Source organism: Salvia hispanica, chromosome 5 (genome assembly GCF_029641045.1).
Source record: "Salvia hispanica isolate PSC_SH4W2 chromosome 5, Shi_PSC_v1, whole genome shotgun sequence".
Classification (NCBI taxonomy): domain Eukaryota; kingdom Viridiplantae; phylum Streptophyta; class Magnoliopsida; order Lamiales; family Lamiaceae; genus Salvia; species Salvia hispanica.
The window spans coordinates 19,433,180-19,557,087 of NC_142696.1; the positions used below are offsets into that span (position 1 = coordinate 19,433,180).

Sequence of the window (123,908 nt, forward strand, 5' to 3'; positions counted from 1 at the left end):
ATTAAATAAAAAATTAAATTTTTTTAAATACAATAAAAATACTATAAAAAATATTACACCATATCGTTTTAATGTTTTTCTATTGTAGAATTTCCGTATTATGTATCGTTTTAATTATTGATGTCTAACAATTTATCAACGTGACTTTTTCCAGTAAAACACGGTGTAAATTGCTGCATAGCGTGTTGGATATTGTTGGCCGAAAAAAAATTGTTGTATAGTGTTGTATATTGCTGGCCGAGATATTTACACTTGAGCATTTTTTTTATTGCCACATGACAGCTTATTATTCGTCCACGTGTACAAATTATTGGCTAGGAATGGTGGTATGATGTTATTTTAAGAGGTGTTGTCATTTTAACGCACCCCTATAGGGACGTGATCAGATCAATAAGTGAAATTCTGTAAAAAATTAAAACAAATCTCAATCATTGGATCTTGTGATGTAGCCATCAGATGAATGCCACGTGTCATCTAATAATGTAGATTATTAGTCTAATAATGTAACTTAGCTAATAATGTACTATTTTAGTAAAATAATGTAGCATTTTAGTCTAATAATGTAGCTCGACTAATAATGTAGCATCTTGGGTTAATAATGTAACTTATCACAACCATCCAATCTAAGGATCTAAGGGCTGAGATTTGCTTTGATTTTTGACAAAGTTTCACTTATTGAGCATAATACGCCCCTATATATATATATATATGGTTTGTGTTAAAATGACAACCCCTCTTAAAATGACAACGTGACAACGCTTATACAGCAATATTATAAACGCTACACAGCAATATTCAATACGGTAGACAGCAATCTATAGATTGCTGTATAGTGTGTCGGATATTGTTGTTCAAGAAAAATTGTTGTTTAAAGAACAGCAGATTGCTGCCCGTCTTTTTCCAGAATTTTTTTTTGCCACGTGGCAGCTTATTATTCGTCCACGTGTACAAATGATTGGCTAGAAATGGTGGTATGGTGTTATTTTAAGGGGTGGTGGCACCCTAACATGCCCCTATATAGCACTATGGTCCATAAGGAAAATTCTGTCAAAAATGAAAGCAAATCTTAGCCCTTGGATCCTTAGATTGGATGGTTGTGATCATAATATACGAGCTACATTATTACACTAAAAGCGTTACATTATTAACTGGGTTACATTATTGGACTGCACAATCTACATTATTAGACTAAAGCGCGTTACATTATTAGCCGAGCTACATTATTAGACTACACAATCTACATTATTAGATGACACGTGGCATTAATCTAACGGTTACATCACAGGATCCAATGGCTGAGATTTGCTTTGATTTTTGACAAAATTTCACTTATGGACCTGATCACATCCCTATATATATATATATAGGGGTGCGTTAGGCTCCTTTGGACCCTAAGTGTCCTATTTCCTTCTTAATCTCAGCCCTTGGATCCTTGAATTGGATGGTTGTGATCAATGCATTATTAGTCTATAATGTTGCATTATTAGCCGATGTGCATTATTAGAATGAAAATGTGCATTATTAGTCTATAATGTTGCATTATTAGTCGCTGTGCATTATTAGAATGAAAATGTGCATTATTAAATGACACGTGGCATTAATCTAACCGTCAGATGACAAAATCGTGGGGCTAGGATTAAGAAGGAAAAAGGACAAAAGATATTAAAAGTATTTGAATACATCCATATATATATATATATATAGGTGTGTGATCAAATACTAACTAAGTTACAGTAATAACTAATAACTTATATCAATTTTGTACGTTAAAAATATCAATACAAAGAAATAAATTTATCAATTGATAAACTTATGTCTTTGTGTTGATATTTAAATTTACATGTTGTATTGATATAATTATGTCTTTGTGTTGATAATTTTAATACACAGAATTGAAATGTATTACTATTAGTTATTACTGTAAATTAGTTAGCACGCTAGCGCATGCATTATGGTCCATAAGTAAAATTCTGTCAAAAATCAAAGCAAATCTCAGCCCTTGGATCCTTAGATTGGATGATTGTGATAATAAAGCTACATTATTACACTAAAAGCATTACATTATTAGCCGAGCTACATTATTAGACTACACAATCTACATTATTACACTAAATGCATTACATTATTAGTCGAGCTACATTATTAGACTACACAATCTACATTATTGGATGGCACATGACATTCATCTAACGGCTACATCACAAGATCCAATGACTGAGATTTGCTTTGATTATTTTACAGAATTTCACTTATTGACATGATCACATCCCAATATATATCAGTCATTGGATCTTGTGATGTAACCGTTAGATTAATGTCACGTATCATCTAATAATGTAGATTGTGTAGTCTTAATAATGTAGATGTCTAATAGGCATCAAGTACATTGATCTCGTTAACAAATGTATTATATGCCCTGACCCTTCCCCTGGACCAATATATGGAACACTAATGAGGGAATTAATCCTTCTTTTGGATAGCAAAACCTACCCAATTATATGCGTGACTTTTTCCAGTTATGTATATACGTATTATATGCTTTGATAGGCAGCAAGCACATTGATCTCGTCAACAAATGTATTATATGCTTTGAACCTGGACCAATATATGGAACACTAATGAGGGAATCAATCCTTCTTTTGGATGCTCCCACTGGAATTTCCCCATCTACTTTATTGAAAAACCTTCAATCTGCAAATTTTTCAATAGATACTCCAAGGAGCCTGTCAAAGGAGCAGATGAACAATGCCCTGGATACTCATGGTAGAAGAACTTGAGAATGGCAACAAGCACGTTCCTACTGAAGCTATCATTTCCTCTTCCACTGCCCAGCTCATAAGGTAAATCAGCATTCTCATAGGATGCACCTTTCTGTATACAACTGTCGTCATTGTAACAACCCTTTCTATCTTGACCGCCATGTCCACCACCACTAACAATACCATTGCAAAGTAATTTTCCTTGACCAACACCACCATTTTAGACTGCACAAATTGGAAATCCTAATCACGGTAGGTTTTCCCTCCTTATCTACAACATTTTACATCTCTTCAGCCCCTCATATCCTTTCAACCCGTCCTTTATTTATTTATTTATTTATTTATTTTTATTTATTTCCTATCCATTGTCTCAAGATTGGTTTTGATTTCGATTTCGATTTCGGTATCGATTTCTGTTTCGGTTTACGACAATAGAAATCAGATACCCAATGACAGCGAAGGACACAACTGTAACCACCAATACAATAGCAATCAATATGGGTGGACGATGTTGGTGAAGTACTGGAACAATAATACTATATAGGAACACATAACTCATCGCAATCATTATGCATGCAGCCATAAGGCTAGTATTTAGTGCAATGTCCACAATTTTGGGGTTGACAACCCGAGGAATGAATAAGTGTATGGCACAGAGGATAATAGCACCCAGACTAAAAGTAAATGCATAAAGATTGGCTAGGGTTAACATTTTGAAGTAGAAAAGGTTGTGTATGAAGAAGGATAGGTTCACCGGGGGTATGGCCTGAGGTGGCGTCTTGCCACACGCCACCAGGCGGAGAGGCAGTGGTATGATATGCCAAAGTGGCTAGAAGTATAAAGAAAACTATCTTCATTTCAATTCCTACAAACACATACTGTACCAACACGATATTTGATAACACCAATTTCAACTCATTGCTGTCACCTCCAAGATCAAGCTCGGACTTCCCTATCTTGTGGTTGCTCAAGCACGTGACTTTGTTTTCAGAAACCAGGTATTGGACACTTTCATGTTGCATATTTGCAACAACGATATGCAACATTGTATTTCTATCATCATCCTTGGCTCCTCTCAGTCCGGACCACAGAAAAGGCTTTTCTGCTAAAACCCTTAAAAAATCTAATTGGCTAGAGGCAATGCACGCGTGAAGGATGGTTTGCCCTTGTGGGAGCCTTTGCTTCACATCCTTATTAGTGAAACTATTGTTCAAAAGTGGGCGGAGTACATCTAGATTCTCCTTCAAAACGACAATACGAAGCGCATACATGCCTAGACTATTCAACACTATGCACACCATTGGGCACTTATCAAGCAACTCCTCGCATACAAGATGATGGTCTTTTTGGGCAGCCAGATGGAGTGGATTAGTTCCATTTGCATTGGTATTTGGTCAATGTCGAGGCTTTCACGCGCTTAAGTGTGGGAAAACGATGAAGCAAGGCCCTGAACAAGTCTTCATATTCGTTTAATGCTACAAAATGAATTAAGCACGTTCTGTGATAAGACTGCTTCATATGCCCCTTCATTAGAGAGAAAAGAGTCAAGGGCCGATGTATCGACTGTCAGTGTAACTTTGCGGAACATGTGGTTCAGATTTGCTTGTTCCATTTAGACTGGTGGCAATACATCAAAGGCGAATACAGAGAGAGTCTGTAGGGAAGAGAGTAAGGTGACTAAGTTAAAATGTGACAATAAATTTAAGAAACAACATCAAATAAATTAACTTTGAACCTCATTATTTTAAACCCTTTAATTAATACACAAATTGAAATTAAATTTAGCTCGGCCAACAACAATTAAACCAACTAAATAATACTGAAAACAAACTTATCTAACCATATTTAACTCATTAAGCCTAGGGGGGACTGGGTAAATATACCGAAAGGCCACACTACTGAAGGGGAATGTTGTACTCTGGTTTTTTTTCTGAGCCATAGTTCGTCTTATGCGGCTGTGAAACAAGGGCTCGAAAACAGGCAAACGATTCTGCACGCGTGCGTCCACTGTTCAAAAAAGCACAAATTGTCGATTTGCAGAGGTAATTGTTTAGATTTTAGTTAAAATCCATGTCAAATACCCTAAACACTTGATTTGAAATACTTTGGGGTAAAAAACGCACAAATTATGATTTTCAGGGGATATCGTCTAGGATTTAGTTAAAATTCATGTCAAATACCCTAAAAACCTAAATTGAACCACTTTAGGTTATCCACTGTTTGAAAAACGCACAAATTTTCGGTTTGAGAGGTAATTTTCTAAGGTTTAGTTAAAATTCATGTAAAATACCCTAAATTTAAGGGCATAAAAGATTTTGACAGCATTTCATATTTTTAGTTTACAAGGTTTTAAATTACCTAAATATTTAGCTCAAAATCCCCTCTATCTTGGTCGGCGCTGCCTTGTTGTTTGTATGAAGAATTGAATTGAAATTCCAATTTTTTATTTTTGAATAGGTAGAAGATTAATACTTTTGACTAGATGATAATATGATTTTAGTTACCCAAAATGTTTAACAGTGTATGACTTCAATTTGTGCAAACATAGTAATACGACTTCATTTAATGTTACATAACAATTCACCTCACAATTTTTTATTTTGACAAACTATAAATCAAAGCTCTAAACTAATTAATAGTGCTACTATATTTCAAACTGCTCCTTTAGAATAACTAGTGTTAACACCCGAGCCTCTAAAAAATATTACACCATATCGTTTTAATATTTTTCTATTGTAGAATTTCAATATTATGTATCGTTTTCATTATTGATGTCTAACAATTCATCAACGTGACTTTTTCCTGTAAAACCTACCCAATTCTTAATATATACTCCCTCCGTCCATAAAAAATAGAGCACAATTACCCTTTTTGGCCGTCCACAAAAAATAGAGCACATTCATTCATGGAAAGTTTTCAATAAATAATAACCATACACACCATTCCACTAACATTACTTCTCTCTTACCTTTTCTCCTTCCCTCTAACTTTTTTTCCATTCTCTCTTACTTTACCAATTCTACATTAAAACCCGTGCCATACACAAATTGCTCTATTTTTTGTGGATGGGGGGAGTATGTATTATATGCTCTGATAGGCATCACGCACATTGATCTCGTCAACAAATGTATTATATGCTCTGACCTTTACCTTGGACCAATATATGGAACACTAATGAGGGAATTTATCTTTCTTTTGGAAAGCAAAACCTACCCAATTATGTACGTGACTTTTTCCAGTTATATGGAGTATTTACGTATTATATGTTTTGATAGTCATCGAGCACATATGGAATATGACCTCCGGTTTCGTCTACCCACAAGCCACCAGGCGGGTTGAAGCTGCATTAGTAAACCAATGTGACTTCAAGTATAGAACAAACAATCCACATATCGATTCCTACAAAGTTGTGCGACAATGACACGAGAGTTGATAACAACAATTTCATTTCTTCATTGTTTCTTGTCAAATCAAGCTCAGACTCTCCACGGTTGTTCTTGTGCAAGCTCCTTATTTTGTTTTCAAAAAAAAAAAAGAAATGCACAAATTCTTGTTTCATCATTTTGACAGCGAGATGCAACATTGTGTTTCCGTCATCATCAACTATTGATCTCAGCTCAGACCACGAGGGATGTTGTCCTAAAATCCTAATGGAATCTAATCAGCCCAAGTGGACGCACGCGTGCAGAATCGTTTTCATGTTACCGAGCCTTTGTTTCACAGCAATAAGACGAACTATGGCTAATAAAAAAACCAGAGTACATCATCAACATTCCCCTTCAGGGTGGTAACATGAATCGGATTCAAGCCATTAACATCTAGCTCCATGCACGCCAGTGAGCAACTATCAAGCAAGAGTCGGCATACTTCAAGATGGCCTCCCTGGGCGGCCAAGTGAAGTGGATTCATTCCATTAGTGTTGCGCTCAATGCATGCTTCTGGGTACGCCATTATGAGCAGTTTACATATAGCATGATGACCTTTCTCTGCGGCTAAGTGAAGAGGCAGAGACCCGGTCAGTGTTGAGGCTTTCGCACGCACAATATGAAGCACATGCTGTATGAGACTGCTTCGTGTGCCCCTTCGCTAGAGAGAAGAAAGTCGAGGCCTGATATATCCCCTCTTTGTGCAACTCTCTCTGGAAGATGTTGTTGAAATCTCTTTGTTCCATTGGACTGGTGCAGAAAGGCTGTAGGAAAGAGAGTCATCAATCAGGTGGTTTAAATTAAAATGTAATATTAAAGTAGAAGATTCATAATTCAGTAAAGAATGTTGAAAATCCATGAAGATATTATTAATAAATTCATTTGTGTATTGTTACTTCTCTATCATCAATAATTTTATACTATACAGTTATAATTTGTAGAAATAGAGAATTAACCTCAATATTTAGAATCCATTACACAACTTGGAATTAAATTTAGCTTGGACCATATATAGAAAACAAACTAATCTAAACCCATTAAGCCAGCTAATTAAATAATGTAAACAGACTCATTATAACAATAAAACTAATCTAGCCCATTAATCTCATAAACTTGATTGTTTGATTGTTTAATTCATTTAACCCTACTATATAATATTACCATTTTCTTCTTCTACTATATGTTCCATCTTCTACTCCTCCGTTCCATAGCAATGGAGGCATTTTTTTTCGACACGGAGATTAAGAAAAACAAAATGACTCCTATTGAACGGAGGCAGTACTATCTTTCTCAGTGAGTCATTTTTTTTTTCTTACAGTGAATGCAATATTCGAAACTCCAAAAGATTGAGGAAAGGTGGTTTCGATTTTTGAATAGAGAACCCCACGAGTGGTTTCTTTTGTGAAAAGAGATCCACTTTGGGGTCTCCACTGCTCAAAAATGCACAAATTATTAATCCACAGAGGTAATTGTTTAGATTTTAGTTAAAATCCATGTCAAATACCCTAAAATCCTGATTTGAACTACTTTGGGTTCAAACACACAAATTGTCGATTTGCAGAGTTATCGTTTAGGGTTTAGTTAAAATTCATGTCAAATACCCTAAAATCCTGAATTGAACCACTTTAGGTTATCCACTGTTTGAAAAACGCACAAATTTTCGGTTTGAGAGGTAATTTTCTAGGGTTTAGTTAAAATTCATGTAAAATACCCTAAATTTAAGGGGGTAAAAGATTTTGACAACATTTCATATTTTCAGTTTACAAGGTTTTAAATTATCTAAATATGTAGCTCAAAATCCTCTCTATCTTGGTCGGCGCTGCCCTGTTGTTTGTATGAAGACTTGAATTGAAATTCCAATTTTTTTTTTTGAATGGGTAGAAGATTCACGGTAATACTTCTATGATTTTAGTTACCCAAAATGTTTGACAGTGTATAACTTCAATTTGTGCAAACATAGTAATACGGTTTCATTTAATGTTACATAATAATTCACCTCTTGACAAACTAAAAATCGAAGCTCTAACTATTGAAGATTAATGTATTTCCTAGATTCATGAACTAATGGTCCAACTTCTAGTATTAATTCTATGTATTACTTTAATTATGATACATGTATTTGTGTAGGTTCATCCAACTAGTGCATTCCTACACTAGTATAAATAGGATGATCCTTGTACTCATTTTTCATTCAAGTATTCAACAAGAGTTCTCTATACAAAGTATTCACCTTGTTGGTCTTGTTTCATTTATCTCCACATAAATTTCCAACAAGTGGTATCGAGAGCCAAGTCGTTCTTATATCAAGGCGTGGAAGAAAATGGCAAATTCTGGAGCAAGTCAACAACTGTCCGTCTTTGCTGGTGAAAACTATGATTTCTGGAGTATCAAAATGAAGACATTTTTTCTATCAAAAGATCTATGGGATGTGATAGAAAAAGGCGTACAGATTCCTCCAGAAGGCAACACTGCTGCGGTAGAAAAGAAGGAACAACAAAAAGATGCTACGGCATTATTCAACCTTCAAATGGCCGTAAGCGATGCCATCTTTCCCAGATTGATGGGAGCCACATCCTCAAAAGAAGCATGAGAGATCTTGCAACAAGAATTCCAAGGGAGTTCAAAGGTCAAAACCATTAAGCTTCAAAGCTTGAGAAGAGAAATGGAAAATCTCAAAATGAAAGATTCTGAGAATGCTATACAATATAGCACCAGAGTAATTGATCTTACCAATCAAATGAGATCTTATAGAGAAACAATCGAAGAGTCAAGAGTTGTTCAAAAATTCTTGATCAGTCTCACCGAAAAGTATGACCATGTAGTTGCAGCCATCGAAGAATCGAAGGACTTATCTACATTATCACTTGTAGAACTCATGGGGTCTTTGCAAGCACATGAGCAAAGATTGACCAGAAGAAGTGAAGAAACTTTGGAAAATGCTTTTCAATCCAAAGTCTATCTCAAGAGATCAAGTGATAGCAAATGGAAGGAAATAAATGGTGAATATCCTCCTTGTGGTATTTGCAACAAAACAAATCATTTAGAAAGTGATTGCTACCACAAAGGAAAACCTCAATGTTCGCACTGCTCAAAGTTTGGGCACAAGGAAGCAGGCTGCAGGAACAAAGAAAAACACCATGCCAATTGTTCTGAAGAAGACCACGAGTATTTGTTCTATGCTTGTCAAATTTCGAAAGAAGAAATCAATGACACATGGTTCATTGATAGTGGATGCAACAACCATATGACGCCAAATGAGAGCATCTTCACCGACATCGACTGTTCCGTCAAACCAAAAGTCAAGATGGGAAATGGTGAATTGGTGGATTCCAAAGGCAAAGGCACGTTGGCTGTCCAACAAAGAAAGGTACTAGATTCATTAAAGATGTCCTTCTAGTTCCTTCTTTGAATCACAATCTGTTAAGTGTTGGTCAAATGATGCAACATGGGTATTCCTTACACTTTGAGGGAAACTCTTGTAGCATCTTTGATAAGAAAAACAACATGGAGATTTCGGATATAAAAATGGGAAGTAGCAGGAACTTTCCTGTGATCTGGCCCTATCCAAAGGCCATTCATGTCGATAAAATTGATCAGGATGTTGCAGAAGATGAAGACCATCCATCACCAGATTCACTGCAGAGGAAAACAAGGTTACAAACTGAAATTTATGAAAGTTGTAACGTTTCTTTCCTCAATCCTCACAACCTTCCAGAAGCATATAAAGAATCCGTCTGGATTGAAGCCATGAAGGAGGAGCTTCAAAAGATCAAGGAGAAGGATACATGTGAATTGGTAAATCGCCCTTCTAACAAAGATGTTATTGGAGTAAAGTGGATTTCCAAACTCAAGATGGATCCAGACAAAACCATTCAGAAATTCAAAGCAAGGCTTGTAGCCAAGGGCTATGCTCAACAATTTAGAGTCGACAAAAGTCCTTCCGAAAGCAAAATTTCACCTTTTGAGAGAGAAACTTGAAGTCACCGGAAAAACATTAAGGAGGAGTATTGAAGATTAATGTATTTCCTAGATTCATGAATTAATGGTCCAACTTCTAGTATTAATTCTATGTATTACTTTAATTATGATACATGTATTTGTGTAGGTTCATCCAACTAGTGCATTCCTACACTAGTATAAATAGGATGATCCTTGTACTCATTTTTCATTCAAGTATTCAACAAGAGTTCTCTATACAAAGTATTCACCTTGTTGGTCTTGTTTCATTTATCTCCACATAAATTTCCAACAATGACTAATTAGTAGTGCTACTATATTTCAAACTGCACCTTTAGTATAACTATTGTTGAACGCAATTTCTGGGGCAATTTCACAACTGCACCATTAGATATGTATAGATTATTGTTGAATGCCCCCTAAATGTTTTAATTCCAATAATGGATACTCCTTAGTTGGAGTTTATCAAGAAAAATTGTTTAATGTGAGTTGTGGTGGAAGAATCAATTGTAAATCGTGTCATATTCTTATCTAATTTAAGAATTTTAGTTGTGTTAACTTATTTTGTTGAAAAATTGTAATTTTTTCTCAATTTATTAGAAAACTATATAAAGTAGAAAGAACTAGAAAAACAGTGGTACTCCAAAGTATTGTAAAAAAAGATGTTGACATCAACTTGGCCAACACAAGTCCTTGAAAATCTATCAATTACTTGACACGATCAAACTGGTGATGTACTCCATTTAATAAAAACTAAACTTCATTAAATAGTAGTACTCAGTTGGTTCTTCTCCAGCAAACTCAGTTTATTGTAGCGCTGTCAATAGCCATATGCAAGATAGAATATGATTTGTTTCCAATACATTTTTCAACTAATCTTATCTGTCATCTTTGCCTCATCATCCAAGTAAATATAACAGTTAAAGCATATTAGGGCGCCCCATGAGAAGCTAATGTTTATCCAGTACGAAATGAATTGACAACGTGCATGGCCCGAATTGAGGTCCTGGTTCTTCTGAATCACTCCTTGCAGAGTCTTTACTAGTGCACCACCGCTGCTCAAAGTAACCTACTTCTCCAACTATTTGAAACCCCTGCCCACGAAACCATTTGAAATGAATCATCAGATGTCGGATAGAGCATAGGCGAGCATGATACAGCAAGCATACAGTGCTTTCACCACTGTATTCTTGGCATACATGTCACCTGCTAGACCAAGAATCCTTCCTGGTGTTCCTACCATAATGTGAGGGCATTCATTCTTCAGAAGATCTTTGTGGATCTTAATGTTGACAGACTGCAATATTCAAAACAGAGAATATACAAATAAGACAAAAAAAACAGTACCAAATCATTTATCAAAGCAACAAACATATCTAGTCACACATATACGCAAGTCTAAACTTTAAACTCGTTCAGAAATAGGAAACATGCCTGATAAGCCAACTCCCTTGTGTGGCATAGCACAAGAGCTGCAACTCAACCTGTAACAGCTTCTATCTGCAGCAATGTCGAAATAACAAAAAACAGCAGTTTTCCCCATACCAGACTTGGCTTGGCAGATAACATCCATTCCCAAAATGGCTTGAGGTATGCACTCATGTTGAACTAATAAAGAACCAAAGAAATTTGATCCAAGGAAGCCTCAGTTTCAATTAAAAAAAAAAGGTTTACCATTCAATTTCTCCAAGGTAGAGCGATTTTCATGATTTACCTACCCTAAATATTTGCAGAAAATCATGGAAGTCATTTTTCATTTTATAAGTGGATACCATCACAAATGCCACAGTAGCAACATTGTTCACACGTGATTAAATCCCAAAACATAAATGTTCCAACGAAAGATACATCTCTCCATCTCAATTTAAAGTTTTTAAAATGTCAACATTATAGAAAACGAGATCATTGCTTGGGTTCGGTATTTCAACATGACTACTCAAGACTCTTTAGTTGATTTCAAAAAGTGTTATGTATGAACAAATTTTTGTAGCTTAACTTACTGCACACTCTTATATCGCACTATACAGAGTACAGTATACATCGATACACGCTAGATCGAACTAACTTGAGCCTTAAAAGTGGCAAAACTGAAGCCGTATACAATAATTTGTGGCAAAAATGCAACATACTGGAAGCCCGGAAATATTTATACACTATCATGAAGCAGTCATTGATGAACTTAGTATGTGAATCTGCAAACAGTACAATACAGATAACAGATGAACATGTGAGATGAATGAAATTATGATGGATAATCAACATTTCACCTTATTCACTAGCAAATTTACTTGCTCTCTGTACATCTCCTATAGATCAACAATATCAGCACGGATTTCTTCCAACAACACAAATTGTCCATTTCAATATCAGATTAGATGTCCACTTTGAATTTTTCAAATGAAAGCTAACATAAAAGGTGTTTTGTTTTGAAACAGTAATGATAAAATGCATGTGTTCAAAAGAAAACATGCTTGATATTTATAAACTTGGGGTTCTGATCAACATCCAGATAAGTTTTCTTTCTTCCTATACAAATGCATCACGGTGGAATAAAATAGTTAACGTTGGCAAGCTGTAGAGCAAAAAAAGTAGAGATAACTCTTCATCACGTTCACCCATCAGCTCCAGTGCAGCTGAGTGTCTCCTTCTGAGAGCTTCTAATTCTGCTCGAATTCCTGGTAGTGCAGCAGCTTCTGTCCGTAACTTTTCACACTGCAAGTACAATCCATAGCCATAAGGGGGGCTGAGGTTAAAAGAATTTTTTTTTCAGTAACTAGGAGGGTTTTGATCTGATCTTATTTATTCTGAAGTTATAATCCTGCTCTACAGCAATAACAACCTAAACTAGCTGGATAGATCAAAAGGAACTCATGTGCTTGCAAATCAGACACAAAGAAGATGAAAAACAACAACAAAACCTCACCTCTGCTGTTAGTTTGACTAATTCTTCTGCAAGCAAGTCACGAATGGATTCCAAAGAAGCCTGATTGATAGAAAAACTCCAGTTACTGGAAAGATTCTAAACAGAACACCTTCATACGAGGATAAATAATTAAGAGATAATTTTGCATAATTATCACTAGGTGTAGTAAACTGAACCAGATATCGCTCCATACCAATCTTGAAGCATATGATGCAAGCTCTCCCTCCTTTTGACGAAGAGCAGCTTCAAAAGTGTTGGATGTCATACTCTTCATATAATATGGACTCATGACCATCCCCGACACTTCTATTCATGAGCCCAAAGTGGTCTGCAAGAAAAAACTTTCTTCCATACTGTTCAAGCTGCTCGCACTCGAGTCTTACGAGTCAAATTGACTGTTAAAGTAGAGCATCAAAATCATCAGTAGACGAAACATACAAGTTTCTTGTGTATAGCAGATGGAAAATACCACTATCAAATCCAGCTGACTTCTGCCTAGCTATGGGAACTTGATCGGGGACGGTAGAAGATGAACGCGGGCAGCCCTTTCCTGATCCAGACGAGCAACCTTTTCCCGCTCTAGTTCCTGTTTACGTATAACAACCTTATCAATAAGCTAGTGTGTGGAACTAAAACTTCAACTAATTTTCAATCATTAATTTAGCCATATAAGGCGTTCGAGATTCATGCAAACATAAGGAGAAGTCCAGCCCAAAAAGTAAAACTATAAACAGGAACAAAATTTGCAGCATCAAGCATTACAGAACAAAGAGAGGCTAATAACGTAATTTCTGGCTAGAACTAAAAGTGCTACATGTTGAAGAAGCTCTTGATGCATCAGTGCATCATGCAACTCCTCCTTATGTTTTCTCCTTAGTACCTTCAATTCTTCTTCGAGCTGATTCACATGACTCTCATTGGTATCAGCTTCCTCCTTCAAAGCAAGATATTCCCGCCTATGGTCAGCTGCTTTATGTCTCTCCTTTTCAAGAGATCTTGTCAGCTGTGTCTGCTCAGCTCTAAGGCATGATATCTGCAAAACTCCTCTACCATAAGCTGATCTTCAATTTAATTAGCAAAGTTACTTTGATCAAGTATTAGAGTAAGAATACCTGAGCTTCAAGAACGTTTATCCAAGATGAAGTTTGAGTTAAACGTTCACTGATAGAGCGCAGCAGCGGAATTTGCCTCTGCTTCCTGTATTTATATCAAGAATTAATTTAGGTGCATCAAAACCATAATCACATGTAAGAGGCAAATCATTCAGAAACCTGAAGTCGTGAGTTTAGTGATCTCTCTACAGCAGCCCAAGCTTCAGCCCTTCTGGCTGCTGTTTCCTGAGATTAATCATTATGCATGAATGAGTACCGCAAGGTAAACAAATCTAATCATCTAAAAAGATACTGAGTGCACAGCAAAACCTGCATTGCTTCAATCTGCCTTAAAAGGGGTCTGGTGGAGTCGGGAACTTGTGTTATTAACTCCTCGCACCTACGCTCACTCGCCTAGAAATAATTCCACATTAAATGATATACATTGAGATGCTTTTCCAGCAAGAAGATCTATCATCGCAAAGGCCAAACTTACTTGATCTCGTTTTTGAAGATCTTCAATATCCTTACGAAGCTTATCTTCTCTGAAAACTGCCTGCAAGTTATTGGCAATCAATATACTGAGAAAGTAAACATATACTCCAGTCCATACCTTGATGGATGAATCAGGCTCAGAAGAAACATATACTCATAGATGGCATACTTGATGCTAGAAAACAACGACAAAACTAAGTGCTGAGCTTCAATACAATCTCAAGGACCAGATAAATTTATTGAACCTTGACCTTGAACTCCAAGGCTTGCATTTGAATGTATAAGAGAGGATTCCTGCCAAAAGAAAGTTGGCAAGGAAGTCAATTATTGAATCCATGTGAAGATACAATAGGTAATCTAGCTTACTTACCCTTTAAACTAAGAGATTGCTAGCCCCAAGTAATGATCCCAACAATTTCATCCCTGCCTCCATATATTATCATCTTTGAGTTCCACATCAAAAACATTTTAACTGGCATGCGGAGAGCACCAAAAACCTAGAATATGATGTACAACATAGTGTCATATTTCTCAACTATCTTAACTCACAAAAACATTAGAATGTGGAAAATAAGCACAAGCTTTTTCTCTAATCGATATGCAACATCACACCATTAATAATATTGGTAAGTATGCCAAAGCATGTCCAGCAATGCAGCAGAACCATGCTTATAAGGGTCAATTTTTCAGGCACTCCAAATATTTTTTTGTGAATCAAACAAATTATCCCTTAACTCTTACAATAGAATCACTCATTAGGAGTTCTTCTGCGAAGAGCTCAAACTCTCCGCTTGAAAGCTTGATCTGTCCTTCAACTTGAACAAGGCTAGATTGATTTCAAAATGCAAAAGAAGAAAAATAAATATATACTCCCGAGTGGATGTCTCTATAACAAGTTGGTTGGCAGTTCATTCCATTTAGAATGATCAAGTAAACAATATGGATTATATACCAAAAAGAGCTATACTGTTAAATATTCACTTCCACTGACCATAACATGGCTCCATAACAAGGGAGCAGCAGCCTTTGCCTGCTTGGAGATATAGACGTTTGTCAAAAATGGTTGAGGAAAGTCCAAGAGAAGTGTGTCCGTATAAGTAGATTTGTCATTAGTGCTGATGGTAAGGCTGCAAGGTACCTAATTATAAAAAGTACCAGCAGCACCAGCATTCTCAGGGAAACTGCGACGACTCCTTCCTGCACCATTGAATAATATATGGTGTTAGAACTAACTGGCTTATATACTCAAGCTCATAGGAAGCTTGCCAGATCGGAGGAATTTTACTAGCAATACTTATGTACCATATCATAACAAATATTTCAATTCTACAATGACAAGTGTTTCGATGTTAAAACATAAAAGTAGCTATATATGCAAACCGCCAACCTGTCTGATAGTTCTCTAGAGAATCAAACAAGTACCGTTACATAAAGCAGAGTATAAGTCTAGAATCACAACGAAGAAAGACATAAAGGTAGCGTAGGTCATACCGTGTACATATACAGGTTTACTATCAGTCTATCATCAAGAGACACAAACTGATGAGCTAGAGTCACTATCATCTGAATCAGACTTACTTCTAGGTTATGAAGTAAAGTATCCATATCACATTTTGTTGAAATATCAGATTCAGGTAACAGGGCAGCCTTCCTACCATCATGTAGTTGTCCAGAATTGACAAACTTCACTCTTGGCCTTCCCTGTGCCCTTTTGTGGTTTCAAATTCTTAGAATTACTAGACTCCTTAACTCCAAGCGCCTGCCTACACATGCCAAAAGAGAGAGAGAGAAAATCGAATTGGAGTTCAAAACGTACAAGTAGTAATTAGTGAAGCTATGCAGCTGGATAACAAGTCCGAAATCTCAGACCTCAGACGTGTGGCATTCGCTCTTGAGAGATTTCTTTGTCACAATTAACTCTGAATTCTTCAAACCACACGCTTCAATTGGCTACTCGAAGAAGAAATATGGCTACTAGGCTAGCCCGTGCAACTGCAGCTTCACTTATGGATTCTGCTGCTTCTTTGGAAGCCGAAATCTTCTTCTCTTCACTGGATAAGGTGGATTTCATAGTGGCCAATGGGAGGTGGCGTTTTTGCAACAATTCCTTTCGAAAATTCCTCATCCAAGATCAGCCAACAGTAGATGAAGTCTTATTTCTCCGTCTATCTTATACATTAAAAATTGAGTCATTGGGTCTATTTAAAAGACGAAGAGTAATCTAATAACATGCAACTTTTAGAGAAATTTATAAGATTGTCATTTAATTTTAAAAGTTATATTAAATTAAAAATGTATATGTAAGGGGCTAAAAACGTGTGATTCAAGATTGCTATTTCATTTTTAAAAATTAAATTAAATTAAAAATATATAATTAAAGGGCTAAAAGTGTGTGGTTAAGTGGAAGCAAATATGTTAAAACCACGATCATGCATGGAGGGAGTGGTAAGTGGGAGGTTTTACAAGGGTGGGGAAATCGAACATGCAAAAATGTTTCGTATTTATATATATGTAGTTAAGAGTGATTTAAATACTATGCTACGATAATTAGGAAAATGGAAAGATTTTAGTTATTTTGGTGATAATTAGGGGGAGTGGAATTGCAATGGTTTTTGTTGATAAATTGAATGGCTTGGAGGTGGAAAGGTTTTTAATTGAACATGCAAAAACGTTTACTATAGATGTGTAGTTAAGAGTGATTTGAATACAATGTTGTTGAAGATGAAAATCGTGCCATTGAGCTTAAAAATAGTTCAACTCTTGGGGGTTGGAAAAATTGTGTCTAAACAAGCTACGCATGCTCCACTTGAGCAACGCTGAGCTGAAGGGAATCAAGGTCTTGTGTGAGTATGTTATTGGATAACATAATTCTCATTGCAAAATTTTCTTTTGTGACTTATATGAAGATGTGAGTTTTGTTTTGGACCAAGGTTAGTTGTCTCATATAATCCATTATTCTTACTTATCTTTTACATGCCATTAGGAGCCTGGGGCGGACGATGAAGGGGAAAATGAGCCCGATGAAGAGGCTTGGGGGTTTAGATTAGTCTTGGATATAAATCACGTGTTTGGCTTGATTTATGTGGAATTAGTGGTGGTTGTTTGAGCTACAAGTGTTTGGCTTTATTTAATTAGTGGTGGTTGTTTGAGCTTCAAAATTTAGTTGAATTTAGTGGCTCGGATAGATGTAAATTTATTGTTATTTTTGATTTTTCCTTCGAATAATCTCGAGTGTTATTTCCCAAACACAATAATAAATTCAACAACAATTTCTCTCATAAATAATTAAATATTAATAAATTCACTTTTTATATCTATGTGAAGTTGATTTACAATAATTTATTTTTATTTAAATCGATATGCATATTTTATTTTAAGTTTAGATTTATCTTAACAAAACAATATCATGTGTTGGATTAGTTGCTAATTTTTAATCAAATTTGTTACTCCTTATTTTGTTGTATGTTAAATTATTTTACATGCATATTTTAATGAGGATTTTACTTAATTATTATAAATTTGAATTAATAAGGTGAATCGATGGACCAGTGGAAATCGATGGTGCGTGGACCATTCGAATATTTATTTAGATTGTTCGGACAAAAAATAGATTATTAGAGTGACATATTATATGGGATAGGAAAGTGATACTATTTGTGAAGTTGAAAAATTATTACATTTTCATTGTGAAGGTCTATATATATATAGACTGTCACTTTAAATTAGATATACTATTATAGTTTACATAAAACTGATTTTTGTTAAGAATAATTATTTTATAAAGTTGATACATAAAATTTTTTTTAGACCTTTTAGTATATTGGAGGAAGTGAATAGACTCCAAATAAAAAAAGTGAAAAGGTTTTGGAGTTATACCTGTTGATTAGTAGGAATATTTCTTTAATTGTTTTAATATTAAATTAATGTTGTAGTGACTAATTGTATTTGTGTTTTATTAAAGACGTGAGTAGATATTTTATTGATAAAGAACTTTAATAGTGTTCGTTAAAATCAACAGGTAATGTAGAGTATAAATAAGTTTTTCAAAATTTATGGTGATTCCTCTTTTGTTCAATTCTTTTATGATAGTATTTTCTCCTATGATTTAACATTGTAATATTATAATTTGTGATTAATTGTTTCATACTCCTATTATTGATCTATATTTATTATATACATATTTCATATAATGATATTGTTTCTAATTTTATTTAATAAATTTATAACCTAAATTATATTTTTAAAAAATATTTTACTCCGTGCTATGCACGGGTGTAATACTAGTTATGCATTAAAATTTGAGTCATCCTTAATTGGTCTATTTAAAAGACGGAGAGAATATTCCTGAAAATTTATTACTTATTTTTATTTCATCATTTTTAACATTTTTGACCATACATTCCCCTTAATTCATTCACACTCATATTTTATTACTCCATAAAACTAATTCTTCATCCGTCCCAATTAAGTTGAGACATAACTTTTGAGCATATAGATTAAGAATTGTATTGAAAAGTATGAGAGAGAAATAAAATAAGAAAGATAAATAGAGATTAAAGTAGATAGTGGAATAATATAAGAGTGATTGGATGTTTTATTTTTTTGTTAAAAAATAAAATAAGTCAACTTAGTTCAGACATCTCAAAAACGAATACAACTCTAACTTAGTTGGGACGGAAGAAGTATATAAAAGTAGGACATGTCCACTAACTTTTTCAATGAACTTGTTATTCATTTTTTAAAACCTGTATACCATTAAATGATGAAAATTATTAAGGAATGAGGGAGTACATTCAAAACGATTAAATTTAGGCCTTTGGAACGTGTAAATTCCATGTATATGACACGGTCTGCGTAATCATTTTTTTTTTGGGCACAACAACTATTGATTTTTGTCTCATGCCATGATATAATTTAATTTATATTAGTGAGACCAATGTGCTCGGTTATGCCATATAGAGAATGCGTAAAAAGTACTTATAAATAAGTATACATTTACAAGATAGAGTTTATTTTTGCGATGAAATGACAAACATTTTCAATTAATATTATCCATCACACATTTTTTCATTCAAATAAATTGACTTCCTAGACGTGATAAAATCCTAAAAGCAGTAAAAGCATGCTGAGTGGAACTGTGACATATATATACTAGTATGTAAATGGCACGAGTATTCGACAATCTTTTTATATCTCAAACTTCATCCTTTGTTCATTTTAACTTAACTAACACTTAACAGAATATAATTTGGTTATGTCACATAGCTAATGCGTAAGAAGTATCAATAGTCATATGCAAGATAGAATTTGATTATTTTTTCAATAAAAAGAACAAACATTTTTCAACTAATCTTATCTGTAATCTATTTTTCCAATAAAAAGAACAAACATTTTTCAACTAATCTTATCTGTAATCTATTTTTTCAATCAAACAAATCGATTTCAATTTAGACATGTGATACACTTTAAAAAGCATAAAAAACGTGCTAAGTTGAAACTATTGCATATACTAGCATGTCCTTATTCCCAATCATCATCAGTCTATTGAGATAAGACACTGAGAGAATATAAACCATGTAAACTTCTTCATAAACATATGATCACCATAAACACCCAAATAAATGGCCCAAGGGATCGATTCATCAGCTGTTTATCAACAATACGATCGCATCGAAATGCTCAAAGCTTTCGACGACACAAAAGCCGGCGTCAAAGGCCTCTGCGATTCGGGTTTGTTCCAGCTCCCACAAATCTTCGTGAGGCCACCGGAGGAGCTGGCTGCGGAGCTGAAACACAAAAAGGGTCAAGTCCAAGTTCCGGTGATCAATCTGCGCGGCATCGACGGTTGCGGTAGGCGAAGGGAGATTGTTGAACAAGTGAGAAGCGCTGCTGAAACATGGGGGTTTTTCCAAGTGGTGAGCCACGGGATTCCTCAATCTGTTTGCGATGGAATGATCGATGGGGTGCGCCGTTTCCACGAGCAGGATGTGGATGAGAAGAAGAGGTATTATACTCGGGATACAACCAAAAGTGTGAGATATCAAAGCAGCTATGATCTCTTCATGTCCAAAACTGCAACCTGGAAAGATACCTTGACCATTTCGTGTGATTCAAGCTTTGATCGTGATGAACTGCCCTCTGTTTGCAGGTTTAATTTTTTTGAAGCATATGCTTTATAGTACTACTAATTTAATTTTATTTGCAAAATACTCTGTTTCGATAGCTAAATATATGGGGACAGAGGACAGTGCTATAATGTTACAGACCAAACAGGAGAACTTATTCAAATGTTTACTAATGACAGAGATTCGTCAGTGGAGTACTCAAAACATGTGGAAAGTTTGGGGAATATTCTGCTGGGGCTATTATCTGAGGCACTGGGACTAAACACTGATTTTCTGGGGAAGATGGAATGTTCGAAGGGGCATCGTCTCCATTGCCACTACTATCCGGCATGCCCTGAGCCTCAACTTGCAATCGGAACTTGCAAGCATTCGGATGCTGGATTCCTCACAATTCTTCTACAAAACCAACTTGTTTGCGGCCTCCAGGTTCTGTGTGAAGGCCAATGGATCGACATTCAACCGGTTGAAGGAGCTTTAGTCGTCAACATCGGTGATCTTCTTCAGGTAAGGAAATGCTTCAAAGATTGTGATTCGTGACTTCAAATTCAATATTTTAGTAATTTGATGTTGTTTTTGATGGAGCAGTTGGTGTCGAATGGGAAATTAAGAAGCAATGAGCATAGAGCAATAGCAAATCGGATGGGACCAAGAATTTCTGTGGCATGTTTTTTCTCAGGGCCCATAGATAACACAAGTAAGATTTATGGGCCAATTGAGGAGCTGATAACAAAACAAAATCCTGCAGTTTACAAAGCTGTTGCGATGGGTGATTATTTAATGAATTTCCTGACTACTGGAATGGATGATTATCGTGCTCTTGATTATTACAAGAATAGTTAGTAAAATTATATACTCCCTACACGTAATTCAGTCATCTTTTTTATTACAAGAATAGTTAGTAAACTTATTCACTTTTATTGTATTATCTCTCTCTATTTAGAGCATCCACAATGGATGCCCGATCGCGCGCCCAATCGGCCGAGATCGGGCTCGGGCACGGTCGGGCATCCATTGCAGCCCTCGGTCGCGCCCGATCCCGAGCCCGAGCCCGACCGATCGGGCGTGAGCTCGGGCGCCCATTGCAGAGCCGCGCCCGAGCCCGAGCCCGAGCCCGAGCCCGAGCCATATTTTATTTTATTTTTTTTAATTATTTAACCCTAATTTAAACCACTATAAATACTCCATTTTCTTCACTTTTCACACACCAAACCTTTCACTTTCTCTTCTATATTCTCTCAATATCCACACTTCCAACAATGGATCCGAGTCAATACCCGAGCCCGAATAATGTCGACGACGATATGCCGATGTTTGGAGGAGGAAGCGGCGGCCGCGGCGCTCGGTGGCCCGGCCACGAAGACTACCGGGTTGAGACGCCTGGATCTGTGGGATCCACTTTCGTCTCCGACTCTGAGTTCGATCCGTTCTTCGGCACCGAGGAGTATCGGGTTGAGGATATGGAACCTAGTTGTGGGCAACCTCCTGCCCCTGTGCGGCCGCCGCCGAAGAAAGGGAAGAAGAAGATGGCGCGGAAAGAAAAGGCGTCATCGGTTCCAGTCCCACTCCCAGACGATGAGCCGAACGAGGAGTACGCAACAGGGCGTACTGACTACGAGTTGGATGAGTACCTGAAGGTGGCTCAGTGTTGGGTCGATGTATCGGAGGATTCGATAGCCTCCAACAACCAGACTTCGGCCAGGATGTGGGATCGCATTGAGGAACGCTACAACGAGGTAAAACCGAAGTGGGCGTTCAAGCGGACCAAGGTTCAGCTGCGCAAGTGTTGGGATCGGATCAAGCTCCACGTCAACAACTTTTGCTATATCTACAACAGGAACAGGGACAGAAGAGCTAGCGGTGAGAGCATGGAGGATGTCCTCAACAAGTCGTTGTCCGAGTACCAACAACAGTTCGGGCAGTTCAAGCTGTACAATGTTTGGCTGATCTTGAAGGACAAGGAGAAGTTCAACGGAGTGATACCGGTTGGATCCTCGGCTCCGAAGCAGACGAAGAACACCGTCGCTGGCGATTACACGAGCAGCGGCCCATCTCCTGTGGATCTGAACGCTGAGCCGGAAGGGAGTTCCGGCACGCCTACGTCTACTTTTAGACGTCCCATTGGTACCAAGGTTGCCAAAGCCCAGGCCAAAGGGAAGGCGAAGACGGGCGCGTCTGGATCAGCGGCCCCCCGCAGGCTGCGCCTGCTCCATCTGTTCAGCTCATGGACAGGGCGATCGAAGAGTTCGGAGGTTATCGCGAGGTGGTTGAGTATAGGTTTATACTTGACGCCCAAAACAGCCTTCGTGAAGAAACCGATCCGGAAGCCCGACAGAGGACTAAGAATATGATCAAGAATTTGGCGCAGAGGTTGAATTTGGATGACTAGTTTGGTTTTTTCTTTTTTTTAGTATTTTAGTTTTAAGTAATGTAGTTTTTTTTTTTTTTATTGCATTTGTGGTGTTTGAAATAATATATTTTGATAATTTATAGTAATTAAAAACAAATTAAAAAAGTAATGATTTAAAATTGAAATGAAAAGTGGATAAGAGATAGGGCATGCACTAGAGCTCCACTATTGCAAAAAGATAGGGCATGCTAACGTGGCAACCACTAGGGCTCTCAATAGGGCTTCCACTAGGGCATCCATTGTGGATGCCCTTAACACTATATGTTTGGTACGGTAGATAATCATTTTGGGATGGTTCATCCCTATTCCCTAGATAAGTCATCTACTTTACTAAAAATGCCTATATCGAAAAGAAATGTCTAATACCATGGAATGATGAAAGTACATTATAATTTTACATAAAAAAATTAATTTTTTATATTTAGGAATATTTGAAGTTCAAAGTATGTGAGTATAAAATTATTTCTATTCTAGTGGCTAAATTGGATGAAGTTCAAAGTATTTATCAGAAAATTTGAAAAACACGTGAATATATTAATTTTAGCACTTGCCAAAAACTATGGAAAAAATTGGTCACTTTGTAGAACAGATTGCGACTTTCCAATTATTTTCGACCTTTAATTGAACGGATTGACGAACACATGTGTTGACTACTTTACTTTGATTATTTCAATTGAGATATGACATATTTGGATCAATTCTAAAATAATTTCATTATTTTGATGAAGTTATAGTAGTTTAAATCCATCTAATATTAAATACTAGATTTTACAGTAAAATTGAAGCTATTATGTATTTCGTTTGATTTTTAATATACCATTAGAAATGGTCTAATTGTGATAGACATATTAAAGAATCACCCGTCGATCTTGGATCAATTAATCCTGATATTGATTATTTCAAAATAATTGGATTTAATATATCACCGATGTATAAAATCAGTTTCCATGATTGATAATCGAGAATACAATTAAAGGGAATTTATATGGACTATAAAACCCATGTACCTAAGTAAAGGTTTGTTTACATAATTAATGTAAGCAAAGAATTATAAATTTATCGGATTCGTGTTGATGGATTCAAGATCAAAAGTTGGGTGGGCCGTATGTGATAGGCACCTAAAAGTATTCAAAGAGTTGGACATAGTTAGTAGTTAGTACCTTCAGTAGCTGCGTCGAAGCAGCCTTATCCGACGACAGAAAATAAATTTTATTTATCATGTACTCCTAGTATGTATCAACTTAAAAAATAAAAATTGATTTCAAAGTGATAATATTTCAACAATTTATAAATAATTCAAAATAAATCATGATTAATATGTATTTCAATTTTATTTCACTTCCTTAATTTGAAAAACTGTCGATGGTTGTTGCTATTGTAGTGCAACTACATCTCAGTCATCCGTCTCATAAAAATATGTGCACTTTCTATTTTCGTCCGCCTCACAAAAACATGTGCATTACATTTTTAAAAATTTATATTAATTTAATAATGTAAGTCCCACTATCAACTAACATTACTTTAACTATCATTCACCTCATCTCTCTTACTTTATCATACAACTAGTATTATCACCCGTGCTATGCACGGGACATAAACTTTCAAACAATGAAGAAAAATTCTAAGATAAGTGGAATAAAATAAAAGGAGGATAAAGAGAATATAATGATGATTATAGTTAAAAATATGTGTTAATTAAAATAAATATTCATAATGTTATAAATAATTAAAAATAGAGGGAACATCATTTTTGGTCCATGAACTTTGTCAAAGTACTATCATTTTAGGTTCGTAAACTTTGAAAATATCATTTGAGGTCCATCAACTATGGAGTAATATCATTTGAAGTACTTTTTTACTATTTCCAAGTTTTTTTGGAAAAAAATACCCTCAATATTTTTAAGGGTATATATTTTTAATAAACTTATGATATACTCATATTTTTTATAAATATCTTTACTATATATTTTTGATGAATTTTCTAAATATAATTTGACCTTCAATATTATCACCTAATTTTGTGACATGCAAGAAATAATCCTTATTTAATTTTTTTATTATTAAAGAAGTTCTATATTCAATTTTAAAATTCTTTAATATAAATAATTGAAAAAGCAATTTAACTCGCATGTCACAAAATTAAGTGATAATATTGAAGGTCAAATTATATTTAGAAAAATCATCAAAAATATATTGTAAAGATATTTATAAAAAATATGAGTATATGATAAGTTTATTAAAAATATATACCCTTTAAGGTATTGAGGGTATTTTCGTCCAGAAAAAACTTGGAAATAGTAAAAGAGTACTTCAAATGATATTATCCCATAGTTGATGGACCTCAAATGATATTTTCAAAGTTCACGGACCTAAAATGATACTTTGGCAAAGTTCGTGGACTAAAAAAAAGTTTCCTCTTAAAAATATTATGAACAATAACAAAAGAGGAAATGTACTTCTCTCATCCTACTCTAAAAGAAACATTTCATATTCGGCAAACGATTTTATATAGTTTTAATTTCTGATATGAGTGGAATAAAATTAAATAAAATAAATGAAAAAAAAATGTGACTAAAGAGTATGAGTTAAGTATAATAATATACACATAAAAGATGTGACTAAGGATCAAAGAGATAAAAAAACATATACTTTGAATAAATAAATAGTTTAACAATTTTACATGTCATACGGTGAATATCAAAATCTTGTCACCAAAATAAATAATTTTAAATAATCGTATTTCATTGAACCATGATATACTTAGAAAAATATATATAACACAATTAAATAATATTACATTTCTTCGGTATATATGATATTCCCCCTGGAATCCCGGTTGGGATAAACTAATAAAAAATGCCTACAAAGTAAATAAAAAATGTTAAAAGTGGGTCCCAACATCCATAACAATATTTATTTATTACACTCAATTAAAAATGGATCTCAACATCCACCACAATATATATTTATTATACACTCATACATTTTTTTAAAACATGTGCCCGACTCAACCGAAACTCCTAAAGCGAGACGGAGGGAATATATATTTTTAATTAATGCCCTACATGACACCATATTATCATATGTTCATCTCAATATATTTATTTTTAAAATATAAATTAATAATATTAAACTTATATTGTCATAACTTTCATATGTCAAATATTAGATTAAGCCGACATGAGCAGATGGATGCCCAAGTAAAAGTTTTTTCACAATTAATAAATTTGCTTTTACCCATACTAAATTCAATACATGATACTATTCATAAATATAATATTCTGAGAAGCATCAAAAAAGAAATACTCCCTCTATCCATTAAAATAGAAATATTTTTCTTTTTAGATTGTCCCATTAAAAACAAACATTTCCTAAAATAAAAATAATTTTATCTCTACTTTTCTCCCTCTTACTTTATATTCTTTTACACTCTCTCTCATTTACTTACAAAACAACACTATAGAAAATCTTGTGCCAAAAGCAAATGTTTTATATTTATTGAAACGGAGATCCAAAGTGATAGAGTATATAACACTATCCAAGTAGAATAAATCCAAATCAACTCAATTATAACTATACATACTAATTTTAGGAGATTTCTTTATTAAATTATTGTGTGCCAGATTTAAATTGCACATAATAACTTAATCTTATTAGTGTATAATTAATTATGCATTTTTTCTAGGCTCGACTATTGAAAATGTATAAAATTTAATTTGAAGTAGAAATAATAAAACTTAAATTCGATAAAAAAAAGTTACAGATTTTATGCTGTCATTACTTTTATCTTCCATAGAGAAAAATTTCAAAAAAAGATTCCACTTAAATATATGAAGTACCTGCTATATATTTTTCCTCTTCATTGGAATAACTCTATACTACTACTATAACATAATCCAAACAATTTATAAGCCCAAATATTTGCTCAAGTTCAGAGAATTCCCCACCCGCTTATTCTTCCGCCCAAGCAGCAGACAAAACCACCGCATGCTCTCTACTTGGTCACCAAATATTTATCTGAAATTGAAATTTTTTTAACAATAGACATTCTTCATCGTTTACTTTCCAAGTTGTCCTCATATTACCATTTCATCGGTCGAAAATGCACAAGATTGTAGTGTGGGCTAAAACACTACATCTCGTTGTTTTGATTTTATCAATATTCCCCAAAAAAACCAAATTGGAGACTTTTTTTTATGAACCATTTTTTGTTCTTTTACATCGCCTTTTGAGAGCTTTTATTTTACACCAACACGGCAATACCGACATTTGTCAATTTTGTCAAACAAGATATCATAATTTAATAGTACTACTGTTTTTTTTTTAAATGTTGTATGAGTTTTTTCTATTCCTTGCCACTTTTGCCATTTTTTTTCCTTAGTGTTTTTATTGTTTATGTCTGTTTGATTACATGGAGTACTGCTACACAGCAATGGTTGTGCTGCTGTTGGGTCTTCGGTTATTGCATTCCTTTCTTCTCTCTTCTTCATTGATGTTATTCTTTATCATTCCGGAAGACAATTATAGATAAGGTCTTAGTGCATACTATAAGGTTCTAAAATGCCTTCATTGATATGTTCATGAGTTGAGGCTCACCAACATTTATATCAATAGCTATAAAATGAGTACATCCACTTCTTAATGTGATATGATTTGGTTTAAGCAAATATCTTACATGTATATCTTCTCTTCTTCCTCTGTTTTTATCTCTTTTGGCCCACTTCTATTTTTTTGCAATTTAATAATTAATTTATGACGTACTGCTTGCATTCTGTATTATGCGTTGATGGATTCCTCTCTTCTCAACTTATTCCTTTCACCTTCCTTTCTGCAAAAGGTAAAATGTCATTCTAAGATAGGAGCAGTAGAGTTTATGAGAGTAATTGTTAAACGACTATTCAGATAGAAATTTTGTGACTAAACTGATGAAAATTGAAAGGCGATGAATGTTGTGAATAAGAACATGTTTACTAAACATGTAAAATTGAGAGAGAAACTGAATTAGATTGTGAAATTATGTTATTAGAAATTCCTCAGTTTCATATTTATAGACTCTTAAAACTTCTCTAGTAAACCATTTTACATGATGGATAATAGCTTTTATCTTATTTACTTATTTATATGCAAAATTGTTCATCATATTTCGATATTAAAATCAGTTTTTTATTTGATAAATTTAAAAATTGATACGACCGCCTCTGATATGTAATATGCCAACTCAATCTTGATGTGACCGCATCTTTTATGACATATATCACAACTCAAAAATTTTATCTCATTTCCCCGAGAAGACACAAAGATTTCTCACTGTAAAAGTTTCTAAACTTTTCTATGCAAAATTTATTAGGAAGACGCAAAATAGAGAAAAATAAATAAATTATTGTACCTGCTGACAACAAACAGATACGAGGTAACAAAAAAGAAGAATAAAGATTACAACATTAGCAGAATTGAGAAAAGAAGCATAAAAACTAAAAATCATGGAGTACAAAAGTAAATGAAGTTCATATATTTTGAAAAACTTAACATTAAGAAAAATATTAATTGTCCATAACAAAACAAAAAGTGAGATATTAAAGGCATCTTAAAAAAAAATTAAAAAAAATCATAGCTCCCGCATAAACATATGTCAAGTGTCAAGATAACAAAGAAATCATAATGCCAGTGAGTAAAAAATAAAAGTAAAAGTAAAAGTTAACAACAAATAAGTTTTACTATGTAATTGAAAACCCCAAAAGCTGCACAAACCCCACCGTACAAATCAATGATACTATTGCCCTACTCCTCATACCTCCAATCTGAAATGAAAACCAGATTATTGTGTCTGAAATCAAGAATTATTATCAAATGCACCAGATTTGAGCAATGATGATTGCTAAAAACACCAAATATTGATAAAGTCAAATAGTATAGCTACAAAAGCATATCAAATACAATCACGAAACACAAAACACATTTGCGCACAATCATATATAAAATGCATACCTTGTGGGAAGATTGTCAGCGTAAGTCGTAACTTATGAGAATCTTAGCTTACTGCCGCCTTCCGAAGCTAGACCAGCATGCATCTCCACTGTCATAGCATCGACAACACACGTGAGGGGGCGTGTTAAATTCTCTCAAATTCTCTCAATTCTGTCCCACATCGACTTGGTGATGATCCAATCTAATCTATATAAGTGTGGATAACCCTACCCCTTATGAGGCCTTTTAAGGGGTGAGTGGCCCATTTCTAATACAGGGAGCTCCTTATTTTCTCTCTTGTCCTGTACAGAAAACACAGACTCCACAGCACTGCCACTACGTGCTCCGTCGTTGCCCCTCACACCTTCAGCATCTTCTTCACCATCTCTAGAAGCTTCAAAATAATTGACAAAAGAAAACCTTGTTTATGGGAGTAATAAACATGTCGGAATCTCATGTAAGTGAAAGCTTTTCGTGGAATATTTTTTTAATGAATGATCAAATAACATTGAAGATCAAATATCAAGATTCATTATCTAATATATCCAGAGATGTAATGAGTCAGATACAGAAAATTAAACTGTGAATTAAACTTGTGTTAACTATAGATCTAATGGCACAACCAATGAGCATCCTTGCAATATATCAGGTTGAAAGCTATGAAGTAGCCATAGCAAAGTGGTATTATTCATGATATCAAGCTCTATTCATAAACAAATGAGATATGAATACAACTAAGTTCTTCAACAAAAAGATTCCTGAGTTAGTGATTGGTGAGTATCAACATCTAAAGCCGCCACACGATCTGCCAGCATGCAGCCTCTGGACGGAGAAAGTAAGGAGAGCGGAGGAGGCGAGATCTCGAGGCAGATGAACTGCAGCGGCGGTAACCCGGAGACTGACGGCGGATAATTTTTGAGGGAGAGGAGAGAAGGTTTGATTTTAAGTGTTCATTTTCATGAATAATGGTAGTACAAAACTTTTCTTGTAAGGTTTTTCAATTCAATTTTTGGGAAAATCATACACAGAGCATGAAGAGAGAGAGTTGTTCTGTGACCGCCAGGTTTTTCAATTCATTTTTCAAGATGCTGAATAGTTTTCTTGTAACTAATGGACTCTTGTTTCCCACTCAAACTACATCTAGGGCATTTTTGTTAATTTCTCCACAAGTGACATGTTATATATTGATAGATTCTCTTTTTTCTCTTTTACTTTACTAATTTTATCTTAATTTCCTTGTCATACCCATTGCACCTATTTTTATGGGACGGAGGGAGTATATACTACTCCCTTCATCCACCTAGAGTTGTCAACTGGGTCGGACTGACCGCCCCAGCTCAGCCAAGGCCCAAGCCCATCAGTGAAACGAAGCGGGCCTAAACTAGGCTCATTGGTTGAGGTGGGCTCCAATTCAGGCATTTTGTAAACACAGGCGCGGCCCAGGACCAGGACCAGCCCAAGCCCAAGCCCATTCGAGGCACACCTTATATAATTATTTTTTTTAAAGTAATTAGATAATTAACCACTAATAGTAATATATTTCTCTATTTATTGGATATCCCCGAATGGACTCAAACACTAATAGTCTAATATCCACACAAGTTTTCAACCAAATCATAAATGCAACATTCAATCGAAATTACATCTAATTTTTTATTATATTTTTTATCCAATGTGTAAAAAACATGATTATGAAATTTATCTCTATCTAGTATTATGTATTCAAACCTCAATATTTGATGAATCTATAGAATTTTTTAAATTTATTAACTAGTTCATATACTTCTAGTTTTAAAGAATTTCTAGTTTTAAAGAATATGAAAATTGTATTAATGTAAAGTTGGTAAATGAACTTAAATATTATTTAAGTTTATAATTAGTTAAACTAGAATTTGCATAATATTGAATATTATGTCTATAATCCGATGCTACTAAGATTTATGTAGCTTACTCGTGTCCATTTTCGTTTTATTTTCTCATAGAAAAAAGACCATCAAATTACCTAGAATGCTAGAACTCATATGTAGCAATACAGTTCATAATAACAATATTTGGATATGTTAAATCAATCAGAACCAATAATGTCTAAATGATGATATATGAATCGAATTCGGGTCCTATGAAAGGTAGTGTCCCTCTTAGGACTAATGTACACGAGAAACCTACATGACGGGCAAAGAAGGTGACCGTGGAAGGTGGCCACCTTCCCGGCACGAGAAACCTCTGACATGATGGACAGAGAAGGTGACCGTAGGAGAACACCATCTCTACGACACAAGATGTTCAGATATGGCTAAGTACAGGAAAAATGGGTTGCAGCCCAATGTGAATATTTTTAGTAAGCTCAGATCTTTTCAATAAAACCCCGAGTATTACTGTGATAATGACTTGACAATATTTTCAAATGTATATGTGTATCTTTCGGCACGTGTTCACTGAGTACTTTCATACTCAGCCTTGTATATATTTCTAAATATGCAAGTTAAGCGGTGATGACGAAGGGAGGTGTTGAGCAGAGATGGCGAATGTGTTTCGGTAGTATAATGATCGGATGAATCGTGTCTCCATACACGATGTCATTCTCTCTGTACCCTTCCGCTGCAATGTAAAAGTTGAGCTTATGTTCTTTTGTATCACACACTCTGATATATTTTCCAAGTTATCCCAATTTAACTTCGTTCATTCCAGTTTTGTTGAGATCCCCCTTTTTTCCCTACTTCTTTAATCCTCCCCTAGTCACGATAAATCGAGTTTGCTATCCTTAGCAAAGTGCGGTCGTGACACAACACCATGGCTGATTTTTTCGAAACTTTTCCAAATCTTTCTCCAATTCTTTAACTATAAACTAACTAAGAAAATGTAGGAGAAACTGATTTTAAAAGCTTTAAAGAAGTTTTAACTAAACAAGAACATAACAAACATTAGAACGAAACAACAAGCTAGAAACTGAAAATAAACAAGAGCTAAAATTTAAAACACATTAAATACACAAACACTTAGAGAAAGAACTACTTGAAACAAGCTTTTAAAACAAGACCAACAACAATAACTAAGAAAATGGTGCAAAAAAACTTAAGTTAAGAATAAGCAACTAGAGAAAAAAATACTACTACTTCCGTCCCATAAAAATTGAGACAAAACTTTTGGGCACGGAGGTTAAGAATTTATATTAAATAAATAGGATAGATGAAAAAAGTAGGAAAGATAAGAGAGAGTAAAGTAAATGATGGAATAAAAAAAGAGTGATTAGATGTTTTGTCTTTTGTTAGAAAAGGAAATGACTCAACTTTATTGAGACGGACTAAAAATGAATACGACTCAAATTTTTTGGGACGGAGGGAGTACTACTAAATTACTACTACTTCAACCCATGATGAACAAAAGATCTTGGCAGCCTGAGTTTGAAATATCTCTTCTTAAGGAAGAGAGAAAAGTTTTTCAAGAGAGAGAATTAACTAAACTAAACTAAAGCTAAAGTGATAAGTGGTTCTTGGAAAGTTAAAGTATTTTCAATACATATATCTAATAAAAGATATTTTCCCTTTTATTTACTCCTTAAGGGCAGAAATGGGCATGTGTAGCAAGTGGGAGATATCCTTAATAAGTGCGTGGAAATAAATGGCTTTAATCTTTTTCCCGACAAGTTCGAACTGGGAAGTTCAACGGGTGGTTTTCTTTGCCTTCTTCCTCCAATTTTTTCCATTTCTTCTCATTTTGTCCTCTTTCCTGCATGTTTTCCTTTTCATATCTTCTTTAAGCATCCTTCAATCCTAATGCTTCTTTCCTTACCAAAAGCATCTTTTCATGCAAATATTTAACATATGATTCAAATAGTGATCAACTCCGAATAACGAAAACTAGCCTATCAAAGAGAAAGAAATTTTCTTAAAAAGAAATTTTCTATTTTTAAGAAACAGATAAAAAATAAAGAGTTTCTACGTTTAGAAGTTTGAGGGAGTATATCATGTATCAACTTTAAAATTCGATACATATGATATATTAATACCAACATTCTCCTACAACATTTCATTACTTAATTCTTATATTTTAAAAAATGATTTAAGTTCACAATTCAAATTAATTGCGGTATAATTTTATTTTGTTTTAATTTTGATTCTTTACTTTCTGAAATTTGAAGTCTTTAAAGTTCTTAATTCTTTACATATAATATATATATACATAAAGTATTTGGTTTTTGCTTCTATGCATTAAATACATTCATGGATGAAATAAACAAATATATGAAATAGTAAAATATTATATGCATGGACTTTAATAATATGAAAAGGCTTGTTTGGAAGTAATGCTGAATATCTGATGATGATTCAAAACAGTACACTCTGCCATATACATGAATTATTCGAAGTTTCAAGTGCGTTTGGTGGCTAAAACCTTGACACCATTTTTGAAGTTGAGGACTATCCCAAACTGAAATTCCAAGGGACTCTCCATCTGTGGGGAATGACGGAATACGTAATGTCTATAAAGATGAATAAGGGCGAGTTTGATTTCTTGCAACGCAAATTTCTTGCCTATGCACGCTCGAGGCCCTATTCCGAACGGAACCAACGAGTAAGGATGCCTTTTCTTCTCCTCTTCCCCCTCTGGATCAAACCTTTCCGGTCTAAACTCGTCCGGATCTGGAAAGTTTATCGGATCTTTAGCCACAACTCCGGTCCCCATCCACACCCATGTACCCTGTTCAATGTTCACATATAATAACACAAGTTATCACAAGTTAAGAGATTTGTGTATAAGTATTTTATATAGTAGTACTACTACTACTTATGTTTTGAGATTTTCTTGACAAGTTCAAATTCACAATTATAGTACTGTTTTATTACTAATTAATTATTCAATTAAATAATGTATAATTAGGGGACATATACTTGTTTTATTTTTTAAAATAAGATGTAATGTACCTTTGGAATATGATAGCCTCCAACTCTAACATCTTCAAGTGCTTCTCTTGCAACTAAAGGAGAGACGAAGTACATTCTCATAGCTTCCTTAATCACCTGTACTCAGAATCGTGATGAGGTGAGAATCAAAAATCATAAAATTAGTTAACTGGTTATATATATAGATTGTGAATTGCCTGGTCAAGAAATGGGAATTGATTTTGCAGATGATCGGCATTAGGAAGGCGATCACGAGGGCCGAATGCATCTATTTCATCAACCAGCTTCTTCTCAACGTGTGGATGGGCTGCAACAAGGTGAACCACCGCAGAGATGGTAAACGAGGTAGTTGTGGAGCCAGCCAGCAACTGCTCGTACGTGAGGGCGGTAATATAGTCGGGCGTGAGCACATTCCTCACGGCCTTCTCTGACTCGGCCGCGTTGAGCAAGAGCGAGATGATGTCTCTGGCGCCTCGGTTTTTCTCTTTTTTATACTTGTCGACGATGTGGTCCAGCCGAGTGGTGATGCTCTGGTTTGTCCGCTCCAGCTTCCAGTCCATGGTGCCCGGGATTCTCTTGAGAATCTCGCGGCATGGGTTTTGGAGGAAGGGGAGGAGGAGGCCGAGTATGTTGGAGACGGAGCCGGTTAGGTCCATCTTCAGCTGCGTTGTGGCGTAGATGTGTTCCTTGATGAATTCTTCTGCCTCGTTGTTGTTGTTGTTGTTGTTTCTTTCAGTTGATTTTGGTTTGGAGAGGCCGAAATCCATTCCGAATGAGGTTTTTCCGATTACATCGGTGGTGATGTTGAGGGTTAAATCGGAAAATGTGAATGATTTGGAGTCGAGATTTTGAGTGGCTGTTTGGATGGTATCCTGCATTGTGGGGATCATTGCAGCAAGCCGCGATGGCTGGAAGAATGATAGCACTGTGTTTCGCATCATCGACCATCTTGGTTCCCTGAATAGAATGAGACAGGAAATGTGTCGTTCAGAATGAGACAGACATGAATTAATGTGTCCAATAGTAGAGGTAGTGTACCTAGTCATGAATAAGCCTTTGAGATGAACAGGTGATGCAGCTAAAGGAGAGGGAATGCTTCTATGGGAGAAACTTTTGAATTTGGTTATACCAACTTCCCTGCAAAGCTCTGCAGATGCCACTATTACTAGAGGCTGTCTGCCCATATGAAACCTACACATATAAAGTTGGTCACTAGGATTTTAATACTGGGAATCAAACGTATATAGTACTAGTACATAGCTAAAATAAAAATGAATAATGAGAGATAAATAATTTGAGAATGAGTCAAAATAATTGAAGATTTTTTTAAATATGAAAATATAACTCTAAAATCATATTTATAGAGTTAAAGATTTAATTTTATGATTTAGCATACCATTTGATTAGTTTGGACCAATCAGTACTCCTGTCGTTTGATCACCAATCACAACATACTCTTTTTTGCTTTTGTTTTAATGGTAATAAATAAATACTAGACTATAGGAGTAAATTGTCTTACTATTATGATTAAATGGGAAACTCTCCTCTTCCCCCTAAACAAACATCAACAAATATTTTTTCCTATTCTAATATGAATAATTGATCAAAATATTAATTGAGTAAAGAAAAAAAGGAACCTGAAAATAGGACCATAGCGGTTGGCAAGAACAGAGAAGACATCAGGGCCATGTTTAGCCATCAAAGGAATGTGTCCAACTAAAGGCATCGTTGGAGGCCCTGGAATTTTTCTTACACTCCAATATGGTTCGTAAAAATACCATAAAAAACCTCCCAACACTCCTAATATTGTGAATATTGTTGATGATAATAAAGGTGCCTTAACAAATATATCACTCAAATGCCCTAAAATTGCTCCCAGAACTTCCATCTTCTCAGAGAGAGAGAGATACTCAGAGAGAGAGTTGTTTAATTTTCCACTGGTGCTATTATGCTGCAATCAATAATTTAAAGAGCACAATGCAAGTGTGATTATTTTAATGGCTTGGATAATGACAAACTAAGATGCCAGAAATTACATCAATTTAATAATGTACTTATGTGTTAATTACAACCTGGGGGTTATACAATTTATTATATGCAAATTATAATCAGTTTTGGACTTATTTGATAAGGAATCCGGATGAATATATTCGACTTCACTTAATTCACTATTTTAAAGTATTATTTTGGATTTGCTGTCGAGGTTCTACTAATTATATTTAGACTTGATTGGTTAAGACCGGAGATGAATATGATCTGCCGTTGAATCTCATGAAGTTCCAAACCGGAAAAACAATGCATCGGCCCGAGAAAAGTAATGCTCCAAGATGGCTTAAATTTAGGAGAACCTCGACAGTAAATAGATATAAAAGAGAATCATTCAATACACTCTTTTCCAACTCAGGCTCAAGTCCAACACAGTGTTCACTTTCTTTGTTGTGGAAGTTTTAGATATAAATCTGATTGAGGGTAGGCATGGGTCCCCAAGAAAAGAAAATTACATCCCTTTGTTCAGTTTCCGTGTTTTGAGTATGGCTAGAGTACATTTGACTTTTTCCAGCAATAAATAATGCTCAGTAAATTCATGAATTACCCAAAATGCCTCCATAAATTCTCAAATTGATTTGGAGTGAAACTGAAATTGGGAGGGGCTAAGGTGGTATTTCATTTCCATTTTTTGCTCCAACTTTCGATGCAGAAATTAAAACCTACTCCATCCAAAGAAATGGTTTCTACATATCCCTCAAGGGAATAGTGCGGGCCATGAATGAAGCTCGGGCTCTTCAGAATTTAATCTTGAACAATGAACGTTGGCTCAAACCAAGAAATGAGGCTATTTCTTGGTATATCCAAGAAAGTGAACACTCCTGGGCTCGTTCGGTTACGCCTATTTGGAAATGCAAGATTTATCTCTTAACTTAAATAAATATGGGTGGTCCCACACACCTCTGAGTCATTATTGTTGTTTCTTATTTGGAGAGATGAAATGCAAGATTGCGTGCTGTCAGACGATAATATCCTCATCACTCTTACTTAATTCCACAAACTACCCCACTACCCCTCCAACTACACCTGATTAGAGTTATCTCTGTCCGTATTCACTACTACATTACTATTCATTTTATCCTCCACATCTACAAACGGCTGTGAAATACTAGGCATGACACCATTGCGATTCCTAACACCATGATTTGCACTAATCTCAACCTCAATTTTGCAAATCACAAATCACTGCCGCTGTGTAATTATGAAAGCTCCAATTTTTCCGCTATGTACTGCTCAATTAGTTTATGTATCAGAATCATGGAGCTTCCATATTCTATTTGGCTATGCTCTGTCGTGTTCTCCCTCACCTTGTTCCTCCTCCCCTATGCCAAGTTATGCCACCACCTCGCCTCCGCCTCCATCACCACCACCGCCGTCGCCACCAACACCACCCCCCTCTCCGTATCCGACTCCGGCCTTGACAAATCCCCTAATCTCAACCTCAAATCTAACAAGATGAAGTATAACCACCACCATTGGTGGCAATTCCACTGTATCCCCCGCCCAGCCACGTCACTAAGGGTGAGCAAAAAAACCGAAAACCGAATATCCGAACCGAATCAATCCGAAATTTTGAAATTCGGTTCGATTTTTTCGGTTCAGTTCGGTTTTAAAAATACAAAAATTTCAGTTTTTTGGTTCGGGCGAAAAAAATAACCAAAAAACCGAATTATATTTTAAATATAATATTATATATATTTATTCTATTAATTTAATATATTATATCATATTTTATATAATATGTATTATATATATTCTATTAATTTTATATTATATATATTTATATTCTATTAGTATTTATAAAATAAATTAAATTATACTCCCTCTGTCCCATTAAAAATGCAACGTTTTTCTTTTTTGGTTGTCCCATTAAAAATGAAACGTTTCCTAAAATGGAAACAACTCTATCTCTACTTTTTCATCTCTCTTACTTTACTCTCTCTTCATTTACTCACAAAACAACATTACATAAAATCCCATGCCGATTTTCAAATGTTGCATTTTAAGTGGGACGGAGGGAGTATATATTAATATATACTATTTTTTTCGGTTTTTCAGTTTTGTTTGGTTTTTGAAGTTTCATTTTTGGTTTTTCAGTTTTTTGGTTCGGTTCGGTTTGGATTTTGAACTAAATTCGGTTTTTCGAGTTTGGTTCGATTTTGGCAAAAAACCGAACCGAAACCCGAATGCTCACCCCTACACGTCACGAAGCCCTACTTCTATCCTCCTCGGCGGACTTTAATTGAAAATTAGGGCGACGAATGACGTCGTTAAGGAGGGTTGGAGGGTAGACCAAGAAGCATGTAGGGCAGAAGGCCTGCAGATGGAGGCGGAGGACGCAGGTGGTGCAGAGACGTTTGAAGCTACTGCGGGAGCGGGATCTGGTGGAGCAGGCGCCGCTCGTGAGGTCCACAGTTACCGCAGCCGATCCTCGCCAATTATTGAAGAGCAAACCGTGGAGTGAAAACCTAGAGAGAGAAAGTAAAGAAAATGCACAACTCCAAATGAACACTGAAGGCGGAGATGGGGTGAAACTAAAAAAGTCAGGGTCACTTTGGTAATCTCGTCACCATTGCTTCATCACTGTCGCGGACGAGATTTCCAATATGAAGTTGGAGGCGTGAATTATTTCAGACAAAAGTCAAAGAGCACAGTGCGGGCCGGGGTCATTTTCGAGGGCCATGCTTGTTCAGTTGTTGAACACCGAACCGTTATTAATGCACTGATTTGACCCCATTTCTGGCCAATTAGTCAACACCGAACACGCCCTAGTGTATATTGTAATCTTTATAACTTATAAGTTGTAACTTGTTGCCTCGTTGAAATTTGTATCAATAAAATTATAATTGTCATCCTTATTGTTTGAATTTAATTTATGCAAATTTTGTAGACAATTAAATATTTGAATGACAAAATAAAAATTTTACAAACCACCGAAGCGGTCTGGAACCGCCGCCTGAACCGGCGGTTTCGGGCCATGAACCAGAACCGCCAAATACCAATCCATGCCGGTTCAGGTTCAATAATTTCATGAATCGTGAGCAGCCGATTGCGAACTGGAACTAGCGGTTTCTGAACCATGTGCCTCTCTAAATAGCCATATGCAAGATAGAATTTGATTTTTTTTTTCCAATAAAAAGAACAAGCATTTTTCAACTAATCTTACCTGTAATCCATTTGTCCAATCAAACAATTCGATTTCAACTTAAACATGTGATATACTTCTAAAAGCATAAAAAACGTGCTAAGTTGAACTATTGCATATAACATGTCCCTATTCGTAATCACCTTCAATCTTGTGTGATAAGACTGAGAGAACATAAACCACTACAAAAAAATGCTAGATAGTGACGGAAATTAGTGACGGCGGCTGCTAGCTCAATAATTAGTGACGAAAAAAGCTTCAGTCACTGACTCACTAACTAACAGTGACAGATTATTCCATCACCAAAGAGAAGCAGTCATCTATGTTTTCTATCATTTGGTGAGATTAATGGATTTAGTGACGGAAAATTTGTCACTAATATTTTTTAATGACAAGTTTTTTAATGACGGACCCGCCAAACTTACTATGTCATTAAAACCTTGTCACTAAAAAATACTAGTGACGGATTTGTTCGTCACCTAAGCTATTAATCCACCAAATGACAGAAAACATAGATGACTGCTTCGCTTTAGTGAGGGAATAATCTGTCACTACCGGTGACTGACGCTTTTTTCATCACGTATTGTTGAGCTAGCAGCCGCCGTCACTAATTTCCATCACTATCTAGCGTTTTTTGTAGTGAACAATGTAAACTTCTTCATAAATATGCAGTTCATACTACTACTAAGTACTAACATATGATCACAAAAATTAGCCTTTTTGATCGACTCTAAAATACCCAAACAAATGGCACAAGGGATAGATTCATCATATGTTTATCAACAATACGATCGCATAGTAATGCTCAAAGCTTTTGTCGACACAAAGCGTCAAAGGCCTCTGTGATTCGGGTTTGTTCCAACTCCCACAAATCTTCGTGAGGCCACCGGAGGAGCTGGCTGCGGAGCTGAAACCCAAATAGGTTCACCTCTAAGTTCCGGTGATTGATCTGAGCGGCAGGCGTAGGGAGATTGTTTAGCAAGTGAGAAGCGCTGCTGAAACATGGGGATTCCTCAATCTGTTTGCGATGGAATGATCGATGGCGTGCGCCATTTCCACGAGATGGATGTCGATGAGAAGAAGAGGTATTATAGTCGGGATACAACCAAAAGGGTGAGATATCATAGCAGTTATGATCTCTTCATGTCCAAAAATGCTACCTAGAAAGATACCTTGACCATTTCGTGTGATTCAAACTCAGATCGTGATGAACTGCCCTTCCCCTCTGTTTGCAGGTTTGATTTGTTTTTGTGTTAAGGGTGTTTCCCTTAACAAGCACCAGCGACGAGTTTCGCTCGGCGGTGTAGATAAATTTTCGGCGGCCAATAGACTCGGCGGAAAATGGCGGAGTTTTTCGTGTGCGGGAGTCGCTCCCGTCGGCAGATAACTCGGCGGCTGATAAAATACTCCAGCGTCCAATTAGGATTGGAGGAGGGAATCCAAAATTAGGATTGGAAAACACACGTTTATCTTTGGGGAGAAATAATAATTCATTAATTGATTGAATAAAATGATAACAATCTCTCCTTTTTATTATACTCTAATACTACTACCGTAACTTATTGAACAAGAAATACCTAAACAAATATAGAAAAGATATGGTAAATCAAAATATAACTAAATAATTGGGAGATAGGTTCGTATCAACTCCCCCACGGTTGAAATCCACCATGTCCTCAAGGTGGGAATCATAAAACCACGAAGAGAGTTGAAAGTAGAAGCTTTGGCGTGGTATCCCCTCCTCGATCAAATGCCCACCGAATAGTTGTGCGTCTCCCTTCATCATTTCCACCCAAAATCACCAATAAAGACCCGTGTTGGGTATAAGATATGACGAACACCCCCGCCATATTGTTGTCGTGACAGTTCAACGCTAAAATGAAAAGTTTTGCCACACCTCCATGAGTGCTCAAACACGGCGTGTCATTTCCCGGAGGAATCAACCTTGCATCGGCATCGAGCAACGGTAACGGAGGACTCATACTTGTAACATCAGTGACATTCAAACCCACATAGACACAAAATGTTACGGGCATACCAGTGTAAGAACCATCTCCTTTCTTACCCAATTCTTTAGACTTTAATCTCAACTCATCTTCAAACAAGCTTCTCCTTACATCCATTTCTACTTTAAGGTCCAGTTTTGTTGTCTCAATTGCAGCCTTGTACTGAACTATAATATTCACAATCTCCTGCTCTTCTCTTTCTTGTGGACGCAGATTAGAGGCCGCAAATGGTGCCGTCACGGCCAGCGGGTGCAAGGGCTGGAAAGGTCCCGGAGCAGCGTAAGGTAGCAGCTCCAAAGGCGGTGGAGGACTCGGCTGCTGTGGCTGGCGATCTGATCGGGGCAGCGGCGGCGGTGGTTGGTAGTTTTGGTGGGGCTGCTTTGCGACAATGGATGTTGTTTGGGGCAGATTCGACGAAAGGGCAGCAGCTGCAGCGGGCGGTGGTGCTACTGAATGGTAGTGGATTGTCATGCTTGAGCATTGTGGTGATTGGAAATTCGACCTGCGATTGGTATACTCGATGGTGTGGTGTCGCGGTGGAGCCGATGAGACGTTGGGGGATAAACTCGACGGCAAAAAAGAAACCATGGTATTTCTCGATGGAGGATATTCTATCCTTCGGAGCGACGGAGAAATATCTGGCCGATCAAGATCAGGTTGCGGTGATGATCGAAATTTGCTCACCCGGCGATCTGCAGTATCGACACGAGCGTCCATCCTGTCCAACGCCTCCAGTAAACGATCTAACTTTGCGTGAATTGGGTCCTTCATTGTAGTGGCTGGACTAGGCTGAAATTGGGGTTGCCACGAACGATATCGGGCATAGGATTTTCGCGGCTGCAAGTCTGAATCCAGGCCCATATACAGTGGTGGACGCCAGCGATCAAGTCGCTGTCCAGACGGATCCCAACGACTAGGCGGACACAGTGTTCGCTGATCATAATCCGAATATCCTCGCGATGCACGGCGAGGCGGTGGTTCCCAACAAGAGGGTTGCCGTGACTGTGGTGGATCGTAGGGCCGGAAACTCAATAGTGGTCGGTTATCGGGAGGATCCCAACAGGTGGGGCGGTGGGTTTGGACATATCCCATGTGGTGAGGCGGCGTTGGCTGGTGACTCGTCGGCGTGCGATGGTTATGTTTTGCACGGTAATTGTGTGGCAGCTGATCATAAGTTGGAAAACCTTGTGAATCGTGGCTATCCGAAAGGTTCCAGCTGGTTGTACACCGTGGTTGGACCAACTGGTAGGGACGAAACGATTGCGCAGGCTGAGGGAGGTCGTATTGACGACGACGATAGTTGACGTAGTCGTATGGCATGATGGTGGTCTGACTTCGATGCGGCGCGCGGGAATCCTTCCCGACGGGTGTTGCAAAAGTAGAGTTGTCATTGGCAACCAAAGCAGTTGCTGTGCGCGGAATGTTCTCCGTCGGGCAGCGGTATAGCTTCGGTTCGCGATGGTGGGAGGCTAAGATCACGATGAAAGAACCAGCTGTTATGGGTGTTTCCCTTAACAAGCACCAGCGGCGAGTTTCGCTCGGTGGTGTAGATAAATTTCCAGCGGCCAATAGGCTCGGTGGACGATGGCGGAGTTTCTGTGTGCGGGAGTCGCTCCCGTCTGGCAGATAACTCGGCGGCTGATAGAATACTCTGGCTTCCAATTAGGATCGGCGGATGGAATCCAAAATCAGGATTGAAAAACACGCGTTTATCATTAAGGAGAAATAATAATTCATTGATTGATTGAATAAAATGATAACAATCTCTTTTATTTTTAATTGTAACATCCCGAGTCTTTCTTACCTTTTTAGTTGATCTTGAAAAGACGTTAAATGAGTATCCGAATTGTTATTTTTATTTTTTGTTTAATCTTCATTCTTTTTTGAAAAATTAAAGGAGTATTAGATGTTTGCAATTGATCGAGAGGAGTCGTAATTTATGTTTAGGACTTAGCATGCCACTAAAGTACTAATTGTAAATTTTATGTAATGAATTTAAATTCGGGAAATAAAGCATAATAGAAATAAAAGAATTTATTTCTTGTGGGCCTATATTAAAAAGAAAAATTACATCATTTTGGAGCCCATTGATGGACAACCCAAATAACTAAAAAAATTCTTGGAGCCCAAATCACTTCATATTTGTCGTTGCTTACTGCTCCTCCACCACCTGCTTGATTCTGCTCCTCCACCTCCTGCTCAGATTCTGCCTCATGACATCCACGGTATACTCATTCCCATCACTCACAAACTGTAAACCTTTAGCAAATTGAGAGAGAAAGCCTAGAGGGAAAGAGGTAGAAGAAACTGATGTCTTTTGTTTCAATCTCATACAAGCCAAGGAAATTTCCTTGTCACAAGTTCATAGCTCAAGCTACTCAATTCCATTCTAGTTTCAAACATACGCAACAATTTGTTAATAGAAATGATTCTGCCAAGTCCAAGGAACTACTCCTTTCGGCCTACAATTTGCACCCCAAATTCAAAGTTCGGTTGAAAGGTATACTCCCTCTCAATTTCAAGTCTCAATCAGCAATTCATACATAGCATATCATCATCCACCACTCCCGCACAAGTAATTTAATCAATCAATCAAACTCCAACAATTGAACACCCATCACAGAGTAATTGAAAACTGAAAACGAAAGAACATAGCTTTGTAAAAGAACTTATCTTTCGGGGTTGTTTTGAATGGCTCGGGGGCTGCTGGATACCGACGAGGTTGTTTCGAGCTTAGTCGGGGCTGCTGGATATCGATCCAGGGCTATCCGAACAGCAAGCATACGGCGGAGGGGAGTGTAGAGGCGGCGCATCAGAACAGCAGCGGCGTTGCTCTCCCAGCGGAGAAATTTCGGAATAAGGTGTTAAATTCGCTGACCTTTCATAATTAGGGATTCAATTTGCTGACCTTTCGTAATTAGGGATCGAGGCATGCGTATTCTTCGGAATAAGGGATTTCTGATGCTTTATCTTATTTAAGTTCTTTTTAAATATTATTTCCCTCTAAACATTTACAATTGCCTAAATTACCCCCTTCAAACTTTTACCTAAATTCAATAAAAAAAAAACATCAGTGTCGTGTTCCTCTAAATAGGATTTGCCCAACTGTTTTTTTTCTTCGTTTCCATATAACCTTTCCACAAGCATGCATCCACATATATGCAAACTGAAGCTATGTGTTTATTTGGTCCACCAGGGATAGAAATCTACGCCTGTTGATCACTTTATCAAATAGGTGGGTTTATTCTTCTCCATATATTTTGCCTCAACTACAATTCCTTAATCACTTTAACTAATAATTGTGTTCAATCAATCACTTTTAACTAACAAGCTATGCTATTAAGTGAAAAAGTGGCTAGTTTTTAATCATATGCAATCAAGAAACATTTATTTACTTATGAGTATTTTTTTCTAAGAAATCCAAAAACAAACATGTTCATATAGAAGAGCAACTGCCAAAATTCTTCTTCCACGATTTCTTCCAAAAAATCAATGAATTCAAAAAATCATAGTTTCACAAAATACTTCAAAAAAATCATAGTTTCACAAAGTACTTTCTCAAAATTATAGTTTCACAAAATACTTCCACAAAAGCATAGATCATCCATGAACATGTTCTTCAAAAGCATAATTCTTCAACATACATGATCACTAAATTGGCTTCCTTGGAGTGAGCTTCTTCTTCGCACATATTTTTACTGTATTTTCTTCTAGGTCTGTGCTTTCCACTGTTAGAGTTTGTATACTAGAAATCACCTTTCGAGTGATTGAATACTGTTAAAACTCTCATTTTATTTTCCAAATGAATAAACAGATTATTTTTGTCATAATGTTGTTATATTTTACATTTAATGGATGTTTATTGCATATTTAAATGTATAAGCAATTTAACAAAGTCTAAGTCTTTGTTTTAGTAGACCGGTTGTGGGCGTCGTCCACTTTAAGGTAACACGGTCAGTTCTAAACAAAGAAAAAGAATTATTTCACAACCTAGATAGGCTTAGACTACCTATCGTGAAAGGTTGCAATGTCAGTCCGATTATTTCTAAGCCTTACTGAAATAAGATGACGTTGGTGTGGTATAGCACTGAATGGATCTAACAGCGAGACAGTCTTTATGCTATCTACTGAAAGACGAGGTCTCGTAAATTATTTCTCAATCAATGTACGTTAGCATTGAGCATACGGTATTGATTATGCACTACTTTGACTTACCAAATGGTGCGGGTTTTTCGCAACCCAATAAGCCTGGTATATTGGGTAGTGGTGATTAATATCTAGCGGTGCTAGGATTGCTATTATGTTGAATCGTGCGCGAGGTGAGTCTCGTTTGATAACATCCTCAAGAGAAGCTTGAAATAAGGTTTTATTATTCGGAACCTAACTAGTTGGAGTTTAATTACTCTATGAATAATAAATAAGATTTTCTTGCTGAGTCCTCTCTTGGAATAAACAAGATATTAATTAATTAAGTCCATAGCAGACAATAATTAATTAATGGATGTTTCTATCTTAAGTGCGGGAAATAAATATAAAGTATTGGAAACCCGAAGTACTTGTAATTTCGGATTTGGATGGGGAGTGCAGTATTACTTCTGTAGTGGCTGCTCGTAATATTCCAATCTTAAGCTTATATTAAATTGGGTTTAATTTAATTAGTAAAAAGCTAATTGGGGGAGCCCATATCCAAAGCCTTCCATAGATCCCTGACTGAGCCCAATATGTGACTTATTAAAAATAGGAGAATAAAGGAGACAGAAAATACACTAATTATTTTCTCAAAATTTTCGGCCCCTACTCCTAGTAGTAGTCGAAATTTTCTCTCCTCCGTGGGAAAGGATTTCTGTCTTCTCTATTTAAGTCCTAATGCGATGGTGAGATCAGCCCACCCTGATATCAGTTCACAGTCCGGGAACCAGTCAGAAGATCCGTGCTTTTGTACTGAAGAACTTCACGTGGAGAAGGCGCTAGCCATCTTCGATTCTTTGGAGAATCATCAAGGTATAATGGCTAAACCTTAGAACAACATGTTTTAGGTTTCTATTAATTTAAAGCATGTTATTATTTGAGTTTTCAGCATGATACGTGAGATAATTACGCGAATAGAATTTGTCTAAATAATCCGCTAAATAGATCTGATTATTATGTAATTGATTTATTGCATGCGCTTCCGCTGCCAACCCCTTCAATTGGTATCAGAGCCAGTCTTTGGCTCTGATTATTTGGATTTAAATTTCGCGAAATTCATGTATGCATGCGTTTTTGTTTTCGAAGCATGTTCTTGTTTTTAGTTGTTATTTTTATGCATGATGAACTCAAGAACTATCGAAACAAAGAACTCAAATCTTGGAACCCTAGAGACGTGCGATTCGTCGGCGCTTGCGCCGAGACGAATCGCGCGACAAGCGATCCGATTAGGGTTGTCGAGCGAGTGGGAGATCGGGCAGTGATCGACCGGCGACGCACAGACGAGAGTGGACTCGTGTGCGCCGCCGGCGTGACCACAGGAATCGGCGGTCTCCGAGCACTCACAGCCGATCGAGTGGGAGCTAGGGCGCGATCATGCGGCGACGAGAATACGAGCGTGGGCTCGTCCGCCGCCGGGAAGACCGCGACGGCTGCTCCTCAACTCAGGCGGCGATCGACTATGGCGGTGGTTTACAAGAGCCGCTGCTCGTCCAAGAGCAGGGCTGTTTTCCTCCGACAAGAAAAACCCTAACCCTAACCCTAGTCGAACCCAGCCCTAGCGTCGCCGGACCGGGAAGCAGCGACGCCGTTCGCGGCTGCTGCTGGCCTGAGCGAGAACGTCGGGGCGGAGGGAGATCGCCGGTCCTGCGCGGCGTCAGCCGCGCGCTAGGCGACGTCGACGGAGGGAGTCTCGCGGCGCGTCAGCGCCGCAGTGGGAGAAGTCGGAAGCAGCCGCGCCTTGTGCAGGCTGCCGGTGGTGGCTGGGCGGCGAACTCGCCGTCCCGGCAGATCAACCCCAGTGTGATTTTGTCGTTTATCGTACGTGCGAACCTCGTTCGATGAGATAACGACGAAATATTATTTTATTGATTATTTAATTCCTAAATTAATAGAAATCTTTAAAATATTATTATTTAATTGAAATAAAATATTTTGGGAAGATTTCCCTAGATTTTAGGAATATTTTGATTATTTTCTACATCTATGAATATTTTATATCCTAGATGATATAGATGAGAATAATTAAATAGTTTCCTAAATTATATTATATATCTAGAATCCTAATAAGGATAGATATGTAGGATTTCATTAAATAATAAAATATATTCCTTTCCCAATCTTAATAAGGAATTAATTTAAGTTTATTTATTCATGTCCGTAAAAGATATAAATAATTATTTATTTTAGATAAATCTTATAGAAGACATGAATATGGATTAAACTTTAGTAATTAATAAATTATCCTTTAATAAGATGTTGAAAAGATTATAAAAGATTTAATTATCCAGTAAATTAAATACCAACAGAATTTAATTAAACCTTTAATCTGCACTAAGGATAAGGATAATTAATGAAAAACCATAACTTAAATATCTAAGCGATAATTACGAACTAAGTTTGTATATTGTCTCCATCGATTGGTCCACAACTTATGAAGCTGATTTCTAATATTATCGTCACCCATGCTGTGGGGACAATAATCCTAAGAAATAGCGAGTTCATATAGGTGGACTTCTCATTTGTAAATAGTATAGACTAGAAAGTAGTTTCCAATATTATCGCCACCCATGCTGTGGGGACAATAATCCTAAGAAATTACAAGTTTCAGAAGTTCAAACAGAATTTACGAGATAGCTTGGTCTTGTTATCAGCACATGAGCATTGTTATGGGAGTGTGTTGTAGAAACGAGATTCTGTAATGCTAAATCTGATGGTCGTGCTTAGGCAACATTTGGCGGCCATGCCGTGCTGCGGTCTCTGGACTATTCGTCGGTGTTGTGACCAGTAAAAATGTTAAAATTTTAATGCGTATTGACCTCTGCTTGAGGGTACAAAATTTTAATTTTACAGTTGTGAGAATTTGATAAGTTTTATGGTTTAATCTACTCAATTTCTTCACATAAGTTTATGACAAATAGTAAATATTATGTTTTGTAGTGCAACCTAAATCGTCATCATGTCACTCAATCCTCTTTCTGCAATTCTTAAAGAAAACAAACTCGAGGGCCAAAATTACATAGAATGGAAACAAAATTTGGACATCGTTCTCACGGCTGATGAGTACAAATTTGTGCTCACTACTCCTCGGCCCCCAGTGCCGGCGGCTAATGCCGCGCAGGCTGCGGGAGATGCCCATAGACGGTGGCACAAGGCGAATGAGATGGCTAAGTGTTATATGTTGGCCTCTATGTCAACAGTGCTTAGACATCAGCATGCCGCCATGGCAACTGCCACCGAGATTATGGAAAATCTCACGAATCTTTTTGGTACTCAGAATCGAACTGCTAAGTCTCAAGCCTTTCGGAGTATCATGTGCAAGTCTATGAAGGAAGGCTCGTCTGTGAGGGACCATGTCCTCGAGATGATGAGCCACCTCAATCAAATTGAGATTTTGGGAGGCGTCATTGATGCCGAGTCCCAAGTTACTATTATCCTTCAGAGTTTGCCCCCTAGCTTCCAGCAGTTCAAGCTCAACTTTGAGATGAACAAAAGGAATTACACCTTGGCTGAGTTGTTGACTGAACTTCAGTCGGCGGAAGATCTCATGAACCAAGCTAAGGCTGCGATGGTTAGTTTGTCACATCGTTCCTCTGGGCCTAGGCCTGGCACATGAAAGAAGAAAGTGACAAACCAGGTCGCACCTAAAGATGCTAAGGGAAAGAAAAAGAGGAGGTCGGGAAAGAAGCAAACCGGAAAGTGTTTCAAGTGTGGAGAGAAGGGGCATTGGAAGCCAGATTGCCCTAAAAGGAGCAAGGCTACAGGTATGCACCAAGCTCTAATTGTTGAGTCATGTTTGGCTTCGACTTCTTCTCATACTTGGGTTATTGACACTGGAGCTACTGATCATATTTGTTTTGATCCTGACTTAATGCAGGTGACAAGACGGCTATATGATGGAGAGATCGAAGTCCAGCTGGGCGACGCTACTAAAGTGGCGGCCGTTGCAGTGGGAGACGTTTATTTGCGTTTTAGTAGTGATAGATTTTTGATTATGAAGAATGTTTTGTTGATACCTTCTTTTAGAAGAAATTTAATTTCAGTTTCTAAATTGGTTTTTGATGGATATTCGATTTCTTTTAATGACAGTTGTGTTATTAAGAAAGATGGTTCTTATATTTGTCGTGGTATCATGGAAAACAATTTGTACACAATCGTATCTACACAATATAATGATCGCAAATTAGAACTCAATAATGCATCGAAAATTTCAAAGAAAAGAAAAGAACCTTCAAGTTCAATGAACGAAACGTACTTATGGCACCTTAGACTTGGTCATGCCAACCAAAGGAGGATTCAAACACTCGTGGATCAAAACCTTCTTAAAGGGCTAGATACTCAATCATTTTCCACGTGCGAATCTTGTTTGGAAGGCAAGATGACCAAGAGACCTTTTAGAGTGAAAGGTAATAGGGCCAAGGAAGCACTAGAACTCGTTCATACTGATGTGTGTGGACCAATGTCAACCGAGGCAAGAGGCGGCTTTCGCTATTTCATCACTTTTATTGATGATTACTCGAAGGTTGGATATGTTTATTTGATGCGCTTTAAGTCTGAAGCTTTTGACAAGTTCAAGGAGTTTAAGGCTTATGCTGAGACGCATCATGGAAAACGTATCAAGAGCCTGCGATCTGATCGCGGAGGCGAGTACCTCAGTGCCGAGTTTTTGGACTACTTATCAGTAGAGGGAATTGAATCCCAAACGACTGCGCCGGGCACACCTCAGCAGAATGGCGTAGCTGAAAGAAGGAATAGGACCTTGTTAAACATGGTCCGATCGATGATGAGTTATGCACGACTGCCCATTTCGTTTTGGGGACATGCCTTGCTTTCCGCAAGTCATATTTTAGACAATTTACCGTCAAAATCTGTTCCTGCTACTCCATATGAGTTGTGGACTGGGCGCAAGCCCAATCTAGAGCATCTCAAGATATGGGGGTGTCCAGCTCATGTTTTGGAAAATGATCCAACTAAGCTGGGCTCAAGGATAGAGGTATGTTTGTTTATAGGGTACCCCAAAGGTTCGAAAGCTTATGAATTCTATAGTCTCCGAGACAAGAAAGTCATTGTGAGTACTCACGCGCCATTTTTAGAGGAAGACTTTGTTATGAATCATAAACCCAACAGTGAGGTAGCTCTAGAAGAGCTTACTTCTGTCACAAGTTCCATTAACCAAGAACAAGTACTTATAGTACAACCAATTCCCGAACCTTCAACTTCTACACCTAATATTGTAGTGCCGCGCCGCAGTGGGAGGGTCTCTCATGAGCCCGAAAGGTACATTGGTTTGGGAGAATCTATGGATCACTCCTCGGACAGTAGTGTACCAGATCCCTAGAATTTTGCAGAGGCGCAGGCGGATATCGATCATTGCGAATGGGTGAAAGCAATGGATTCGGAACTACAATCTATGATAGACAAAGACGTCTATGATTTGTCCGTCCTACCCGAAGGCTGTACTGCCATTGGGAGCAAGTGGATATACAAACGTAAACGTGGACCCGATGGACGAGTTAAAGTCTTTAAAGCAAGACTAGTGGCTAAGGGGTATACCCAAAAGGAAGGTGTCGACTACGACGAGACCTTCTCCCCAGTGGCCATGCTCAAATCGATCCGGATACTGTTGTCTATAGCAGCTTACATGGATTGGGATGTGTGGCAGATGGACGTTAAGACTGCGTTCTTGAACGGTAGTCTTGAGGAGACCATCTACATGGAACAACCCGAGGGTTATGCCGTCAAGGGCAAAGAGCACATGGTTTGGAAGCTTAAGAAGGCCATTTATGGTCTCAAGCAAGCATCTAGATCATGGAATCAGTGCTTCGATCAAACTGTTCATAAGTTTGGATTCGAGAAATGCCCTAACGAAAGCTGCGTGTACAAGAAGGTAGAAAAAGGGAATGTGGTGTTCTTAGTTTAATATGTAGATGACATTCTTCTAATTGGAAACAATAAAAAGATGTTGTCATCAGTACGAACTTGGTTGTCTAACCAGTTCGAGATGAAGGATATGGGAGATGCGGGTCACATCCTAGGTATCAAGGTCCTTAGGGATCGTGAGAAAAGGACGTTGTGCTTATCCCAAGAACCCTACATCGAAACTGTACTTAGTCGTTTTAGCATGCAAGATGCCAAGAAAGGTTTCTTACCTTTTAGACATGGCATCCATTTATCTCAAGAGATGTGTCCTAAGATAACATCTGAGATAGCAGAGATGAGAAGGATACCATACGCCTCGGCTGTTGGTAGTCTCATGTATGCTATGCTTTGTACAAGACCCGATATTTGCTTTGCTGTTGGCATGGTAGCAAGATATCAATCAAATTCTGGCCAAGGACATTGGACTGCAGTAAAGAACATACTCAAGTACCTTAAACGGACTAAGGACTATGTTCTAGTTTACAAAGCAGCCGAGCTATGCCCTTTGGGATATACTGATTCAGACTTCCAAGCTGATCAGGACTCGAGGAAATCTACTTCTGGTTATGTGTTTACCTTAGGAGGTGGAGCCGTAATTTGGAAGAGTGTAAAGCAGAAATGCATTGCAGACTCTACCATGGAAGCCGAATATGTGGCCGCTTCGGAGGCTGCAAAGGAGGCTGTATGGCTCAAGAACTTTCTTATGGACTTAGGTGTGGTTACGAATCTGCCCAAGAGCATCATCATTTATTGTGACAATTCTGGTGCTGTGGCTAATTCGAAGGAACCAAGAGCTCACAAAGCGAGCAAACACATTGAAAGGAAGTATCATATCATCAGAGATATAGTGCAGAGAGGAGACATAGAAGTGGTCAAGATTGCGTCAGAGAACAACCTGTCAGATCCTTTTACTAAGGCATTGGCGGTCAAACCGTTCGAGCGCCATGTAGAAGGAATGGGAGTTCGACTCGCTCGAGACCTCAACTCGCTTTCAGTATAAGTGGGAGAATTAGACGTAGTGCACATTTTTTTGTATACTCGAAAGCTGTTTTGAGTATAAGTGGGAGATTGTTAGAGTTTGTATACTAGAAATCACCTTTCGAGTGATTGAATACTGTTAAAACTCTCATTTTATTTTTCAAATGAATAAACAGATTATTTTTGTCATAATGTTGTTATATTTTACATTTAATGGATGTTTATTGCATATTTAAATGTATAAGCAATTTAACAAAGTCTAAGTCTTTGTTTTAGTAGACCGGTTGTGGGCGTCGTCCACTTTAAGGTAACACGGTCAGTTCTAAACAAAGAAAAAGAATTATTTCACAACCTAGATAGGCTTAGACTACCTATCGTGAAAGGTTGCAATGTCAGTCCGATTATTTCTAAGCCTTACTGAAATAAGATGACGTTGGTGTGGTATAGCACTGAATGGATCTAACAGCGAGACAGTCTTTATGCTATCTACTGAAAGACGAGGTCTCGTAAATTATTTCTCAATCAATGTACGTTAGCATTGAGCATACGGTATTGATTATGCACTACTTTGACTTACCAAATGGTGCGGGTTTTTCGCAACCCAATAAGCCTGGTATATTGGGTAGTGGTGATTAATATCTAGCGGTGCTAGGATTGCTATTATGTTGAATCGTGCGCGAGGTGAGTCTCGTTTGATAACATCCTCAAGAGAAGCTTGAAATAAGGTTTTATTATTCGGAACCTAGCTAGTTGGAGTTTAATTACTCTATGAATAATAAATAAGATTTTCTTGCTGAGTCCTCTCTTGGAATAAATAAGATATTAATTAATTAAGTCCATAGCAGACAATAATTAATTAATGGATGTTTCTATCTTAAGTGCGGGAAATAAATATAAAGTATTGGAAACCCGAAGTACTTGTAATTTCGGATTTGGATGGGGAGTGCAGTATTACTTCTGTAGTGGCTGCTCGTAATATTCCAATCTTAAGCTTATATTAAATTGGGTTTAATTTAATTAGTAAAAAGCTAATTGGGGGAGCCCATATCCAAAGCCTTCCATAGATCCCTGACTGGGCCCAATATGTGACTTATTAAAAATAGGAGAATAAAGGAGACAGAAAATACACTAATTATTTTCTCAAAATTTTCGGCTCCTACTCCTAGTAGTAGTCGAAATTTTCTCTCCTCCGTGGGAAAGGATTTCTGTCTTCTCTATTTAAGTCCTAGTGCGCTGGTGAGATCAGCCCACCCTGATATCAGTTCACAGTCTGGGAACCAGTCAGAAGATCCGTGGTTTTGTACTGAAGATCTTCACGTGGAGAAGGCGCTAGCCATCTTCGGTTCTTTGGAGAATCATCAAGGTATAATGGCTAAACCTTAGAACATCATGTTTTAGGTTTCTATTAATTTAAAGCATGTTATTATTTGAGTTTTCAGCATGATACGTGAGATAATTACGCGAATAGAATTTGTCTAAATAATCCGCTAAATAGATCTGATTATTAGGTAATTGATTTATTGCATGCGCTTCCGCTGCCAACCCCTTCATTCCACTACCTCTATGCTTCAATCTACTAGGCTGAAAATTTTTTATACTAATGTCAGCATATAAAAAACAGTTGGCCCCATCCTACAAATTATACGCAGTTAATTCTTCATACCTCATTGGTTCTTCAACTGCCTCCTGACTTTGGCATGCACTGGCATGCATCCCACCTAAAGGTCGTCCCTTTGCACGAGTCTTCCTACAACTCAAGTAAATTAAACAAAAATAAGATTGAGATAATAAAATAAAGAGTAAGATGCAACTCCAAGTAATTACATTTTCTTTGTTCCATTAAAAACACATTTAGCTGATGATTCCCTATGACTAAATTCTTTGCATTGCATACATTGAACCTGCCACATTCCTTTTGTCCTAGATTTGTTTCCCTTACCTTCCAAGCATCCCGGTATTCTATTTTTCCTCAGTCTCCCTGTAGCTCGTTTTTGCAAAGGAGGTAACACCTTGAACCTAAGGTTCATGCTAGGCCACTGAGACTTGTCAGGAAATGGGCTCATTACTCCTGCATATGCTAGCCTAAATAAATTCACTGAAAAGTAAGGATGTAGGTAATTGAAAAGAACCGGTTAGGTTGGTTAACACGCTGTGTGCACAGAAAGAATATAACAGGTTTCCTTTGGTCCAGTAAATCCACTAGATCACGCGGTCTAGGAACTCGTTGGTCGTCGGAAAATCCTGGTCGTCGGACACACATAACACTCTTTCAAAAAATCCTCAACCACTTTACTAAACCTAGCATAGGGAAGTAGGGATCGATCCCACAGAGATGGATGTGTAACAATCATGTTCAAGGATTTGGACTTGTTTTTGGGGTTGGCTGCTGCCACGCATTTTTCGGGTTGAGGAAAATAAACTTAACTTGGGAATTTAAACTGCTACGCTAACAGCTAGACCTAGGCGAAACAACAAAGCATGCACGAAAATTAAACCGAACAATCACTGGATCTAAGAAACTACTCTAATTACCTAGATCTGGGTAACAAACTGACTGTGGGGACCATAACTGAAAAGGTAGAGTACGGATGAAAAGCTGGAAAAACAACTAACTCGGGTACTAACTAACAGCGACATCATCTTCTTCAACCAAATTGCCTAAAAACTCAGAAGAAAAACAGCATGAGCGAAATCGGAACAGAGCAGACTGAATTTAAATCATTTTGATGAAGAACAATAAGAAAAACTAACAGATCTAAGGATGCTAGACGAGGTAAAACAGAAAGCAAGCGGAAAATTCACAATCCATGCACAACTCGACCTCCCCTGTTCAGATCCAACCTCGGACACTAAATCCACTCCGGATCCAAGCGTCCGACACAAACTCCAGCCGAAAGAAACATTTCATAACTTCAGATTTAAACAACAACCTCCAATCAATCAACAACCCACAGATCCTATCACCAAATTCCCAGATCGAGCACCACAGCAGCCAAAACAGAGATTGACATATAACTTGTTAAAATAAACTCTCAACAGCAGGATCTACGTAAATCAACTTGAAAAATCACAGATAAACGCAAACTAACAGAAGTGAATAGATAATCAGTAGCATCAACAACCAAATCGACTCCCAAAAGTGAAGTTCGACCGTAAAAGTGCAAAACAAACTGAAAATAAAGAGATTGTATCTTCGCCCTCACGTGGACGGTGTTACGACTGAAATTTCTGAAGAATAAACCCCTTCGGAACCGAAACTACCCCAGATCTCCCATTCCCAAGTGTGTGTTGTGTGTGAGCTAAGAGTGAGCGAAAGAGTGATAATTTGTGTGTTGCATGCTCTTCTATTTATAGGCGTTGGAGTGGGGCCCAGCGAGGTATAGATGGACTTTGTTGCCCTCAGCTACTGACTCCCTCCTTCAGGCCTTCTTTTTCCTTAGATTCTGCTCATTTCTACTTCATTCCTTCGCTAGACTGTTCCCTTCAGCATCTCCTTGATCTAGCGATTCTGTCACACACCTGACTTAGAAACCGTGTTAGACCCAGCAAAATGAACGTTTTTCACCATATAACCGATGCATGAAATTAGCCTTATCAAACTGCTCACACTTAAACCATACTTGCCCTCAAGTATAAAGACAAGAAAAAAGAATAAGGCGAATTTCAAGCAAGGTTATCCCCTGACCGACTCTTAAGACTCTAGACAGACTCCTAGACCTAGACACAATTTAAAACTTAAATAGTTTAAGAAAAACATACAAACACATAAACACATAAACACATATGCATGCGCTAGCTTCAACTTTTAGGCAACCGTCCCCACAAGATTAAGGTCAATCCAACATGCTGCACTCCTTCAAATAGGCCCTTTCCCTTCCTCTACCTAGCCAATCTGTCAGCTCGTCAAGATAGCCCTTTTACTTACCCAATTGTTGGATTCACTCGATCACTCATTCCTCACCAGGGATGTTAGGATCGATTCTCTCTTAAGTTATTGCCACACCACTGAAGTGTCGGGTTATGAGAGTTCCTCCTTTTTCCTGGGTCAGGCTATTATTGTTCCTGCCCTTTAGACAACTTCCCCCTGGACTTCGTCCAGCTTATTCCTCCTTATATATTTTTTATTTTCTCCTCCCTTTTTTTCTTTGCTCTCTTTTTTTTTTTTTTTTTTTTTTCGTCTCTGGACTTTGTCCAGCTTATTCCTCCATTTCCTCCTCTTCTGGACTTCGTCCAGCTTATACCTTCATAACCCAATTCCCCTATTTTTTTCTCCTTCACAACTCTTCTCCCTAAGCATTCAGTGGCGGCCCTTAAACATGTGTTAGCTCGAAGTTATTTAAGGCTTATAACTCGCTATTATAGTAGGGCTTCACAACTAAGTAAGCAAAGGCATCCTCCATCGTTCTCGCTTCACTCAGATTGACTTGGCTTATTAAAGGAAAAGGCTTCTAAGTTGAAATGCCTCCTATTTTCAATTACTTTTACTAAGGGAATCATGCCGTATTATATTCACTGACTCATGCAACACAACAAAACTTAGACCTAAAGACTCTTATCATGCAGACAAATTCATGCATTGACTCCTCTCCCCCTCCCACTTCACTCAAGCTCGTCCCCAAGTCATCGTCGTGAAGGGGGGAAACAGAGAAATCAATGCAGCAACAACAACAGTTCATATAAAAACAAAAACTTCTCACACTTAGACCAAACATTGGGCTAAGTGGGAGGAAAACACAACAAACAGAAAATACAAACTTCTCACACTTAGACCACGCAGTGGGCTAAGTGGGAGAAGACATAGACAAATACAAACACAAATAGTCAACAAAAACAAACACAGATAACTGAAAGTAAGAAAAATAAAAGTTACTTGGTCATGGGGGGTGATTCACTTCTGGGGCTGGCTCCCTCGAGAGCCAGACTGGGGTAGGATTCCGGGTCGGGTCATCTTCACTTTCTTCTTTGCTGGCTGCTCCAGCTCTTCCTCTTCCTGTTCTGGCTGGTCAGGTACTGGCTTCTTCACTAGAGACTTTGATTTAGGTGGGGCTGGAACTTGCTTGGGAACGGGTGGGGAGATCAACTCCTTGAGCGATTGCTGCGGTCGCTTGACGGAGGGACTGCTCTGGATGGGCTACTTGACCTCACTGCTGGACCCAGGAGTTACCTTCGACTGGGTCAAAGGGAGTGTCTGCTGCAACCACTTCAACATCTTCATTGAAAGCTCCACCGCTTCCGTCATTCGCTCATTTTGTTTGGCGCACCTCACCGCCAAATCTGCAATGTTGCCCCTCAGGGTCTTCTCTTCCTCCCGGTTGCCGTTCAATTCCTTTCTGATCCCACCAAGTTCCTTCATCACTTCCTTCCTCATCAACTGCATCTCCTTCCTCACATCTTGGTCTTCCTTACGTAGCTCTTCAACCTCTTCACTTGGCATGGCTTTCTCGGCTTCTTCAGGCTCTGCTTTTACATTGTCTCCTAACGAGTAGAAAAGGGTCTTGGTGCCATGAGTCTGCAGCAAACCCTTGTTGAAAACATAATCAACACTGAACACCTCCGGAGTGTCGCACATGATTACCAAAGGAGCGGCCTTGGCAATCTTCATTTGTATGTTTCGTTGGAGGTAGGCGCCGAGGAGGTGGCAGGTATACATATGACGCGCAGGGTTGCTCGTCATTTGGTGGCATGCCTGAGCCAGCCAATAGCCTAGGTGCACCTTCACGCCTTTCGCCATGCACCATGTGAAGTAAAGGTCGGTAGTTGTAAGAGCTGAATTAGCGGTTCCCATCAAGTTGTAGCTGATAAACGTCTTAGCAAAGCGGAGGATTCGGTCTTCGATGTGAGAGGCTTTAGAGTAGCTGGACTTAAACATTCCCGCCTTGGGGTGAGTGATCAGTTCCCATGCCGTTTGCACTTTGAAACCCGGTGTATTCTTCGGCACACCGATCATCCTCTCATTCCATGCCCCCTCCTCATCCTCGGCTTGGGTAAACAATCTCATTCGCAGAGACCATTCCCGGATGCTCATCTCATATTCGTCATTAAAAACCCTGAACGTTATTGAATCCGCGTCAAGATCAGTGGTGTTTTTTAATCGAAAGGTGGAGAAAAACTCCCTTGCTAGATCCACCGGCACCCTCTCCTGGCTGTGCTGTAGTAACCACTCAAATCCTATCGAATAGATACAAGAGCGGAATTCCTTGTCACATGCAATCATTTTAAGCTCCCTTGAGCTGTACTGCTTCCCAGACTTGGCCATCTTCCCGGCGCTACATCTTTCCTTGTACACTGCGATCCTCTTCTGGTCGTCGAACTGCCTCATCTCCTCTAGCAGCTCTTTGGTCAGCCAGACTTCCGGACGTCCTGGAATAGGCTCTTCTTCAGCTTCTTCAGATTCATAGTCGGGCTCAGGGATAGGCTCGTCTTGTTCCTCGACAGAAGGATCCTCGGTCACCTGGGAAAGGGTCTTCTCGACCTCCTTGACGGAGGGAGCTTTCCTTGACCGAGTAGATGAGGTCGCCGCCGCCTTTCCTTTTCTCGCCCTTTCCTTGGCCAAGCGGTGTTCCTCTGTCTCTGCATCCTCAGGAACTAACTCATCAACTTCATCGAGCAGACTCCTCCTGGTGCGTCTTCTTTCTGCCCTTCCGTCTATCTTGGGTTCATCGTCCTCCTGGTCATCCACCAGGTCCACAATCAAATTCAGCCCTCCCTTGGCGGCCTCCAGTACTCCAGTCGCAAGTAGATCTGTTTCTTCCAACATCTTTTCCGGGGTTTCCCCCTCATGTTCCACTATTGGGGTCGCCCCCTCAATATAAATGGGGTTCTACCCCCAGACACCACTTGGGGTCGCCCCCTCTTGCATGAGTTCAGGGGTCGCACCCCTGAAATCAGTTGGGGTCTCATCCCCAGTTTCCATAGGGGTTTCCCCCTCAGCAACATCCTTCACAATAGGAGTTTCCCCCTCAATCGTACTGTCCACAATAGGGGTTTCCCCCTCCACAACTTCATCTAAAACAGGGGTTTCCCCCTCACCATCTTCCTTACCCTCAAAATTAGGGTTCTCGTCACCGTGCTTCTCTGTCTCCACCTCTATTCTGCCGTTCGTCGGTCCATCCTCCCCCGGCCGTTCGTGCACCGCCTTTTCTTTCTCCGCCTTCTTTGAAGCGGTTTTTGCATGTTGAGATCCAGAATCTTGCGGCCTTTCTTCACGAAGATCCGCCGGTTGTGCAGCCGAATCTGCTGGAATCGTCAGTGGTAGTATGACCGGCGCGGACGTCATTAGGCTAGCGGAGAACAGGGCGTATACTTCCCTTGCTTTCTCGACGCTCCCCAATTTCTGCGTCAATTCTGTCAACAGGGTTGGGTCGTACACAGTCTGCTGCGAACTTCCGGTGAGTTTGGTCGAATCCATCACTACAGATCTGAAATTAGACAAAAACTGGGTCGAATTTTTTGGTTAGGGTTTGTATTCTAGAGAGAGAATCGAAAGTAGAGAGAAGGGAGAGTAAATTCAGTTTTTCGTCGATTTGGGATTATTGGAGAGAGAGAAGCGACGGTTGCTTTTCTGATGAAGGGATGTTGCAGTTGCAGGCATGATGTAAGCAACCGTACAACTCTGAGAGTACTAGAGCTTTAACGAGTGCAGTGCAGGTGCGGTATGATATCACGCGATCTAACAGGTCCAAAGGATTCGACTAGACTTCTAAGGCTAGAAAACCGTGGAACTATCAGAAAGGGGTCGTTGGATGCACTCTATTCCCTCAAAACCTCAACCCACTATACTATAACTAGCACAGGGAAGTAAAGGATCGATCCCACGAGGATGAAGGTGCTACGAAACTGCATTTGAGGATGTTTTGGAAAAAAGGGGTTGGCTGCTGCCACGCAAATTATGGGTTGAGTACTAAAACTACTGGGTCTGAGAGACTTAAACTACTTTACTCTACCTACTGTGTCTAAGAAACAAGAACGTACGGAACATGCATGACTTTAAGAAATGAAATATTTGAGAATTAAAAAAAACAACTGGAGTTAAGTAACTAGGCAGACTTTCCTAATTTAGACAAACAAAGGAGAAACAAACAGTGGGGACCAATTTCCTTAAACGACCAGGGTCTGGAAAAGCAGCTGAAAAGCAGAAGTACATGCAGAAAAGTAAAAGGTCTTGCAGAAAGGTGCTAACATAAAGCAGATCTGATTCTAACTACCACCAAACATCATCTTCTTCAGGAATCAAATGAGAATAACAGAGAAAACAGAGCATTTAACATCATGAAAACAGAGTAAACTTCGGATCCAAACTAAAAACAAGAAATTAAAGTCGCAACTAACAGACCTACGCTACTGGACCTAAGAAATGGAGAAACAGAACGTAAATAGCCATGATCATGCAGAAACGTAAACAGAAACACCAGATCTGCCAAACTCCAACTCAAATCCAACATAACTCAGCAAATCCAAACAACTCCATACAAAAATCCACAGCCTCCAGCAACCAATAAACAAATCTCAGCTCCGAATATTCCAACAATAATTCAACAACGCAAAATAAAAACAACCGAACAAGCTCGACCGAACAAAATCCAACAAAAGCAAAGGTAAACTTCCATAAATGCAGAGATAGGTTCAAATCCAGTAGATCCAAGTCAACAACTAAGAGTTACGAAACTAAAACGAACGAGTACTTAAAATCGAAAACAAACTAAACAAAGCAAAATAAATATTGTTTCTTCGCCTTCACAAGGCAGTGTTACACAACAGCAAAATAACGACGATGAACCACCACGGTAGCCGGAATCACCCCATCTCCAAGTGCGCAGCAAGTGAATTGAGAATTTTTGAAGTGTGGAACTAAGGAAATGGAACTAGAGCCTTCAAAAGTGAGCGAGGAGCCTTTTTTTTGTTCTTCAAGGTTTAGCTCTTTATATAGGTGAGGCTCTGATCCCTAGGGCATCCCTCTGGTAATTTGACGCTTTTGCCCTTAAATAAGACTCTTAAAAAGGAATCTGCTCATGCTCTATTCTGTTCCTGCCGCCAGCTTCTAATTCTCCCAGGTCCGGGCGACGACTTCTGATTTTCACTTCAATTCCATCTCTTTTGCATTTGCCTGGTCAGGTAACAGCAACTCCTGGGTCCGGCAGATTTACTACGCACCTGAACTTATATAACGCACATTAGCGCCCCAAATGCACAGATTTTTACCCTAAACCGATGCATGAAATGAGCTTTATCAAACTGCTCACACTTAAACCATACTTGTCCTCAAGTATAAAGACAAGAGAAAGGAATAAGGCAAGTTTCAATGCATGGTTTCCCCTTAACCGACTCTACTAAAACCAACGAAGAAAAAGACTCAAACTACTAGACCTAGACGCTAAGGACTTAGACAAAGAAAACAGATAAAAACACATATTAACACATAAACACATAAATGCATAAACTGGTTTACTTTCTAGCAGCCATCCCCACAAGATTAAGGTCAATTCAAGAACCTACAGTCTCCGAATCTTCCCCTTCCCTTCTTCTATCTAATCGGCTTGTCAGTTTGTCAAGATAGCCCCTAACTTCACTAATTGTTGGATTCGCTCGATCAGTCATTCCTCACCAGGGATGTTAGGATCGTTCGCTCTTTATATGCTATACCACTGATGCCTCGGGTCAGATAGTTCTCCTGCCTTAGCTCTTCTTATAATTTTCTCCTTCCACCCTGGACTTCGTCCAGCTTATACCTCCCTGGACTTCGTCCAGCTTATAACTCCAATTTTTTTTTATTTTTTTATTTTTAGACCCTGGACTTCGTCCAGCTTATACCTCCAGTACCCTTCCCCTAGGCCCGAGAGGTTACTTCTATCACCAAAAATTTTCTTCTTCTAAGTTCTTTCCCTAAGCATCAAGTGGTAGCCCTCTCATTTTGTGTTAGTATGAAGTGTTTAAGGCTTATAACTCACTTTTATGAAGGGCTTCACAGCTAGATTAGTCGAGGCATATTCTATCGTCCTTACTTCATCCAAAACGACTTTGATTTATTAAGGAAAAAGGCATCAAAGTTGACATGCATTCTCTCTTCAATCACTCTCACTAAGGGGCTTTGCTTTCTATTCACCAGTTATGTATGAACACATAATTTCCTACTAACTGACTTACTACTAACTCCTAGACCTAGTAGACAGACACACATACTTGACATTAACTTGCACTAACTCCCTCCCCCCTCCCACTTCACCATGCTTGTCCCCAAGCATTTTTTGTGAAGTGGAAAACAGGGCTAAGTTAGTGCGACACTGACAGACTCACAAAACAAATATTATATAAAAACAAACTTCTCACACTTAGACCGAGCACCGGGCTAAGTGGGAGAAGATACACAAATTAACATATATCAAAGCATGCTATATCAACACAAACTTCTCACACTTAGACCGAGCATCGGGCTAAGTGGGAGAAGATAGCTAACACATATTACATAAATAACTCAAATATTCACAGACACATAAAAAAACGGGCATGCTTTGTATAAAGAACTAGAATAAAAAAAAAACAAAAAAAACTGAAATTTAAAATTACTTGGTTATGGGAGGGGGGGGGGGTCAATTCTGGCTCTGGTCCCCCGTGGGACCAGATTTCTTGGGCACCGTCTTTGCTTTCTTCTGGCTGGGCTTTGGTTCATCATCCTTCTTGGCCTTCTGTTCCCCTGGCCTGGGGGTATCCTTCTTCACTGGTACACTGGTGGTGGTCTCACTGTCCTTCCTCTTCTTCTCTGGTGGCATTCCCTGGGCACCGGAGGCTGGCTTCTCTGGGGTCTCTTGCTTCAGCTCTGTGGGCAATTTCGGAGGCATGCGCTACTGCTGGACCCGGAGGATCTTTTGGTCAACCACGGTGACCACTTTCATCATTGTCTCCACGGCCTGGGTCATCCTGTTAGCTTGCGCAGCCATCATCTCCCTCTGAGTTACCGCCTCTTGGTGCAGCTTCAACAAGACCTCCTGTTTCTGCACCGCAGTTGCTTCCAGCTTCAACATCGTTTCTCCCACCTTTGTCTGCCATTCCTCACTCGCCTCTTTCTCTTCACCTCCTTCCTCTGCCTTCTTAGTTTTTATCTTGACTCCCTCACCCTTTCCTACTTCGTAAAATCTCAACACGCCATCCTTCATTATAGTCAATCCCTTGTTGAAGAAGAACGTGAGATCGAAGTATCCTGGGTCGCTACACACTGGTAGATTAGTGACTGAGTCGGCTATTTTCATTGACACATTCCTCTGGAGGTACGCTCCCAGCAAGTTGCATGTGTAGAGATGGCGGTCGGAGTGAGTTCTGACTCTCTGGCATGCATAGGCAGTCCAGTACCCGAGGTGGACCTTCACGTTGTTCAGCATACACCACATAAAATACAGCTCTGGAGTGGTAAGGGTGGCTCCCACTTGACCCAAAAGATTGTACCCGATGTATACTTGTGCCAATCGGAGTACAGGGTCAGTGATGTGTATCCCCTTCGATGTGCTTGTCTTGAACTTGGCCACTTTCTTGTGGGCAACCATCCTCCAGGCCTCCTCAGCATCGAAGCCAGCTGTATACTTGGGTGCACTGATCTCTCTCTCATTCCACGCTCCTTCTACCTCTTCCTCGGGTGTCAGTAGTCCCAGTCTCAACGACCACTCCCATATACTCATCTCCATCTCCTCGTTGAATATCCGAAAAGAGATTGTGTCTGCATCGAGATCTGTGGACTGTTTGAACTTGAAGGACGTGAAGAACTCCTTCGCCAGAGCCACTGGCACCTCTGCGTTGCTGTGTTTAAGAAGCCACTCAAACCCGATGCTTTCGAAGTAGGAGGTAAACTTCTTATAAACTCCCAGTTCCTCCAGGTCCCCAAGGCACAGCTTTTTCCCGGACTTTGCCGACTTCCCATTCGTGGCTCGGCCATCACATGCCTTCTGTAGCTTTGGGTCCTCAAACTGGACCATCGCTTCCAACAGCCTTTTGGTCACAAGGACCTCCATTATCTCAAACGGGTTTTTCTTTACAGCTGATTTATCAGCCACCTCTTCGTCAGTTGGATGGGCAAACGGCACACGGATCGCCTCTGGTTCGCTGATCACCACAGGGTATTCGCGGGGTGACATTTCTTCTGTTGGGGCTTAGCAGCATGCTTTCCCTTCCTCTTCCTTTCCACTTCATATCTCGTCTCCAGGGCCTCCGGAGAGATCTCCTCCTCAGCTGGCGAAGTTTCTTGGACCAGGGGGATATCATCCCCGGTCTCCTCTATGTCTTCCAGCCTCAGGCGCTTGGACCTGCCTGCCTCTGCCTCATCTACTTGCTTTCTATTTCGACGAGATTGCCTCCTCGTCATCCTCTCATCCGTCGGAGTTGCTTGGTCATCGGTAGTCGTTTCGTCCACCACGACGATGTCAGTCTCGATCTCTTCGCAATTTTCTCGCATCTTGCTCATCGCCGTCTCCTTCTTCCTCATTCTCACCATCCTCTCTTTTTTTCTTTTGTTCCTTCTCGGTTTCCTCAGCAGCAACCTTCTCATCAAAATCCTTTCACCTTCCTCCTCAGCCTCCTTGTCATCAACTGCTTCACTTTCTTCACCTACGTTGCCCTCACTACCCTTCTCATTATCCAAAGTCTCCTCAATACCCTGTTCCTCACTCTCTCCCACATCCCCTGTCTCTTCTTGACCCACTTCCTCTGTTCTATCACTCTCCCCATCATCTCTACCCTCCTCCTGTTCTTTGTCATCCCCTGACCCAGCGGCCTCTTCATCCGGTATATCTTCTTGCTCACCTAGACTACCCCCTCCCTCTTCTCTCTCCGCTTCCTCCGTCTCCATCCTATCACCCTCATCCTCTTCAGTTTCTTCTTCATTTACAGAGGGTTCGGCATGGGGCTCAGTTTCTTTTTGACGACTCGTATGTGGGGGGTTCGTCTCCTGGGTTAGGGTTTCCGGCAAAATTTGGGGGTTTTCGGGGTGTGTGGGTAAGGCTTGTGCAGTGGGTGTTTCGACTAAAGTTCCGGGCCTTGGTGGAATTGTAAGTGGGGTGAGGGCAGGAATTACCTCTTCTTGTATCCGCCATGCCTCCGACATTTGGGCAAAGAATTTGCTCGCCTTCGGCCCCTTCCCGAACTTCCTCATGAATTCTTGTATGATTTCCTCGGGATCCGGTTCTGCTTCGTCGGATTTCGCCTCGGCGGGGTTGTCTTGTCCGATGTCTGGCTGTGGTTGCACTTCTGTTGGCATAGGCTGCGGTGGAACCTCCGGCGGAGTGGGATTTTCTTCTGGTGGCGGCGTAGGTACTTTCTCGGCTGCGGGAGTCGAACTCGTCGCCCCCGTCACCTTCTTTTTGGTCTTTTCTTTTGGCGGGTTCTTCCCGCAGCCTGAGCGCGCCATCGGATTTCTCTGCATCTTGTGTACAGCGGTGGTTTACGGCGGTGTCTTTGTGGAGGTGGTGGCACTTCTCGGATCTGTAGAGAGAAGGAAAAGTTTGGGAATGGTGAGTTATGAGAAAATAATTTTATGTGAGGGAAGTTAACTAGTTCAGGGAAGTTATTTTAGGAAAAAGAAAATAAAAGGAAAATAAAAGAAATAAAGGAAAAGAAAAAATAAAATAAGAAAAGGAATATCATGATTGGCTGCAGGCGAACGGGCGCGTCTCTGACGCCAGTAACCGTACGCCTCACCAGCTTTTTGAATTTCAAAATTCAAACTTCCCCTGATTTTTCGCACTTCCCTCTGACCAGGTAATCTGAAAAACTTAGTAAAAAAACGAAATTTGCTGAATCGTCTGGGTCAAAAAGATGAGCCCTTCACACTTGTGCATTTCCCAGGCGATCAGAATTTTCAAAAATCTTTTTGGGTTTTAGAAGCATATATGTATATTTTTTATATTTTCATAAAAAAAAAACTTATTCATGTTATTTACACCTAAATGTTTAAATATTCTTGGGTATTAACTGGTTCAGTCAGTTGATCTACAATTGTACCCTATCTACCTGACCCAGTAATTCCCGAAGAATATTTAAAACATGGTTTACTATGCAGTGGTGGAAGGCGTGTGGAGCGGAATTTCTTCCACTTCACACAACTCCGAACTATCCCTAAACACTTTCACTCTATGACCGTTAACTAGGAAAGGTACAGAGTTAGCATTGACTCCTTGAATTTCCACTGCTCCATGTGGTCGAATGCCAATAATTGTGTAAGGCCCTATCCATTTTGACTTCAGCTTCCCAGGCATGAGCTTGAGCTTTAATTGAAAAAGGAGTACTTTCTGTCCAACCTACAGCTCCTTGACCCGCAGGTTTTTGTCGTGCCAGAGTTTGGTCCTCTCCTTATACCACATGGCTGAGTCATATGACTCCAACCTCAATTCCTCCAGTTCCTGCAGTTGCATCTTCCTCTCTTCCTCACAGGCATGAGCCTTCATGTTCATTTCCTTGACTGCCCAATATGCTTTGTGCTCTATCTCCACGGGCAGGTGGCACATTTTTCCAAATACCAATCTGTAGGGTGACATTCCTATTGGTGTCTTGTAAGCGGTTCTGTAGGCCCAGAGAGCATCGTCTAGACGTTTGCTCCAGTCCTTTCTCGAGGTATTCACTGTCTTCTCTAGGATGCCCTTTATTTCTCGATTCGAGATTTCAGCCTGCCCATTGGACTGGGGATGATACGGAGTAGATAACCGATGGTGGACTCCATACTTTCTCATCAGCGCTTCAATCGTCCTATTACAGAAGTGAGTCCCTTGGTCTGAGATGATCGCTCGGGGCACGCCATACCGGTTGAATATATTGGCCTTTAGGAATCTTGAGACTTCCTTCGCGTCGCTTGAACTTGTAGCTTTGGCCTCGATCCACTTGGACACATAATCTACAACAACCAATATGTACGTATTTCCATACGAAGATGGGAATGGGCCCATGAAGTCCATGCCCCAAACATCAAAGATCTCGCAAACTATTATTGGACTCTGTGGCATCTCATCTCTCATAGAAATCCCTCCGGTCAGTTGGCACCTACTGCAGTTCTGGCAGAACTCATAAGCATCTCTATTCAGCGAAGGCCAGTAGAACCCGCTATCCAGAACTTTTCTCGCCGTTTTTCTTGGGCCGAAATGTCCACCACACGCTAGTGCATGGCAATGGTTTAGCACGTCTCTTTGCTCCCACTCTGGAATACACCTTCTTATAACTTGGTCTGAACCCATCTTCCAGATGTATGGGTCATCCCAAAAGTAGTACTTAGAGTCACTTTTAATTTTCATCCTCTGGGCCCTAGTGACTTCTTGTGCGGTAGGTAGTTCTCCAGTGACTAAATAATTGGCCAGGTCCGCGAATCAAGGCTCGTCATTTGGTTTGCCTTTCCGTTTCTCTGACTCCTCGGGTCCAGTCAATGCTAGCACTGCTACCCATCTGATTGGTCTAGTGGACTCCCCTAAGTGATACAAATGCTCCTCTGGAAAAACATCGGGTACGGCTTCCTTATCTTCTCCTTGGATAATTCTGCTTAAGTAGGCAGCCACTCTATTCTCGGTCCCCCTCTTATCTCTGACTTCCCAGTCGAACTCTTGCAATAGTAACACCCATCTGATTAGCCTTGGTTTGGATTCCTTCTTGGCTAGGAGATATTTAATGGCTGCATGGTCAGTGAAAACTATTGCTTTCGACCCCAGTAGATATGGCCGAAATTTTTCAAATGAGTACACCACAGCCAGCATCTCCTTCTCGGTGGTGTCATAGTTCTTCTGGGCCTGGTTGAGAGTCTTCGAGGCGTAAAATATGACATAACTTTTTCCTTCGATTCTCTGGCCTAAAACTGCTCCTATGGCAAAATCACTCACATCGCACATTACCTCAAAGGGGTAATCCCAGTTGGGCGAGCGGATTATCGGGGCTGTGACCAAACGATCCTTGAGTAGCTGGAAGGCTTCTTCACATTTATCATCAAATTTAAACTCCACATCATTCTTCAGAAGTCGTGTTAGGGGTTGGGCAATTTTTGCGAAGTCTTTTATGAACCTTCGGTAGAACCCTGCATGTCCCAAGAATCCATGAATTTCCTTCTGATTCGTTGGGTATGGAAGCTTAGAGATTACTTCCACCTTTGCTTGATCTACCTCGATGCCCCTCTCTGATACAACATGTCCCAGCACTATCCCCTCCTTGACCATGAAGTGGCACTTCTCGTAGTTTAGCACCAGGTTCTTCTTCCTGCATCTCTCCAAAACAACATCTAGGTACCCCAGGCAAGCCTCGAAAGAATCTCCATAGACGGTGAAATCATCCATAAAAATTTCTATGCAATCTTCCAGCAAATCTGAGAAAATGCTCATCATGCATCTCTGAAATGTCCCAGGTGCGTTGCATAGACCAAAAGGCATTCTCCGGTAGGCATACGTTCCAAAGGGGCAGGTAAATGTGGTCTTCTCCTGATCCTCTGGGTTGACATAGATTTGAAAATGCCCACTGTAACCATCTAGAAAGCAGAAGTATTGTTTTTCCGCCAACCTCTCCAGCATTTGGTCGATGAAGGGTAGTGGGAAATGATCCTTGCGTGTGGCTGCATTGAGTTTCCTGTAGTCTATGCACATTCTCCATCCCGTGACTAACCTTGTGGGCACAAGCTCGTTGCGGTCATTCTTGACTACTTGTATTCCTGATTTCTTAGGCACCATGTGGACAGGACTCACCCATTCACTATCGGGAATAGAGTAAATGATCCCCAGGGCTAGCAGCTTCAATACTTCCTTTAAGACTTCCTCTCTCATGTTGGGGTTGAGTTTTCTTTGTGGATCTCGGTATGCCTTGGCTCATTCTTCCAAACGGATGTGATGCATACATAGGTCGGGGCTGATCCCCACTAGGTCAGACAGAGTCCATCCTATTGCCTTCTGGTTCCTCCCCAGCACTTCTAATAGTTTAACTTCCTGCTCCTGGGTCAGAAGGCTGTTGATTATGACAGACAGAGATTCGCCTTCTCCTAGGTAAGCATACTTCAGACCCGGAGGAAGATTCTTCAATTCTTTCTTTGGAGGGGGTACTTCAGGGGGTAATGGATTTTTCTCCATACCTTTCTTGACCAGCTCGTCCAACTCTGGCAACTTTTCCATACTGGCCAGTTGAACTGATTCCTTGGACCCAGGGGATCTTGCCTCACCACAGAAATCCATTATTGCCTTTGTGATTTCTCCGTCAGATAGCCCTTGGTCCATAACTGCTTCACACCATCCTGCAACTTCATTCCTGATGGATTCAGTCATTTTCGAGGTGTCCACCTGTTCCTACAATAGTTCGGTCTCAAGAAACTCCTGGACCAGGGGGTTAATGACATCAACAAAATGGAGGTTTTCCACGTCTAGTGGTTTCCTCATAGCTTCATCAATGCTGAAAGTGAATTTCTCCCCATTGTAATCTAAACAGATGGTGCCATCAAAAACATCGATTATAGTCTTAGCGGTCCTCAAAAATGGTCTCCCTAAAAGAACGCCACTAGACTCAGCTGTTTCGTTGTCACTCATCTTTATCACATGAAAATCAGCAGGGTATAAAAAATTATGAACTTTTACTATCACATTTTCTAATACTCCTTCAGGGCTAATGCATGATCTATCAGCTAGTTGGATTACCACTTTCGTATCAGTCATTCTCGCTCCTACCATTTTTTTGTATATGGAAAGCGGTAACACATTAATAGATGCACCTAAATCACACATAGCATGCTCGATTCTGACACCTTCTATAGTGATAGGTAAGGTAAACATACCTGGGTCAGTTTGCTTTGAAGGCATTATCCTTTTCTGAATTACTGCAGATACATTCTCCCCGATCACGATCTTTTCGTCAGACTTTGCCTTGCCTGCAACGAATTCCTTAATGAATTTGCTGAACGGGGGAAGCTTCAAAGCCTCCAGGAACGGGAGGTTGATCTCCAGCTTTCCAAAGATCTCCATGAAATCCACGGGGTTGTCCTTTTTCTTCTTGGCATCTCCTCGGTAGGGAAAAGGTTTCACCCTCTTTATCGTGTTGGTAGGATCTTCCTTAGAGGGTTCTTCCGCCTCTCCTTCTTCTTTTTTTTCAATTTCTACCCCAGGCTCCTGGTCTAAGAAAAATGGGTTAGCCATCCGAGGTAACGGTCCTTTCAAATCACCGGTTTGGTTATCATCCTCTGCTCTAACTTCTTCCTTTTGCTGGACCGGGTGGATAACATCCTCGCTCCATGGCACTGACATTTCATCATTTTCCTTCAGCTTGGGTCCTTCATACGCTTTCCCAGATCTTAGGGTAACCTGGCTGATGTTTGCCCTTTCTGGCGGCTTTACTGAGGCTGGAATCCTTCCCTCATTCCCTCGCATATCGCTCAGGGATGTTGCGATCTGAGATAGTTGCTTTGACATCAGATCCATCGCGGCTTTGTGTTCCTGCTGAGCATCTTGGAGCTTGTGGACCATGTCATTATTTGCCAGTAGGTTGTTCTGCATGTGTTGCTGAGAATTCACTAAGTCATGGACCATATCGTCCAGATTCCTCTGGGTCCTGGAGTTCGGTTGACTGCCACTTGGCCCTTGACCATAATTTGGTCCACCCCCTTGATGCTGCCGAAAGTTTCCTTGGCCTCCTTGGTTATTATTGTATTGCGTCCCTGGTCCCTGATAGTTGTTGTTCCTCTGGTGTGGGGGTACATATGAGCTTCCCTGGTTATTTTGATTCCTATTGTTCCAGCTGGGTTGATTTCTTTGGCCTCCTTGACTCCAGTTGCCCTGTGCTCCTTGATTCCAGTTACCCTGTCCCTCTTGATTCCTTCCAGACCAGTAGGATTGGTTTCCTTGATTTCCTTCTGAGTTAGTAATCTGAAGTTGGGGTTGTTGATTCCCGTCGGACCACCTGAAACACGGGTTGTCCCTCCATGGAGCGTCCTTAATTTTCCACTGGTTCTAATTACTGCCCTGATTATTTTGGTTCTAATTTCCTACAGCATTTATATGGGTTGGACACTCCATCCCTCCTTGAGGTCCGCACCAATTGTATCCATCCTCTGGACTTAGTGCTTGTTTATCTTTTTCTGGTGAGTTGTTCTTTCCCAAGGCGGTTAGGATAGTCTTCTCCAGCTGTTCCATTCTAACATCCATCCATGCATCCACTCGGGCATCTAATCTTTCTTCATTTTGCACTGTTACTGCAACCGCACTTCCTCTCCGTAGAATGGTGCGAGGTGAATCGTATGCCTTTTTTGCATCAATTAATCGTCCCAGTATCTCCCGGGCCTCACTCACCTTCCTCTTGGTGAAATTCCCTCCACTAGCGGTATTCATTAAGTCTTTAGACTCCGGTCTCGGCCCTTCATAGAACAAATAGAAGGTTTCAGTCTCCATCATCCTGTGGTTCGGGCAAGCATCGAGCAGTCCCTTAAACCGAGACCAATATTGACTCAGCGATTCATCATACTCCTGCTTGCATTCCTGAATTTCCTTCTTCAGAGCATTCGTTTTGTTAGATGGGAAAAAGTAATCCAAGAATTCCAACTTGAAGTCCTTCCACGTATGGATTGATTCTGGTGGCAACCTTAGCAACCAAGTGTTCGCCTCTCCCTTCAGCGCAAACGGAATCGCGCGTAGGCGGTAATCCTCCTCTGTTGTATCGTTGGGCCTCTTTTGAATACTGCAAAGCTTACTGAACTCATTGAGGAATTCATAGGGACATTCATTCCTCCGGCCCGAGAAATTTGGCAGAATACCCAGCACATTAGTTTTGATGTCGATCGCCCTCTGGCGCTGGGTAGAAACGATAGCATGGGCTGGCTCGCCATCCAAATGGCCAGTGAGCCAGCCGATCTCCGGGTCGTCATCTGCGTTGGCCATATCTTCAACATTTTCCTCCTCTGTTTCTGAGGTTGACTTTGGTTCTCTTTTTACTGACAAAGTTGACTCCTCGTCGCTCTCCGAACTCAAGTGAACTGGATCTCCTGTTGCAAGCCCCGATCTGGTGGTGACTGGGAATATAGTTTCCTTGACCCGCCAACTAGTCTGGGCGCTTCTCCAACCAGGTGAGTTGTTCCAGTGTCCGAACCGGTAGCTCCTATTCATAAACTGGAAAAAGAAACAAAAGAAAACATGTTAAATAAATTATTTACACCAAAACATTCGCAAGCACACTAATAACACCATGCATCCCCGGCAACGGCGCCATTTGAGACTAGAGCTTTAACGAGTGCAGTGCAGGTGCGGTATGATATCACGCGATCTAACAGGTCCAAAGGATTCGACTAGACTTCTAAGGCTAGAAAACCGTGGAACTATCAGAAAGGGGTCGTTGGATGCACTCTATTCCCTCAAAACCTCAATCCACTATACTATAACTAGCACAGGGAAGTAAAGGATCGATCCCACGAGGATGAAGGTGCTACGAAACTGCATTTGAGGATGTTTTGGAAAAAAGGGGTTGGCTGCTGCCACGCAAATTATGGGTTGAGTACTAAAACTACTGGGTCTGAGAGACTTAAACTACTTTACTCTACCTACTGTGTCTAAGAAACAAGAACGTACGGAACATGCATGACTTTAAGAAATGAAATATTTGAGAATTAAAAAAAACAACTGGAATTAAGTAACTAGGCAGACTTTCCTAATTTAGACAAACAAAGGAGAAACAAACAGTGGGGACCAATTTCCTTAAACGACCAGGGTCTGGAAAAGCAGCTGAAAAGCAGAAGTACATGCAGAAAAGTAAAAGGTCTTGCAGAAAGGTGCTAACATAAAGCAGATCTGATTCTAACTACCACCAAACATCATCTTCTTCAGGAATCAAATGAGAATAACAGAGAAAACAGAGCATTTAACATCATGAAAACAGAGTAAACTTCGGATCCAAACTAAAAACGAGAAATTAAAGTCGCAACTAACAGACCTACGCTACTGGACCTAAGAAATGGAGAAACAGAACGTAAATAGCCATGATCATGCAGAAACGTAAACAGAAACACCAGATCTGCCAAACTCCAACTCAAATCCAACATAACTCAACAAATCCAAACAACTCCATACAAATATCCACAGCCTCCAGCAACCAATAAACAAATCTCAGCTCCGAATATTCCAACAATAATTCAACAACGCAAAATAAAAACAACCGAACAAGCTCGACCGAACAAAATCCAACAAAAGCAAAGGTAAACTTCCATAACTGCAGAGATAGGTTCAAATCCAGTAGATCCAAGTCAACAACTAAGAGTTACGAAACTAAAACGAACGAGTACTTAAAATCGAAAACAAACTAAACAAAGCAAAATAAATATTGTTTCTTCGCCTTCACAAGGCGGTGTTACACAGCAGCAAAATAACGACGATGAACCACCACGGTAGCCGGAATCACCCCATCTCCAAGTGCGCAGCAAGTGAATTGAGAATTTTTGAAGTGTGGAACTAAGGAAATGGAACTAGAGCCTTCAAAAGTGAGCGAGGAGCCTTTTTTTTGTTCTTCAAGGTTTAGCTCTTTATATAGGTGAGGCTCTGATCCCTAGGGCATCCCTCTGGTAATTTGACGCTTTTGCCCTTGAATAAGACTCTTAAAAAGGAATCTGCTCATGCTCTATTCTGTTCCTGCTGCCAGCTTCTAATTCTCCCAGGTCCGGGCGACGACTTCTGATTTTCACTTCAATTCCATCTCTTTTGCATTTTCCTGGTCAGGTAAAAGCAACTCCTGGGTCCGGCAGATTTACTACGCACCTGAACTTATATAACGCACATTAGCGCCCCAAATGCACAGATTTTTACCCTAAACCGATGCATGAAACGAGTCTTATCAAACTCTCATAATTATCGGCAGATTTTGAAATTTAAATTATCTTCCTCCCTCCTTGACCTCTTCCTCCAAGCTTTCCTTGACTTCTTCCTTCAGATTCTTCTCTAGCTGATTCTCTTGATCATGACCCTATACTTATAAAAAAAAAATGAAGGTTCCAGACTCCCAGGTCAAGGTTAGAGTATAAAGTATCAGTTTCCTTCGGAGTCTGGTGCTTCGAAAATATTTTTGGATTTTCTTTAGTTTGAAAAACAATTAAACTATTTACACACTTCTTTAGAGTATTCTCGAGATTCCCTGGTTCAGTTCGTTTTTTCAAATATGTCAACCTACTACCTGACCCAGGAATTCATCGAGAATACCTCCTCGTCCGTCTAGGCGAGAGTAGAGAGTGCATGTAGTGGAGCTTCATCCACCACACACAACTCGGAATTATCCCAATAGACTTTCACTCTATAACCATTGACAAGAAAAGGGACAGAGTTAGAAGCACTTCCCTGGATCTCCACTGCCCCGTTTGCGCGGATGCCGACGATTGTATGTGGGCCAATCCATTTAGACTTCAATTTCCCTGGCATTAGCTTGAGTCGCGATTGGAAAAGGAGCACCTTCTGCCCCACATGAAGTTCCTTGACCCGGAGATTCTTATCATGCCATAACTTCGTCCTTTCTTTGTACCACATGGCAGACTCAAATGACTCCAGCCGAAGTTCCTCCAATTCTTGCAATTGTAACTTCCTCTCTTCTTCGCAAGCTATAGGATTCATGTTCAACTCTTTCACTGCCCAGTACGCCATGTGCTAAATACCAACAGGTAAGTGGCACATCTTGCCAAACACAAGCCTTTAAGGCGACATTCCAATAGGCGTTTTAAAAGCAGTTCTGTAGGCCCACAATGCGTCACCGAGCCTCTTGCTCCAGTCCTTCCTTGACGGATTAACTGTTTTCTCCAATATCGCCTTGATCTCGCGATTAGAAATCTTTGCTTGGCCATTAGACTGGGGATGGTACGGAGTTGACACTCTATGGTGAACACCATATTTCTTCATCAGAGCCTCGATGGTGCGATTATAGAAATGAGTTCCCTGATCTGAGACGATGGCCCGGGGAACTCCATATCTGTTGAAAATATTGGCCTTAAAAAATTTTGCTACCTCCTTCGATTCGCATGTTGTGGTGGCCTTAGCTTCTATCCACTTAGACACATAGTCTACTGCAACCAATATATACGTGTTCCCACAAGATGATGGGAACGGTCCCATAAAGTCCATCCCCCACACATCAAAAATTTCGCACACGATCACCGGGACCTGAGGCATCTCGTCCCTCCTTGAAATTCCCCCCGTCTGTTGGCACCTCTCGCAACATTGGCAGAACTCAAAGGCATCCCTATTTAACGTCGGCCAATAAAAACCGCTGTCCAGAACCTTCCTTGTTGTCTTCCTCGGTCCAAAATGACCTCCACATACCAAAGTGTGGCAATGAATTAACACATCTTTTTGTTCCCATTCGGGAATGCAGCGTCTAATCACTTGATCTGAGCACATTTTCCACAGGTAGGAGTCGTCCAAAAGTAATATTTGGTTTCGCTTTTAATTTTCATCCTCTGGGCCCGGGAAACTTCGTCTGAACTTGGCACCTCTCCCGTGACCAAGTAGTTAGCTAAGTCAGCAAACCACGGTTCTGCGTTCAGTGTGCGCTTCCCTTTATCCGATTCCCCTAGACCGGTTAAAGCCAAAACTGCTTCCAAGTTAAGTGGTCTAGGAAATTTCTCCAGAAAGTACAAATGCTCCTCGGGGAAGGCATCGGGTATGGCCTCTTCTGTTTCCCCTTGATATATTCTGCTCAAGTGATCGGCTACTCTATTCTCCGTTCCTCTTTTGTCTCTTACTTCCCAATCAAACTCCTGCAAGAGTAACACCCAACGAATTAATCTCGACTTAGACTCCTTCTTAGCCAGTAAGTACTTTATTGTCGCGTGATCCGTGAAGACTATAACCCTCGACCCAAGGAGGTAGGGTCGGAATTTTTCAAACGAGTATACGACAACCAACATTTCCTTCTCCGTGGTGTCATAATTCTTCTAAGCCTGATTCAGCGTTTTGGAAACGTAGAAGATCACATAGCTTTTTCCATCAATTTTCTGTCCTAGGATAGCTCCCACAGCAAAATCACTCGCGTCACACATTATCTCGAAAGGATGGTTCCAGTCTGGCGCCCTGATAATTGGTGCTGACACTAACCTGTCCTTAAGCAACTGGAATGCCTTTTTGCATCCTTCGTCAAGGACGAATTCCACATCATTGTGTAACAAACGAGTGAGTGGTTGCGCGATTTTTGCGAAATCCTTGATAAACCTCCTATAAAATCCTGCATGACCTAGGAAGCCTCTCACCTCTTTTTGGTTCGTAGGGTATGGTAACTTTGATATCACATCTACCTTTGCTTTGTCTACTTGTATCCCTCTCTCAGAAACCACGTGACCCAGGACAATGCCTTCAGTCACCATGAAATGGCATTTCTCGAAATTCAATACTAAAAGCTTCTCATGGCATCTCTGTAACACTAGATCAAGGCTGGCCAAACAAGTATCAAATGAGTTCCCGTATACGGTGAAATCGTCCATGAATATCTCAATGCATACTTCCAACGGATCCGAAAAAATGCTCATCATACACCACTGGAAAGTTCCCGGTGCATTGCACAATCCAAACAGCATTCTTCGGTATGCATAGGTACCGAAAGGGCACGTGAATGTGGTTTTCCCTTGGTCCTCTGGATTAACGTAGATTTGGAAATAGCCACTGTATCCATCAAGGAAACAAAAGTACTGCTTGCCAGGCAGTCTTTCTAGCATCTGATCAATGAAAGGTAGGGGAAAATGATCCTTCTTTGTGGCTTCGTTCAGCTTCCTGTAGTCGATGCACATCCTCCACCCCGTCACTAGTCCGGTGGGCACCAGCTCATTCTTTTCATTCTTAACAACCTGTATTCCAGATTTTTTTGGTACCATATGGACAGGACGGACCCACTCGCTGTCCGGAATGGAGTAGATGATCCCTAGGGCAAACAATTTTAACACTTCCTTTAGGACCTCCTCTCGCATGTTCGGATTCAGTTTCCGTTGTGCATCTCGATGAGCCTTCGCACCTTCTTCTAGCCGAATGTGGTGCATACAATGATCCGAACTTATTCCTACCAAATCCGAGAGAGTCCACCCTATTGCTTTCTTGTTTCTTTTGATGACTTCCAATAACCCCTTCTCTTGCTCCTTGGTCAGGTTAATGTTGACTATTACCGGAAATGTCTCATTCTCCTCCAAGTAAGCGTACTTGAGGCCTGGTGGAAGCGTCTTCAGTTCCTTCTTTGTTTCATTCGTCTCCTGGGGTAAGGGATTTTTGTCTGCAATTTCTGGTAATGCCTCCTTCCCAGACCCAGGAGAATTCTCCATACTAGCCACGTGAGCCGATCCCTTAGATTTGGCTGACTCGGGACTTCTGCAAAACTCCATAATGGCCTCCGTGAGTTCCACATCTGTCAATTCTGTTGTGTTCATTGCTGCACACCATCCTACAACTTCTCTGTCAATTGAATGGCTCAACTCCGAGTTGTCAATTTGTTCCTGCATCAATTCCGTCTCAAGATATTCTTGGACCAGGGGGTTAATAACATCAATAGCATAGAGGTTCTCAACATCTAAAGGCCTTTTCATCCCCTCGTCTATGCTAAAAGTATATTTTTTCCCCATTATAATCCAAGCAAATCGTTCCATCGAAGACATCGATAATGGTCTTAGCGGTACGCAAAAATGGTCTCCCTAAAAGTACACCACTAGACTCAGTAGACTCATTAACATTCATCTTGATAACATAAAAATCAGCAGGATATAGAAAATCATGCACCTTGCCTATAACATTTTCCAACACACCTTCAGGACAAATGCAAGTTCTATCTGCTAACTGGATCACTACCTTGGTAGCAACCATCCGCACTCCAGTCAATTTCTTATAGATCGAAAGCGGTAAAACATTAATGGACGCCCCTAGATCACACATAGCATGCTCGACCTTGATGTCCCCTAGAGAGATGGGTAATGTGAACATACCCGGGTCAGTGCATTTTGAGGGCATCCTCTTCTTTTGTATCACAGCAGACACATTCTCCCCGATCACAATTTTTCCGTCTAGCTTGGTCTTCCCTGCAATGAATTCTTTGATGAACTTGCTGAAAGCAGGCATTTTTAGGGCTTTCAAGAATGGCAGGTTGATTTCCAACTTGCTAAAAATCTCCATGAGATCCTCTGCATCATCCTTTTTTTTCTTTGCTTCCCCTCGGTATGAAAATGACTTTGGTCGCTTTACTGCATTGGTGGAAGTCCCAGCCTGGGTTTCATCAACACCCATGTTTCCTTCCTTGCTCACTTTTTCAGGTTCTGGGTCTAGGAAGAATGGGTCTCTTGGTCGAGGTAGGGATCCCCCTAAATCTCCCTTCTGGAGGTTATCCTGAACAAAGATTTCCCTGGGTCTAGAGCTATCCCCTTGATGCATCTGACTCTTTTTTTCTTCACTAGCCTGCATAGGCACCTCCTCGTCAATTTCCATCGACGGTCCTTCGTAACCCCGCCCAGATCTCAAGGTAATTTGACTAATGTTTGCTCGGTCTGGTGGTTTGACAGTAGCAGGAAGTTTCCCTTCATTTCCCCGCATCTCATTCAAGGAAACTGCGATCTGGGACAGTTGCTTCGCCATCATATCCATGGCGGCTTTATGTTCGGACTGAGTGTCTTGCAATTTGTGCACCACGTCATTGTTGGAGTACAGGTTAATCTGCATGAACTGCTGTGAATTCACTAGGTCGTGGACCATGTCATCCAAACTCCTCTGTGGCCTGGAGTTGAATTGACCAGAATTTGGTCCTTGACCTTGGTTCTGACGATAGTTCCCTTGATGATTGTTGTATTGGTTGTTAGACCCTTGATTCCCTGATGGTTGTTGTACTGGTTACCAGACCCTTGATTCCCTTGATGATTTGGTTGGGAATTCTGGTAGTTCCCTTGGTTGTTTCTCTGATGAGGTGGCACATATGAGCTCCCTGGATTGTTCTGATTCCTATTTCCCCAATTAGTATGGTCCTGATTCCTGTACCCCAGTTGCAATTGCCCCTCTTAACCTTTCCCTGACCAGTTGGAATGCCTCTCCGGAGGGTGTGTATAATTCGTGAGCTGAAGTGGGGGTGGCTGGCCTTGATCGTGATCAGTCCACCTAAAGTTTGGGTGAGTCCTCCATAGAGCATCCCTCTGTCTTCCTTGGTTCCAACTTCCGTCGGAATTCCAACTTCCCATCGAATTTGCCTGAGCTTGGCACTCCCCTTCACAGGGCTGACTGTAATACGGCTGAAGTTGTCTTTCCTCTGACCAGGGGGTTTCTCAATTTCCACTGGAGCATGCGGATTGTATTTCTCAATTGCATTCAGCAAAGCTTTCTCCAGTTTATCGATCCTATCTTCCACCTTCTTGTCATCTTGTTCCATTACTGCATTGGCTGACCATCTCCTCAATATGCTTCGCGGGTTATCATAGGCCTTCTTCGCCTCGATCAGCCTTCCCAAAGTTTCTCTAGCTTCACTTGCTTTATTCTTAGTAAAATTTCCCCCGCTCGAGGAATTCATCAAGTCCTTCGATTCAGAATTTGCACCTTCGTAGAACAGATAGTAGGTCTCCGCTTCTATCATCCTGTGGTTCGGACAAGCATCCAGCAGCCCTTGAACCGGGACCAATAAGAACTCAGAGACTCATCGTATTCCTGCTTGCACTCCTGAATCTCCTTCTTCAAGGCATTCGTCTTGTTGGACGGGAAAAAGTAATCCAAAAACTCTAGTTTAAAGTCCTTCCATGTGTTGATCGAGTCCGGTGAGAGCCTTAGCAACCAAGTATTCGCCTCTCCTTTGAGAGCAAACGGGAATGCTCGAAGATGGTAGTCCTCCTCCGTCGCCTCGTTGGGTCGCTTTTGAATGTTGCATAGTTTACTGAACTCGTTCAAAAATTCATAAGGGCATTCGTTCCTTCGTCCAGAGAACGTGGGTAGAACTCCGAGCACATTCGTTTTGATATCGATCGACCTCCGGCGCGGGTTTGAGACTATAGCATGGGCGGGTTCACCGTCGAGATGGGCGGTGAGTGACCCTATCTCCAGATCAGGGTCTACTAGATGAGCCATATTCGGGTCTTCCTCCTCCTCAGTCTCGGAATGCTCTGTTTCTGTTGACGACTTCGGGTCCTCTTCTCCCGATGAATTCCACTCCTTCTCACTTTCTGATTCGAACGGAAATGGGTCTCTCGTCCTTAAACCTGACCTGGTGGTGATGGTAGACGTACATTCCTTGACTCACCACTTGTATTGGCCACTCCCTAACCCAGATGAGCTCGCCCAACTTCCAGAATGGAAGCCTGCGTTCATAAACTGTCAAGGAGAAAGAAAATAACAGAAATTAAAATATTTACACCAAATCCTTAAACGCAATAACAATAAATGCCATCCTTCCCCGGCAACGGCGCCATTTGAAAAGAACCGGTTAGGTTGGTTAACACGCTGTGTGCACAGAAAGAATACAACAGGTTTCCCTTGGTCCAGTAAATCCACTAGATCACGCGGTCTAGGAACTCGTTGGTCGTCGGACACACAGAGCACTCTTTCAAAAAACCCTCAACCACTTTACTAAACCTAGCATAGGAAGGTAGGGATCATCCCACAGAGATGGATGCGTAACAATCATGTTCAAGGATTTGGATTTGTTTTTGGGGTTGGCTGCTGCCACGCATTTTTCGGGTTGAGGAAAATAAACTTAACTTGGGAATTTAAACTGCTACGCTAACAGCTAGACCTAGGCGAAACAGCAAAGCATGCACGAAAATTAAACCGAACAATCACTGGATCTAAGAAACTACTCTAATTACCTAGATCTGGGTAACAAACTGACTGTGGGGACCATAACTGAAAAGGCAGAGTACGGATGAAAAGCTGGAAAAACAACTAACTCGGGTACTAACTAACAGCGACATCATCTTCTTCAACCAAATTGCGTAAAAACTTAGAAGAAAAACAGCATGAGCGAAATCGGAATAGAGCAGACTGAATTTAAATCATTTTGATGAAGAACAATAAGAAAAACTAACAGATCTAAGGATGCTAGACGAGGTAAAATAGAAGGCAAGCGGAAAATTCACAATCCATGCACAACTCGAACTCCCCTGTTCAGATCCAACCTCGGACACTAAATCCACTCCGGATCCAAGCGTCTGACACAAACTCCAGCCGAAAGAAACATTTCATAACTTCAGATTTAAACAACAACCTCCAATCAATCAACAACCCACAGATCCTATCACCAAATTCCCAGATCAAGCACCACAGCAGCCAAAACAGAGATCGACATATAACTTGTTAAAATAAACTCTAAACAGCAGGATCTGCGTAAATCAACTTGAAAAATCATAGATAAACGCAAACTAACAGAAGTGAATAGATAATCAGTAGCATCAACAACCAAATCGACTCCCAAAAGTGAAGTTCGACCGTAAAAGTGCAAAACAAACTGAAAATAAAGAGATTGTATCTTCGCCCTCGCGCGGACGGTGTTACGACTGAAATTTCTGAAGAATAAATCCCTTCGGAACCGAAACTACCCCAGATCTCTCATTCCCAAGTGTGTGTTGTGTGTGAGCTAAGAGTGAGCGAAAAGAGTGATAATTTGTGTGTTGCATGCTCTTCTATTTATAGGCGTTGGAGTGGGGCCCAGCGAGGTATAGATGGACTTTGTTGCCCTCAGCTACTGACTCCCTCCTTCAAGCCTTCTTTTTTCTTAGATTCTGCTCATTTCTACTTCATTCCTTCGCTAGACTGTTTCCTTCTGCATCTCCTTGATCTAGCGATTTTGTCACACACCTGGCTTAGAAACCGTGTTAGACCCAGCAAAATGTAACGTTTTTCACCATATAACCGATGCATGAAATTAGCCTTATCAGTAATCTTCCATTTTAGGATTTCTACGTGAAGTTAGCACTACTAATGCATGTGGGCAAGGTTTCCATGAGACTTGTCAATCCCTACATGAGCAAGTGTGTTGCTCAAGATCCACCACATGTCTAATTACCTTGTGTCTATCTGTGATCTCAGTCACCTCTGCCTCACCTATACCACCTACTTTAACCTTCAAGTGGCCCAATTGTCTACTAAGAACATTGAGATGACGAACAACAATTGGAAGCATAATGTGGTCTCCCAATCTTTCACCTATATTTATCCTCCTTGCATAGAGCTCCATGAACTTCGATCTCAGACTGTAAACTAGCTCGGCTATTGGAAGGTCCTTAAGGTCCTTCACCCACCTGTTCCATACTTCTGCAATATTGTTTGTAATATAATCACATTTGATCTCTTCAAAAAATTTGCTCCTCATCCAAAGCAGTTTGTGATATGTCTCTAAGCAGGGTTGCACCTTGTCATTTGCTTCGTACATCTTGTGCATTAGGTGTTCATGATAAATTGGACAAAATGTCCTAGCTGCAGGATACATGTGTCCAAAAACTGGACCTTGAAACCTCTTAGAAAAATTCTTCATCAAGTGGAAAAAGCACTCTCTATGCTCTGCCAATGGAAACACTGCCTTCACAGCATTCTCCAACCCCTTGCATGAATCTGAACAAATAGCTACATGATGTGGACTTCCAATTGCCTTCTTAAGCTGCTCCATAAATTAAATCCATTCTTCATTGGTCTCACTTTGAAGCAATCCAAAAGCAACTGGAAATATCCAGTTGTGGCCATCTAATGCAGTTGCTGAAGCTAGTTGTCCATTCCATCTACCATTAAGAGTCGTTGCATCTACACTTAAATATGGCCTACACCCATTTAGGAAGCTATTGATACTAGGCTTGAAGCAACAAAAAAATCTTTGAAAGTATACCCCATCTTCGGTCTCTTTCAACCCTATCTCAACCACACTTCCTGGCATTTTAAGCTCAACCATTGCCTTAAAGTTACGCAAATCCACAAAACTGTCTTCCCATGTTCCATACAATTTTTCACGTGCAATCTGCATACCTGCATATATAGTAGAACAATTAATTGTGGTTACATACTTCTCATGTAACTCAGTTTGCAACTTCTTTGATCCTATGTTTGGATCTTTCTTTAAATAAGAAATTGTCTTTTCTCCAACCCAATGATACGATGCCATCTTAGTACTCACTCTAACAGTGGATGAACAAAAATACTCTCCTTTATTCAAAGTAACCTATCCAGGGAACAAATATATTAGTTAGAAAATACACACATAATTAAAATGACCAAATATTTAACTACATTAGTACGCATTATTAAATATACCTTGACATGAATTTCTTTTTTTCATCAACCTAGCAACAATTGAACACGGACAAGTCTTAGCTTTGCAGAAGCCTCTGAACAAATTTGGATTTAATTTCTTTGTTACTAGTTCAAATTGAGTCTTTATAGCATGTTGCTTCACCCTGATATCATTCATATTTGCATATATGGTTCCAACATCCATTGGAGGGCCTTCCATATCATGAAATACAGTCTCTTCGTTCGGAATATGATCATCAAATGTTATGTCCATTATCTCATCAACAATTGGATCAGAATTCATTTTCTCTACCGCATCACTAGGTTTCTCTAAGGTTAGACCAACAAAAGCAAACATTGTTTCTTCATCCATCAAGCTCTCAGGAGCACCAATTCGTGATTCTTCAAGTGGAATAATTTCTATATTGTCCCAATCAATAGTATCAATTTCGTCTATGTAATCCATCCTACCAAATAACAAAAGAACTAAATATATCAAAATTTTCAACATAATTATACAAAATTCCAAACAAATATGTATGTATATATAAACAAACGTATATATATGTATTGTATGTGTATGTTTTCTTCCACAAACAAACGTGTACTATGTTCTGCTCCACAAAATTTCAAGCAAGTGTATGTCAAATTTTCCAATTACGTAAGCAAAGTAATATCAAAACACTAATATATTCAATATCTCTACTTTTGAGACTTGTATATATCGCAGAAAAAACAAAAACCATGTACATATGCATATTATATATAGTACAGTATGTAACAAAACAAAATTTAAGTATATATGTATATTGCATATATAGACAAAACAGAAATACGTACTCCATATGTGTAGTTTGAATTCCTTGCAGAATCACAACTATTTTGAGTTAAAGAGACAGAAGAGGCGGAGGGGGCGAATAGTGGAGGCACCCGTTAAGTAAGGAAAAGAGGCAATGAAGGCAGTGAAGAACGGAGGAGCCGTGTTCGGGAGAGAAGGGTGGAGGCAGGTTTTTATGAAAAAGGCGGGTGATTTGGGATAGATTACAAGACGGCGCTAAATTATTTAGAGAAAAACGGCGCTGATTTCTTTTTTTTTATTGAATTTAGGTAAAAGTTTGAAGGGGGTAATTTAGGCAATTGATAAATGTTTAGAGGGAAATAATATTAAAAAAGAACTTAAATAAGATAAAGCATCAGAAATCCCTTATTCCGAAGAATACGCATGCCTCGATCTCTAATTACGAAAGGTCAGCGAATTGAATCCCTAATTATGAAAGGTCAGCGAATTTAATCCCTTATTCTGAAATTTCTCCTCCCAGCGACACCGACGGAGTTCGCGAGGCAACAAGACGATGGCGGCGGTTGGAGCCCTACACTCGGTAACGGACCTGGGTCGCACAACAGCCAGCGATGGGGGGGGAGTCGACGCCACCGTGAGAGCAGCAGCGGCGTCGGCGTGGTGGTGTGAGCAGCGCCAAGAGAAGAAGAGGGAGTGGGGAAGAAAGAGAGAGAGAAGAGAGAGGGAGAATCTGAAGGAGAGAGAGACACAGCCGGATGCGGCGGCGGACGACGGCTCTGGACAGGATCGGCTAGGGCTGGCAGTTTTTGATACGACACGAACCCACGCGAATACACACGTTTAGGATTTTTGTCATTATAGGGTCCACCCAATAAGAACACGAAGATAACAGGTTGGGTCGGGTCGTGTTTGGGTCGGGTTTGGGTTACATGTTAAAAAAAAAAAATTATATTTTATTAATTAAAAAATTATTAAACTTTAATTTTTAGTTATTTTTGTTGATTAAAAATATTATACTTTAATTTTAATTAATTAAAAAATATTAGTTAATTTTTTATGAATTTTAAGAAAATGTTATGCTTATATTTTATTAAAAATTATTATTTTTAATTATTTAATTTTATTATATAGATTTAATATTACTATATTTTTATTTTATTATTTTGATTAAGAAAATAATTATTTTAATTTGGTAATTTTTTATTTTTTTGTTTAATATCATGTTTAAATCGTATAATAACATCATGTTTTAGTTGTTATCGAGTCGTGTCAAGCTAACTTACTATCATTAACAAGAGTTTACTTTTTTTTTGGGTACGGATAACGCGCACGAACCCGTTGGGTTGAGACACGATAAGAACCCGATGATTTTGGGTTGGATTGGGTTGGGACACGATTCGATTGGGTCGATAATGGGTTGACACGATAACTTATGGAACTGGCAGCGGAAGCGGTACGACGGATTAACATAATTTAACAATTATTAATCGCACAAATAAATCACGTAATAATCAGATCTATTTAGCGGATTATTTAGACAAAATCTATTCGCGTAATTCTCACATGTATCATGCTCATAACTTGAATTAATCATGCTTTACGAATATTGAAACCTAAAACATGCTTTTCTACGGAGCAGAAATAATACCTAATTAATTCTCCAAAGAATTGAAGATGGCTAGCAGCTTCTCCACGTGAAGCTTTGAATACTAGACCACAAATCTTCTCTCTGGTTCCCGAACTGTACTCTGATATCAGTGTGGGCTGATCTCACCAGAATACTAGGATTTAAATAAAGACGACAGGAGAAATCATTTTCCTAATTGGAGAGAATTTCGAACTCCTCTAGTAGAGGGGGACGAAAATTTTTGTGTATTCAAAATTATGATTTATGTCTCCTTTATTCTCCAATTTATATTAAGTTCCTTTTGGGCCCAGATATGGATCTATGGAAGGTTTTGGATATTGGCTCATCCAATTTACTTTTTACTAATTAAATTGAACCCACAATTTAATATAAGCTTAATTGGAATATTACGAGCAGCCACTACAGAAGTAATATTGAACTCTCCCCATCCAAATCCGTAATTATAAGTAATCCGGGTTTCCGTTTAACTTTCATTTCCCGCGCTTAAGATAAAAATGTCCATTAATTAATTAATGTCTGCTATGGACTTAATTCATTAACTTCTTATTAATTCCAAGAGTGGACTTAGCATGAAACGCTTATTTATTATTCATAGAGTAATCAAACTCCAACTAGCTAGGTTCCGAATAATAAAACCTTGTTTCGCGCTCCTCTTAAGGACATTATCAAACGAGACTCTCCTCGCGCACGATTCAATATAATAGCAATCCTAGCACCGCTAGATATTAATCACCACTACCCAATATATCAGGTTTATTGGATTACGAAAAACCCGCACCATTTGATAAGTCAAAGTAATGCATAATCAATACTGTATGCTCAATGCTAACCTACATTGATTAAGAAACAAATATTTATCAAGACCTCTCCTTTCAGAAGATAGCCTAAGGACAAGTCTTGTTGTTAGATCCGTTCAGTGCTATACCACCAATGTCATCTTATTTCAGTAAGGCTTAGAAATATGCGGACTGACATTGCAACCTTTCTCGATGGATAGTCTAATTCCAACTAGGTTGTGAAATTCATCTTTTTCTTTGTTTGGAACTGACCGTGTTACCTTAAAGTGGACGCAGCCTACAACCGGTCTACTAAAACAAAGACTTAGACTTTGTTAAGTTAACTTATACATTTAAACATGCATGAACATCCATTAAATGTAAAACGTAACAACATTATGACAAAAATAATTTGTTTTATTCATTGGAAAATAAAATAAGAGTTTTACAGTATTCAATCACTCGAAACATGATTTCTAGTATACAAACTCTAACAATAACGACCCAACAAGCATGATTTGACAGCCCTAGGATCGGCGGCGGCGGATTTTCTCTCACATCAAAATAGGATTTGGGTGTGAATGGTGAGGGAGATGAAGTGGGTACTCCTATGTGGGTTATTTTGTTGTTGGACTAACATTTTATTTATTTGGACTAAGGGAATGAAATAAATAAATTCAAGCCCAACTCGCTTTTAATAGTTGGGGCTGCAGTAAATATACCAAGGAGGCCCAGCTTCGAAATTTAATTACTCGGGTTAAAAATAAAGGGAAGTCTTGGCCCAATTTCAAAATCTGAATTTATTGGGAGGGATTTAATATTAAATCTTAGCCTAAGTTTTAAATTAAGCTTCAATTAGTGTTTATATATATGGTTCCTTCTAATAGTGTAGCTAAGCTAAAATAATCGATCTTTGATTTTGTTAGAGTTTTGCGGGAGTAAAATTCATACTAAATTATGAAGTTCCAATTTAGTCGAAGCCGGGGAATAGTGAAAGGAGTATTAAATAATATATGAGTTTCAAAAGTTTTAAAGGATAAGGGAACGATGAGAGGGCTTAATTAGGAGGCATGCATTCCTATTAAAGTTTAATAATTTGTTGAAGTTTGATTAGTATGTGATGTTTTCAAAAAGGTTAGCTCCGCAAGTTAAGGTCGGAGCGAGAAATTCAAGTTAAGGAAATTAAACAAACGAGGTGAACTTTTCTATCCTACGTAGATTGAAAAAAAAAAAAATATATGATTATGTTTGTTGTTTATGCAAATGATGTTGTCTTGCCATAATAATTTATTTTATGTGTACGGAGCCTATCTGTTTGGTTGGAACATAAGAATCGAATTCGGGTTCGAGTGAGGGTGGTGTCCCTACTCGGATTAGTGTACACAAGTGACCGTTGGAAGGTGGCCACCTTCCACGGCACAAAGTTGATATAGTGGAGGTCGTTGGGAGGTGGCCACCTCCACGGCCGGAGAAAGATGTAGGTGACCGTGGAAGAGCACCATCTCCCGGCACTTGGTGTTGATCAGATATAGTAGAAATACAAAAGAACTTAGACTGATCAGTCGAACTTTAGCTCACAAAGAATTTAGTAAGCTCGGGCCTTTTAAGAGAAAACCTTCGAGTGTTACTGTGATGGCATGACAATATTTTCATTTTATGTATGTATATTTCGGCAATGTGTTCACTGAGTATTTTTATACTCAGCCCTGCATATATTTCTAAATGTGCAAGTTGAGCAGTGATGGTGAAGAATGCTGAGCAGAGTTATGATTTTCTTTTTATTTTAAATAGAGGCTCGGCGGTGCATGTCTCCATACATGTGACCGTGTTCATTCCGCTGCACACTAAGGTTCTAGAGAACATTGATTGTTCTATATGCTGATAAATATTCATTGAAAAGTAAGATTTTCATTCAAATTCTAGTGATTAAAAGTTAATTTGAAATTTTTTTATCCCCTTTCTATTCCCGTCTTCTTATCTCCCACCCCTAGTCACGGTTTTCCGGCTTTGCTATCCTTAGCAAAGTACGGTCGTGACAATAATACTCCAATACTACTAACCTAATTTATTGAGCAAGAAACAAATATCTAAACAAATATGGAATAGATATAGTAAATCAAAATATAACTAAATAATTGGGAGATATGATCGTTTCATTCTGTCGTTGTAAATTTTCTTTCTTTTTTTTGAATTATAGTACTACTCCCTCCATCCCAGAGGCGAATGTACATGTTAACAAAGTGGGGCAATTGCCCCACCTCTTATTTTTCATCCCATGTATCTATATGCATATTTTAAATTTAATTCTTTTAATTTTCTACTAAATGCCCCTCCTCAAAATTTTAAAATTCTTTTGTATGTAAATTTGCCCCCTTTCCTTCAAATTCCTAGCTCCGCCTCTGCTCCGTCCCACAAAAGATGTCACACTTGTGGGACGGCACGGGATTTTAGGAGGTTTTGTTTTGTGTGTTAAATGGAGAGAGAAAATACAATTTTTATATTCATGTGAGAGAGTACTTTTTTTAAAAAGGGAAATGTGATATCTTTTCTGGGACAAACTAAAAAGTAAAGTGTGACATCTTTTGTGGGACGAAGGGAGTACTATTATAATTTTATTGGCAATATACTCTGTTTCATTTGTTAAATATATGGGGACAGAGGACGGTACTATAATGTTTTTGACCAAACAGGAGAATTCATATTCAAATGTTTACTGATGACAAAGATTCAACAGTGGAATATTCAAAACATGTGGAAATTTGGAGAATATTCTGCTGGAGCTATTATCTGAGGCACTGGGACTAAACACTGATTTTCTGGGAAAGATGGAATGTTCGAAGGGGCATCGTCTCCATTGCCACTACTATCCGGCATGCCATGAGCCTCAACTTGCAATCGGAACTTGCAAGCATTCGGATGCTGGATTCCTCACAATTCTTCTACAAAACCAACTTGTTTGCGGCCTCCAGGTTCTGTGTGAAGGCCAATGGATCGACATTCAACCAGTTGAAGGAGCTTTAGTCATCAACATCGGTGATCTTCTTCAGGTAAGGAAATGCTGCAAACAATCTTTTATTGTGAATTCGAAATTTTAGTAATTTCATGTTGTTTTTATTGGAGCAGTTGGTGTCGAATGGGAAATTGAGAAGCAACGAGCATTATTGAGCAATAGCAAATCGGATACTGGAATGGAGGATTATCGTGCTCTTGATTATTACAAGATTGAGCTGTGTAACGCCCCGCTTTTTCGAACTCTAATTTTTGTGACGTGGAAATTTTTGCATTAAATGCTATGACTGTGGGGAATTAAATGATAAATGATTTGTTGCAATATTCTTGTGACATAATTGCGATATGGAATTGAGTTTGAATTGAATAGTTAAACTTGTTGAATATGTGACGTGGCTATTGAATAGTCAACATGGTGGAAAATATGACGTGGCCGTGAAATGGTCAAAGTCGTTGGAAAATGTGAAGTGGAGGTGAAAATTCGAATATGCGAATATTTTAATGTGGGGAGAAATAATAAGTGTGGTGAATTATTTTCCTAAGGGATGGGTGAGAATTAAATAGGAGCATTATTTAAGTATGTGGAATTTTCGACCCCTCCTATTTTATTGGAAAGAAATCCTATTTTTCTTGGATTTAATTATTGCTTGGGATAATTATCCAAATTAAATCCAAAGTCCGAATATTCCTTATTTTGTTGATGAAATTTTCAAAACCCTTGTCATATAATGGGATTTTCGAAAATCCCTTATATTATAGGAGAAGGGATTATTTTTATCCCTTGTTTATTCTCTTCCATGAATAAATTCAAATATCCTAGCATATCTTGCCAAATCTAAGAAGATCTTACCATATCCTAATTTAATTAGGATTATTATTAAATCCCTTTTTGAAGAAGTCAACTACACGCCACTTTTTCCTTATATTTAGGGAGATTTATTATTATTTTCTTGCTTCGTGATATTTTATTCTACTCCGTGAAATATTCAAATTAAATCATAGGCTAATTAAATAGCCTAAGCAATTCGAAATCCCCTTTTTCCTCAACCATTTTAACGTCACTTCTTCCACCAAATCCTCTCCAAATCTTGATTTATTTAATTAGTGGAGTATATCTTGCACTCTATAAATATAAGAGGGAGAATCAAAACCCTGGCATCACAAAAACCGCCCCCTCTCTCCCTCTCTCTCGCCGATCTCTCTCCCCTCTCTCTCTCAAATTTTTCTCCTACTTTCTCCATTAATTCTTCATCTTTTGGAGAAGAATTGAAGCTGCAATTCAAGATTTTGTTGAAGAATCAAGATCCTACTTGTTTCCTACCGATTGTTCTAGTGAAAAGGTATTTTTATTTTGATCTCCTCTTCTTCTACCGATCAATCGGTGTTCTTGAGTCCACATGCATTTAGATCGAGTGAAGGGGGAAATTAATCGGTGAATTTTGATGCATGTGTGGGTGTGTGACCGTGTGTGTGTGTGCACGCCTCGGTATGCGTGCACACGTGTGTTGTGTGTGTGTGCGTGTTGTGTGTGGGAAACACTCATGCGTGACACGATTTGATGATAAATCTGGAATTGTTGTGTGAATAAAAACGATATGATAATCGTACTTTGATTTTGATTGGTGATATTGAAAATAATCAATGGAAAAAGGGAAACGTGAGATCATGCATGATTTTGATCCATGATTGAGACTTATTTGAAATATATGAACTAAAGGTGATAGTTCGCGTTCCCGGCGTGATAACAAGAAGGAGTGCGTTTTTGAACTCGAAGGAAATCGAGGTGGGCTTTATTCTTAAACTCTCTCTTATGTTGCAAACTTATGATGTTGGAGAAATAAGAGTGGATTAAACTGTTATGTCATGCCTATGAATTATTTTGGATATTGTGTGTGCCTGATGCCTAGATTGTGAGTACGCTCCATTAGGCTAAAGGGCTATATAAACGAATTCGGGTCTGAGTAAGGCCGCAAACCCTATCAGGCTAGTGTACACTGGAGATCGGGAGCCGTCCTTGCTAGTCGGCCGGTCTCGTGGGCGAAAGTGTGGCCACACTTCGTCGCACCATATGAAATGATAATTGATGAGAAAATGGGAGGTATTATTTGACTGGCCAGTCCATGATATATTTTGTGATACTCGATGCTTATCTTTAAATAAATGCAAAATCTCGATTTCACTATGGTAAGGGTGGCATAACTACAAAATGTTTTGGCATGAGTCCACTGAGTATTTTTAAAATACTCAGCCATGCACGTGTTTTCCCTATGTGCAGGTTTAGTGGCGACGGGCGGTCGGTGGTGTTGAGATGGTTGAATCGAATAATATGGATGGTTGGGATTTTGAGTGTAGTCGTGTCTTCATACATGGCTTCGCTTTCTCTTGAAATGCTTCCGCTGAATGTTTTGAAACTTATTATCTTTGGTTGGTTTGAACCTATTGGAATATTGGGAAATTATTGCGTTTTGTTGGAGCTACAATAAACCTTTGATTTTTGAGCTTAGCCTATGCTATCTATTAAATCTTGATTTTCGTAAGTAAGCCGTTGACTTATTGCCTTGATACTTCATTAAACACTTGGTCAAATCTCTTTAAATGAAACCCTAGTCTATATTCCTGTCGCCTTAAGTTCGCCTAGTTAACAGTCGCCGTATTCATTATACCCTAGAAATGCCGGGCTGTTACAAGCTGTGACTGGAAATGTATTCGTTGTAGTATTAATTTCCAGTTCTTAGTTTTCTTGCTCTGAGTAGTGTTCTGGCTATTCTCTAGTTGTGTGTTGTGTGTGTTGTTATATGTAACATCTTGTTGGCTATTCTGAAATATTGTCGTTTTGCACATTAACAGAAGAAATTGATTTATGTATGTATGAGATCATTGAAAAAAATAATTAAATTTCACAATTTAATATTTCAATTTTAAATTTCACGGGAGATTTAATAGGTTATTAGTACTTAATAAACTAGCAAACAATTAATCAAAAAACTAATAATACCAATCCTACTACTAACAAAATTAACAGGAAACAAATCAAATATACTGTACTTAAAAACTAACAAATCATAGGATAAAATAAAGATAGCTATTATAATTATCTCTTGCCAATTTCATTCCCACTCGAATTGTAAACCACATTGGACGTAGTGTGCTCGAACAGCCTTGGCCTCACTACCAAGTCTATTTCTAACATCAATACATAAGTTAGACTATCATCTGATTCCCTCTTCATCTTAATACTATGCATTAAAATACTTCATGCATCTTTATTTACTTATGGAATAAAAAAAAGTAATTGGAGTAATATGCATTAAAATACTTGATGTATGAAACAAGGGTGTCATGAGATAAATATATTGTAACATCCCGTAATTTAGAACCCTAATTTTAGAGCCCTAGAATTAATTGTTGATGACGTGGAATCGAGAATGCAATTATTTCATGAGATGTTATGGTCGAATTGAGTTAGGGTTTGTGTTGAAAGTTGAAAAGTCAAACTATATGATGTGGCATGTGATATACTGTATTAAGTTATGAGATTATGTGGCAATTAATTGTTTAAGGGTGAGTGAGAATATTAGAGAAAATTTCCATAAATACTTGTCACCCTAATTCTTGAAATTTTCGAACCCTAGACCCCTTTGAAGAGAAATTCTATTTCTTCCGGAATTTATTTAATCCTTGGGATATTTATCCAAATTAAATTCCAAGAGCCAATTATTTCCTTGTTTAAAGATGGAAAAATCGAGCCCCCTTATTTTTCTAGTGATTTTCGAAAATCACCATAATTGGGAAGGAAGGAATTATTTTATTTTATTTGACTCCTTACTTGATTTCCTTCCATACCTAGAATTTAATTATTCTACCAAATCTTTCCATACCTCAAGAGATCTTGTCTTACCTTATTCTAGGCAATATTTGAAAAATCCATGCCTTATTTAATTAGGCATATGAGACGCCTATTTCTACTCCAAATTGGGAGAATTCTTATTTTTATTTTGCTCCGTGATATTTTATTCTACTCCGTAAAATATACCAAAACAAAACCATGGCTAATTGGAAGGCCTAATTTTCGAAAATACCATGCTTGATACCTAGCCTATTTTTGTTAATTCTTCTTCCCTACTTCACAATATTATTTTATTGATTTAATTTGGGGAGAATGAGATCTTACCAAATATTCTATTCTAATTACCTAAAGATCTTGTTGGACTCTATAAATAAGAGAAACATCAACCCTAGCCTCCATAATTTTCGGCCCCCACCCTCCCATACACTCTCTCAATTTTCTTCTACTTTACTCCATTAATCCTTCATCCCTTGAGAAGAAATCGAAGTTTAATCCGAGGATATTGAAGAACCAAGTCTCTACTTTGTTTCTACCGATTGTTTTTCGCTAAAAATGTATTTCGTTTATGAGTCCTCCTTATTCTTCTTCTACTTCTTCTTTTTCTTCTTCTAACCGATTAATCGGTCTTCTTGAACCCTCATGCATCTTGGTTGAGTGAAAGAGGGATAAAAAGGGATGTGGGAACATGTGTATGTGTGTGCGCCGTGTGTGTGTGTGCCGTGTGTGTGTGTGCCGTGTGTGAGTGTGTGTTGTTGTGTTGTGTAGTGTGTGTTTGATAGTTAAATAATCTTGTGTGGTAAACATGGTCTTGATTAATTGGTAATGATAAGATAAATCGTTGGGAAGAGGGAAAAGTAATGAGACATGCATGAGTAAGACTAGTATTGAACCTAATCTGTGATATGTGCCTATGTGATTAAAAGGTGAGACTTTGGTTGCGAAGCCGGATAACGGAAAAGCGAAACTACTTGAAAACTAAGCAATCGAGGTGGGCTTTACTCTAAAAACTCTCTTTTATTTTATCGAAACGTTGTTTGGTGTTATAAGGGTGGTTTAACTGTTATGTCATGCCTATGTCTGTTTTATTGTGATATTGTGTGTCTGATGCCTAGTTTGTGAGTTCGCTCCATTGGGCTATATGGCTATGGATATGTTTATACGAATTCGGGTCTGAGTATGGGCCGCAAGCCCTACCAGGCTGTGTACACGAGGGGATCGGGAGCCGTCCTTGCTAGTCGGCCGGTCTCGTGGGCGAAAAGTGTGGCCACACTTTCGTCGCACCATGGAATGATTGTGATTGTGGATTATGTTGAGGAAAATGGGGAGTTATTTTGACTGGTCAGTCTATGGAAAATATATTTTGTGATACTCGTGATATTATTTTATAACTGCTTAAAACTCGAGTTCACTTGGTAAGGGTGGCATAACTTATAAAATGTTTTGGCAATGAGCTCACTGAGTATTTCAAAATACTCAGCCCTGCATGTGTTTTCCTTATGTGCAGGTTGAATGATGACGAGCGGTGGCGGGTGTTGAGCAGCTTAATTAATAAATATGGATATGTTGAACTCTAAGTGTAGTTGTGTCACCATACATAGCTATGCTTCTCTCTTGGTCGTTTTCCGCTGAATTTTTGATACTCTTTAGAATTTCTTTTTGGAATAATTTGCATCTTACTTTCGGTTGTGGCCTTAGCCCTTTTCTTGTGATTTTGTCTTGGATACTATGTCGTACTCTTAAGGTTTTGATCATCATTTATGATATCTATCTTCCTTTGGACTTCTAGGTTAAGTTGTTGCATTAAATACTCTGATATTCCTTCCAATTCTTTTGGTCAGTACTCTTTAAATGAAACCCTAGCCTATGTTTACTTCTTTGGAGTCGGTTTTGGGTAGCAGCCGCCGCATTTATTGTACCCTAAAAGGTCCGGCTGTTACATATATAGATTCATGTTTTGTTGCACCCAGAGATATATATGAAATACAGGATATATATTATATGCATCGACTTCAATACTACTCCATGAAAAGGAAGAAATGCTGAATATATATTTGATCATGAGTCAAAACAACACATACATTTGAGATTTGCATTAGGTTTCAAGTGCGTTTGGTGGCTATGAGCTTGACACCATTTTTGAAGTTGAGAAGTATCCCATACTGAAATTCCAAGGGAGTCTCCATGTGTGGGGAGTGACGGAACAGGTAATGTCTGTAAAGATGGATAAGTGCGAGCTTGATTTCTTGCATGCTAAATTTCTGGCCTATGCACGCTCGAGGCCCTATTCCGAATGCAAGGAAGGAGTAAGGATGCCTTGTCTTCTCCTCTTCCCCCTCTGGATCAAACCTTTCCGGTCTAAACTCATCCGGATCTGGAAAGTTTTTTGGATCTTTAGCCACAACTCCGGTCCCAATCCACACCCATGTACCCTGTTCAATTTCACACATGATATGTCAAGTTAAGAGATTGTGTATATTTTATAACCATGTTTTCTACTTATGGAGATCTTTTTCTTGTCAAAACAATGAAACTAAATATGTTCGAGTTTATAATTATCTTTTATAGTAGTATTTATTTTTATTAATAAATGATTTTCACAATAATTGCTTTAAAATCTCATAATTAAGGATTAAAAATAAGTAAAATTAATGATGGGACATAGAGGAAAAAGCTTGGGATAATTTGAAACAAGTAATGAAAGAAATATGTAAATGTACCTTTGGAATATCATAGCCTCCAACTTTAACATCCTCTACTGCTTCTCTTGCAACTAAAGGAGAGACTACGAAGAATCTCATAGTTTCCTTGATCACCTATAGATCAGAATCGGGATTATTATATTTAAATGTGATCGGATTGATAGAAAAAAATATTACTAGTATAAATTATGAATTGGGAAGAGAAAAGGTGCCTGATCAAGAAACGGGAATTGATTTTGCAGCTGGTCGGATGTAGGCAGGCGATCACGAGGGCCGAACGCATCTATTTCGTGAAGGAGCTTCTTCTCAACGTGTGGATGGGCTGCAACAAGATAGACCACCGTAGAGATTGTGAAAGAAATGTTTGTGGATCCAGCCAGCAACTGCTCGTACGTGAGCGCGCTTATATAGTCGGGCGTGAGAAGGTTTCTCACAGCCTTCTCTGACTCGGTCGCGTTGAGTAAGAGCGAGATGAAGTCTTTTGTGCCTCGGTTTTTATCATTTTTTCTCTTGTCGACGATGTGGTCGAGCCGAGAAGTGATGCTCTTGTTTGTTCTCTCCAGTTTCCAGTCCATTGTGCCGGGGATTCTCTTCAGAATCTCGCGGCACGGGTTTTGGAGGAAGGGGAGTAGGAAGCCTAATATGCTGGAGACGGACCCGGTTAGGTCCATCTTCAGTTGCGTTGTGGCGTAGATGTGTTCCTTGATGAATTCTTCTGCCTCGTTGTTGTTGTTGTTGTTGTTGTTGTTGTTGTTGTTGTTGTTGTTTCCAGTTGGTTTTGGTTTGGAGAGGCCGAAATCCATTCCGAATGAGGTTTTTCCGATTACGTCGGTGGTGATTTTGAGGGTTAATTCGGAAAATGTGAATGATCCGGAGTCGAGATTGTCAGTGGCTGATTGAATGATGTCTTGCATTGCGGGGATCATTCCTGCGATCCGCGATGGCTGGAAGAACGATAGCACTGTGTTTCGCATCATCGACCATCTTGGTTCTCTGGATATTTTTTTTATTGATAAATGAACATAAATTTAAAGACTGTGTTAGTTGATAGTATTAAGTTATTAGCCAAATCTAGGTTAACAATTCTAAAATTAAAATAAAAGAAATGGAGGATAAGTGAAGGAAGAATAGAGGTAGTGTACTTGGTCATGAATAAGCCTTTGATATGAAGAGGCGATCCAGCTAAAGGTATAGGAATGCTTCTGTTGGAGAAACTTTTGAATTTGGTTACACCAACTTCCCTGCAAAGTTCTGCAGATGCCACTATTACAAGAGGCTGTCTGCCCATATGAAACCTACATAAAAGAATTAGGACATAAAGTTGGTCAGTAGGATTTTAATACTGGGAATTCAAACTAATAGTAGTAGTAGTAACAATTACTCTCTCCGTTCCATAGTAATAGAGACGCCTCTTTTCAGCACGGAGATTAAGAAAAATTATGTTAGGTGAGTTATATAAATGGAGAATAAAGTGGAAAGTGAAAAAGGTAGAGAGATAAAAAGAGAAAAAAGTAAGAGAGAGTAAAGTAGGTGTGGAAAAATGTGTTGACTTTTACTAAAAAGGGAAATGACTCTATTACTATAGAACGTACTAAAACGAGCAAAATGATTCTATTACTATAGAAAGGAGGGGAGTATATTTTAGTGTAAACCACATATAGAAATAAATCTACATAGCTAAAATAAAATTGAATAATGAGATATGAATAATACTCCCTCCGTCCCACTTAAAATGCAACATTTGAGAATCGGCACGGAATTTTATGCAGTGTTGTTTTGTGAGTTAATGAAGAGAGAGTAAAGTAAGAGAGATGAAAAAGTAGAGATAGAGTTGTTTCCATTTAAGGAAACGTTTCATTTTTAATGGGACAACCAAAAAAGGAAAACGATGCATTTTTAATGGGACAGAGGGAGTATATATTAAAGATACATATAGTGATAATTAATGTTGGTGTCAAAATAATTAAAGAATTTTTTTAAATATGAAAGTATAACTTTAAAATCATATAATTAAAGATAGATATAGTGATAATTAATGTTAGTGACTAGTTTGGACCAATCATTACTCCTGTCGTTTGATCACCAATCACAACATACTCTTTTTTTGCTTTAGTGTGTAATGGTAATAAAATATTACTAGAGTCATTTTGCCATTTTTATATGTTTGATAGTAATAAAGTCATTTTCTTTTTTAATAAAAGTCTACACATTTTTCCATATCTACTTTACTCTCTCTTACTTTTTTTTTCTCTTCATCTCTCTACCTTTTTCATTTTCCAATTTTCCTTTTACTTAACTCACCAAACACAATTTTTTTTAATCTACGTGCCAAAAAAAAGCCTCCATTACTATGGAACGGAGGAAGTACTACTACTACTAAAGGAGTAAATTGTCTTATTATGCAATCGACGTGTACTAATGATTAAATGGGAAACTCTCCTCTTCCCCCTAAACAAACATCAACAAATATTTTTTCTTATTGATCAAAGAAGAAATGGTCAAAATATTACTCCAATTGAGTAAAGAAAAAAGGAACCTGAAAATAGGACCATAGCGGTTGGCAAGAACAGAGAAGACATCAGGGCCATGTTTAGCCATCAAAGGAATGTGTCCAACAAAGGGCATAGTGGGAGGCCCTGGGATTTTTCTTACACTAAAATATGGTTGGTAAAAATACCACATAAAACCTCCCAACACTCCTAATATTGTGAATATTGTTGATGATAATAAAGGTGCCTTCACAAACATATCACCCAACTGCCATAAAATTGCTAACAGAACTTCCATCTTTCCAGAGAGAGAGAGTTGTTTAATTTTCCAGTGGAGCTATTATGCTGCAATCAATAATATATATATAGCACAACGCAAGTGTGATATTTTAATGGCTAGGATAATGATAAACTAAGATGTCAAAGATTACATCAATTTAATTATGTAATCAGAGCCTTGGGGTTATACAATTATGTCTTTATTATAACCAGTTTTTGACTTATTTGACAAGGAATCCGGATGAATATATTCGACTTCGGTTCACTATTTGAAAGTAGTATTTTGTATTTACTATCGAAGTTCCACTAACTACAATTAGACTTGATTATTCAATGTATTACTCCTTGAAACTTTCAAATTTGTTACCTTCTAGTAGTACTACTATTTAATTTATTCAAGATTATTGTCCTAGAAAATGAATAAACCTATCAAGTAGTTTTATCTAGGCCTGCTTATTCGGCCAGTTTCGGTTCTAACTGGACCAGTTGGCCGGTTAACCGGTTTTAAATTTTCTGAAGTCCTAGACCGGAACCGAAATCGATCGGTTCTAGTTTGGAACCGGTCGGTTCCGGTTCTAACCGGACCAGTTGACCGGTTAACCGGTTTTAAATTTTCATAAGTCCTAGAACCGGAACCGGAATCGATCAGTTCCGGTTTGGAACCGCCCGGATTCGGTTCTAACCGGACCGATTGACCGGTTAACCGGTTTTATATTTTCATAAGTCCTAGAACCGGAACTGGAACCGGAACCGATCGGTTCCGGTTTGGAACCGGCCAGTTAAGAACCGGTCGATTCCAGTTCCGAACTGGAACCGATGTATAATTTTAATCCGAATTTATTTATAATTTTAAATAGTTGAATACTAAAAAAATAATAATCCAACATCTAGAAATATAACAAATAATGCCTAAAAATTCAAATACATACACAAAAAATATAAATCAACTATACAATAGTATTCATATATGGATAAGAGTGATGCCAAGTGTAGTAGGTCGGACTAGTTTATGTTAGCAATTTTTTAATACAAAAATAGGAGTTATAAACTTTAGCAATTTTTTTAAAAAATGAGTTTTAAAATTGGATTTCATTTTTCCTTTTTTGGCAAAACAAATATTCATTGGAATTTTCAATACTAATTGATCTTGTTGTGACTTTTTGATTTATAACGGAACAGTTAATAAAATATTCACAAATAGGTTAAAATCGTATGTTAAATGAATTGTTATATAAATTTGTTATAAAGTTAAATTTCTATCATATGAAATGATATTGTATTTGTATAAGTTCTTTTGGAAATTAAAAACAAACTTATGATATCCTAGTCATTGTAGTTAGTTCATAAAAAATAGATTAGAGAAATAATTGTAGAATCAAAGTACCACGGATTAAACATTTTAAATACTTCACAAAACAGAGCTCGCAAATCTAACACTACTTAAATCTAAAAATCACGGAATGTTTCAACTTATTTTACTTTAGTTCAAAACTAATTTAATTAAATTAGATTTATTAGTATATTAAATTATTAAAAAAAATTGAATTATAATCTGGTTCCCGAACCGGAACCGATTTTATTTGAAAAGTTAGAACCGGTACCAGAACCAGATTTTTCCGATTCCGGTTAATCGAGAACCGGAGAACTATTTAAGCACCCCTAGTTTTATCTTTTTTCATATATTCACTTTTGGACAGTTTTAGATGGAATCCAGAAGATTATATTCGAGTTCATTACTGACTAAATTTACTACAAATAAGTACAATCGAGTTTGAAACTGTTCCAAGTGATTCAAATACTTTTCAAAGTCTATACGATATATATTATTTTCTCTTCATTCCATAGTGGTTGAGTTATTTTATCATTTTGATACGTTCCATATTAATGGAAATATTTTTTTTTATTATAAGTCAACACATTTCTTATCACATAGTTTAAGATTATATATTTTTTCGTCTCTTTACTTTTTGCATTTTCTACTTTATTCTTCCTTTATTTAATTCAAAACACAATTTTTCTTAAATCGCGTGATGAAAAGAAACGCTTCCACTATTGTAGAATGGAGTGAGTAGATTTTAGTCGTAGTAGATAGTTTTCTAATTCGCATGACTAAATTGCAATTCCAAAAATGATCGATGTATCGAGATATGCATTTCCCAATCAACAAAATGATGAAAAAATTAAAAAGAAGAAGAAGAAGGACAGAGATTTTGTGTCCTGGTAACTAATTCACTATATCTTACCACTAAATTAATTATTACAATCATATTTCTTATAATATCCTTCCGGGTAGTGATAAATATAAATAATTGTATGAAAATAATCGAACTTATATTGAAAATCAATTTATAAATATTAATTGATTTAAAATAAATTTCATACTAATCATTTTGCAGCATTTCAAAAAAAAAATGAAATTTTAACTTAAATATTTGTATATTTAAGAAAAAAAATATTTTCTTAGTAAATATTGTATAATTAATTCGAATCAAGCTTGAAGTTATGTCACAATTTGACAAAAAAATTTCTATGCCACTTCTTTCTTATTGTTACATATAATACAATAAATAACAAAGTACTTAATTTTTAAATAAATTCAATTAAATTTAAAAATTTAAGGATATAGTATATGTACAATTTATGTACATTTATCTTTTCTCTATCCTTAATTAACATGAACATAAACTCTTTTTTTTATATTGTATATTTATATAATAAAGATTATAACTGCACATCGCATGGTATCTCCATATAATCTTATTATGGGCTAACATTTTGTTTTGATACATGGATTGGGTTGTGACAGTTTTTTCTAAGCATAATTGGCACATAAATCCCAAATTTGATCAGCTCTATGGTGGATGTCATTTTCAGCCCTTTGGCAGTGGTTGACTCTGGCCACATCCTTAACCAGTGACCTGAAGAAGCAATCTTCAAGATAATTATAATAGAGATTGATGCAACAAACATCAGAAACTTTGTTGAAAACTGGGGAAGTCAGATTTCCACAGCTCATCTCTTTAGAAACTTGTTCCAAACACTCGGGTTTCATATTCATCGGACACCCATCTCGTTTGGGGTAGTCGAACACCACACTGCCTTGCACCATTGTTTTGCAAAACAGGAACCAAATTAGGACCTTGAATATCATGGTGGTGGAAGATTTGGAGATCATTGTATTTTTTGTGGGATTGGCTTTGTAAATTAAATGTCCACCCTTTTAATATATATAGTATGAACTAAGTTGCCGTTATTACATGCTCATTGATGAAGATGTCCATAATTTATTGCAACTTCAGTTAAATCTTTGATTGTATAACGCCCACTCTCATTCAATTAATATTGCAATTATGACATGTATGATAAAGTATTATGCTACTAATTACTAACTAATGATTATGAAATGTATGATAAAGTATATATACAAGATATAAATATAATTAAAACTAAAATATAATGTAATAATTACTCTTATTTAAACCCATTATAAGTAGTGCCATAATGTTAAAAAATCATTTCCCTTGATAAATTTGGTGTTGTTACCATTTTTAATCTGCAAAAGAAAATATTGTAAAATGTAAAGAGTATACTGTGTACAGTTTCCATGTTTTGCTTTAAATTAACTCAATGCTATGAACTTAAGTTAGGAATTTGTACTAATCATCCACAAACCGTTTTGTGTCTTAAATGAAATGAGAACATACCCATCATTATGGAATAATAAATAAACTACAGTTAATAATTAAATAATTAGATCATCTGAACGCATCTCAAACATTAGACCTTGGCTTTGAAAACTCTAGAGATCTCTAAAGGGTGAAGTTCACATTGTCTCTCCCAATTCAAAACAGTGAATAAATATATAAATAATTCAATTCAAAAAATTTAAAAGAGTGAATTTATACAAATACTAGTTGCTTATCTTTGATGCTCGCAAATATTATGGAAAATCCATGGATTTTGACGTATTTATAATCGAAGGAAGTATTTTTTTTTTTTACCTATGTAAAACTTTTTACCCATTCAAAGTTGGTTGATGGTATTAATGTTCTAGAAAGACCATTATTTATATGGAATCTATATTGATTCAGGCATAAAATAAAATAAAATTATACGTACTATGTTGGGTAGGATTACTTATTTCAAGTAAATGCCTAAAAGATAGACAAATTCGAAAATTTAACCATATTTATTTGGATATATACATTTGGACACTATCTATATGAATTGCTGAAAATCTATTGCATAGGGAAACAGGAACATAGATAAATAACAGGAGAAAAGGTTTTCACTTTACCTTCACCATTACAAATTTACAACGCCATTTCCCCTTTTTTATTTAAATTCTGTATTGATGCATTAGGTTTTTCCGCACACCGTTGTTTTATATTTCCTCACTTTTCTATAGTTTCAATTATTTATCATTGCCGGATATAAATATATACACGTATCTAATTTTCAAGAAGTTTTTATAGATTTTTGCTTAGTCAATTACGTATGCCCTCTATGATAAGATTTAGTTTCTACTTAATTTCCCTTTCGATTGTTGTGCAATATATTCATAGGTCAAAATTCTAGTAAATTGATAGGGATTATGTGTTTGCATGTTTGTTTTAGGATTTTGATGAACTAACTAGACCTTAATTTAGGTTGCTTCTATATCTTGTAGACGATAACGCAAATTCATCCATCGTTTATTTGTCAAGGCTGAAGATATTATAAGAAATTAACATTTTTGGGATCTAGCTTTATATAGGAAATAAATGGTTATCATATTTTTAATTTACAATGTAACAATTCGGTGACGAAGCCACTATGGGGCCTTGGGGGCCACTGGGCCCCCCAGCTTAAACAATTATTAGTATATACAGGGAAGTGTTCAGGGTGTCACCACCCCTTAAAATAACATCATACTAACATTCTTAGTCAATCATTTGTACACATGGACGAATAATAAGCTGCCACGTGGCCAAAAAAAATTCAAAGATAAAAAAGACGACCAGCAATATTTAATACTCTCTCCGTCCCATAAAAGTTGATACAAAACTTTTGGGCACGGAGATTAGGAATTTATATTAAATAAATAGGAGAGATGAAAAAAGTAGGAAGGATAAGAGCGAGTAAAGTAAATGATGGAATAAAGTAAGAGTAATTAGATGTTTTGTCTTTTGTTAAAAAAGGAAATGACTCAACTTTGTTGGGACGGACTAAAAAGGAATACGACTCAACTTTTATGGGACGGAGGGAGTACCTTATACAACAATTTTTCTTGAACAACAATATCCAACACGCTAGATAGCAATCTATAGATTGTTGTCTACCGTATTGAATATTGTTGTGTAGCGTTTATAATATTGTTGTATAAGTGATGTCACGGTGTTATTTTAAGAGGAATTGTCATTTTTACACAAACCATTATATATATGTTCCTAGGTTTTAATCCCTTTTCATACACTTATATGCAAGAATTTGTTTTTGTTCCCAAAAGTTCAATCCATTCAGTCTACAAATCATTTTTTTTTTATTTTCTTACATTTATAATTCCATGATTTTGTTTTATTTTCTTATACCCTTCTTTCTTATATTTTTATGTTCCCAAATTCAAATCCTTCACCCTATAAATTTGAAAAGTTTTTTGTTTTATTTTCTTACCCTTTTATGTGCAATAGTTTACTCCCATTGCTATTTATTTACATATATCCGACTTTCGTCTTATATTCTAATTTACTAGCACCTTATTCCCTCTATTCTACAATAAAAGTCCTATTTTTCTATTTCCGCTCATCCCACAATAAGAGTCTTATTTCGCTTTTAACGTAAATGGTAGTAGTTCTCATATTCCACCAACTTATTCAACTCATATTTTATTATGAAACACTATTGTATATAAGTAGGATTCATATTCCATAACTTATTCAATCCACTTTTCTTTACATTTCTTAAAATTCATGCTCAACCAAATATGACTCTTATTGTGAGACGGATGGAGTATTTTTAATCGATAACATGTACATATATTTCTAGTTTCTACTATGCTTTCTCCCACTTTTTTTCTCTCAATATCCATCTATATCTTTTGCAATTCCCCATTTACCATGTTATAACAATTTTCAGCGATGCAGACGCTGAAAAATACCTAAGGTTTGGGCCCCCCCGACATAATATTTCTGGCTTCGTCACTGGTAAGGCCAAATTTGTTTAAACTTCTTAGAGCATTCCCAATGGAGGTGGCGAATTCTCGGCGATAAATCGCCGGTTATCGCCGAATTATCGCCGGCCATTGTGGCGAAGTCGGCGATAATTCGGCGATAATGTTGCCGTTGCTTCGCCGAGTGGCGTTCTAACGCCGGATTATCGCCGAGCGATCGCCGGCCACTGTGGCGACGCTCGGCGATAATCGGCGATAATTAAAATTTTTTTTTTTTTTTTTTGAACCCAACGGCTATTTTACATTCCACCCCTATAAATATTTCCTCCACTTCCTCCATTCATCACCCACAATCTTCATTCTCTCCATTTTCAATCTCTTCTCCCAATCTTCAATTTTCATCAAAATTATGAGCTTTTGGAAGAAAAGTTCCCGATCGGGTAAGGATAAGGGTAAGGGGAAAGAGTCGAGTTCACAAATTCCCAACACGGATGAAGCAAACGAGCAGTGGATGCAGTCGTTGTTGGCGATGGGTTCTCCTCCCGGCCAACTTCCATACGGGGGTCCGTCTCCTTTGCAGACTCCTCCGGCGCGGAGACTTTCTCCGTACTTCAACTCTGCCGGCAGAATGCCCTTTCCAGCCGACGATGTGTATCGGCCCCAGTTCGACACCCCCGGATCAACCCCAGGCGACCAAGAATCTCAGGCCGCGACACTGAGCGCGGAGGACTTCGAGGTGGAAGAAACGCCCACCGAGCCGCCTTCTAGGAGCGGGAGGGGGAAGGCGCCGGCGTCGTCGGCTGCGACTGATACGGGTTCCGATGAGAGGCCGAAGCGGGTAAGGACTACTTACACTCTGCAAGAGTCCGAGCTGATAGCCGACTGCTGGGCGGACACGTCACAGGACGCGGAGCGCAGCAACTACCAGACTGAGATCATATTCTGGGAGCGGATTGCCGCGAAGTACAGGAGCCACAAGACTGCCTCAATGAAGGACCATGGCAGCGAGGCGATCCGTCGGCATTGGGAGCGCCTCATGAGGGACTGCGGGCACTTCAACGGTATTTATTCTAACTTGATGACTCACATGACGAGTGGCCAGAACGAGCACATGGTCCGAGATGAGGCCATCCGGATGTATAGTAGCCAGTACTTGTCGACGAAGGGCTTCAAGTATTGGAACATCTACGATAAGCTGAAGGATCTCCCCAAATTCCGGACGGGAATGCACGACGCGCTGCACGGGAAATCGGTGCGCTCGCGACTTAGCGTTTCGGAGAGCGAGGGGAGCGCGGCCCACATCGACTTGAGTGGGGATGGTCCGCACGAGCGCCCGGAGGGAGTGAAGAAGGCGAAGGGGAGGCGGAAGGGGAAGGGCGCAACGTCGGAAGTCGCGTCGGAATCCGTCATCGACTTAGAAAAAGCCACTTATTCGAGCAATGTCGCCAATCTGACCCAGATGTACACGCTGTACTTCACCGGCGGCGGGACCCCTGAAGAAAAGGCGGCCCTCTGGAAATGCATCCAACACCTGCAGAGTACGCTGGGGCTCGATCCCGACGCCCCTCCGGCCCCTCCGTCTTAGATTTTTTTTTTTTAAATCTTTGTTTATTTGCGTTTTTTATTTGTAGTTTTTTTTTTCTCGTTGTATTATATTTTCCAATGATTAATACAACGATGAATTGTTCATTATTAGTCTATTTATTAAATACATTTGTAGGGAAAATTAAATAATATAAAAAATAATGATGTAAAAATGAAATGTTGAGTTAGGGAGAAATAAGGGAGAAATAAGGGAGAAACCAATGTAGCACTTGGCTAAAAACTGGGGATAAATTTTGGTGCTGATGTGGCGCTGATGTGGCAGGAGTTAGGGAGAAATAAGGGAGTTTTTAGGGAACTCCATTGGGAGTGCTCTTAGCAAGCATATTTTGATGGCATGTGACAATTTGCAGGACTTGGGTGTTGGTGGGACAAGACTCCAAAGCCAACTTGAGAGAAACAGATGGACTCTGCTTCTCTCAATGGTGATGTTGCTTCAGATTCAAATGCACTTCCTAAGCGGTTCATGCCACGATATATGTAAGTATGGACGGAGACGACCACTCAAAGAGCATCCCACTAAACTCCGGCATAAGAAGAGCGCGAAGCTTTCCGTAGTAATCCCTTCCCCTAAGAAGAAGGAAGCTGGCAATGGCCAACCTTCGCCTTCTTCTGATGCCAAATCCTTTTCTCCCAAAACTAAAAATCATTCCCCGAGGCAAAACAACACTTCATCCAAGAGAGGTGTATTTCAAGTGGAGGAAAGCAATTCTGTTGCTAGTAAAATGTTTAAACAGAAAGTTAAAGTTAAAGTTAAACCATCCTCGCCTCGCCACAGCTCGGATGGTGTGTGTGGGAAACGAAGACGAAACGAGGATGTCCAAAGTAGGCAGCCATCCATGTTGTCTGGAGGTGCACTTTTGTCCTCTTAACACAGCAATGAGTCGAGTAGGAAAAACTGGCGTGGTGAAATTGTTGTCTCCTCGGAAGAGGGTTAACACTGAGTCATCACGACCATCTCCATCGTTCCAAGAAGAAGGTGATCGAGAGAGCAAGAAGGATGAGTTCATTTTTAAACGTTGCAGATGCTCCATCATCTTCGTTTCATTGAGATGATGACGAAGAATCAGATGAACTCGCCTCAGACACGACCTTGTCTCAGAGGAAAAGGAGGAGAATGACTAGGGTAGTTAAGCCCGGAGATGAACATGATCTGCCCATGAATCTCAAGTTCCGAACCGGAAAAACAATGTATCAGCCCGAGAAAAGTAATGCTCCAAGATGGCTTAAATTTAGGTGTACTAGGGTGGACAAAATCAGAGCAGATGATTCTGTAAATAGTTGTGTTCTGATTCACCCTCTCAAGCCTTCAAGAATCAAAGATAAGCATCGTTTCGAGCAGAAACAGATATATGAGAGTCCAATATGGGAGGACGAGAATCCTAGTACTCAAAGATAAGAAGGGAGAGCGAAAAAGAAATTGGAGAGAGGATGATGTGAGAAGGAATCACCACCAACAGAAAGATTTCCAGTGTTTGATGGAGGAAAGTGTGAGTAAACTCCGCTGAGAGACGGAAAGGGGCGGTGAAAAGTTCAGTGAGAAACTACGAAACGCTCATCTCCCGCCTCGTAGAGCAGAACTGTATTTTGAAACTGAGAAAGAATAAACCTTAGAGGTTTTTTGTTTGCAAGTTTTGACAGTTTTATTTTTGAGTTGTACTTGTACAATGTATGATGATTAGAATGAAGGTTCAGCTTCAGAGTATGTAATATACCAATGGGCAATGGTTGTCTTTATTTAGTGCATTTAAAAGACTACACACTCAACTTGATTATAAAGGTTTAATTTAATGCTCAATTATTTCTATACCAATACAGTTATGTAGAATTACAGGGTTGAGAGATTATTATCATTGCGTTGGTGAAAACACTTGGTCTTGGCTTCTTTGGTCCACATCAGAGCCGGAGCCCAGCTTTCTGAAGACGAGCTTCTGCTGAGGCAACTGCCCATTGCCAAAGGCTGAGACTTCAGTGTCCACAAGTACGGTATCCTCATCTTTGAAGTCTCCTCTCAAAATCCCCTTTGCCAGCTCGTTCTCAACGTATTGCTGGATCACACGTTTCACCGGCCTCGCCCCATAGTTTGGATCGTATCCCAGACTACCCAAGAGTTGTACTGCACCATCACTCACCTTCATCTTCATCTTTCGATCTGCTATCCTCTTTTGCACTCTATCCAACTGTCAACAGCCATATATAGTTAGATCCAATCAAACCCAACTTCAACAGCTATGAAAAGATATCAGAAGGAAGAAAGAGGACGCTTTACCTGTAACCTGACAATATTGCTGATCTGATCGCGATCAAGAGGTTGGAATACGATGTACTCGTCCACTCGATTCATGAACTCTGGACGGAATATTGATCTTGCGGCATCCATTACTCTTTGCTTTATAGTTTCATAGGCCATCTCCTTAGAAGTGTCATCATCATCCTGGTTCAGTATATATTGTGAACCCACATTTGATGTCATGATAATTACACAGTTGGTGAAGCTAACAGTGCGTCCTTGCGAGTCAGTTACTCTACCATCATCTAGGATTTGGAGGAACACGTTGAATACATCAGAGTGAGCCTTCTCTATCTCATCAAACAAAATAACTGCGTATGGCCTCCTCCGAACAGTCTCTGTCAGTTGCCCTCCTTCTTCATATCCAACATAGCCAGGAGGGGCCCCAATTAATCGTGAGACCGCATGCTTCTCCATATACTCGCTCATATCAATTCTTACCAGAGCATCTTCTGTGTTGAATAAATAGGATGCGAGAGCCTTAGCCAGCTCTGTCTTTCCAACACCTGTGGGACCCATGAACATAAAGCTAGCAATTGGACGGTGAGGATCTGAGAGGCCAGCCCTTGATCTCTGTATAGCTTCAGCAACTGCTGTAACTGCTGGATTTTGACCAATCACACGTTTATGTAGCTCCTCCTCTAAATGCAACAACTTCTCCCTTTCAGACTGTTGGAGTTTGGAAACAGGAATACCGGTCCATTTACTTACAATTTCAGCAATATCACTACCAGAAACTTCTTCCCTAAGCATTGACTTCCCAGACCTTATATACTCATCCAGTTCCTTCTCTGCAATTTCAAGTTGACGCTGCAATGAATTAAGGCTTCCATATTTCAGCTCAGCCGCACGATTAAGATCATACTCTCGCTCAGCCTGCTGGATCTCAAGATTTACTCTGTCAATCTGTCAAAACAAAGTTAGAAATCTGTAAATGAATTAATTGTTTCATTTTACTTAGCAGCAAGAAGATTTGGCAAAGCCATTTCACATATATGCTTAACCATTTATTATGGACGCTTTCATTAGATAGCTGCACAACATAGTCATGCCCCTATCTAATGATACATTTAAATCACCATGATGTACTGAAATTATGACAATATACTTGTAATAAAACCAAGATCAAATGATTAAGCCCATACTTCCTCCTTAATAGATTGAAGGCGTGTCATGACTGTTTTTTCATGCTCCCACTGCTCATTCAGTTCAGTTTGCCTCTGCTTTAAGAGGGATAGCTCATCTTCAAGGCGATTCAACCTATCTTTTGTCGCTCTATCAGTATCATTTTTCAGTGATAGCCTTTCCATCTCAAGTTTAAGAACTGCACGGTTGATTTCATCAAGAGCTGTTGGCTTTGAGGTAATCTCCATTTTTAGTTTTGCAGCTGCTTCATCAACCAGGTCAATGGCTGCAATTGGATAAGTGAACTATGGGAGTCAGGCTATCAGGTGAAAAGTCAGTATGTGCAACTAATTAGACAAAATTAGTTTTTATCTTTTCCTTCACTATATGGACATACCAGTATCAGTATTCACATCTGATACTGATTCTTTCTGTTTCTAACAATTTTTTTCTAACCATAGTTTACAAACCTCAGGCAATCATGAGCATATCACAGTTGCACACATGAAACAGATATGTATCCCTTATATTGGCAAAGCAAACAACTAGTGAATATTAGTACGATAATCAAGATATGCATTCACAAGAAAAAAACCATGAGAAGAAACTTGTAAAATAAGTATATATCTCCTGTACGTATAATATATGATGCGTACTACAATTAAAAAAATGGTAGGGATGTATGAAAGGGTATCTTTTGCAACTAAACTATAAACGGTTTGTACCTTTGTCAGGAAGAAAGCGCCCACTGATGTAGCGATCTGATAAAATTGCAGCTTCAACGAGTGCACTATCTGAAATTCGAACTCCGTGGTGCAGCTCATATCTCTCACGCAAACCACGGAGAATGGAGATGGTGTCTTCCACAGTAGGTTGGTCTACATAAACTTGCTGGAACCGCCGTTCCAGGGCCGGATCTTTTTCAATGTACTTACGGTACTCATCCAATGTGGTTGCACCAATGCATCGGAGCTCTCCACGACCAAGCATGGGTTTCAAGAGGTTTCCAGCATCCATTGCACCATTTGTAGCACCTAAGAGACACAAATTGGCCATGTACAGTCTCAGAAGACTAGAAGCACTGTTAAGAATGGTGCAACATAAAATGAAGTGCTATATATGTAATCAGCTGCATAGTACATGCATTAGAACAGTAGGCAGGCGTCGAATGAAAACAGAAAAATGGAGAAAAAAGAACCTCAGGTAAGAACACTGGACCACCAACTGTAAAAACACAGCTAACAAAGCAGTACCTGCACCAACTACTGTGTGAATCTCATCAATAAAAAGTATTATCTGGCCATCTGAATCAGTGACTTCCTTAAGAACAGCCTTCAGTCTATCTTCAAATTCTCCACGGTATTTTGCACCAGCAATGAGAGCTCCCATGTCAAGAGATATCAACTACATGAAGAAAGGTAAGCTTGCTTTACCATCAAATGTCTCACAAGTAAAAGCATGAAGGTAGTTAGAGAAGAATACAGATGTTTGTTGATATGAAGCTTAACCTACCTTGCGATTCATCAAAGCCTGAGGAACATCTCCTTGCACAATTCTCTGGGCCAGCCTGTCAGCAAGGGTTATTAAAACTTTGTAACCAAAAACAGGAAATGAGAAATGCTGTGGTGCATTAGAATTGAAGAGGAAAAAAAAGAAATCTGGTTTAATATTGCTTAAGCAGATCCATATCCCTCGTGAATTTCAATCCTCTGACTAATATGATATATATTTAGCTTCTACACACCTGGCCTGCATAGTTCAGTTTGACTAATAAGGGCTGAAACAAATTAGGTGTGTACATAACAGATACGCTAACTGATTATACAATGTTGCTATATGATAAAGATAGAAAAGATTGCTGGCTCACCCTTCAGATATTGCAGTTTTCCCAACACCAGGTTCACCAATTAAAACAGGATTGTTCTTTGTTCTCCTTGAAAGAATCTGAATGCATCTGCGTATTTCGTCATCTCTTCCTATAACAGGGTCCAGCTTTCCTGCTCTTGCCATGGCTGTTAAATCTTTTCCATATTTTTCTAGCGCTTCATATTTTCCTTCAGGATCTGTTGAAACCATAAAGATAAGTTTTGTTCCTAACTATATTAAAGATAAAACATGACTGGCATGGTTCAAAACACAGATCAGTTTGCAAAGACTAACAATTAATCATAATCCTTATAGGACAACGATGACCTACAAAATCTAGTTGGATGCACTAATGACCAACTTAATGCACATAAGCTACATCATAACAGTCTACCTCGATCATTAAGCAAAAAAACTGCATAGTTCTACACTTTTAGCATGAAAAGTCACAACATCACAAAATAAAGAAAAACTCAAGTCACTATACCTTGGTCAATAACAGTCTGTTTTCCCCTTATTGACTGAATGGCATCTTTAACCGTTTTCAGAGAAAGCTGGAAATCCTTAAATAATTGCTTCCCAAACCGGTTATCCTCTGCAAAACCAAGAACTAAATGCTCTACTGAGACAAATGAATCGCCAAACTCTTTCTTGTAATCCCTGGCTCGCTGTATCAGTGCTTCCAAATCTCGTCCTAACATTGATCCAGCTGAATCTCCAAGAACCTGGTTATTTTTTAAACCCAGTGGCTTATTAATTACCAGGTCACTTGATATACGACCAAAGAAGATCTAGGAAAACCGACCAATATACATGTAGCAAAAATTTTGCACAGGTACAATTATTTCAGAAGCAAAAAAAAAAAAATACTAACACTCACGGCCACTAGCATGTCTTACAAACCGCTATTGCACATACCATTCTGAGCATATTCCTTAACATAAGCATTCATTACATATCTCGTGATAAGCCAGAGATCCAACAATGACTGCCTATTATTCACTCCTTTACTGATAGTGTATATTTACCAAATGCCACACACTTCTTAGCAATTATGGGGTAAAATCATTAAAATGCAAAGTAGATCTTCTGATAACTTAACTGAACAGTAGGATAAGCTAAATGAACACCCACTTGGTGCAGATTTCAAGTGAAATGTTGAATACTAAACCCTTACACATTAACTGCAGTAATGAGTAATCCAGTCAAATAATCCTCATGTCAACCGACCTGACTTGGCTTAATCATAAACAGCCATAGCAACATCAATTACCCAATAAACTAGTATATCAAACTACCTTGGGCTGACGCTGAATGTATTTCTCAGTAGCATCAAGCAGTCTAGTATTATCCACCCCAGCCTTGGAAAATATCCGACGAGCAAGGCCGTTCTTCTGCTCCAAAAGAGCTTTCATCAAATGCTCAGTCTCCACTATCTGATGCTTATTGCTCTTCGCCTCCTCCGGCGACGACACAATCGCTTGCCACGCCATCTCCGTGAACTCCGACTGCGTAATCTGTTCTCACCAACAAGAAAATCACACCACTCAACAACATTCAACCCTAAAAACAGCAAAATATCAATAATCAACTGACTCACTCTTCCATTGGACGACGCATCACACCGCACGCTGAATGAGCGCGACTTTCGATGAAATCTACTCAATTGTCTGGTCAATGCAACACTGTTGTGCATTAACTGCAACCGATTAGGCGAAGTGAGAGAGCCGAGATTGGTTGAGAAATTAACAGATACTAGCGCCTGAGGGGACATGGCGGTGTCCGGGCGCGGCAAGTGAAGCCGCACGGGGGCGAAGGAGGACGCCGACGCCATTGAAAGGAATTCGGTGAATTTAGTCAGCTGTGGATAAATTTCCGGTGAAGAAATAATTAATTATCTTGAAATTGGGAGTAATTTAAAAAGGAGAAGATGGAGTAGTCTGGGAGGTTCGAGTGAAGAAATTAGAAAGTTCGCGATGGTGAGGTTTTGCTCTATTTACAAGGGAGCGCACCATCAATTTGGTGCTTCTTCATCCACGTGGCGCTGCCCTCCATTACGAACTTCCTCCATCCAACGGATGATAATCAACCTAATTGTTAAGTCCACAAAAAATAGAGATCAATGATAAAATAAAATAAAATAAAATCAAAAATATGAATGATAGTGAAAATCACAACAAGCTAAAACTTTATAATCACATACAAAAAATGTCAAATTGAACTTTGTATTAACTAAATAAAAATCGAAGAAATGCTGATCAAAATCCATGCCAAAATGGAGTCTTTGTTTAGGGTTTTGTTTAAAGTTTGTGTTAAACGCGAGTATATAGTTTCTTGAGTAAAGCTAGATATGGTCCGATTCAAATTTTATTTATGTATATTTGTGTAAATTTATCTTTATTTTTATCGTAATCTGTATCTCTTTTGACAAAGGAAGAGCGAGGAATTTTATTTGCGCCTCTTTTTTCCATTTCAATCGTACCATGTAGACTGTAGTACAAACATATTGAATAAGCGATTCATGTTAAAGTGTTAGCGTATTTGATAGTTGACTTAAACATGACGAAATCATTAAATTCTCCTACATATATTCATGATAGAGATCATGGTAATGGTTTCCCCTTTTGGTCAAAAAGTTAACTAGCTACGAATAAAATTTTATTTGGGTTGCATTCTTTATAGACTATATCTTGAAGTAAATCACAACTTCAAAGTTATTACTATCATCTGCTAATTGACAAAAAGCGGTTCTATATCAAAATTACAATGCATTAAATTTAACGTATTCTATGTTCAAAACATACACACCGACATGTCTAAAAACATGATCATACAAGCAAGTGCAACGTACATTTTCCCCAACCAAGATCCTAAATTGATGAAATACATTTTTAACTACAGTATTATAATTCCTCCGTCCGACTTGAAGCCTTAGGCATGAATTTAAAAAACAAGTAAGTATTTATAGTCAAATAAAAGAAAGTAACTTATTTGAGGATGTATTTATCCAAAAAATGTTGTTTAGGGACTAACAAATCCGTAAGTAATATTGATTAATGTTGTTTAGGGACTAACAAATCCGTAAGTAATATTGATTAGTGACGTAATATCAATAGATCAGCGGGTAGTAAACTCTTTTTTTTTAGTGTAAGGAAGATAGACTAAACAAGCGGAACAATGAGATATAAATGTGATTAAACTATCTGAATTTTAGGCAATTAATGTGATTAAACTATCGGAATTTTGGGCAAATTGCCCGCACAGTCAGAAACTTTTAAAATAATTTGATTTTTTTCTTGAATTTTAAATGTTGTATGAAAAGTCGTGAATTTTACTGGACTGTGTAAATTTCTCATCATACAAGAAGTCCCCGAGAAGTCATGTTCTACAAGTGATTAGATAATCAAATTGGAGTTTCAAAATATACGGAGTAGTGATTAATGAAGATATATATGCAGATGGATAACAAGTCCGAAATCCACACCTCAACTGTGACAGTCGAGTGGCATTCTGGTTGCAAAACATGCTCTTAAAGATATCTTTGTCACAAAATGAAAAATCAACATCTTCGAGATTAACAGTGAATTCTTCAATCCTCAAGTTTCCATTGGGTATCGAACAACCAAACTTCCAGCTATACGTGGCCACGGTTCGTAAAACCGGCGGTTCCGGTTCATGACATGCTTGAACCGTAACCGGCCCGGCTATGACGGTTCCGGTTCCGGTTTAACCGGCGGTCACGGCGGTTTCGGTTCTGGTTAATAAACGCCGGTTTTTCGCCGGTTCCGGTTCGGTTCCGGTTTGTTTTTTTTATTTTTTATTTTTTAAAAAAAATCTTATAGTTATTACTTCTAAATTCTATAGTACAATTCAAAGAGAAATTGATAACGATAAAGAATTGCAATTTTATTGATTTGAAACTTTGAATGTAAATTTCTACAATACAATTACAAGTTACAACTTACAAGTTAAAAAATACAACAATACAAGTATACAACTATACACTTGAATTTAAAATATAGATACAAAATTACAATTTAAAAAATATATATTAAAAGTAAAGTTGAAACAATTAGAAAAAAAAAGAAAAAAAAGGAAAAGGACTTGAGCTCAACTTAAATTTAAATTTTGAAATTCAAATTTTGAAAACGGTGGGAACAGCCGGTTTTTGGTCAGAAACCGGCGGTTTTCTGACGGAACCGTCGGTTCGTGTCAGAAAAACGCCGGTTTCTGACCGAAAACCGGCGGTTTCCGACACCTTTTCAGGCCTACGCTGCAACCCTACGCCCTACGCCTGCAACCCTACCCCCGAACCGTCGGAAACCGGCGGTTTTGTGTCAGAAACCGCCGGTTTTCCGACACGAACCGCCGGTTTCTGACCGAAAACCGGCGGTTAACCGTCCTTTTCCGACCCTACCGGCCTACCCCTACAACCCTACGAACCTACCGGCGATGACCATTTATTTTCGGTTAACCGCCGAACCGCCGGTTACGGTTTCGAATTTTGTTGAACTGTAACCGAACCGTATGTCGAACCGTAACCGGATTTCGAACCGGAACCGTCGTCCGGTTCCGGTTCCGGTTCTGAACCGCCGGTTCAAAACCGGCGGTTAACCGGTGGGCTGGTTTGGTTTGGTTTGGCCATGTCTACTTCCAGCCATCTTGTAGTTCTCCAGAATTGACAAATTTTCACTTGTCTTAGTGGGGATTCCCTCCCAAAACAATCTCTAACTCCAAGTGCCTACCCACTCTAAAAAAAAGAGAAAGATAATCAAATTACTAGTGATTAGTGAAGATATATATGCATATGGATAAAAAGTCCAAAATCTCATACCTCAGTCATGACAGTCGAGTGGCATTCCGGTTGCAAAACAGGCTCTTGAAAGATATCCTTGTCACAAAATGGAAAATCAGCATCTTCAAGATTAACACTGAATTCTTCAATCCTCAAGTTTCCATTGGATATCGAACTAACCAAACTTCCAACCATCTTGTAGTTCTCTAAAATTGACAAATTTTCACTTGTTTTAGTGGGTTTTCCCTCCTCATCCACATCATTTTTCATCTTCTTCATCCCCTCATATCCTTTCAACTTGTGTTTTTTTTTTTCCTTTTTTTCTTTTTTTTTTTTACCTCTCCACCCCATTCAATGTCTCAAGGCTAGTTTCGGTTTCGGTCTGTGACACATCTTCTCCTTATCTACAACATTTTCCATCTTCTCCAACCCCTTCTATCCTTTCAACTTGTCTTTTTTCTTTCTTTTTTCCCTTTTTATCCCAACCTCCCACCCCCCACTGAATGTCTCAAGGCTAGTTTCGGTTTCGGTTTGTAACACATCCTCTCCCAGAAAGATATGCCACATACGCATAGGCAACTAAAGTAGAAAGTGAAAAAATAGTTATGATAAGCTGCCTCATGATTAGGGCTGACAATTTTTGATTGATACGATAATCTGACACGAATCCGCAAGAAGTTAGCCCGATACGGAAAACGCACGTTTAGGATATGAATCCTTATATGGTCGACCCAATAAGAACCTGAAAATTTTGGATTTGGTTGGGTCGGATTGGGTTATCCGTTAAGAAAAAAATATAATTATTTTTATTATTTTTATTAATTAAAATAATATATTAAACTTTAATTTTAATTATTTTTATTAATTAAAAAAATATTATACCTTAATTTTATTAGTAAAAATATGATTAATAGTACTACTATTAATTATTTTTCATAATAAAAAAATATTACTGAATACTTAAATTTTATTAAAAAGTAAGTATTTTAATTATTTTAACTTTGTTATTTAGACTTAATTATATAATATCATGTTCGGATCGTTATCGTGTAGCGCCAAGCTATATTGTATAGTAACTTACTATCATTAAAAGAGGACCGATATTGTTTTAGATGACACGAAATCCGCACGAATCTGTTGGGTTGGGACCCGATAAGAACACGATAATTTCGGATTGGGTTGGGTCGATATTGGGTTAACCCGATAGCGACCCAATCCGCACGATTTGTCAGCCCTACTCATGATCATACTCATCTCCTTGTCTATGTTTAGGTAAACTATAATAATTATAATTACTATAAAGCTAAACAAAATTGGCATCAATGACAACACAAGGGAAACAATTTGTGCAATGTCAACATAGGTTGGGTAGGCAAGATGAGGAATAAGTTTCATTATAGCACGGAGGAAAATAGAGATAATCCCAAAAGAAAATGCACAAATATTGGTTATGATCAAGTTTTCATAGTTAGTCGGTTGTGTTTCACGAATGATGGGTGAACCCGGAATATGTCATCCGGTTTCTTCTGCCCACACGCCACCAGGCGGATTGGAGCTGCATCAGTAAGCCAATGTGGCTACAAGTATAGAACAGACAATCCACATATCGATTCCCACAAAGTTGTACGGCAACGATGTGAGAGTTGATAATAGCAATTTCATTTCCTCGTTGTTTCCTGCCAAATCAAGCTCAGACTCCCCATGGTTGTTCTTGTGCAAGCTCCTGAGTCCTGACTTTGTTTTCATAAATAAAGTAATGCACAAATTCTTGTTTCATCATTTTGACAGCGAGATGTAACATTGTGTTTCCGTCGTCATCAACTGTTGATCTCAGCTCGGACCACGAGGGATGTTGTCCTAAAATCTTAATAGAATCTAATCGGCCAAAGTGGACGCACGCATGCAGAATTGTTTGCCTGTTACCGAGCCTTTGTTTCATAGCCACATAAGATGAACTATGGCTCAGAAAAAATCGGAGTACTCCATCAACATTCCCCTTTAGGGCGGCAACATGAGTCGGATTCAAGCTAGTAACATCCATCTCCATGGCCCATGCACGCCAGTGGGCAACTATCAAGCAAGAGTCGGCATACATCGACATGGCCTCCCTGGGCGGCCAAGTGAAGTGGATTTATTCCATTAGTTTGTTGTGCTCAATGCATGCATTTGAGGCTTTTGTGCGCACAATCTCGGAAAAATGAAGAATCAAAGCTTCGACCAACCTCCTATGCCCGTGTAATGCAGCAAAATGAAGCACATGTGTGATGAGACTGTTTTGTGTGCAACTCTGCGGAAGATGTTGTTGAGATCTCTTTGTTCCATTGCACGTAGAAGGCGGTAGGAAAGAGAGTCATCAGTTAGAATGTGATATTAACTTTATATAAACAATAGAATCTCAGATTCATAATTCAATAAAGAATGTTTAAAATCCATGGAGATATTATTGGTAAATTAATTTGTCTATCATCAAAAATTTTATACTCCCTCTATCCCATAATAGATGGCAAAGTTGTAGAATGGCACAGGATTTTAGTAGATGTTGTTTTGTGTGTTAGGTGGATAGAGAAAATAGTATATCTATATTAATGTGTAAGATGTGTGAAAGAGAAAGAGCTTTTTCTAAAAAAGAAAATGTGACATCTTTTGTGGGACAAACTAAAAAGGAAAGTGTGACATCTACTATGGGACGGAGGGGGTACTATAAAATTATAATTTGTAGAAATAGATAATCAACCTCAATATTTCGAATCCATTACACAACTTGGAATTAAATTTAGCTTGGACCATATACAGAAAATAAACTAATCTAACCATTTTTAACACATTAAGCCCATTAAGCCAACTAATTAAATATTGTAAACAAACTCATTATATTAATAAAACTAATCTAGTCCATAACGCCCATAAACTTGATTAGGGCAGGCAAATTGTGCGAATTAGGTCGCTATCGGGTCAACCCAATATCGACCCAACCCAATAAGATCAAACCCAATCCAACCCGAAATTATCGTGTTCTTATCGGGTCCCAACCCAACAGATTCGTGTCGGATTCGTGCGGATTTCGTGTCATCATTTTTTGTCTTCTACTTTATGTTCTACATCGTTTTCTTCTTCTGTGAATCATTTTTTTTCTTACAGTGAGTGAATGCAATATTCTAGAACTCCAAAAGATTGAGGAAAGGTGGTTTCGGGTTTTTAATAGAGAACCCCACGAGTGGTTTCTTTTGCGAAAAGAGAACCACTTTGGGATCTCCACGTTCAAAAACGCACAATTATCGATTTGCAGAGATAATTGTTTAGATTTTATTTAAAATCCATGTCAAATACCCTAAAAACCCGATTTGAACTCTTTTGGGTCAAAAAACACACAAATTATCGATTTGCGGAGGCAATTATTTAGGGTTAGGTAGAATTCATGTCAAATACCCTAAAATCCCGAATTGAACCACTTTAGGTTATCCACTGTTCAAATAACACACAAATTTTCGGTTAGAGAGGTAAGCATTTCGTATTTCAGTTTACAAGGTTTTAAATTACCTAATATAAAACATATGCAGCTCAAAATCCCCTCTCTCTTGGCCGGCGCTGCCTTGTTATTTGTATGAAACTTGAATTGAAATTCCAAATTTTTTCATCTTTGAATGGATAGAAGATTCACGATAATACTTCTCACTAGATGATAGTATGATTTTAGTTACCCAAAATGTTTGACATGGTATGACTTCAATTTGTGCAAACGTAGTAATACGATTTAGAGCATCCACAATAGATAGGACTAGCCAATAGCCTAGCACTAAGACTAACCAAAACACCTTCTGCCACATCACTGGGACTTCCCACAACCTGTCATATCATCAGGACTTCCACAGCCCAATAATAGGCTAGCACTAGGACTAGCCGACGCCCTAGCCAATAAAACAAATTCACAAATTTACAAATACAGAATTAAAAATTCGACATGAATACGGACAGAGAAAGTGCAATAATAATTGGGGAAACAAAAAGTAATGCACAAATCTTATGAAATCCTTGTTAATTTAGATTATTCCATTATAATGGAAGCCACGTGTTCCAGAACGTTAAAAACCCGCCGGAAACCACTGGTTCTAAACTGAAACACCCTCACGGTTCGATTCTGGTTCGATAATTTTCAAAATCGTAACCGTCGGTTCCAAAACCATGGGAATCTCTAACGAGAGGACAATATAGCGCCAAATTTATGGAGGTTTCAAGAAATGTAAAGAAAAGTTGATTGAAAAAGTTAGTGGAATGTGGAACCCATTTTTTATATTGGTTTTATAATAAAATGTGAGTGAATTGAGTTAGTGAAATGTGTGACCTACTTACTATTTATGGTAAAAATGAAGTGTGACTCTTAATTGGGGACGGACCGAAATGGAAAAGTGTGACTCTTAATGGGGGACGGATGGAGTATGTTACAAGTAACTATTAAAAAATCTTAATATAATTATTTAAATTAGGCATTATAATAATAAATAGAATATTATTTTATTATTTAAAAAAATAGTTTAATAAAAATTTAATACCATAATTTTAAAATTGTTAATTACATGCTTTCTATTTTATTAATAAAAAATTCACATTATATTGTCGATTAGTTAATTGAATGTAGTTCACTTTTGTGTTGCAAGGGGTGTGTTAGGTTGCTAACTCTACTATTAGTTGCTATCTACAATCAGATCTGATCCGTCAGATTTAGAGATGTGCGGCCAAGATCTGATCTCCATGCGATGTCAACAGCTTTTGTAAATTATGTCAACTAAGATCAACTAGAGGTAAAATTGTCCGTTCCTATTAAACACAGAATCACGCCTACCTCACTTATCTTCCTCCCATTTTGAAAAAAACTTTCTCATTCTCTGCTCCATCTCTCTCGACAAAACGCCTTCGCAAATCCTTCGCAATTTCTTCAAATTAATCAATAGAGGAATGGGAAGATAGCTCTGGTTTCGTCAGATTGACTTCACAAACCCTACACAAATTCTATTTGCGGTTGAAAATTTTAATAAATGACGAGGAACGGAGCCAAAACGCCGCCGAGTCTTCTAAAGGTTCGATTATTTCATTTTTCTTTGTGAGATTTGTCTATTTCACCGATTATTTGTACGATTTGAATATTTCATTATTTGTGAGATTTGAAAATTGAATATCTGATGAGTTCGATTTTTGCAATTTTAGGTTGTTTAGGAAGTTATGTGCGATTTCTAGCATTCCATTCAATCAAACGCGCTTTGAAAATCAAACAGATTTGCACCGACGGCCATGATTCCAGATGCAGATAGAGAAAGAATCTTCTGTTTTCTAGATGAAATTCTCTTTTCTGGTTTTAGCTCTTAAATTTCACCTCTGTTCATGTCAAGTCTATTATAACTCGTACGATATTCATTTAATGTAGCATGGTTATTTCTTTTTATTTTTATTTTTTGATTCTTTATCTAAATGGTGGTTTCAATTTAATGGAGTAGTATTGTGTTGTAGTAACATCACTACCACTATTTGTGTCCGATCTTCAAGTGTCGAAATAAGCCTCTCGAGCATGCTTTTCATAAAAAGGAAGTTGCATTCTCAAGTGAACTCAATTGGTTGACCTAGGTATGGCCTCAACTCAGCCTTGCATTGTGGAACAACCAATTCTACAACACAATTGGAAAATATCAACAGACTGAATATGAAATGTCAATAAACAATATTATCAATGTCAACAAACAGTATACGAGATCTCAACAAACAATATTACCTATGTCGAGTGGCAGTATACAGAATGTCAACAGACAATATTACCAATATCAACTGGCTTTACATTGAATGTTAAAATGCAATATACATGATGTCAATAGACTATATTACCAATGTCAACATATCAACAATGGATATTCCAAAATATCAATTACCAATAAATTACTAAATTCATAAAACAGATGAAATTCTAAGAATAAACATTCTCTCGGGTATGTGCTACATGAAGAATCCATAAGAAAATAGATTGGACGTCGATTATGAGATGAAATTCAATCTCAAACTAAAAAAAACAAGTAAACTCAACCGATTAAAAATGAAATCTGATTGAACATTGATTAAATCAACATAAAACATGAAAGTCGACAAATTCTACAACACAACTGAAGAATGTCAACAGACAGTGTAAGTGATGTCAATGGATAATATTACTAATATCAACAAACAGTATAAGAGATGTCAATGGACAATATTACTAATGTCAACAGGCTTTACATTGAATGTCAACAGACAGTATACAAGATGTCAACAGACTATATTAACAATATCAATAGAGCAACATCGAATATTCTAAAATATAAATTCACCAATAAATTACTAGATTCATTGAAAGGGTTTTATTTGTGCTAAGGCTGTTCAAATAAGAAAATAACAGGTTCCCTAGATCCAGCAAGTCCACTAGATCACTCGGTCTAGGAACTCGTGGGTCGCGAGGAATCCCAGTCGTCGGACACACAAAGCACTATTCCTTTCAAAAACCCTCAACCACTTTACTAAACCTAGTATAGGGAAGTAGGGATCGATCCCACAGAGAAGGATGCGTAAGACTCATAATCAAGGATTTGGGAGTGTTTTTGGTGTTGGCTGCTGCCACGCATTTTCTTGGGTTGAGGAAAATTAGAATTAACTTGACTTGGGAACCTAAAAAAAACTTAACCTAACAGCTAGACCTAGGAATTAAATCTGCGGTGGGGACCATGTCTAAAAAGCAAGGTACGACTGAAAGGTTGGCAGAATAACTAACTCTCGTACTAACTGACAGTGACATCGTCTTTTACAACCAAATTTACGTAAAACTTCTTTAAGGAGAACAGCATGAGCAAATCAAAACAGAGCTATTGACTTGAAATCAAATTTATGCATAATAAACGAAAAAACTTAGCAGATCTGCATACCCTAGACGAAGTGAAATAGAAACCAAGAAGAAATAAAACAAATCTAACAAACTACTGTCTTTCCACACGCCAAATCCAACCTCAGACGCTAAATCCACTCCGGATCCAAGCGTCCGTCATGAACTCCAAA

General features: G+C 38.6%; 7 protein-coding genes and 2 pseudogenes across 22 annotated transcripts; 4 read left to right on the forward strand and 5 right to left on the reverse strand.

Annotated features, from left to right (window-relative positions):
* Positions 1–12,579: 12,579 nt before the first annotated feature.
* On the reverse strand, positions 12,580–16,824 carry LOC125187309 (golgin candidate 5-like). Of its 16 annotated transcripts, none has more exons than XM_089057938.1 (14): positions 16,520–16,819; positions 16,306–16,413; positions 15,789–15,847; positions 15,642–15,680; positions 15,021–15,147; positions 14,652–14,944; positions 14,486–14,569; positions 14,336–14,401; positions 14,177–14,261; positions 13,945–14,097; positions 13,534–13,650; positions 13,258–13,459; positions 13,065–13,124; positions 12,580–12,853 (listed from the first exon to the last, which is right to left on the reverse strand). In XM_089057938.1, exons 12-14 carry the CDS (start codon positions 13,357–13,359, stop codon positions 12,668–12,670), a joined length of 348 nt encoding a protein of 115 aa, XP_088914064.1. In that variant the 5' UTR covers positions 13,360–13,459; positions 13,534–13,650; positions 13,945–14,097; positions 14,177–14,261; positions 14,336–14,401; positions 14,486–14,569; positions 14,652–14,944; positions 15,021–15,147; positions 15,642–15,680; positions 15,789–15,847; positions 16,306–16,413; positions 16,520–16,819; the 3' UTR covers positions 12,580–12,667. The 16 variants fall into 16 exon arrangements, with proteins under 16 accessions (XP_088914064.1, XP_088914063.1, XP_088914062.1 ...); XM_089057937.1 differs by having other exon boundaries at positions 16,229–16,413; XM_089057936.1 differs by having other exon boundaries at positions 16,142–16,413.
* A 3,366-nt stretch (positions 16,825–20,190) lies between these two features.
* On the forward strand, positions 20,191–21,686 carry LOC125187673 (1-aminocyclopropane-1-carboxylate oxidase homolog 1-like). Its single transcript, XM_048084298.2, has 3 exons — positions 20,191–20,798; positions 20,955–21,279; positions 21,361–21,686. The coding sequence occupies exons 1-3, from the start codon at positions 20,272–20,274 to the stop codon at positions 21,613–21,615; spliced, it is 1,107 nt and encodes a 368-aa protein (XP_047940255.1). The 5' UTR covers positions 20,191–20,271; the 3' UTR covers positions 21,616–21,686.
* A 135-nt stretch (positions 21,687–21,821) lies between these two features.
* Positions 21,822–23,258, forward strand: LOC148926413 (uncharacterized). The gene has a single exon (XM_089058056.1). It carries the CDS (start codon positions 22,032–22,034, stop codon positions 23,121–23,123), a length of 1,092 nt encoding a protein of 363 aa, XP_088914182.1. The 5' UTR covers positions 21,822–22,031; the 3' UTR covers positions 23,124–23,258.
* Positions 23,259–33,388: 10,130 nt separating this feature from the next.
* On the reverse strand, positions 33,389–35,972 carry LOC125187650 (cytochrome P450 711A1-like). Its single transcript, XM_048084278.2, has 5 exons — positions 35,685–35,972; positions 35,086–35,238; positions 34,245–35,004; positions 34,069–34,164; positions 33,389–33,844 (listed from the first exon to the last, which is right to left on the reverse strand). Exons 1-5 carry the CDS (start codon positions 35,933–35,935, stop codon positions 33,515–33,517), a joined length of 1,590 nt encoding a protein of 529 aa, XP_047940235.1. The 5' UTR covers positions 35,936–35,972; the 3' UTR covers positions 33,389–33,514.
* Positions 35,973–39,985: 4,013 nt separating this feature from the next.
* On the forward strand, positions 39,986–89,862 carry LOC125190996 (1-aminocyclopropane-1-carboxylate oxidase homolog 1-like; annotated as a pseudogene).
* On the reverse strand, positions 40,927–42,105 carry LOC148926414 (uncharacterized). Its single transcript, XM_089058543.1, has 2 exons — positions 41,780–42,105; positions 40,927–41,575 (listed from the first exon to the last, which is right to left on the reverse strand). Exons 1-2 carry the CDS (start codon positions 42,103–42,105, stop codon positions 40,927–40,929), a joined length of 975 nt encoding a protein of 324 aa, XP_088914669.1.
* A 5,720-nt stretch (positions 89,863–95,582) lies between the features above and the next one.
* Positions 95,583–99,054, reverse strand: LOC125191236 (cytochrome P450 711A1-like). Its single transcript, XM_048088752.2, has 5 exons — positions 98,789–99,054; positions 97,395–97,547; positions 96,465–97,245; positions 96,271–96,366; positions 95,583–95,982 (listed from the first exon to the last, which is right to left on the reverse strand). The coding sequence occupies exons 1-5, from the start codon at positions 99,037–99,039 to the stop codon at positions 95,653–95,655; spliced, it is 1,611 nt and encodes a 536-aa protein (XP_047944709.1). The 5' UTR covers positions 99,040–99,054; the 3' UTR covers positions 95,583–95,652.
* An 8,048-nt stretch (positions 99,055–107,102) lies between these two features.
* LOC148926415 (uncharacterized) lies at positions 107,103–108,418 on the forward strand (annotated as a pseudogene).
* Positions 108,419–108,482: 64 nt separating this feature from the next.
* Positions 108,483–114,014, reverse strand: CLPB3 (casein lytic proteinase B3). The gene is made up of 10 exons (XM_048084252.2): positions 113,652–114,014; positions 113,350–113,568; positions 112,539–112,776; positions 112,053–112,248; positions 111,698–111,752; positions 111,439–111,589; positions 110,911–111,219; positions 110,206–110,471; positions 109,040–109,966; positions 108,483–108,950 (listed from the first exon to the last, which is right to left on the reverse strand). Exons 1-10 carry the CDS (start codon positions 113,883–113,885, stop codon positions 108,621–108,623), a joined length of 2,925 nt encoding a protein of 974 aa, XP_047940209.1. The 5' UTR covers positions 113,886–114,014; the 3' UTR covers positions 108,483–108,620.
* Positions 114,015–123,908: the final 9,894 nt, after the last annotated feature.

Excerpts from the sequence above, each read along its gene's own strand:
- LOC125187650 (XM_048084278.2), bottom strand. The coding sequence starts at position 35,935 with ATGGAAGTTCTGGGAGCAATTTTAGGGCATTTGAGTGATATATTTGTT. Across the intron at positions 35,239-35,684 it reads CGCTATGGTCCTATTTTCAG|GTTTCATATGGGCAGACAGC; the intron begins GTTCCTTTTTTT and ends TTATATGTGTAG. Across the intron at positions 35,005-35,085 it reads AAAGGCTTATTCATGACTAG|GGAACCAAGATGGTCGATGA; the intron begins GTACACTACCTC and ends CATTCTATTCAG.
- CLPB3 (XM_048084252.2), bottom strand. The coding sequence starts at position 113,885 with ATGGCGTCGGCGTCCTCCTTCGCCCCCGTGCGGCTTCACTTGCCGCGC. Across the intron at positions 112,249-112,538 it reads ACAGACTGTTATTGACCAAG|ATCCTGAAGGAAAATATGAA; the intron begins GTATAGTGACTT and ends TGGTTTCAACAG. Across the intron at positions 111,753-112,052 it reads AAAACTGCAATATCTGAAGG|GCTGGCCCAGAGAATTGTGC; the intron begins GTGAGCCAGCAA and ends CCTTGCTGACAG.
- LOC148926413 (XM_089058056.1), top strand. The coding sequence starts at position 22,032 with ATGGATCCGAGTCAATACCCGAGCCCGAATAATGTCGACGACGATATG.
- LOC125191236 (XM_048088752.2), bottom strand. The coding sequence starts at position 99,039 with ATGGAAGTTCTGTTAGCAATTTTATGGCAGTTGGGTGATATGTTTGTG. Across the intron at positions 97,548-98,788 it reads CGCTATGGTCCTATTTTCAG|GTTTCATATGGGCAGACAGC; the intron begins GTTCCTTTTTTC and ends TCTTTTATGTAG. Across the intron at positions 95,983-96,270 it reads GAGGCTATGATATTCCAAAG|GGTACATGGGTGTGGATTGG; the intron begins GTACATTTACAT and ends GAAATTGAACAG.
- LOC148926414 (XM_089058543.1), bottom strand. The coding sequence starts at position 42,105 with ATGGGCCTGGATTCAGACTTGCAGCCGCGAAAATCCTATGCCCGATAT. Across the intron at positions 41,576-41,779 it reads AACGTCTCATCGGCTCCACC|TCGCCAGCCACAGCAGCCGA; the intron begins GCGACACCACAC and ends GCCCCGATCAGA.
- LOC125187673 (XM_048084298.2), top strand. The coding sequence starts at position 20,272 with ATGGCCCAAGGGATCGATTCATCAGCTGTTTATCAACAATACGATCGC. Across the intron at positions 20,799-20,954 it reads GAACTGCCCTCTGTTTGCAG|AGATTCGTCAGTGGAGTACT; the intron begins GTTTAATTTTTT and ends TACTAATGACAG. Across the intron at positions 21,280-21,360 it reads ACATCGGTGATCTTCTTCAG|TTGGTGTCGAATGGGAAATT; the intron begins GTAAGGAAATGC and ends TTGATGGAGCAG.
- LOC125187309 (XM_089057941.1), bottom strand. The coding sequence starts at position 13,359 with ATGGTCATGAGTCCATATTATATGAAGAGTATGACATCCAACACTTTT. Across the intron at positions 13,125-13,257 it reads CATCATATGCTTCAAGATTG|GCTTCTTTGGAATCCATTCG; the intron begins GTATGGAGCGAT and ends TCTATCAATCAG. Across the intron at positions 12,854-13,064 it reads TAGTCAAACTAACAGCAGAG|TGTGAAAAGTTACGGACAGA; the intron begins GTGAGGTTTTGT and ends TTGTACTTGCAG.